Source organism: Eublepharis macularius, chromosome 4, assembly GCF_028583425.1.
Source record: "Eublepharis macularius isolate TG4126 chromosome 4, MPM_Emac_v1.0, whole genome shotgun sequence".
NCBI lineage: Eukaryota > Metazoa > Chordata > Lepidosauria > Squamata > Eublepharidae > Eublepharis > Eublepharis macularius.
The window spans coordinates 46634752-46758775 of record NC_072793.1 but is presented as its reverse complement, the minus strand read 5'-3'; the positions used below and the strand labels follow the sequence as shown (position 1 = coordinate 46758775).

Genomic DNA, 124024 nt, shown 5'->3' with positions numbered 1-124024 from the left:
AGAAACTGAATGTTTCTATGAGAAACAAAAGCATAAGCTTAAGAGATGCATCTTGCAAGTCACAACACCAAAAATTGAACCCTGTACTTCATCATTGTTAAAAAGTCTCTGTGGTGTCCAATATGCCCAAAACATAACTTTTTGCTGAGTACCTCACAGCTTAAGATCCGTAGAAGCAACAGGTATAAGGCTTAAAGTCACGTCCCATTGGTTTGGCAGAACTGGATGTGTCCACTAATCTGTAGTATGCATTTTCTGTGTGTGAAGGAGAGCTCACTCACATGCAAGCAATCTTGTCACTGTGATATATGTCTGCTACAGAGAATATACCCATTCCCAGCATTCAAAGCACACTTTGATATTGTTGGGAAATACGATTTTCATACCCCAATAGTGTGGTTTGCTATACCGAACACACGTGAACCTGCCTCATACTGAATCAGGCTCCTGATCCATCAAGGTTAGTATTGTCTGCTCAGACAATTCTAGATCTTTGCTATACGTGAGGAACTGGTCATCTAGATCTTTTTATTTTTCTAGATAGCAACTCTTAAGAGTAAGGATGGGGAACAGGTTTTGCTATTTTTACAGTTATGCAACTGGCCACTAATGCTGTCTAAAACCTTGCTGGTAACCAGGCTCGAAAGCTGTTTAAAGAGTGACTTTAGAGATGTTCTATTGCTTGAAATGAAATCTCATTTCCTAATTACTGGAAAGGCTCCAGCAACACCTCCTGGACCCATCAGCCCTGTGCCAACTAGTCTGTGCAGTATGAAGGCGGGGACGCCACTGATTAATTTTTCTGATACAGTAGCACCCTTTTCAACCACAGCAGGCCTTTGAATCTGTCCAAGCCTGTCCAGTCTGCTAAAGGAGATATTCTAAACCTCACCCATTATCTATTCATCCTCTGGATCACACAGCCCTCTTTCCTCCTGTTCCTCCTAATTTGGTATCATGGCTCCTTTAAACGGAAGTTGTTAGTTATGAAGGTAATAAAGGGTCAAAAAAAATTCAAACTGACAGTTGCACCGCTATTGGATGCTGTACTTCATTCCTTACTAAAAAGGGGCTGTGGTGTCCAATATACCCTCAACATAATTTTTTGCTGAACAAGCCACAGCTTAAGATCCATAGCAACAACATGTTTTGGACATGTCCAGTTATTTGGTCCTTTGGGGAGGAAGTCATGACTCATATTAATTTTGTGTTAGATTACTCATTTATTTTTGAAGATGTGAATGTACTTTTAAACTATTTGTTTATCTCTTGGAACCTAACCAACCGTCAATGGAAATGGATCCTTTGTGCCCTTACAGTCGTCAAAAAAACTTCTACTATAACACTGGAAAGACAAAAGCCCACTTCCTGTAATTCATTGGATTGAGAACCTAATAAAATTATCAACATTTGAACGTATTGCATATAGGTGGCATTTGCATATGGACTTATTTTTAGATGTTTGGAAACCTTAAAGAATCAGCCCATTTGTGGCCCAAATTGGCCCAGCGTGAAACATGTGAGCGCTTCTGCAGCTAGGGTTTCCAGATGCCCGCCAGTGGCGGGCAAACTCCCAGGGATTTGCCCCCTCATCTGCCAATCGCCCAGTGATCAGCAGGAGGGGGAAACCTCAGAAATGTGCGCTGCATGTGCACTCCAAACCGGCTCAGCAACGTCACTTCCGGAAGTGATATTGCATTGGCCATGGGAGCATTCCTGCACTTCATTTGGGGCCGATTTGGGTCTCAAATGGGCTGAATCGGCCCCATGCGGAGCATAGAAGTGCTTGCGTGGCCAGCACAATGACATCACTACTGGAAGTGATGTCATTGTGTCAGCCCCAGGGAGTGCATGCATGAGCGGCACGAGGTGCCAGCTCTCCCTACCTCCCAGTGGGTGGTGAGAGGGACCTGGCAACCCTATCCATGGTGTGTACAATGACATCACTCCTGGAAATGACGTAGTTGCGCCACCTTGGGAGGCCAGTTCCCCTGTCTTTTTCCCCACCAGCCAGGTGAGTGGTGGCAGACAGTGGAGGGTGGGACCAGCAACCCTATACCATTTATCATCATTTATACTGCACTTCATTTTCAAAGTGCTGTGTTTGCTCTGCCAGTGGCCTAAGCAGGGGAAGATTGGTGGGCCATAAAATGGCTCAGGAGGAAGAAGCCCCATGGCCCCTGTGATACTGCAGCATTGGCAGGGACAGCTTGGCTCAGACCTGGGCAGAGGTGGTGACAAGTATGAGCTCAATGGACTGCACTGATGTTAGGCCTAAACAGCTTCTCTGTATCTCACCCAATCAGACAGAGATTGGAGAGTGGTTTATAATAACTTTTATTGCAATAAGAAGAGAGATCCAAGGCAGTTTGATGCCTGAAAAATGGTGCCCTCTTCCTCTCCCATGAGCAGCAGAGTTTTTATAACCTAATAACCTTCATGACATCAAGACATCGGCACAATTAATTTTAAGGTGATTGGTTAACAGTTCTTGCACAGTGAGAAATTTAGCACACGTGCAGTCTTTTAGGGTGCAGCTTCTGTTAAATACACATGAGTGACCTTATGCAGTCAGCTATTGTCTAGCTTGTTATGACCACTCTTTTCTTCTTTCTGCATGTATCTGAAACAGTCCCTGCTTGTTAGCTCTTAAGACAGGGCCTGCGTTCTTGCAGTCCACATCTAGTATAACTAAACACACAGCTTCTCAGAGCAATTATGCTGTAAATTACTTAGGAAAAACACGTGGCTTGCTTGACTGAGCTTGGCTAGGGAGGTTTGGAAGAAGTTGCTGGCCCTTCTTAAGAAAACCTAAATGCCCTTAAGCCCTCAGAACTGTGAGACTGCATACAGCCCATGTCTGAAGCAACTGTAGGGCCACACCATTCTATGTTGTGGATTTTTGCTCCAGAATAGCTTCAGTGTCCTCTCAAATGTTCTGTGCAGGCCCAATATTTTTTACGTGAAGAAACAGGCCAAGAAGCTTTGAACACTTTCCGCTTTGCCAGAGCACCCTTGATGCGCTTTCATTCCTTTCTTTAAACTCTTGGATGAGTGCTTTAAAACGGAGGTTGGCCAGCAGAAGAATAAGCAGCTGCTGAAAGACTCCCCCCCCCCACCACCACCACGCTTAATGAAGCAAGCCTAAGACATGGTGAACACAGAAGAGGAGGAAGCTGTGTTGTTTTTCGCTAACCATGCTGCAGGAACAATCCAGTAGGTGCCAATAATATTTGCAATGTGCTTTAGTACAAAGCATGGTGCTCTCTGTGCAGGAAGGGGACTGCTACACTTTTTAAAATTGTAAACTGAGCACTCTTAAGCTTTTAGCAACACTATGGCATCCTGGCAACAAAACTGCAGCCTCCAGGGAACATATAAGGTCTGTGCACAGCAACTGGGCATTTACTGGGCAAAACTACTGTCAATGCAGAAAGCCATTTGGGTACACCAAGTCCCCAGACAAAACTGAACGCACATATGATTTCTATTCTGGGTGCTAGCATGGAGTGACTTGAGGTGAGAGAGAGAGAGATGGTTTCTTAACTGCTATCAAAGTTTGCAACAAATTTGTTTGACGTACATGTTTGTGAGAAGGCCAATATTCTGTCCCCTAGAGTTCCTATTACAACCCCACAGCAATTTGCCACACTAGAGGACTCTACACTCTACACTTCTTCCTAAAATCAGGAGCAACCCCTCATTAAGTTATTCCTGAGAGAGCATATTTAGAGAATATCACCTTAACAATGCTATACTCATGGAAAGTAGAACAGGATAGGGCAGGTCAGCTAACTTCTCTGAACAACCCCAGGGACTTCTCACCTGGCAAAGAATCAATGAAGGCATAAAGCCAGATAAATTATCCATTTTATCAGCCCTCCGGGGACCAGTGATCAATTCATCTATTATGACAGAGAAACTAGACTTTGTGGCTTTTGCACAACTGAGGTTGTTTATGACGAAGCCTCAATGTGGAGTCTCTCCTGGCTGACACAGCCTTCGTTCCATGCAGTAAGAGTACTTTTCCACTTGGATCTTCATTGCTTTCAAGGAGAGAGAGTTCTTGCACCCTTAGGACCAGCTTTGCTTTCCATATCTATCCACCAGTTTTCCTTTCCTACCAGCCCTCCCCAGAGTGGTCAGGTACCATAGAAACTTGCTTTAGGTAAGCTGGCAAAATGCAGCTATTGTTGTTACTAACAAGGCTCTAGGGGAGTAAGCGCATGAAGCTCTGAAGGCCTGAGTTTAAAGATTACACAGCGCGGCAGACAGTAAGGAGAGTAGTTCTCCACGTACAGTGCATGTAAGTAGCATCTCAGGTAAGAGCGTGGAATAAATGGACCAAGGGGGTTCTGCTTTGAGTTCTTGTACCTGTGGTTTAGGAAGAGTGGGTACTGCTGGGATTCTTTTTTCCTTGCAAGCAATTCTGACTCCAGGAACATCATGAAAGAGAGACTTTATCTCTGTTAAAGATGTTGGTAGGCAAAAAAAACTTGAGGGGCTGTCACTTCAAACTATTCTATTACATTTGTTGGTAAAGTAATTTCACGACATTTAGCATGGATACAGATCACTGAAGTTCCCAGCGTTGTGTTTTGTGTTTAATGATGATGCCTGATATAAGAATGCAGTTCAGGTTCTGTCTCTTTACTTATCCAGCATTTATCATTAATATAGTTTCTTGGATGTTTTCTGTTTTAACTGGTTTGCTCCCATTTCCTCCTGCTTTCTTACCCATTCAAATTGGTCATGGGATCAATTTAAAAAATTACTAATCCCGCAAGGGAGACGCATCTGCACATCTGATGCAGGTATGCCTCTCCTCCTGCATCACAAGGCACATCTGTATCCCATTGAGCTTGCAGGATGTGAATGGGAATGCGCATATACATCCAAGGACATTAGCTGAATGTAACTCTGCTCAAATAGGAACTGGAATCCTCAAGCTATGTGCTTGCAAGAAAAGAGGAATAGGGAAAAGTAGTCACTTGGCAAATATGACTTTGGGGCAATTTTTCCCAAGCTCCTACTAGAATTGTCAAAGCATAGATGCTTATCACGCAAAATTGGAAACTGACCTAGTCATAGAGAAGAAGATTCCTTCTTCAATATTACAAGAATAATCCGTTTAAGGCTGCCAGTTCAAGATTTCAAAAACGTGGGATAAGATAAGGGGATGGTTCATATTCTATGCATTTCTATAGAACTGTGGTGTTCCAAAATAAGTAGCATCAGTGGTAATCCACGCTCTGATCATAAAATGTTAAGAGTGTTATATGTGAGACTGGCTTTGAAGATGGTCTGAAAACTTCAATCAATGCAGCTAGTTATTGGTATGAGTTACAGACATCATACCACACCAGTCTTAAAAGAACTATACGGGGTGTCAGTGCATTTCCAGGCACAATTTAAATTTGGCATGTAAAGCCTTGAATGCCTAGGGCCAAAGTATCTGAAATGCCACCTCCTGCAGCATCAATCTCTCTACCGCTTGAGATCAGCGCTAAAGAAACTACCTTGCATGTTCCCCACCTTCAGAAGTTAGGTGGGCAGCAACCAGAGACAGAGCTCTTTCAGTGGTAGCACCTTGCTCATTGAACATCTTCCCCTCAGCAATTCACCTTGCATCCAGGCTGTTATCAGTTAGGCACCAGATAAAGATGTTTTGACTTGCCCAGGGGTTCGTTAGTTTTATCACATGTTGAACCCCTGTAGAAGTTGTTTTGCCACTGGAAGGTTGTAAGGTGATCAGACGACCTCATCAAATTTGGCCATTGATTGTTTTATGGCTGCTAGTTGTTTGGATCTGTTTGATTGTGATTTTAAAGTAATTGTGGACATTATTTCTTGGCTACAATTCAACTACTATACATGTTTTATCAAGCCTTGTTTTTTATGCAATTTAATGTTTTTTCACATTTATGAAACTTAGTTGTGAGCCATCTCAGACATGTGTACAGGTAGGCGGTGAACAAATACTCTAAACAAATATTAGGATAGATAAGACTATATTCTGGAATAATGCTTTACATCCCTAAAGATAGAACACATACAGCTGGCAAGCTCAGGAGTCCCCAGTCTTGTTGAGCTTGTCGGTATTTTTAGACTTTTGAGATTAGGGAACACGTGCGGCCACAAAATAGTTATGTGGTGGTAAAGCCATTCACAAAATATTGGAAGGTTGGAAGCCAGGCATCTATTTTTAATGGGTTCCCCCTGCAGACCCAAAAGTGCTGCCTCCTGGGTCATCTGATGTATGTCTTCCTCCAGTGTGGTATAGGAAAACCAGGATTGGCTCTCTTTGCTTTGGGGAAGGGATGCTTTGTCTAAGAAGCTAATTGATGGAAGAGTAACCATTGGTGGGCAGCATGGTGTCCATGGATTCCACATTGGGGATCACTGATCTAGGGGATGGCCTAGCCTCTTCAGCTTAAACCTGGCACTGGAAAGTAGGGGAAAGAGAGTAGGCAACAATGTGTCTAAGAGCCAAGCTACAAGTGACGCCTTACACAGGTTGGACACTTGTCAGCTTACCTTTTTAAAATATATATATATATATTATTGCATGAATATCAACAATACAAAGAAGTAGGGTAACAATCTTAATACAGAAACACTTGTCAGCTTACCTCAAGTTTTGATGGAAAATATAGGCGTCCTGGTTTTACAGCTTGGCTCTCCATTACAGCTGCAAGACCAGGATGCCTACATTTCCCATCAAAACTTGAGGGAAGCTGACACGTGTCCAACCTGTGTCAGGCGTCACTTGTAGCTTGGCTCTAAGAGAGCAATAGTCTCACAGCGGCTGTCTGGCTACTTACACTACTCAATTGTGTTTATCTCTCAGCATACCAGATCCCAGGCCACCATTGTGGGGCATCATAGCACCACCAGCAAAGCTGAGACATGTCTACCAAGGTAGGTAGTCAAGGAGATATATTTTGGGGGAGATATATTCTAAGAACATATATATATAATTGGTCTCAGTGCCTTGAAGAGGAGCAGAAAGCAGGAATTTTGAGAAGTGCATTGGTGGTTCCTTGTGACAGCCATGGAGAATTTCACTGGAAAATCCAGATAATTAAAACCAGAGCTTTTTTTCTGGGAAAAGGGGTGGTGGAACTCAGTGGTGGAACTCAAGACCACACAATGATGTCACTTTGGGTCAGCTGAAACAAGGGGGGAGTTTTTAAAAGTTTAAATTGCCCTCGGCGAAAATAGTCACATGGCCGGTGGCCCCGCCCCCTGATCTCCAGACAGCAGAGAGTTTAAATTGCCCTCTGCGCTGCTCAGCAGCACGGAGGGCAATCTAAACTCCCCTCTGTATGGAGATCAGGGGGCGGGGCCACCAGCCATGTGACCATTTTTAAGAGGTGCCGGAACTCCGTTCCACAATGTTCCTGGTGAAAAAAAGCCCTGATTAAAACAGAGAGGAACAAACGGGAAGGGAAGAGGCAACCCCAGAGTATAGGAGGGGATTTTGTGGAAAATGGAATGGGGATAAGGAACCAAAATCCCAGTTCTTCCCCCATGTATCTATCATCCAGCTGATCACCTGATTTTGACATTTTCTCAGGTGCTGAAGAAGAGTAGACTTGGAAGTACGAAGAATCCACGGAAAATGTTCCTGTGCTCGCTCAGAGCCCTGTCCATGCCTGGCCGTCAATACCAAGCTCTGCCTAGCGCCTTTCTTGGTGATTATGATACCAGCATCCGCTATGCCAGCACCAGGACTGCCAAGATGCCTCTTTCAGTGAGTGAGTGGCATGACAGCCCAAGACTTTTTTGTGTCCCTCTGCCATACTACCCTGTTTGTCAATCATCATTGCAGGTCAACCTCTCTCCCCCTCCATTAGAGATCACCCACTAGGACTGATTCCTTCCCCCTGACCAGATGCTATTTGGGACCTTGCTGCTGCAGTTTTGGGGGGGCTCATTACCTGTTATTGCAGTATAGTCCTGCCTTAATCCAGGACCAAGATTTGATGCCACAGTTGAGCTTGTAAAGCTGCACTAATCCCCTGGCATCCTTGTACCCCAGAGGATTTGTGTGCCACCTGTTGACCCAACAACCAGCCAACTACACCAGCTGGGCCAGGCCAGACTTTGACATTCAACTGCTCTTCCTCACACCATGGCAGTAAAAAATCTGAAGCTTAGCGCTCTGTTCTGGTCTAGGTTCAGGGTGTGTGCTCGCCTATTTTCCCTCTAATCCAGTACATAACTGTGAAAATTTTCTAGTAACATCTCCTTTGGCTTTTACACGCTAGATGTTCACCAACTACCAAATCCTTCATTTCTGATGATGACATTAAAGTTGTTGTTGACTTGACAGTCCTTACCCACTATCACCCTTCCAGCTTTAACTGCCGTTTCCCACAATTTAAAAACTAGACTCTGTGTCTGTGCATCATGCAGTGCGCAGAGAGCAGGGTTCCTGACTACCCAGTAATGCATTCTTTATTTGTCTAACTTGAGGCACGCGGCACGCATCTCTGCCACAAACTGTGCCTGCCTGGTTCAACTTATCTCCAGATACTCTCACGAGAAAGCAAAGTATAGACTAAGGTCATAATGAAGAGATCCTGCTGCTAAAAGAACCCCGAGTTATTTTCTACAATCCTTTGGCTCCTAAATGGAACATGGGCAGAAAGAACAGAATCAGAGTTGTTTCCTCAACTCTGTGGTTAGGGACTAAATATATTAGAAAGATAGCAACTCTAGGAAGGAAGAACTTTGCAGTCAATGCTAACTGGACCATTGGTTAGTCCATGCCAACATCTTCCACCCTGTTGTTATTGTGCTAAACATTTATTAGCATAGTGATTAGTAATGGTCAGGTATTTTATACCTTTGGGGAAAGTGATAACTGTATGCCCAAGATGAACAGGTAAGCGGTGTAGTCTTGATAGGGTTAAGACTTAGTGGCAGCCAGGCAGGAGCAGTCAGGCTGCCAGAACAGCCCAGAGGCCAAAGGCAGTTTAGGAACCAAAATTCAGAACTGCTGGCCCAGCACTGAAGTCCATACCTGGCCCAAGACTGAATTCAAATGAGAGGGGAAATATTGGACTTGAAGTGGAGCCTAGTGGTGTTCTGGCCTTTCTAGAAGTTTGACCATTTGTGGATAAGGACAACAAAGTATAGTCTGACAGACTCTGCCAGCAGCCCAGATGACACCAAATCCTAATAAGATTTCTAACCTTGTGAGGAAGGATGTCTACTTCCTTGAATTTCCTTGCAGTATAACACATGTGAATGTACACATACACAAACACGCAGATACAGAGGCATATACACACATTCACTAATGAAGTGTGTGTTGGCTCTTTTGATACAATTATCCAGGATAATCTTTATGCAGATTATGGAGATCTGATGAACAGACCAGATTGGATGCCTGTGTTTATTAAAATATGGATTTTGATCCCCGTGCAGCGAATGAGGCTGTGCGGGGGAGGGGTGGCACTGAGCTGCAGAAGGGGGTACTTTGTGCTACAGTTCCATATAAATCATTAAGAGCGGCAGGCATCAGGGCTGTCACAGTGGGCACAGGGCAAGCGAAGTGCGCCGTGCTGTGAGGTCCGACACGAGCAGCACAAGGGCATAAACAGTTTTGTCCCTGGAGGAAGCAACCTATTTCCAGCAGTGCGCAGAGGAGACGTGTCTCACAATGACAACAGTAGACGCCAAAGCTGAAGATGAGGAGAAAAAGGAGACAGATTCAGAGCCAGCATCAGATCCAGCATTAGTACCAGCACCAGAATCCAATTCATCCAGCGAGGTAAGGTTAACCCAGGTCATGTTGTGATGGAATATTAATTGGGGATTCCAGTCAATGGTTCCAATTTCCCCACTGCTGTGGAATTTGAAGTTTTGGGACTGGTCTATGCCAATCACTGAGTTTTAGCCTCCAAAGAAAAAAGTGACATGTCTTAAAATAGGATTTGGTGGTAGAATTCTAAAAGGTAGGGCTAAGAATGCAGAATAGTTTGTCCAAGAGCTTTTTAAGATACCCACATTATGCTGGAAAGGAAACATTGTGCCATGCCCAGTTCTGCTGGCTTTCCCCTATTCCTTTAATGTTCTGTTCAACTACCATCGTTCTATTCTTGATTAATTTGGTCAGTCTGTTCTGCCCTTTGCTCCCCTCCATGATAAGCATTCTGACTTGGCTCCAAGTTAACTCTCCTACTATGTCCCATGGAGCACTTTCTTCTAATACTGGCATTAAGCATCCCATGGGTTTGGGTGCATTGCCAGTGTATTGCTCTCTAACTTGGAGATTTTGTTTCAATAATGCCCATACTTTCTTGTGCAATAGCTGATTCAAATATGTATGTGGACCTCTCAGTGTTGTGACATCACTTAATGACTTGCAACTGAATGTATGAATAGCCTCCATTGAAAAATATTATGCTTGCGGGGATGGAAGGTGATAAAATTCTGTGAATTCAGTAACTGAGTGTTTTGCTAGTTTCTGAGCACAGGACAGAAAGATGCTAATATGAGCTCTAAAATGGGACTGCTACTTTTGGGCTGCTATTCAATATATATCCACTTGGTCCTCTTATGCTTCTAAAAAGGGCTTTCTAATTAGATTATGGGGTCAAATAAGTTGCCAATTTAATCATTGTTTAAACAAAATTAGATGCATTTGACTACTCCAATTTAACCCCAAAATTTAAAATTGCTTTAAGAATTGTTGTTGATGCAGTGGAGATACTAGGATGATATTTGTAATGACCACCAGTGCTAATTCATATTTATTTATATCCCATCTTTCTTTATCATGGAACTCAAGATTATACAGAGAATTCCTCTGCAGATCTCCCATTCAGACATTAATCAGACCCAACACTACTTAGTTTCAGCATGGTTGTATTGTTACATGTCTGTCAACTATACTCTAGAACCACTGCTTATGGAGTCCCATTGCTTCCTCATTCACCTCTTTTACATCAACACATGAATAAAAGTACTGAACAATTAATAACTCCTTAACTCACCAGTTAGAACAGCATAAATGTTGTAATGATGTTTACAAGTACTTAGGAAATCCAGTGTTTAATATCCCCACTTTCTCCTTAATTGGGATATAATTGACCTCCAGTGACATTTGAATAAAAACTAGCCCTGCCACCCAAAGGAGGAGAGAGAAGTTGAAACACCACAGAACAACATCATTTATTTCAGGAAAATACATAGGGCATGAAGTGACATGTCTAAAAGGGAGAAGTTTTACTTGTTTTATATGTTATGAATTGCGATCCTCCTCACAAAGCACAGAAGGCTTAAAAACAGATTCCCCCCCCCCCAAAGAACAATTGAGCATGATTTAGGCGGAAGAGTTTCTGTGGTGGGTCAGCAGAATTTGAGTAGAATGGCACCTTAGAGACCAACAAGATTTTCAGGGTGTAAACTTTCAAGAGAGCTCCCTTCTTCAGACAATAAAAGAGGCCTGTTCTCCTCTTTTACCCACCCCTCTGTGTTTTACTGGTAGGAGTTGGGCTGCAAGGCCGCTGTCTGTGGGTGGTGTTAATGGGATTTTTGCTGTTTTTATCAATGTTTTAAATGTAACTTAGGTTTTTACTGTTGTAACCCACCCTGAGCCCACTTGCAAGGAGGGCGGGATAGAAATCCAATAAATAAATAAATAAAATATGCCCACCTACCATAGAGCTCTGTCTCTTGACAGATCAACTGATGGATGTCCACAACACCATCCATTCCCTATCATTTGTCTCAGTACATAACAATCAGTTGGCCAACCTCCCATGTGAGAAAGCAAAAGACACACACACCCTTCACTCATCCACATTTTTTTATCTTGTCACTTCTTTGGGAGTACTGAAGACAATTATACTTTCAATTTCTCTTTGATTCAAAGAATATGGGTGATTGAAGGTCAAGCTGCAAACGCCAAAATAATATGAGCTGATGAGGCGGGGAGAGAAGCAGGGGGCCAATTTGAGGAGCAGAACATGATTATGTATGGACCATGAGTAATTGTTGTAGGCCATTTTGCTGAAACACAAAATTGGGCTAAGTTAAACTCATGAATAAAAATGCAAAATAAAAATTGAGAGTATAGGGGCTACAGCAGTGTCTTAACTTTTAATTCACTACCACCCATCAAGTAAGTAAGTAAGTAAGTAAGTAAGTAAGTAAGTAAGTAAGTAAGTAAGTAAGTAAGTAAGTAAGTAAGTAAGTTTGTTTGTTTGTTTGTTTGTTTGTTTGTTTGTTTGTTTGTAGTCCGCTTTTCAAGGCGGATTACATAGTGTGAGATTAGTACAATCAGTATCAGGAACATTTCCATACAGTATCAAGGACATTTCTATACAGTGTTAAGGACATTTCCACAACAATGTCATAGGATTTTACAAAGATATAGCATTAGCAAGGATTCAATACAGAGTTGAAGAAGTTTGCAGTAATGTTATTTATTGTCCCTCAGAAGTAAAACATTAGAACATAAAAACAGTACTCTTGACAAGGCAACTTTATTTATATATATATATATATCACACGCTTACAATATGCAGATCTCCAGGATACATTAAATAAGGCCATTGTGTCTGTCTGATGGCCATCTGCCAACTGCTTAACATCAGAGCTGCTGTAGCATAGTGGTTAAATGGTTGGGCTATGAATCAGCACTCTACTGGTTTGAATCCCACAACTGCCATGAGTTCAGCTGGTGGCCTTGGGTAAGCCATTCATCTCAGCCCCAATTCCGCAGCTGTATTGCAGACAAAATTATAACACTGATTTTGTTCAGTGCTCTGAAGGGCACTAATCTGTCTAGAAGAGTGGCATGTACACCCACTGTTCTTATTAGGTTTGGTTCCCATTTGCTGTCTGTCACTTTTTTTAGTACCTGGAATCTAGGAAATGGGATTTTAACCTCAAGACAGGGTGAACAGTATAAAACAGCTTTCCTCTGCTGTCAGAAGCCACTGCGAGATGGGAGAAGAGGCTGCCTAAAATCTCAAATGCCCCCATTTGCTCCCCAAGATTTGTAGTTTGCTATTTGGGGCTGTAAGGCTTTCAGTGTAATCATTGGGTAGGATTCTCATCCATGACCTTAGGCCAGGAATGAGTGACTGGTCCAACCTACCCCACAGCATTGTTAAGATGTAGAGTGAGAGAAAGGAGAGCCTGAATTCTGTAAAAAGATTGCTGGAAGAAATGTAACTGATAGGGACAGAATGCAAAAGACGGACATCAGATGTGACTATGTTTGGGGTAAAAAATTGTATCAGTGGGTCTCTTCTAAAATGGGGGTTTACCACATCTTGGAAAACTTAAGCTTTTGATCTATCCTCAGGATATAGTATTGAGCCCCGTGGGGCAGAGTGGTAAGCTGCAGTACTGCAGTCCAAGCTCTGCTCATGACGACCTGAGTTCGATCTCAGCGGAAGCCAGGTCAGGTAGCCGGCTCAAGGTTGACTCAGCCTTCCATCCTTCTGAGGTCGGTAAAATGAGTGCCCAGTTTCCTGGGGGTAAAGTGTAGATGACTGGGGAAGCCGATGGCAAACCACCCCGTAAAAAGCCTGCCAAGAAAACATGATGCGACATCCCCTCATGGGTCAGTAATGACTCGGTGCTTGCAAAGGATAATCAATCAATCTATCAATCAATACTTTATTGCTTCAGCACAGCCATAGCAAATAACAAGAAAAGTACAATATTATTAATACAAATTACTACATCATAAAATTTAAACTGAAATTGACAAAACTCCATCAAGATCTTTAAATCCATAAAATCCATAACAGCATGTAGTATAGTATAATACTACTAAAGGGAACTTATTGCAAAGGATACTCAGTAAAGGATACTCGGTGGTATCCTTTACCAGGATATAGTAAATCTCAAATTTAAACAAGTTGAGATGTATTCAGATGAAATGAAGAGAGGTCAATATTACTAGTCAGCTGAGATCTTTCCACTCACATGTGACAAAATAGTAAATTTTCAGTGGCATTTTTATTCCATCAAAATTAATTTGAGAATTGGAAAATACCAGCCTATGAGTTCTGGTTATTTCTCAGAGTTTTATTACAGCCCACCCCACTCGTCCTTTCTTTTCATCAGCAATCTCTTTGTAAACGTAAAAGAAAATTGCTGACAAAATGGTGAGACAGCAGGTCTCTTTTAGATCTCTCTGGAAATCCAAGTTAACTGGTCACCTGAGGCCTTTTCAGCAACATGTGAAGCAAGGAGCAGGCAGGCAGGGATTCCGAAAACCATTCAAGGGACGCAGTAGAGGCATTGTTCCATTCTGCCTTTGAGGACTCTGGCAAATATAGTAGCACAAGGACCAAGTGCAAGAGAAACATTGAGAAACAGCAATAAAGGAAGTAAAACCTGTTCATGCCACTGATGAGAAGTGGCTCGTCATGCTACATTGACCTGTCTTGGTGCCTTCCTTTGAAAAGTATAGAGAAATCTATAGTTTTATGGTCAGGAAATAAACAAATCTGACATCAAGGAATAGGGATGCTACAAATTTTGCCATAAACATGTTTAACTGTCAAACATACCATGTTCAAAGGTGAAATCAGATGTGAATCAATCACTCAATCTGTTCAGTTTGTGCTGAGCAGTTGTGAACTCCTGCCAAATTAGTTGATAACAGTTTTTCCCCAAACTGCACACGCACAAAGACATTGCCAGTTCAAATGGAAAGGCACCCATTAGCCTCAGGAAGAACTAGTCAGAGGAATACCAAAGGGTAGGATGTTATTGAAACACACAGCATGTATTGATGACAGATTTATATGATTAGTGACTGATTTAATGGTCTGTTTTAACAATTGCCTGCTGAACTGAGCAGGTATGTAGTAAGGATGGGAGGGTAGCAGAACTCAATTAGACTGTAGGAGAACATGCATGTGTGAAAAGCCAACTGCACTGTACTGCACTGTTAGTAAGGAATACAGGGAAACAACATGCCAAGCACTCACAAACCAGTCAGTCAACTATCAAACTGATAGTTGAAAAATCAGGTCTGAGTTTGCTACTGGAGACCAGGGCGCAAATCAAAGAGGTGGGCATTCAAGCATCCTCAGTAAGGAACTGAAGAGTCCATCTTAAGAGTGGTTCAGCTATGGGACAGGCTCCCCAATTAAAAGAGATACCAGACTACCTTTAATGCTCAAAGTCTGTGGTTGTAAAAGGGTCACAGTAGAGCCAAACCTATTATCCCACTGCCAGACATAGAATGTATCCTTGGATACATACAAGCTATCTAATCATGGTGCATTTCCTTCCTTTCTGCAGCAGGATGACCAGAGTACACTGTTGGAAAGGCCAACCCAGATGAGATTAATGCCTTAATTCCTAACACTTGCTGGCTTTGCGCCAGCACTGACATTCCTCCCCATCCACCCCCGCTTCCCCTGTAGTCCTATCACTTCCTCTAGCCTTAATCCTCTCTGCATCAGCTTAAGGCGGCCGGTTCTTGATTGCTGATTGTCAGAAGGATTCTTTGCTCTTTGCCCTCTCTGGATTCTAATGGTACCTTCCACTTCTTGTATAACTCAAGCATACCTTGGGGTTTCTATTATATTTGCAGAAAGGCGATCCTCCTTTGAACAGTGCTATACCTTCACACAGATAACCCTATATGCCATTTTTCCTGTAAGCTTGAAAAACTATTGTTATTTCAGTCCCTGTCCTCATCACCTTTCTCTCTCCCTCCATTTCTGTAATGTGGTTTGAGACCCTCTTTTGCTGTCTCCAGAAGACCGCCTCTGAAATTCAAACCCCTCCCTTGGGGTGTGTGTAAAGCACCATCAAGTTGCAACCAACTTATGGCACCGCCATGGGATTTTCAAGACAAGATATGAACAGATGTGGTTTGCCGTAGCCCGCCTCTGCAGAGTGACCCCATAGTCTCCCATCCAAGTACTAACCGTGGTGATCCCGGTTACGCGTCTGAGACCTGAGAAGATCAGATTAGCCTGTGCCATCCAGGTCAGGGTGCCTTCTACTAGAAGCGGCCCCATATTTTACCTTGCACTCAGTTCCCTGCCTCCACCCAGTCATGGCAGGAAACTTCCTAGAGAGAGTAGGTGACAGAGACTAGAGAAGTCCCAGGCTTCTCGAGCTTTGTGTTAAGCGTACTCTCTGGTACTTTTTTACGCTTCTATCTTTGTTTTTGGTTATGAAGTTAGGGACAGGTGAAAGGTCCCAGTCCCTCAATCAGTCTGTCAGTCTGCAGAGAAGGGCAGGACAAGCCAATATCACTTCCCTCCATTCCACCTCCTTCTGCGGACTTTGCAGTCAGAGAAGCAAACCGAGGGAGTACAGCCTCATACTGCATGTCCACTCTTTGTAAATTACACACCAAAACAAGCAGCTTTAATATTGACGTGCCAACTCTCCCACCTTTGAGCAGAGCCAGTTGGTCATAGAACTGGCCTGTCATCCCTTGACTGTCATTCATATACGTAGGCTTACACTTGCCTTGTGGATCTTATCTCTTGGCGCACTGAACTGTGAACTACTACAGTCAGAGCCCCCCTCAAATTATTTTGGAGAATCAGAGAAGAATTTATTAATTTAATTTCATTTACTTCATTTATACCCTGCAATTCTTCCCATTGGGGACCGAAAGCAGCTTACATCATTCTCCTTGCTTCCATTTACCCTCACAACAACCCTGTAAAGTAGGCTAGGCTGACTGTGTGTGACCAAACTCAATTGCCCTTTCTCTTCAAAGCAAGAAAAGTAAAGGTGAGTTTATTAAGATAAGGAAGGGCTGCTTTCTTTAATCAATCCTCCAGGGTTTGGGGAATAGGTTTAAAGTGAAGAGGAGAGGTTACACTGTGTTTGTGGGAATGACATAAAAATAACAGATGTTATCTGCCACAAACCTGCCCCTCATTGTAGGCAATGCAGTAAGAAATTACAGTACGTTAAAAGAGAAATTCAAATAAGATAATGTGAGCAAATGCGATGGCAACACACTTTCAACCAGAGCAACTAAAAGTGGTCAAACAGTCATAAATGTAAGATAAATGTATTGTAACCAATCCTAGATACAAGGAGTGAAACCCAAAACCCATCCCTCTAGTTTTTCAAACATTATCAGATCAAATGATAGCAGCTATCCACTGAATAACACCAAGTCCTGCGTACTATGCCTTTAAAAATATTATTTTAGTATCTTCTTTCTGATAGCCAAAAGATTCAGGTTTATTGTCGAAATATTGTCGAAGGCTTTCGCGGCCGGAGAATGATGGTTGTTGTGGATTTTCCGGGCTGTATCGCCATGGTCTTGGCATTGTAGTTCCTGATGTTTCACCAGCAGCTGTGACTGGCATCTTCAGAGGTGTAGCACCGAAAGACAGAGATCTCTCAGTGTCAAACTGTGGAGAAGATGTTAGCAGGTAATTTATATCTACTCAGGAAGGTGGGTTTGGGTTGCGTCATCCTGGAAGAGTTTCCCAGGGTTTGTACCCAGGGTTTCCCAGGGAATGCTAATGCTTCACTGTATCCTGAGGAGGTTCTTTTGCATATGGATTGGTGCTTGATATGCTAATCTTCTCTGCAGGGCTATTGTAGGATGTAAAGTATTTTGTTAGCCTGGTGTTTTTCAGGACTGGAAACCATGCTCTATTCATTCTTAAAGTCTCTTCTTTCCTGTTGAAGTTGTGCTTATGCTTATGAATTTCAATGGCTTTCCTGTGCAATCTGACAAAGTAGTTGAATGTGTTGTCCAGTATTTTAGTGTCCTGGAATAGGATACTGTGTCCTGTTTGAGTTGGGCTATGTTCAGCCACTGCTGATTTTTCAGGTTGGCCAAGTCTGCAGTGTCTTTCATGTTCTTTTATTCTTGTTCTCACAACAACCAAGATTCAGGTTTATTTGCTGTGTCTGAACCTAATATCACATTCCAAGGAATCAGGCTATGTATATTGAATTGCACGTGTATGGCAGTGAATCCTTTGACAACAATTGGCTGAACAGGTATTATGGCACCGAGTGTTAATAAACATTCCAATTGCTCAAAGAACAAAGCTATCTGGATATTTAGAGTCTAGCTTCTCTGAGGGAAAAGAGTTGGTTTTGTCAGGACTGAACCGTATGTAGACCCTAGGAACATAAATACCCTTCTGAGGCAGGCAGACCCAGGAAGAGGTCCTAGAAGGAAGGAAAACGTTGGGGTAGGTTTTCCAGAGAGAAGATAGCACAGCCGATGTTGAAAAATGAAGCTTGAGGAAAAGAGAAGATTTGAAAGTATTTGAAGTCATTTATTGACTTAATGAGCTTCAAAGTGATATTGATGTTTATTTGTTGCAATGCAGGATTTTGTGTGTGTATGTAGTCGATACAACAGGAGTGTATATACATGTGGATATGTTCACATATGTGCTCTCTATATTCAACCCATGCAAATATGGGATGTTTTCTGGTATAATGTAAGACCATTTTCTGAAGAGTCACCATTTGGATCTGATTTGTGTATACCCGTGCATGTATAAGAAGTTCCTGAGAGACCATTGACCTTTCATAACTTCTAAGGCAAGAAGGGCAGGATTGTTGTGCGCATGAGAGACCACATCTGACCCTAGAACCCAGGCTGTATCTCTGACCCCTCATTTTGCACTTAACAGCAATGATTCAGTCTTACAGAGACTATCCATGAGGCAGTGTGAAATGCAGTCAGTTACTGTGGGAGAGATACTAATTTAGAATAGATCAAAGAATCTAAACCAGACCTGATTAAAGCCCGGGAGAATCCTTCCCGCTGTGAGCTGCCTATCTGTCTATTTTCCACTTTTCTCAATGAGACTCCAGGAAGATTACACAGTGCAAATCAATATGAACACCAGCTGGGATATTCAGTAAATAATACAATAGGGTATGCATTGCAGAAATTTGAAAAGAAGCATACATTCGAGTACAGGAATACAGAAGCGTACATTTGAATACAGAAATACAGAGATGACTGTTGAAAAACAAACATAAGTAATTTGAATATGACATATTCATCAATGAGGAAACTACCCAGTAAGAGCATATCTATGTCAACTGACAGTATGCAGTAGTACAATCTACACTCTCTGTCCTTTTACCAAAGCCTCTCTCCAAACCATTCCCTTACAGCACACCCGTCTGCCTGTGTAAAAACTCCTTCCTGAATAGTTCAGTTATGCATAGTTTGTGGAAAGCCAAGAGAGTGGGAGCTTTCCTAACCTCTTCAGGCAGGCCATTCCATAAGGTGGGGGCCACCACAGAAAAGGCATGCGTATAGGCAACCTGTTGATTTTGCCCGTGGGCAGGATGGTGTCTGAAGAAGGCCCTGTTCAGATGAGCAAAGCTGCCATAGTAAAGCATAAGAAGGAGAGATGGTGCTGAAGATATGAGGGGCCAAGGCCATAAAGGGCTTTGTACATAGCCAATATCTTGAACTGACCCTGGTAGCTGATGCGTAGCCAGTGGAGTGACTGCAGAATGGGAATAATATGCATGCTCTACCTTGCTCCTGAAAAAAAATGGACTGTGGCATTCTGCACCATCTGGAGTCTGTGAGTTGACTTTGAAGGTAGACTAGGGATGCCGGTCCCCAGCTGGTGGCGGGGGATCCCCCACTCCCACCCTCCACCCCCACCTCTGCTTACCTGGCCAGCAGCGGGAATGCACATCCTGGGGTGCACTCCCACGTGGCACAGCATGCTCTCAGGCAGTGCAGTGTTCTCTCACGTGCTGCAACAGCCCAATTCAGGCTGGATTCAGTTAGATTTTGGCCCAATTTGGCCTGAATCAGGCCGCTGTGGAGCGCAGGAGTACTCCTGCACTCCGCAGAGGCCAGATTCAGCCAATTTGGGCTGAATACTGAATCAGTCCCAATTCGACCCCCTGGGGAGTGCGGGAGCATTCCCAGGTCAGCACATGACCCCCATATGATGATGTCACTTCCCAGAAGTGATGTTATCATGCAGGCTGGGAGCATACGTGTGACAGGGGAAACCATAAGGTAGATGCCGAGCCTCCGACCTCCTGCCCGGGGGGGCAGGGAGCAAGGGACCTGGCAAGGCTGATGCTGAATGTATTATAATAGTCTAGTCTCAGTGTTATGATGGTATGAATCCAGATGGCCAGATTGGCCATGTCAAGGTAGTGGGGGGGGGTGTCATCTTCCTGCATAGTCCGAGTTGGGAGAAGGACTTTTTTGCAGTTTTATTTACTTGCTTCTCCATCAATAGTGCTGGATCCAGCATAACCCCTTGGCTCTTAACTGAGTCTGCAAGAGTCAACTGAGCCATGAAGCAGACAACTAGTGGCACAACCAGTTTTTATGGGAAAACCAGTAACATATAGGAAATTAGTTTCTTGGCAGGTTGAAGCAGCTTATTTTGAAGAAAGGAAGGGAAATAGACAGTGGACTGAAAAGCCAGCATCTAGGTGTTAAATGTAACTGGGGATCAAGGTTTGGGGGACTTTCAACTTTGAACTTCATGAAAGCCCTTACATGCTTCTAGTTCAATACAAATGGGCTGTGAGTTTCAAACTTTGATAGTTATGTGGCCCTTCCCTAATTTTAGTTTGTTTGCTTAGCATATTTATTATGATGCTTTTCTTCCCAATGTGGACCCAAAGCACCTTACAAAAACAATACAATATAAATTTAAACAAAATACAGTGTTAAGAAAGAAAGGGGTAAGGTACACAAAATATCCTGGGCTAGGCTGATATCCACCATGTTGGTCCATCAAGGCCACAAGCCCTTGGCCAAGAGCCACACCCAAGGGCTTGTGCCTCTGGCCTTGTCCAGACTCACCCAAGTACCTGCAACAAGAGGGAGACATATGCTCATCCTGGATCTTATAAACAACTGGCAGGCATCTCCCCACAATCCCCCTCCCCACTGATAATTCCAGGAAATACGCTTGACTGCTTTACTATTCTCTCTGTATTTCTCCCCATCACCACCCCAGGGGTGGCCTTCTTGGCCATCCCGCTCTCATGAGGATGTGTCCATGCTGGTTTTAACATGGTGGATGGCTGCCTAATCCAGGCTTCAGATGACAAATTCTTGGCACTTCTTTGAGCATCTTGACACTCCAAAATTTCATTCAAAATATTCAAGATCAGAGAAGGGAGAAATGGGTCGTTCTCAACCTTCAATGGCTTCTATTTGTAGTTCCCAGAATTCCCTTCTTTACTGGGCTTCTTAGACCAAGACTTTTGTGTTTTAGATACTATAGCAATCCTGTCTACATCATGAGGGATGTTCAAAACAGTAAAAGGCATGTAGGGATTGCAAGACTGTAACCAACTATGCCATGTGTTTCTTTTTGCTTTCACAATCCATAGTCAGGTCCTGCAAACTGGGAGCACTGGCATTCACCAATTGTCCTTTTGTTGCTTGGGACCTCTGCAGTCTAAAGTGGTACAATCCAAGACAATCTGTACTATGTGGTTCTTCTGCATGTTCAGGCCAGCTCTTAGTACCAATGAGCATGGTTTCACTGGGATGCCCTGGACCTTGACCATATTAGTGTTCTCCCTTTGAGCAGACAGTTGCTTGTGGGACAAAGCCATCCTGTTCTATATTTTATAATCCTCCAACATTCAAACCAAGAAATAAAAGATATATAATAAAAATATGAGTCCTTTCCATTCAGTCCACTGTATTTAATAGATTTTCTATCAATAACCTTTACATTTTTGACACCTGATCCATGTAGTTTGGATTGTATTTCATCAAATATTATCTTGTGGTTTTTTGAAATGTATATATTATAGTAAACATTACTTGTACATTATATTTTATGTTATCCTTAGTATTTCCCTCCTTCTATTTTTTGTTTGTTTGTTTGGAATGTCTTTGTCCCCTCTCTCCAAGAGATCAGCAGCAGGCTATCAGAGACGTACCGGGGCATATTCAAGAAAACCATCCAAGTACTAGAATTGTTAGAAGAAAACGCCTGTGGCCACCTAATAGTTCCATTATAGCCAGTTGCACAATTGACGGCTCTATCACAACAAGGTTTCTACTTGTTAAAAGACAGGATACCGATGCAAGGAATCTCTTCTCTTTTTCCTTCACTCAGCAGCTGACTGTGATGGGTTACAAAAACAACTCCAAAATGAACAAATAGATTATTTACTGTTAAACTTCAGTATAGAGCTATCACCGACTTCTTACGAAAATAGAGAGGAAACCAAATGGATACACAGTGAGTGAATCTTGATGAGGTGAATAGTGGTGGATTTTTTTTAATTGCTGAAGTTTTCTTTAATTGCAAGATGTCACACTTTCTATAATTCTAAAGACTCAATTCAGAAAGCTGCTTCCACCTGTAAATCTTCAGATTACTTCTCAAAGCCAAAAGGTGGTCTCCTCCTCAACGGAGACATCTAAAAGATGATTCCAAGAATAAGCACCCAAACCTCCAAACTCCCCCTTATTGTTTCCCCTTTTCTTGTATAAAATACACTTACCAAGTTTCATCATATTCAGAATAATAACATATATGTTTGCTACAGGCACCAAACCTACAGACCAAACACAGCATTGTGATCCAGCCCCTTAGATCAGGTGTGTGTGTGCTGAGCCACGCCCTTTTACTTTGTTGGTGCCTCCTTACTGTACTGTTCCAAGTAGTCACATTAGTGGCTTTGCCAGAGAACTCACCTTGCCCTGCACAAAGGTACAAATGAATGTGTGAGGGGGGAAGAATGGGATAATGCCAGCTGGTCCTGCCTCCTAGTTTCTTCCCATTTGTCAGAATTTGTACACAGGGGCTGATACCCAGATGCTCCAAGGTATATAGGTTCTGAATGTACGTAGTATAAATGTCATCTTCAAAGCCTACAGTTATTTGGGTGTCTTCATGCACTGACCTCTATGTACAAGTTCTAGTAAATATGTGGGGATTCAGGTTGATGCCAGCAGGCATGCTCCCCCCCTACACACACACACACACACACTCAATCACTCACTCACTCACTTGAGGCACTAAAACCATGTTTTGTATTTCCTTTAATATTTTAAAACTGAACACCATCTCATCATTTTTGATCCAAAATCCAAAGAGCTATGAGAATGACTTGTGGAAGAATGGAAGCACAGGATTTGCAGTGGAAGAGGCCTTAGGGGGCTTCATTGCACTATATTCTTCTTTAAAAAATAACCCCGCTGGCCCCCAGACTCATCTGGGGGACCAGATTGCAGGCTGCACAGCAGGGAGACCAGGAGCACATGGCAGTCGCCATGTTTGAAGGGCAGTGAGGCTCCCAGTGGCAGCTGCGGCAGCAGCCCGCACCACCTCAGATCTAAGCCAAGGCCGGCCAATCAGAGCTCCCTTTCATCACAACTTTGGAGTGGAGTAGGTGGTTTGGACACTGGACACCAATCTGTTTGGGGGAAAACAGGGACCGCAACCTCAGTTTCCCTATTATTGGGATCCCTATAAGAGGTGTGGAGAGTGAGGCATGACAGGTGCATGCCCAGCTCGGGGGGTGAGGAGTGTCAGGTCCGCCTCACTCTCAAGTGGCAGGTGGGTCAATCGATGCTTAGATCACTGCCTTATGCAGTGACAATGTTCCATGAGCTGTAAATCAATAAAGTTGTGTCCTCTTTCAACTCCATCATGGTTGTCTATTGTGTTTTATCACCTTACCCCTCCAGCTCTCCCGCCCTTCAGCACTAGCCTGCAAAACAGCATTAAAATTACTTGATTGAAAAACAGAACTTTCACTGAGAGAAAAAAGGGGCTTTCAAATCTGATACAAGGAGACAAGCAATACACAAGTATTGGGACTGTCTAGAAATCAGAGATAAAGAAAAGTCACTGTCTGTGTATGTACAAATTTTAGGGTTGTTGTGCTATTCCCCTTTTGGTTTGAGTATTTTTGTGGCGAAGGCAGCTTCACACATAAATTTTCTATATGGATATATTTTCTGTGTGGCCTTTTGGTGAACCCCACATTTATGTCATATGCTTGTTTCATCATGTTGACGTGCATCAGGAAGCCCCTTTAGATGTGGGATCCCATGACATGATGAAAGACATCCATGTGCATTTGGTGCACATGATAGTATACATATAACGTTCTATACGGAAACTATAGCCATGAAGGAAATTTGCTTCATGGCAAAGCATTCCTTGATAAGAGTGAGACAAAGCCCTTCACATAAACATTTTGAGGAGGCATTGGTGGTCCAGTTATAGCATGTTAACAACCAAGCTAGAGTTGAAGTTCTAGGTATATATGCCCTGTGTGGCCTGGCTCTCCCATTAGGCAAGTTGAGGTAGCCCATCTCAGGATAGATTTAGGATTGCTGTTAAAGAGCAGACAATATTATTTTGTTCGTTACTTTTTCATCTCAAGTGAAGCAAGTGAGGCATTATCTGTTTTTTCTGTCTCACAGTTCATGTGATGCACATCTTTCTGAGTATTAAGTCAGCTCTATTTTAGTGCTGCAGAAATAATACTAATTCCAAAAAGACAGCCTACCTTCTGCTCCAGCTGTTTTCAGATTTTCCTGTCCCATTAGCTCTTCAAACCCAGCTCCCACAGTATGTCTCTTCGTCCTTATTTCTCTGTAACTCATCACTTACAAGAGTGAGAATCTGATTGGATCTTCCCCCTGCTATTTGTTTCACCCTGGGATCTCTGACAGTCAGTGAACAAAGCCCAAACATCCTTAAAGCCACAGAAGTAGATCCCAGATATTTTCTTAGCATTTGCCTCCAATGAGTTGCCAGGAGTGGCAGAGAAAATTAAAACCAAAAGCTCCAAAAAACAACCAGCAAAAAAGCTTGCACTTAAAAAAACATTTGTGATTTATTTTTACAGGTGCCTGAACTCTATTCAGTATCATTCTCTGCTAGAATTGATCTTGTGATTAAGAGGGTGAGCCATGAGCCGGGAAGTCCCCAATTCAAATACTATGTCAGGCACAAAGTCACTAGGTAACCTTAGGCAGATCACTAGCCCTTATCGTACATCCAAAGTGTGAAAATGGAATATACATGGAGGGATCAGAACAGCAAATGTACATTGTAAGATCTGAACAGAGCTACTGTGTGCATACATAATTATATGCATATGCAGGGCTTTTTTTCTAGGAAAAGAGGTGGAGGAACTCAATGGGTTGCCAGCACAGGGGGTAGCTGCTAGCAGGAGATGGCACCCCTGGTACCACATGCGCATGCATAAAGTCTGCGCACACTTCTGGGACTGCACAATGACATCACTTTGGGTCAGCTGGAACAAGGGGAGGAGTTTTTAAAAATTTAAATCGCCCTCAGCGAAAATGGTCAAATGGCTGGTGGCCCCCGCCCCTTGATCTCCAGACAAAGGGGAGTTTTGATCACCCTCCGCGCCGTATGCGGAGGGCGATCTAAACTCTTCTCTGTCTGGAGATCAGGGGCGGGGCCACCAGCCATGTGACCATTTTCAAGAGGTGCCGGAACTCCGTTCCACCACGTTCCTACTGAAAAAAAGCCCTGTGCATATGGCTGTCCTCACATGATCAGGAAACCCTGGGTTCCCATCCACACAGAACTCTACATGTGGTATAACATGTAGATTCTAATGACACCTTACAATGAGCACATGTAGATCATGGGTGGGGCTAGCCACCCAGTCCTACTCTCCCTTGTCCACACATTCATGTTACACACTTTGCATGAAAAGAGCTTCAACCCCCAGCTCAATGTAGAACTAATAACATTGGCCTAGCAGACAGGCTTTGGGAAGGATTGTGATAACCTCAGTGAAGTGCTGAATACATTCAAAATGTGGTCTATGGATTCTAAATATTGTTATTAATATTAAAATGCTTTTCTTGCTCTTCTCTTCCCAGTGAATACTGTTGTGAAAGCCACCCTTGCTTCCTGATTGGTACTTATATCTTAGAAAGAAATAGGCAGTTCCCCTCCCCCAGGGCTTTTTTTCTGGGAAAAGAGGTGGTGGAACTCAGTGGGTTGCCCTCAGAGAAAATGGTCACATGGCTGGTGGCCCCGCCCCCTCATCTCCAGACAGAGGGGACTTTAGATTGACCTCCGAGCTATGCGGCGCAGAGGGCAATCTAAACTCCCCTCTGTCTGGAGATCAGGGGGAGGGGCCACCAGCCATGTGACCATTTTCAAGAGGTTCTGGAACTCCATTCCTCCGCGTTTCCCCTGAAAAAAGCCCTGCCCTCCCCTGATTCTCCATTCCTCCCCAAATTTCATTTCTCATGGGGGAATTATTTTGCTTATAAAGAATAGAATAAATAAGATGTTGCAGTTATACAAATTGGAATAAGATCACATACTGACTTATTGTATATAGCTTGTACGAGGTTATAATCTGACAAGGGGGGAAATGTATGAATATATAATTGAATATATAATTGCTAAAATAGTTTGTAGATATGGAAACATTGATAAAGCTAGGGATAAGCAGAGAGGATTGCTATATTAATCAGTTACATAAAGAGATAATATGAAATATTGTAGTAATAATAGAATGAGGAGTTTTTACTTTTTGATTATTAATTTTTATTACTAAGTATGGGGAAGGAGGTGGGAGGCACTAAGTATGTGTAGTATAGAGGAATAATTTATAGTAATGGGACTTAACAGTTGCAATCTTTATTGCTATATGGATAAACTAGCAACAAAGCCCATTGTGGGAAAAAATACAATGGGCTCTAGAAAGGGGAGGGGGGCAGGCAGGCATTGCCACTTGCTCCGCTCCTGATCCCGACCTTGGTTTCCTGCTGAAGCAGCGCCCTCTGGAGGTGCACCAGGGTAGGAGGTGAATCGTTTGGAACACGCTTACTCTTTTATATAGTAGGATATTGAAAAAGATTACGTTTTTGTGCACTCTGTATTCTAAGAATTCTTGTAGTGATAAGTCGCAAAACCTTCTTGAACTTATTAACTTTTCCCTCCCCCATCTTTCTTTTTGTATCCCTTTTTTTTACTTTGATAAAAGAAAATACATTTTTTAAAAAATTCATTTCTCCAAATGAAAGAAGAATCCACACAGCAGGGAAAGCGCAGCCACCATTGTTTGTGAACCACTCTGTACCAAATAAAACAGCAGCAGCAGCAGCAAAAAAAAAGTATTTGTAATTCAATAGCATACAGAACACTAGACGGTTCCACCTAAGACATATGCCTTCCAGTTCTAGCCGAGTCTTTTACAAGAAACCAGATAATCGCACAAGTGTGCTCCTAAAGTCCTGATATTGTTGACAGTGGTTGGCTGTAAGACGAGACCATGAGGACGCGGGATAGCTGGTGTCAGGGCATGTCTCCAGTCTTTGTTTTTCTGTTGCAGACGGGCTCCCCAGAACAGGAAGGGTTCTTCGATCTACTGACCCATGTACAGGGAGGGCGTATGGATGAGCAACGTTGCGACATTCAAATTGTGCATAGCAAGAACAGTACGGACCCTGAGAACAGTGAGTGAAGCAAGGTGCTTTCGGGGTGGGAGGAGGAGAGTTCAGGAACTGCTTGTATGGTTGATGCATCACTGGCAAGAGGTAGCAAAGCTCTTCAGTCTGCCACCAGCACCCCTTTTCCCCTGTAGTAGTGGTCCATCTAGATCATTTGGTATCTCTGAATATGGTCTGTATGGTTCTCAGCTAAACTCAAACATCAACAGTCTGATATTGCTTGCTCAGTAAGTCTACTTTGTAGTTCTCACAAGCTTTCTGTATCTGCGACTGGAATTGTACTCCACGAGCAATCTTAGGTAAATTACAGAATTACTGGGATCTTATACCGCTGGAATATTATCCTATTTTATGAAAGCACTGAGTTGCAATTTAGAAGAGTAATGGTGCCAAATAGGTACAGGAATGTTTTGAACCTAGGACATATAAAATCCTGATCCCTAGGAAAGAAATGCCAACACTAGTGCTGTATTATTTATGGCTGCCTATTTTCCTCTCATGACCTGTGTTCCTTGGACAGGTGACAGCCCCAGCCCTCCACCAGAGATGGACCATTTAATGGAAATGCTGGCAAACACACAGAGCCGGCGGATGGATGATCAACGTGCCACCTTTAACTACCTCCCGGGCTTCCAGAATGCTGAAAATAATGCCAGCAGCAAAACAGCTTCTGGGGCCACCAAGGTGAGGGCAATTGGGAGAATGTCTGGGGATGGGGATGGGGGGACATTAGGTTATCTACATGCCCAGAAAATCACACAACTGGGCTTGCTATAGCCTCAACCTGTTTCCATCAGTTCAGAGGCCTCTTGCCATTAAGACTGGAAACAGACAATAAGAGTTAAAGAGGTGAAAACGGAAACCGCGTTGCCTGTAATGTACATACTGATTTCTTTTTTCCTCACTAATATAACATACATTTTAAAGATTGTTGAAGCATTACAAAAAACTGCAAAGTCTCTTGTTTGCAGATTGCTCAAGGATCATGAAGGCAGGGTACATATCTATTAAATAAATAGACTGATTTACCAAAAACAATAGCAAGATGACCATGCACAATCAAGTGCTGTGATGCCTATATCTCATCTTCAATGTTCTGCAAAAAAAAAAAATCTGTCTGCTTAAAGAAACAAAATCATTGCATCTGGGCAGCCACCATTTGGTTGACGTGTAAAGAAAGCCAAGCTGCTTACTGAAGCCACAGCCATTAAACAGAAATTCCACCTCTATTACCACAACAAGCCCTTCTGCGGTTGCTTCCACACTAGCATTTAGTCGGGAACTGCCGTGATTTGTCCATGCAATCCTGACAACACGGTAGTCAGCCTATTGCATTCCAGAGTTTTCTGCGTTGCTTTCATATCTTTTTTTCTGGGAGAACAAGGAGTTTAATCTTCAACTGACCCTGTACAATCAATTGAAATAACTCACTACCTTCAGACCAAGTAGGGTTTGGAGAATTTGAGCTGACTTCTCATGCCCGTCAAGATCCCATTTATTGCGTTCCTCCTTTTCCTATGTTATGATTACGCCTTTTTGCATACAGCTGATTATTTAACCTAACTTGAGTGCCATTGCCTTAGTTAAGGTTTAACTGATGCTGATGCTGGAGTCTCTCATTCTCAACAGTCATGGGACATTTTCATAGACAAGACAGGGTGCCTGTCTATTTTCCCTCCCGGATTAATTGCTGCCTAAGTGGGGGTGGTTTCAATCAGCAAAATGGCACAGAGATTAAAAGCTAACATGCACGCACATACACTAACGCCGGTCACAGATCTCAAACGTAATGTGTAGGTCAGACCTCAAGTCAGCGCCTTTTAAATTGTCACCTAAAATCAATACGGAATCAGCAGCGTGCATTTCATTTTTCGTCCAGATTCTTTCCTGCCTCAACAACAACTGCATGAGGCACAAACAGCTCAGCAGAAAAGTTAATGTGTTCAAGTGTTCCACTTCATGAGACGTATGAAAACGTCCTACTCTTTGTATGCTAACTAGTCCCTCATGGCTTCTACTCTTTAAATGTTTTGCGTACCCTCATCTGTTCTCTCTCTTATAATGTCCAGCCCTTCCTGGGCAGAGATTTCAGTCTATAACATCCGTCCACTACGGAGGAAGGAATTGAGACTTTGGGTCAAACAAACTCTGCGGTACTAAGCATTTTTACCTGGATCAGTCCTCTCTGCACATACACATTATGTCTGTTTCCTGTCGCCTTGTTAACACTTCTGATGCAAATATTAACCTTGCCTGTTGGCTCTCTTTTGACAAAGTGTCACTAACCTTGCTTCATTATGAGTGTTCTTGTAATAGTCTCCTCATTATTCAACTGATTAACTCTCTGTTTCTCTCTTGTGTTTTCTGGCTGGATCTATGAGGCCATCTTTGTGCTGTGTCGTGTCTTGTCCACAAGAGGCTGCTCCTAGCTGACATTTTCAGATAGCTTTAAAAACTTGAGACGAGATGACTTTGGGGTAGGGTGCAAAGAGAAGGCAATTGCAAATCTAGTACATTTCCTTGAGTTAACAGAATGGAAATGAAAAGTTAAGAGTCTGTACAAAGCAGAGATTAGGAACGGACTCTGGGGAAGAGGGGCAGGGAGCAAAAGGGCGAGCCCAGACTTTCCCCGGCAGACTTTCCCCTGGGACAGCCACCAAGCAGTAGCACCAGCCCGGGAGGCAATATGCTCAGCGCTGCAGAGGAGCCCAGCCTCTATAAAAGGCAATGCCGGAAAAAGGCATTATTTAACTATCCTAGAATAAGCTATCACATTTGCAAGGCTTGGATAGCACCCACCCCTTTCCTCGCACACATGCTGATCATCATACTGGTGGACTGCAAGCGATGTAGTTTCAGTTTCCACTTGACCCTAGCACATGGACCTTCCAAAGGCAACAAAAATCAGTTCCTCTACAGGAGTTCTGGTGAAGCTTCAAAACATACGTGAGCGAGGATCCCAACTCATATAGGGAGTGATCAGCCTACTGCCAAGAATTATCGTCTGACATGAGTGACCAAAGTTTCCAACAGTGAGTGTGAGACAGTGAAAGGTTCTGGAATAGGTATGTTCAGCATTGGGAGGAATGGGGCGTTGATGGATGTACCCTGAAGACTTGAACAAGGGCAAAGTTATGTTGGTAAGTTCCCTTGGTAAGATATTTGGAATTAGAACACATGCCTCAAAAGGACGACCCATCGCTAACATGGAACAAAAAGGGATGGTCTCTGTTGCAGCCGCTGAGAATAGCCAAGGAACACACTGCACCCTCCCAGCCTCTTAGAAGCTTTTCTCAATCTGTGTTCAATCTATATGTGTCTGTACTTGTATATATGTATTTATTATGCAAACACCATGGGGAAAGGTGAGAGAAGGTCCTTCCTTCACTACACTACCACCATGGTATCTTCTTCTTTGCAGAAATGAGTATCTCCCCAACCCTGGTCAGGGAAAACAGCAGGCAGACAGACAGACAGACAGACAGACAGAAAGACACCGGCCGATGCCACCACCAAGCACAGCACACCGCCACTCGCCCCCAAACACCCCCTTCCTGCAGAACCTGCCCCACTCATTCTCTGTACGTCCTGCCATTCCAATAAAAGTTAAGTTGGTTTCTTCCTTGTCAGTTTCCTTAGAAGATCACCCTTAGTGTGAAAAAGAGGAGCTATTCCACTAGCACATGAAACCACTACTGTTGTTAGCGTGGTATGAGGTTGCTCTAGAGAGGAACATATTGGTTTCCTGCCATACATACAAGGAGGAAAACATGTAGATAAACTGCACTTTAAGAACATGGTAGAATGCTCTTAGAATTCTGTCTTCATCTTGGATATACTGAGCAGTACTGATGGACTCATACTGCATTTCAGTGCTTTAAAGAAAGGTGTGTTTCTGATACAAGTGACTGATGCCCTCCTTAGCATATTTAACACGTCTGGTATACACAGTTTCTTTTCTGAATTATGAAGTGAGAATGAAACCAATAAGAGGATCACAATGATCATTTACTCTACATGTCATAGTTAATGTTGTCCATACATAACCTCCCTCCAGCCCACATTCATGTTAAAACTCCTTATACTGCATAGGTTAATCATGTGTACTCATAACAGTAAGAAAGGCATGGAGAAGCAAAAGGCAGACAAAGAACAGTAGGTAAAGAACATGTACAGTGTAGTTCCCACTGTAGTTTTAAGGGCTCTCCATTTTTTCTCTGCTATCTAACTCTGTCCCTGAGAAAGCCACGACAGAAGTACACACTCAAGATATACTATGTCCAGGTGGCAGGGTGCAGAAGCACATAATTGAAAATATTCTGTAAAAAAGTGATACCTATGTTCCCAGGAGGTCCCCTGTACTTAGGAAATCAAACATGCCCATCCCAACCTAGTGGTGGTCTGTACCAGCTGAAAAACAACATGGACAGCATGCCTGAACTATGAAATACTGGAACATCTGTACCTAATGAGCACACGTGAAGCTGCTCCATACTAAGATCACTGTTATATTAAGATCAGTATAGCCTATTCTGACCAGACCAGCTCTTCAGAGTCTTCTTGAGTAAATATTTTGCACATCACCTACTATCGGTTCCTTTTAGCGGGTGATGCCAAGGTGATGCCATCTTGGACCTTCAGCATTTACAGCTGATGCTCTGCCACTGAGCACAGCCCATCCCTGAAGTCTGAGCTGCTTAGGGATAAATGTTACATTGTATGGGAGGATTGTAATTGGATTTCCCCACACTTTTTTGTAATTTAAATCAGCTGCAGGGGGTTCCAAATTTTATCATAACAGCAGTAATGGATAAAAAGGTGTTGTACTTTTCCCCATGCTGTCTTCCCAGTTTGTCAGTGTAATCCTAAACAGAGTAAGATCCTTCTAAAGCCGTTGAAGTCAGTGGGCTTAAAAGGATGTAATTCTGCCAAGTATGCGATATAAAGCCCATATACCCAAAGCTGCTGTTGGAAACATTCGGATTAACCATGCTTTCCCCAAGGCCAATGCACTCAAAGTGAATAAAAAAAAAATTGAGAAACCCACTGTACCATCCTAAGAAGCGTTACTCCCTTCTAAGGACACTTAGAAGTTAATGGGCTTAGAAGGGTATAACTCTGCTTATGTTAGCATTGCAAATCACAGAAGTCGCTCATAATATGTAGCTTGGTCCATATACATGCCACTCTATAGCCATAGTCCCTGTTGCTGTGAGGCGGTTTAGAGTCACAAAAGATTGTGTTTGATCTATGCTCTGTCTCACAAATTCCCTTTCTCCTTCTGATTAAAATCCAGCTCTGTTTAGAGGAAATGGAATTCTAAAATGATAATAGCACCTGCATCACCTCCTGCTAACACTCACTTTTCCCAGCAATGACGAGAACGAGTTCACCATGCATCTGCATTAATAGTAGATCTTTGACCCAGCATCTGTATGCTCTGAACATAAAACTGTCAACATCTGTGTGCTTAAATGGATGGAATAAGTCGCTGATGTGTCAGCACCTGAGCCTGTAAGAACGGTTTACTGAGTTGTACAACTCTTGACAATGGGCTTCCATAAAACTGTTTAAAAAGAAAAAATGCCTATGGGTGAAGTTAGGTAGGAAATGTTGGTTGCAAAGAAATATAAAATCAAATATAGTCTTCTGTATTTGGAAGGGCGTCTTTTATTACAAAGGTAGCATATTTTAGTTTTGAATAGTTATCCATTTCATGTACTTCATACACATGAAACTTCCCTACACAAGTCAGAAAACTGGTCCATCTAGCTTCACAGATCTCAAGATTCGGCACTACTGTGAACCCCCACCCCCATTTCAATTTTAAACTGTTCAAAGACACACACACACCAAGCCTTTCCCCTCTTTCCTCAACAGTTCCCATCATGTTCTGGACAACTTCCTTTCAAAGTCCATGACAAGCCTTCAAAATGGGTGGGTGGGGGGACACTATCCACTTCCCAAGAGACCTTGCTACCATTTCTAGAAAACTGAGAAGGCTCCATTTTCATGTGGTCCGGGTGTGTATGAGAGGAACTCACACTCTGTCCTTACAAGGGACTCATAGACTCCATTGAATATCCTTGTGGACCCCCAGGGTCCCTAGAACTCCATATGAGGAAATGCTGATCAAGCTCAGTGCTGTCTGCTCTGACTGGTGGTGCCTCCACTGGACACAAGCTTTTCACATCACCTGCTCCCTAATCTTTAACTGGAGAAATCAAGACTGAACCTTCTGCATGCAAAGCAAGTGTTCTATCGTTGACCCACTGCCCGTCCTCTTGAAAGAGTTTGTAGTTCCCATTGAGTTACACATATGTATGCCTTATACTCTTTGACCGCTGGTCCATCATAGTTCAATCCTAACTATTCTGACTGGCAAGACCTCTCCAGAGTCTCAGACAAAAACCGTATTTCCCAGTACCTGCTTAAGACTGTTTAACTGGAGATGCCAAAGAATCTCCATCACCTGGGGCAGTTGTTTACAACTATCATCATGAGTTCTGGTAATCTCAGGTGACTGACAGAAGGATTTTAGATTAAGACAGAGAACAAAAGGAATCAGGACAGGAATTAAGAGTTTGGTTAGTTTATCATAACATGAACTTTTGTAGGAAAGATTGTACACTAGTTGATGCATGTTGGATTAAAATCACAGTATATAAAGTCATGTGGAATGAACAACACTGGAGGTAAACAGAGTTAAACATGATAATGGGATTTCTCTTCATATATCAGCATGTACACTTTTTTCAGTATCTCTTATTCCTGGGACCAGCATAGAGCACATGTAACATCCACAGAAAAACATAGGAAATAGCACATTTTCTTTACACTTTTCACTTTGCTTCCTTTCCTTCTAGGACCTTTCCCCAGCTCTCACTCTTCATTTCTATATTCATTAAGCATGTAGATTAATTTGTTACATTCATTTCACACCTTACTCTAAATTGTCTAGAAAGATATTTTAATCTTTTTTGCAATATAATGTATTTTTATTTTGAAAAACAGAAAAAGGGATTGTATAACATAATTGTGTAAATCAAAGATAGTTATATATAACAGAATATATAAAACACAAAGTATTTTTCCCCACCACCCCTTCATGAAATTTCTTAAGACACTTTCTATGAGATACAATAATACTTACTTATATTGATACATTTATATTGAACATTTTAATTACAAATTTAATAACTAATATATTTTACAGATAATCATTCTTAATTTTCAGCTAAATGATTAAAAAAGCTTTCCATTTTTCCTGAAATTCTAGGATTAGCCTATTATGTATGTAAGATGTTAATTTTACTATTGACACATATTCAGATATTTTATTCAGCCATTCTGTCAAATCTGGAGAGCATTCTCCCTTCCATTTTCCTGCATATACTACTCTTGCCACTATTATCATACATTTAAATAGTTGGTTATGTATTTTTATAATATTACTTGGCAAGATATTTAACAACACATTTTTAGAGTTCAGCACAAAGCAAAACTTTAGTATCTTTTGCATTTCTTCATGTATTTCTAGCCAATATTTCCTCACTTTTTTGCATGCCCACCATATGTGATAGAATGTTGCATTCATATTTTGACATTTCCAGCACTTTCCACTGTAATCCTTATTAGCTTTTGCAATGTCCTTAGGAGTAATATACCATTGAAGAACATTTTATACTTATTCTCCCTTAATATTTGACATTCTGTACTCCATAAATTCTCCCACTGGCTCATACATATATTTTATCTGAAGTTTTGCATCCATTTGATCATACAATTTTATCATACAAAGATATTCTAATCTCAACTGATCTGCAAGTTAATTTAGGCTGGGAATTTGTGATTTCTCAAAGGCCACCCAATATTCCCACATAACGGCTTTCATAGATAAGTGTGGACTTGAACTTGGGTTTCCAGCATCCAAACCCAACACTCCAGTTACTGTACCACACTGGATCTCCAGTCCCCCCTACCTCCAGACACTGCAGAAGATAAAGATGTTTAGGGACATGTCCTGCTCACGTTGCAAAAGTTCTAAGGGAAAGCTGCTTTGGAAGAGTAGTTATGGGATGTGTGCGGATTCCCTTTGCTGTTCCTAATCAACCTCCAAATTGCTTTCTCTCTGTATGGTTTTGTATGCATGTTTATACAGGCACACATTTGGAATCACACAGAATAAATTTGCTGTGATTTAGAAGCACCAGTTGCTGGTAAAACACATATTTGGCATTCTAATGCTTTTTACAAATATTATTTTATTTTGCTGGAATTAGCCTACATATAAATAGTAACGTGTAGAGAGGACTGCATGCCTATAGAAGAAAATAAAATGTTTCAGCATGTAAATATAAATTGATACCAATCATACACATGTGTGGGCAGAATTACAGAGAATCACCATATATGGTGGCAGAGGAGACTGATATACATTCAGCAGGCTGTGATCACTTCCCACAAAAACAGAGAAAGAGTGAGCAAGTATAAGATTCTTTTGAAAGTGAGAATGTGTGATCAGATTCCCTATTAAAATTTGAATGGAATAAAAGCTGCAGAAATCAGAGAAATGTACTAACAGCCACCAGCTCAGCGAAATACCGGAACATTAAAAAGGACACAAAAGGGGGAAGGAAATTAAAAAATCACTTCCCAAAGCCACAAACACCACCCTGAAAAGCTAACTAAGCACTGTTCCGCTCCAGCAAATTTCCAAGGACATATGGACCCAAATTCATATTTGAGGCTCAATGTAGGAGGCATAGTGGCCCTACAAAGAGGTGCATCACAAAGGTGCCCCTAAGCTGAAGTCTCTAGGGCAGTCTGTATACACAGGATTTCCTTGTGCCTATCAGACCATGCACAGGACTCTGGCTTAGCACACATTTAACAGCCTGTTCCACAAACTTCCCATTATTCAAATACACCACGTTTCCTGTGTTGATGCAACCTTATGAGACCATCAGTCACCATCAAAAGAGCACCTGGTAATTCCAATGTTTTTCAATACATTAATTTAAACAGAGAATGCAAAATTAGCTTTTCTACCATGGCAACCATCAGTTCCAGCGACACAGTTAGCTTTCTCCACCTGGCAAAGGTCACGAGCATAGGTAAATGCTTAAGAAGAATAGCATCAAAGGAGCTAAATGCTTTGATAGAAACATAGGAATTTGGCACATTCTTTGTACAATAATATTATCAATCAAATCTTCTCATTCCTACTCTAGAAAATATTTCAGTTCTTCAAAAATCTGGTGAAATACCTGGACATGATTTTCTTCAAACTTCCAATGAATTACTTCATTCCTGTAGGTACAGAAACCACACCACAGAAGTCATTTCTCACATACGTTCAATGGTGGACTAGCCAAAAGAGCTACCAATTGAGAATGACAGAAGGCCGCCATGCCTGGATCATAGAGTTAGGCCTGCTTGCTTGAATGCAGCACTACACGCATCCACACTGCAGTCGACATAAGCAAATCGCACTTGAACAGAAACCCTGGGAGGAAAGTAAGATCTAAATGTAACAAATTAATATATGTGTCTAGTAAGTTATGTATACCTCGTCTTTCCCCATGACTCAAGGTGGCTTACAAATACAAATCTAAAACATTTAAAATACAATACCTCCTGAAAATGCCTGCATGCCATACCCCATTAAATGATCTAGCAAATAAAATGGTCTTGCAGCACCTCCTAGACGCCCCTAGAGACAGTACCCCCTGCTCTCTGATCGCTTGTTCCATAGATGGGAGCTACAATGGAAAAAGCATGAGCTCTGGTTGATGAATTAATGCCAGTTTGGTAAATATAAAAATACATAAATACGTCACTGCCATACACACACTCAGGGTTTTTTTTCTGGGAAAAGAGGTGGCGGAACTCTCAAAACGGAAATGAGGAAGAAACACACGGGATTCTTTGAAATCATATTATTTTCAAGCTCTGTTGCCAAGTATTTTCAAGAGGTGCCGGAACCGTTCCCCCGTGTTCCCCCTGAAAAAAAGCCCTGCACACACTACAGAACAGTCCTGGTGTGCATTATATAGAGAACAGCCGGAAAAGGAAGCAGCTTCTGTGTCAACCTATTTGTTGACCCATATGCACAGATAATGACTGGCATTGAATACTGTGTTTATCAACAAATATAAAAGGAGGATTTTTAGACCTCTCTGAGATGCTCATAGCATAAGCTGTTGGGGGAATGCACATAAAAGTGGGGGGTAATTGAAAGATGACTGCATACATACACATATAAGGGAATGAGCATATTCAAACATATCCGGGGATGATCGCTGTGGGATTAGCATACATATGCACATAATAAGAATAAAGGAGATACCTGAGATGTAATGTAGCAAAGATAAATAAACTGAAGGTACATGCTCACACAAACATTGTAACAAGATGGGTAAACCACACACATGTGGAGAGATTGTACACCACACAGGAAAGTGCAATGGGTATACATGCATGCATATCTGAGGCCAGTACACATTAAGAATGTGGGCAGTTAAGATATCTGTACTTGTTTATATATGGGAATAAGGAATCTGGATTTATGCAGTTGACCATATAGGGATTACACAAAAATAAGTACATAGAGATGGCACATTTATTTATTTCTATAAAGCATTTTTATCCTGACTAGAGATGGGCATGAACTAGAAAAAAACCGAACCATGCGTTTCACGGTTCGTCACGTTTCACGAACCACAAACTTTCACTAACCTGCCCCGGTTCACAAATTGGTTCATTTTGGTTCGTGAAAATGTCACTTCTGGGCCAGCAAATCACCACTTCCAGGTCAGCAGAAGGTCTGCAGGAAGTCCATCCCCTGTTGCCTAGGAAACTGATTGACCGGAGCGAGGCTGTCTGTAGTGATGAACTGAAAAATGAACCAAACAAACCAGCCTAAAGTTTGTGGCGGTTTGTCAGAAATGGGATCTGACGAACCTCTGGTTCATGAACCACAAACTGGCCTGGTTTGTCACAAATTTTGGTTCGTATTTCAGTTTGTGCCTATTTCTAATCCTTCCTGATTTATCTCTTCAGATTCAAGGCGGCTAAGAAAAAATAAAACAACCATGTCCTGAGGACACAAAATATAACAGTTGAGTTAGCAAGATCAAAACACAGATTAAAAATCATAACTTTCAAATTTAAAGGCACATAGAATTTAAAAAAACAGCAAAATCTGTTGAAACTTATTTATAATCCATCAAGTGCTCTCTAGAATAAAGCTGTCTTACATGTCTTCCTAAATATAGCAAGTGAAAGAGTACTCTGCACCAACTCTGGAAGGGCATTCCAAAGGTCTGGGCCCCCCACTGAAAAGCTAGTTCTGACTTAGCTGTAACAATATGAAGAGTCCTAAGGAGGGAACCTTCAGGAGAAAGCTGTCTGAAGAACATAGGTAGCCAGTGCAGCACACATTCTAGTTATGTGCTCCAAGCAACTCATCTCAGACAGGAGCCTTCCTGCCACATTTTATACCAACTGAAATTTCCAAGATATCTTCAAAGGCAGCCGCGCATACAGCAATTTACAGTAGTCCAAACTAGAGGCTGTAATAGTATGGATCAGCATAGCTAGGTCAGCAAAATTTAAATAAAGGGACAGTTTATGAGCTATGCATAATTGAAAGAAGGCACTCATAGCAACATCATCAACCTGTTTATCCATTGATAAGTCCAGGTCCCAAAGTACCCCCAAGCTATTACATTAAAGTTCAATCCCATCTAAGTCTGGTAGATCAACACCAGCCAAACATTCTGCCTTCCTAACTAGCATAACCTTGGTTTTGTCTGGATTAAGCTTCATTTGCTTTACCTTCAGCCAGTTGATGGCAGCCTCAAGACACTGGCCCAGGAGGACCTTCAAAGCTGCCTCTTGGATAATGAGATATAAAGCTGGGTGTCATCTGCATATTGTTGATGATCCACCCAGAAGCTCCTCATGGCCTCAGACAATGATTTCACCTAGAAGTTAAAGAGCATTGGGAATGTAAAAGAACCTTGAGGAACCTACGTATCAGGTCCCAAGACTCCCAGCTAGTTGACTCAGCCTGTCCTAAGGTATGAGAGTCAGTATGGCCCAGGATCGATCCCCACTCTGTCCCACAAGATGACCTTGGGCCAGTCACACACATACACACCTTCTAGCTTACCTCACAAGGTTGTTGTGAGGATAAAATAGAGTATAGAAGAACAATGTGAGCTGCTTTGGCTCTCCATTGGGGAGGAAGGAGGGATATAAATAAAGTAAGTAAATAAATCTATAGGCTACCAACAAGAAAAGAACAAACTCTTGTGGCTTGTGGACTGTAGTAATAATCAAATAATCTTGATAATCAAATATCTTGATTATCAAATGCTGGGTACATATTGGGCACAATTGAATAGTTGGTCCTCTTGAATTAATTAATTATAGTGTAGGGGTAGCAGAAATTTGAAAAACAAGAATAGATTTGAAAACAATGCTGAAAAAAACATAACCAATTTGATATGACATATTAAACATGGAAACAACCCAGTAGGAGCATGCTTACAGCAACAGTACTAGAATCTAGAGTCCCTCCCTATCCCTTTTCCAAAGCATCTCACCAAACCATTTCCTTACAGCACAATCCTATTACTTATTTTAAAAAGCTCTCCTAAATAATTCAGTTTTTTACAGTTTGCAGAAAGCCAGTTGAGTGGGAGTTTTCCTGACCTCTACAAGCAGGCCGCTCCATAAGGTGGGGGCAACCACAGAGAGGGCATATGTACAGGAAATTGTTGATTTTGCTTATATGTGGGGTGCTGCCTTCAGATGACCCTGCTCAGATGAGCGAAGCTGCCATGGTGGAGCATAGGGGGAGGGGCGGTCCCACAGATGCAAGGGACTTTAAGGGCTTTGTTTGTGATTGCCAAAACCTTTAATTGAGCCTGGTAACTGTTGGTTAGTCAATGGAGTAACTGCAGAATGGGAGTAATATGCACGCTCTGTCTATAGGGTTGCCAGGCCCCCTCAACCTCCGGGTGGGGGATAGGGGCCTGCCGTTTACCTTGGGGGAGAGGGGGTGCCCGCGAGCAAAGTGTGCTCACGCCTCCCCCCCACAGGCACAGTAATGTCACTTCAGAAGTGATGTCATCACGCAGCCCCTGGGAGCACGTCCAGGCTCCGCAGGGGCTCAAAACAGGCCCGATCCACACAGAAATGGGCTTGTTTTTGAGGCACTGCAGAGCGCAGGAGCGCTCCTGCACTCTGCAGCGCCTGAAAATGGGCCCATTCTGCCATGGATCAGGACCATTTTGAGGTGCTGCAGAGCGCAGGAGCGCTCCTGCACTCCACAGCGCCTGAAAATGGGCCTGATCCATAGCAGAACAGGCCTGTTTTTGGGCACTGTGGAGCGCAGGAGAGCTCCTGCACTCTACAGCGCCTCAAAACGGGCCCGATCCTCGGCAAAACGGGCTCATTTTCAGGCACTACAGAGCACAGGAGAGCTCCTGCACTCCACAGCACCTCAAAACCAGCCTAATTCATGCTGAAACGGACGTGTTTTGGGGCTCTGCGGCACCCAGGAGCTCTCCTGCACTCTGCAGTGCCCAAAAACGAGCCTGGTTTGCCGTGGATTGGGCCCATTTTCAGGCGCTGCAGAGCACAGGAGCACGGTAGCAGCGGCCCCGATCCGGGCCAAAATGTGCCCGATCCCAGTGGCTGCTGCGCACAGGAACATGCCGCGGGGGAGCCCACAGGGAAGGTGCGCGCCCCGATGCCAGTTAGGTAAGTGGAGGTGGGGTGGGGGGAGCGGGGGTGGGGGATACCCCGCCCCCACCAGGGGTCTGGGATCCCTATCTGTCTAGCTCCTGATAATAATCGAGCTGCGGCATTCTGCATCAACTGGAGTCTCTGAGTTGACTTTGAAGAGTAATCTATGTGGAGCGCATTAGTATAGTTGAGTAATAATGTTACTGTGGTGTGGCTCCAGGTGGCCAGATTGGCTGTGTCAAGGTAGGGACTATCTTCCAGGCTAGATGGAGTTGTGAGAAGATCTTTTTTGCATCTATATTCTTTTGCTTCTCTAGCAGCAGTGGTGAATAGAGTATAACCCTCAGGCTCTTAACCAAGTCTGCAAGGGTCAACTGAATCCCATAGAAAGTGGGGAGCACAATGTTCTTCAAGATCTCCGCCTTCCCAACCACCATCATTTCAGGTTTTTTTCTGTGTTCAGTTTCAATTTGTTTGCTTTCAGCCATTTGACCACAGCTGTCAGGCAATGACTTAAGACCCCTACTGCATCACCAGGGAATTTGAATAGCAAGATATAGAGTTGAGTGTCATCCGCATATTGACAACATCCAATTCCATAGCTACAAATGATTTCTCTTAAAAACTTTACCCAGAAGTTGAATAACATGCGGGATAAGATTGTGCCTTGTCGAACCGACAAGATAATTCCCATACTGAAGATAGTTGGTCTCCATCAGCAACCCTTTGAGTTCATTCCATGAGGAATGATTTGAACCAGTCCAAGGAATATCCCTTGATACCTACTTCTGCCTCCAGATGCCACAATAGTATGGCATGGTGTATTGTATCCAAGGCTGCTGATAGATCCAGGAAGAGCAACAAAGAAGGATGGTCTTTGTCTACACACAGACAGAGGTAATCAACTAATGCTACCAGAGCCATCTCCATCCCATAGCCTGAAACCAGACTGAAAAGAGTACTGAGCAAAGAGTTATCCAAGGTGCAGGAATGTGGTGGTGGGGATGAAGTGCACTCCTACGTGCTCCAGAGTGCCCCTTCATACTTGTTTTCTCCAAGGGAACTGATCTCTGTTGTTTGGAGAGTAGTTGTAATTCCAACAAATCTCGAGGCTCCATCTGAAGGCTGGCAACTCTAAAAGTAACATCAACTTTTTCTGGCCTGTAAACAATTTCATAGGTAGATGTTCCTCAGGATTTGAAAAATTAATTCAGGTGTTCCTCTGTGAAAAAAAGGTTGAGAAACACTGGTTTATCCTCATTTTTCCCCTCATTGTAATAGTGATTACATCACGGGCCAGCCGCCCAGTGGGCTCAGGTGATCCCCCACCCCCACCTTTCGCCCCCTGGCCCCATTCACCTGACCAGCAGGGGGAAAGAAGAGGAGGCAGACTGGGGCCACCAGAGCATGCAGCAGAATGGTGCACGCACGTGATACAGAGGCTCTGATGATGCACTTCCTGTTGACAACTGGAAGTGATGGAGTCGATTTGGCCCCCACTAAGACCCCATTGCTTCTGTTTTTCAACTAGAAGTGACATCATCAGTAGAGTTTCCAGATGAGCTCCAGGAAAATATCAGACTTGGGGGGGGGGGTACTCACCTCAGGAATGATCTTTGCACGCTCCCAGCCCTGGCGCAATGATGTCACTTCTGGAAGTGACATCATCATGCCACCATCCCCAACAGTCCCCGCCCCAGTCGGCAGCTTCTGCTTCTCCCCCTCCCTTCCCCCTCTTCAGGTTTGCCTCCTCCACCACACCACCTTCAGGGCTGCCTCTGACTGGCTGGGGCTCCAGCCCAGCCACAGCCACCCCTTCATGCTGGGGGTGGGGGAGCGGAGGAGAATGGCACCTCAGTACCTTCTGTGTTTTCTCTCTCCTCCACTGTGGTGAAATGAAGGCACATCAAAGGGCTCACCCTCTGCCACTGCAGCTCTTTCTGGGCTCCTCTGAAGAGAATCTCTTCCCCACTTCTTCCTAGTTACTTCAAGCAGCTCCCTCACAAGGAGGCAAGGCAGAGAGTAAGGACAGGTGTCTGAGGGTGAGACTTCAACCAGAGGAACTGCTTATACCATCTGAGAGGCGGGGGCACTTTGGACCAGTCTACGAGTGGCGCCAGCCCCCAGGCCAAGGCCTGCCTGTTCCACTGCTGTAAGTGGGGCAGGTTTCTGTACACTACACTGCTCTTTCCCCTTCCTCGCCTTCCCTTCCTTCTCTTTCTCTCCCTCCTCTCCAGCCAGGTGGTCGACATTTTCAGAACATTTCGCCCAAACAGTCCAAGGAAATACTGGACTGTCTGGGTAAAAACTAAACACCTGGCAACCCTAATCATCAGGGCTTCAGAACATACTCACGAGGAAGCCAGATTGGATCCCTGCACCTGCAACATGACCTGCCCCGTGCTTTGGAGGTAAGGCCTCAAAGGTCTTACCTTTGGTAATACACAGAGGTCCCCAGTAAAATGTACTACTACTACTACTACTACTACTACTACTACTACTACTACTACTACTACTACTACTACAAATCTGCTCTCCCCATGAATGGGCTCAGAGCGGACTATAACATATATAAAATACATAAACATGTTATTTTAAAACCAGATAAAAATATCACTAATACAACAATACAGTTTCTAAAAGACAGCAGCACACATACTGCCTGTCTCAAACAGCAATCCGTAGAGCCAGATGGCCAAATGCTAGATGTTAACAAAACAGGAGGTAAACCTAGGGTTGCCAGGTCCCTTCACTCTCCTAGTGGGAGATTGGGGAGCTGGCGTGCGAGTTCCCAGTTGGTGTGATGATGTCACTTCCGGGAAGTGACATCATCACACAGGTCAGAGGGCAGCTCAAGAGTACTCCCACACTCACCAAAGGGCTGAATTCCCCCCCCCCCCCGGTGGGGCCCGACTTGGCCAAAACGGAGAGCTCTGCTGCAGGGCATGGGAGTGTGCCATGCCATCCTGGGGTGCGCCATGTCATCAGGGGGGTGCCCTGGGGGCGCACCCCCCTACTTGCCCAGTAAGTGGGGGCAGGGGGTGGGAGATGGGAGCAGGGAACCCCCCCACCCTGGGCGGGGGAATGGCAAGCCTAGGTAAACCCTCCCCATGACAGGAAGCCAATTTCATTGTCCACCCACCTCATACACCATATGCCTGGTGGAACAGCTTTGTCTTACAGGCTCAATGGAAAGATAACAATTCCTGCTGGGTCTGGGTTTCCACAGACAGAGAGTTCTACCAGGCAGGAGCCAGGGCCAACAAGGCCCTGGTCCTGGTTGAGGCAAGGTAGCCCCCTTGAGGGCAAGGATCACCAAGAGATGTTTATCTGTTGAACGGAGTGTCCTTCAGGGAACATAGAGTGAGAGGTGATCCCATAGATATGCTGGTCCCAGCTCTCTAAGGGCTTTAAAGTTTAATTCCTGATCAAGTCCTTGAACTTGATCAGGAATTCCACTGGGAGCCAGTGAAGCTGGCACAATACTGGTGTTATATGTGACTGGAATGGAGACTTGGTCAAAACACACATCATCAAATTCTGTAGCTAGGTCGCAGCTTGAGAGGTAGGGGGAAGTTGCCAAACTTGGCGGAGATAGAAAAATGCTGATCTGAAAACCACTGTGAACTGGGCCTCCATAGATAAGGAGGCATCCAGAACCACACCCAAGCTTCTCACCACTGGCACAGGTGCAAGCAGCGTGCCATCAAGGGTTGGGAGCTGGATCCCAGAACCTGACAACCCGTGGTCCAGGTGCAGGACCTCCGTCTTAGTAGGATTCAATTTCAGTCAGTTATGCTTTAAACATCCAGTAACAGCCTCCAAGGCCCTGGCCAAGTTATCTGGGGCAGTACCCGGTCAGCTATCCATCAACAGATAAAGTTGGGTATCATCAGCATACTGATGACAACTCAACCCAGAACTCCGGACCAATGGGTGAGAGGATGCATATAGATGTTAAACAACATTGGGGAGAATATTGCCCCTTGAGGTATGCCACACAAGCAACATCTCCTCCCCAAGCGCCACCCTCTGTCTCCGACCATGGAGGAAGGAGATCAGCCATTGTAAGGCAGCCCCATGAATCCTCACATCTACGAGGCAATGGGTCAACAGGTCGTAGTCAACTGTATCGAACATTGCCATGAGATCTAACAACATTAGTAATGCTGACCCACCTCGATCCAGGTGTCTGCAGAGATCATGTGTGAGACCAACCAATGCTGTCTCTGCCCCATGGCCAGAACGGAAGCCGGACTGGAATGGATCCAGGACAGAAGCGTCTTCCAGGAATTCCTGCAGTTGTTCTGCCACCACTCATTCAATCACCTTTCCCAGAAACGAGAGGTTCAGAACTAGGCAGTAACTGGATGGGTTGGTGGGGTCCAAAGATGGTTTCTTTAAGAGGAGCCACACCACCACTCCCTTCAATGCTCTAGGAAAAACCCTGGAGTTTAAGGAGAGATTAACAATGGCCTCCACAGAACTCCACAGCCCTTCAACACTGGCCTTCACCAGCCATGATGGGCAGGAGTCCAAAGGACGGGTGGTAGGCCTCACACACACACCCTCACAGGATCCTGTTGATCTTGTCCTGAGAGAGGAGACTGAAATGATCTAATACAGATTGAGAAGATGGCCAAGGGGCCTCCAGTTTTCTCACTGTATCAATCATGGCTGGCAGGGCATGTCGGAGAGACAAGATTTTGCCCACAAAATAGCTCCCCAAAGCCTCACAGTTGATTCCTGAATAATTTGACAGTCTCCCTGTGACAATAAGACGAAAGACTGAACTATTTTAAACAATTGTGGTGGACATGAGTTTACAGACACAATGGAGGCGCCGCAGAATTCCTTCTTCGTCACCTTCACTGCCACCTCATAGGCTTTCATAAGCGTCCTATAAGATGTTCTTGCCTCTTCTTCCTGACTCCACCTCCACACTTGCTCAAGCTATCATGGTGTACAGGACTGGTGGCCTCAACCCAGATGAGGGGAACAGCTAGCAAAACCCCGTAGGCCAGTTCACACAATTTACAAAACTGGTAAGTGAGGGAAAGTCTCCCAGTTACTCAATAAAGCTGCCACCAGTCGCTTGGTAGTTTTCCAAAGTACAAGAGTGGAGGGACACACTCTGAGCCTGTAAGGGAACTAAGCAAAGCAAAGCCAACTCTGCAAGAATGGTTTTGCAAGGTAGTCTTTACAAGCAAAATACTTTGTGGTAGGTGATTCTCGAGTGTTTACAAAGAGGGGGGTTCAGCCAAATGATTAAAGGCTTTGAGATTTCAACGTTAACAAACCACACAAGATAATAGCACTATTTTATTTAAGGTGCGAGGTCATAATAAAGACATGAGACAGAATGTAAGGATAAAACAAAAAATACCTATAGCTTTATAAGCTCTAACTATACATACCAGTATGTCAGCAGAAAATAAATCCAGGTGTTGTCACAAAGGCAGAAGGCACAATCTCTAATCAAGGAGCAAAACGGTTAGGCTTCTCAGCAAGCAAACAGGTGGTCATCTGAGTTTCCATCCAGTTTGAGTCACAAATGAGACCTCTCACAGGACGCACAAACGAGATCTGAAGGTCTGGATCTCTGCCTCCAAAGAGACAAGACTAGACCTGACCAGCCTGGAGTCCATGTTGGATAATTGGATTTTATGCCATTTTGGTGCCTCAGTGGCACAGGCCCTACAACTAGAGATGGGCACGAACCGCATTATGAACTTCAAAAACCCACGAAATTGGCGATCGCGTGATCACGATCCAGTGGTTTGTGATTGTCCATGGCCAATGAACCAGCATTCGGGAGAGGCCTGGTTCAGTGCGTTCGGCCGCGGTTCAGAAAGCCAGACGCTCAGGCGCCAGCAATCAATTCCCCTGGAAACGGAGCCGGGGGAATGCCTGAACTCTGTCTGCACTCATTCCATCGCCCTGGAAACCCGAATGGAAGCCCAGCTTACCTTGATCAGCAGGTCTTCCTTCCAACCACGGAGCTGCAAAGCGGTTACAAGTTGGGAGAAGACACCCAGGGGAGGGAGGGGGAAGGGGGTGTTCTGTAGCCATGGGCACTCCAATCTCATCCCTGCAAACCCTGATAGGCAGCTCTGATGGCCAAACACAGACCTCCTGCGTTGCTCAATTGGACCTGCACTTATAAATAGCCGTGGGCTCCCAGGCTGGGTTTCTCTTTCAGCAAGCAGTGGAGTGGGACAGAGCTCTTGCTTGCCACTTGCTAGCCTTTGGGGAGAGAGACTGAGAGTATAATTGAGCTTGGATTTTTGTGGGAGTTTCCTGGGGGCCTTGGATTGGAGAGGGTATAACTCCAAGATCCCTTTTGCAATCTTGTCCAAACTTGGGTGATGGCTGTAGGAAAGCCTGCAAAAGACTCCCCGGGAACGTGGGCTCTCTAAGTGCAACGGGGGCCGTTCCGTGCCCCACAAACCGCGAACCAGATCAGCAACAGAAAATGTTCGTTGCGGTTCGCAACTTTGGGATCGTCGTCGGCACTGAACCGCAAACCGCTGGTTCGTTAAATTTTTTTGGTTCGTGCCCATGTCTACCTACAACCAATCAGGCAACAAAATGCTGATGTCACTCACAAGAGGTGGCTATGTGCAAAAAGAGGGATGAGACCAAGGCTCCAGTCCTTGGCACCAACCGTCAATCTTGCAGGTGCAAATTAGTCGAGAATGTTAATTGGCTCAAGACTATACATGGAGGCTCGCTCTTTCCAACAGCAGAACACGTTATCTTATCTCCAAGGTCATAGCAAGTGGAGACTTTGGAGACAGGTTTCTCTCAAGCAGCTACTAGCAAGAGAAGTGGGGGGTGGGGGTGGTAATTGGGCTTAAGAATTTTCCTAGCAAGCAGCTAAGCTTCTTGACCAAAGTTTCAGGAGACATAGCCTTTGTATAATAAGAAAAAAACAATTATTTTCACACAAGCCATCTCAGCTCCCACTTTATCCAACACAGCTCCTCAATGTACCAAGGAGCAGGCTAGGTGCTGGGGCAGAAAGGGTGATGAGGAGTGATTTCGTCGATGGCTGCGGAGAGGTAGGCATGCCAGTCCTCCACTAGCTCATCTAACAAACCACAAGGGGGGCATCGGATCCTGCAGACCAGTCTGGAAACCAATTGGATCTATCAGTCTCCATGGGCAAGCGTAAATCTGCTCATTGCCTGTGAACTTATACCCTTCCCCCAGTGTGTGGGGCCATGGTGTAGTGGAGTGTAAGTTAGTCTGTGAGAGGTGTTTTCTTCTGGCTGAAGGAAACCCACACACAGCCTCCTATAATTTTGGGAATTAGATTTGTTTGGAAACGTAACCCATCCCACCCACCCCCCGTTGCTAGATGTTCTTATGGTACTGAGTATAAAGGCTTTAGGTTCTCTGCCATGAGGTAAGTTTTGTGGTAAGAAAAATTCAGAGGTCACTGAAGCAGGAGGTTTATTTTAAAAAGAAGAAAATTTATTTATGTACAGGTTGTTTTTAAAGAACAGATCATCATCCCAGGTATCCCAAAATTCAAAGGAGAAACCTGGCCGAGGCCCATAAATTTAAGCTAGTTATGGCCTCAGGTTGTGATTTTAATACTTTCAAGTACAAACAGGCTTTGCCTGACTAGCCACCAGGTTAAATCCTCTCACAAGATTCCACCCATACCAACCTGCCCTTTCCTAAGAGTCAGACTAATAATGGGTATGAGGGCTACTCATCACTAGAGACAGCCCTCACAACTCTGTCCTCTCCTAGAGATAGAGTTAAAGCACAATACCAGGCAAATTACACACGAAACTGACAACTCCTTGAGGTAGCCCTGAACTGAACTGCTGCAGCGTCTCCCTCCAACATTCCTTATCTGCTCTGACAGGTGATTGGATGCTGGGTCTCAACACTCCCATAGGCCTGGGGATGAAGCAGCTGAGTAGCTATTCTACCTCTGGTGGGCAGGACAAACTTTCTGTCTGTCACAAAGTCCCACAAAGTTCTGATTTCCACCATGACAACTACGTCAATGGTTTTTTGGTAATATAAAATATAAAATTCTTTTTTTTTAAATCTCATTTTTGGTGCCCCTGCTTGCGGGTGCCCTTAGCACATGCTTAGTCTGCCTATTGGGTAATCCAGACCTGTAGAGGAAGGAGATATTTGGGGGGTTATATTTGGGTTTAATCTTAATGTTGTAATTATTTGTAAGGCACCTTGGAATGAGGAAAGGCAGAATATAAATACTTTAATAAATAATAAAAACAGAGGAAGACCTTGGCCTCTATGCTCTGTTATTGGCCCTCGAGGATGGGGGCAAATGGTTGGCCATAGTGGGAAACATGATATCGGATTAAATAGACCACTGATCTGATCTAGCAGGCCTCTTCTTATGTTCAAAGTAAAAAACCCCAAATGGATGATTGCATGTTAATGTCAAGTGTGGGGGGGGGCGCTGCTGTTTGGGAGACAAGGGAGAATTAAATGTCCATATTAAAGCAACGTTGTAGTCTAAATAATCCATCACCAAGCCAAAAAGCCTAGCTGTTACAAATTCTGAGCCTAAATAAAAAGTCTACTAAACACTATGTCTTTTGAACTTTAGATACAGAGAAGTTAGCCGTGTTAGTCTGTAGTTGCAAAATGGTAAAGAGTCCCGTAGCACCTTTGCATCTAACGAAGAGAGCTGTAGTTCTTGAAAGCTTATGTTACAATAAAATTGATTAGTCTTAAAGGTATTATTGAACTTTAGGGGCAGTAAAATTGGGAGGGACTCATCCCAAGTTCCATCTCCGGTATTACCAAAGGAGTCAGGAAGTAGGCAACGTGGAAGACCTCTGCCTGTGGAGAACCACAGCCTGCCCGAGTAGACAATACAGACCTCGACAAGTCAAGGGTCTAACTCAGTAGCCCTTTGCACACAACCCTTCCACACATGGACAACCCATCAACACAGCACCCACATGGAGGAAGTACCAACATGTTTGATTCCTTCTTATGATTAGGAACATTTGGAACACAGCATCCCCAATCATGGGGAGACTTCACATGTGTAGATGACTCCACAACATGATTCACAAGCAGGTGATTGACCGGAGGCAATTGCATGCCTACTCCTACTCACCGTGTGTTTAGTTAATGATCGGAAGGGTTATGTGTAGAAGGCTAGGATAAGGAAATTCCTGTGTTCATTAGTGATCATTCAGACTGTACTTATTCTTGTCCTCCAGTAACTAGTTTATGACTGCACCATCTGAGTTGATGGAATCAGCATTGGTTTAATTCAATTTCAACTGAATTTTAATGAGCTGTTTTTCATTTAAAAATATTAGTCTCTTGTTTCCACCCACATCTTAGGGATATTGTAGGCTACAAATGCAACTAATCAGATAAAAGCAACCAGGGAACCCAAACTCAGGTGTGCTCTATTGATTTATTTATAACCGTAATTTCCACAGCAGGGGTTAGCTTGAGCAGCTCATTTAGCAACTACAGTTCTTGAAAGCTGGAACCTGAAGGCCTCAAAGCTTTATTTATTTTTTTAAAAAATGTATGCTTTCCCCCTGAGCAACTTAGGACCCCAGGTAGGTAACAGTACAAAATACAATAAATCTGTATATAACACAGAGATAAAAAATAAAGCACTAAAACCAGAAAGATAAAATAAATTAAAACTACATTAACACACCAATCTAAAAACACATTATACTCAGCTAGCAAGATATTACTCCTTTGCAGAATCATTCTATTTTATAGCCTTGCTGGAAAGCAAGGAGGGCATTATAAAATGTGCCTTTGACAAGAGGCACTGACAGGAGACTGCACTGGGAAGAATGAATCTGCTGCATGGCAGAGAGAGGTTGCTCTTCAAGATCATGCCGAGCTTTAAAGGTAAGCACCAACATCTTGGACAAAGACATGATTAGACCTCAGAGTAGGAGCAGCCATTGTCCTCCTCCTCCAACTAGTCACTGAAAATACAGGGCTGTATTGAGAAGACCATTCTTACCAATAGCCTCTCTTTTCACAGGATAACAGTCCTCTGACTGAAGAGAGGTCAAAAGTTTATTTATTCCAGGTGTAAAGTGAAAGCCCAATATCCCAGCCAAAGATCACTCAATGGCATCTTTTTCAAACTTAAAATCAATCAAATCACTCTTGAAGTCATTAAATATTTAAAAAATCACAATGATACAAACAAAATACCTCTACTACCTATGTACAAGATCTATGTGGTAGCAGATCTGAGAGAATTTATCAGCAAAGTACAGTGCAGAAACATCATAGCTAAGTGCCTAACCACTAACATTTTAGAACTCACTCCTGAGAGCTGTTAATTGCCAAATGAGTCTAAATAACTGTGCTGGAAGCAATTCAATCAATGTAATGGTAGTGGAGAAGATTTGTGGTTGTAGTAACTTCATAGGCTTCCCAATGGACTTCTATAGCTCTTTGGCCCAAGATTTTTACCCCCAGTGCTGTACACGTCTACCAGTCCTTTTTAATACACTCATCTCTCCTGTAAACCAGAGGGCTGGAATTCTATATGGAGACAGCAGAGGGCACCGGGGAACAACCTTGTCTACTATCTGACATAGGCTATCATTCCAGGCTCTTACCAGACTTGCCTAGCAATTGTAGCAGGAAACACAGCACAGCTTGCTGTATCGAAAGGTTATCACTTTCTTGCCTTGTGCAAGCATCTGATTCCCGCGTCATCAGCCTCAGTATTTACAATTTGTGAGTCACTCTTTCAAACATGTTAGGAGTATAAATGATTCAGGTCCTCAGCACGTAATCACCTATCATTGGCCTGAGACTCAAGGCAGATTACACAGTGAGTCAGTACAGTCAATTTCAAAGATATTTAAGTAAACATGTAACAGGGTATATACATGCAAATTTGCAAAGATTTAAACCCACAGAAATCCAATACAGAGTTCAAGAAATGCTGAAACAGAGCAGAAGCAAAAACAACGTAGGAACTACCCAGTAGGATGATACTTACAGCAATAGTAGTAAAGTCTCTAGTCACTCCCTGTCCTTATCTTTTTACTGATGCATCTCTTTGAGACTGCTTCCTTATATTACAGTTCTCACATCTCAGTAAAAATCCCTCTTGAATAATTCTATTTTGTGTCGTTTACAGAAAGCCAGGAGAGTGGGAGCTTTCCTAACCTCTTCAGGTAGGCCATTCCATAATGGGGGCCACCACAAAGAATGCATGCGTACGGTCAGGTGTTGATTTTACCCATGTGCAAGGTGACACCTACAAAAGGCCCTGTTTAGATGAGCGAAGCTGCTATGGTAGAACATAGGGAGAGAGGCAATCCGGATATAATGGACAAAGGTTGTGAAGAACTTTGTATGTGATACACAATACCTTGAATTGAGCCCAGTAACTGATAGGTAATCAATGGAATGATGAGGATAGGGCAAGAATTAGAAACACAATTGACATTTGTGTTTGCTTCAGCAGGAGGGCAAGGACTTGGTCTTACCAGAAGATGCTGCTCCAGATCTCCCAGTCGTCTCCATCTTACCCACGGATGACTACTTCACTTTCATCAACCGCATCCATACTATGCAGCTGGAAATTGCTACAGGAAAAATAAAAAATCCAACACCCAAAGCTGCCAATGCCCAGGATCCTAGCACCTCCTCCTAGATAATCCGCAAGGCGTCCTTTCTCAAATCTCGCTGTTCATAAAGATATAGCATGCTTCGTTTTGACCTTATGTTTCCACCACTTCAGACCCAATGACCTAATCTGCAAACTCCTTTGATAACTAGCTTCTCTCCATCTTCTCCCTACAGGTGCTTAAATTTCTTGGTATCCCCTCTTCTTGACTTCATCAAAACCCAACATGATATCACCTTTTCACAAGATCAACCACCCTTAAAAGCATGCACATATCTTGTTTACTCTGCTTCCCAATGGGACACATGCATCTCTGTACCAAGAAGACCCAATATCTCAGCATATACATTCCATAATCCTGTTTTTCTTCCTGTTTTAGCAATGTTCCCTCAGCTTTTTTAGTACTGTATATACAGTAGGTGGCTGTTTATGGAACTGGATTGTATCTTGGGATAGCAGAACATCATATACATACTTTGCAAAGTGCAGATTGTCATAAGTGTTGAATCTAGCTTTCACTGTGTTTGAACCATGTAAAAGGAGGGCAAGCTACTGGGCAGGAAGACAGCTAGAGCGACAGTTCTGAAAATAAGTGTTTTCAGAATTTTCAGAAATCTTTAAGGGTAAACTCTTTCCCCAGGGAGAGTTATCTTCCCCCTTCTGTTGCAGGTGAAGACTTTGTTTCATTTGGTATATCCTCAGTGATCCCTCTTTCATGCCCAACGTTTTAAATATTTTGTTGTTTTTATGTCTCTATATGTCTTTTAAAGCCTGATTTTAACTGTTTTAATGTATGTGTGTTGGTTGATTGTAATGGTTTTATAGTGTGATTTTTAGTATGTATGTTTTGTTAGATGCCTTAGTGGCCTTTATGAGGGCAGAAAGGTGGGATATAAATTTTGTTAAATAAAAATAAAAATGTAAAAAGAGACATCACAGGGCATTCTTCACCCACATTGTGAATTCTACTTCTCTTTGGCTTCACAATTTTCACAAAAATGCAAGATAATCCTGTTCAGCCTTGCCCTTCCTTTCTGAGTTGAAAGCAGAGAGCCCACTTCATCCTCTTAAAAAATATTTTTATATTGCCACATGTACATTTATCCTTACATCACCATTATTTTTATTTTAAGGAGTGTTAAGAACTGCTTCAGGGATTGTGGGAACGGTGGTTTCATAACCTCACAAGAGCAGCTAATAACTCTCCATAGGCTGCTCTTCCCGATTCCATCTCTGAATTGTTAGGCTCACCTTGCAACTGAAGAGCTACACATCACATCATCACGTCAGTGAAGACAGATATACCTTCCTCAAGAGACAGTTGTGGGTTTTTTTCCTGCTGTTATATGAACTCCGATTTCTCTCACTATGATGTAACATAGTGGTTAAGTGGCTGGATTGCAAATCAGCACTCTGCCAGTTTGACTCCCATGAACTGTGTAGGTAGCCTTGGGTAAGCCACTCCTCTCAGCCCCAGCTCTCCAGCGGCATTGTGGGGATAACAACACTAATGTTGTTCACTCCTCTGAGCATGGCACTAATTTGTCCAGAAGGGTGGTATGTAAGTAGTTATTTTCTCTTCTGTTGATTGGGGTTATCAACAGATCTGGGGAAAAATGTCATGTCCCTTTTACAGAGGATGTTATTCACCAGGTAATGTTATTTACCCCGTGCCATGAGAAACTTCAACTATCCATGTCCACACATTAAACCTCTATTAAAGGGGTAGGGTGGAGGGAAGGTAGCATGGTATAGCCCGATCTCATCAGATCTTAGACATTAAGCAGGGTCAGCTGTTATCTGAATTGGTCTCCTTACTAGTAAATAGAATTTGTGGGGGGAATTAGCAAGGGAGACAGCTTTGCAAGAGGCCGGTAACCGGTAACCACAGGGATCTTATCACCAATAATTTACAGAGTCCTTTCCCAAAGATATACACACATGAAGCCGGTGTTCTTAATTAAAGGGTAATTTTTATTCAAGGGGTAAATGCATACACACACAAACACGCAAGAGGCCTAAGAAAAGCAGTGGTGAAGGTGGAATAGATTTGAGGGATTGCAAGGTGATAATTACCTATCCAAAGAGCAGGCGGGTCTGTGGAGGGAGAGCTTCAAACGCCAGCGTTCTCGGCCAAGGGAGCAAGAGGCTTAGGGCAAACCTCAAGGGAACAATGCATTGGATCCAGTAAGCATGTATAATTTGAATGAGGCCAGGGCCCTATCTTTATAGGTGAAATATGCTGAGGTAGGAGAACCCACCTAGCCGTTAGAACAGAGACTCCAACAGTCAGTTCCTGGGATTGACAAAAGGTTTGATTACCTTGATTGGTAGCTGCTGGGGCATGTGAAAGTAAATGCAAACTTTGTTCTAGCGCTGCACAAAGGGGTATTTTGTTAATGAAGTCCACTGGAGCTAAGTTGATTAATTTAGTTGGGGAATGCACTTTCCCAGGAACACTGTTAATATTTATGAATGTCATTTGACTAGCTCCTCAATCAAGGACAGATCTCATCATGGAAGGAGGGAAAGGAATGTATTAAGTAGGGATGACTCTGTGAAACCTTTGTTGCACTGGATTCCTTAGGGGCTGGGGAGACTGCAAATCTACTCACTGCAAATCTCTCCGCATTCCATTCATGCCTGGATCTCCCGGGTGGGCTTTAGCAACAGTTAGCTGGAGGCCCTCTGGTTTGCAATACAAACTGCCATTTTAAATCCAGAGGTCTGGTGATGAATATCACACGTAGCCATGTTAAAATGGCTATTAAAGATGGCGGAGACTGGACCGACTGCTTACACGGCCCTAGTTGCTATTTGGAAGTAAGAACACCAGGGAAGTCTCAGCTTGTTCTGCAGAAGAAGGCAATGGCAAACCGCCTCTTCTCCTCACTTGCTAGGGTTGCCATAAGCCAACTGCAACATGATACCACACACATACAGAAAGGGGCAAGCATTTTCTCCCCAGATGGCAACCTTTATGCTTACATGGCTTCAGCATCAGCAGATTTTCAGCCTCCCTTCTTGCTTTGGGCAAGTCTTTGGCTTTGTTTTACTCTTTTATCCACTCTGCATTTTCAGAGGTAAACCACGCAAGACAAATTACACAGGGATGCTCAAGTGAAGGGAAACGCAATGTTTGCCAGGAAGTATAGTTTCAAGTTCACCTCTCTCTACAGAGACAGCTAGACCGTTCCTCAGACGGTCTGTTAATTTCACCTCTCTACAGAGCAGCCAAAAATTGGTCTTCAGAAGGCTGGTGAAGTTAACAAACCCTCTGAGAAGGAATCTAGCCGGCTCTGTAGAGATTCAAACTACACTTCCTGGCTAACATTGCGTCTCCCTTGAGTGCCCTCGTGTAATTTGTCTCATGTGGTTTAGCTCTCATTCATTCATGAAAACAGGTATTTATTATTTTAAGCACTTGTACCCTGCTCTGAATTTAACCTTTTTAAAACCACACAATGGGGGTGGAGGTGGCTGCTTTGTGAATGCCATACAGACCAGTTGGTTGGCACTGTTGACAACCAGATAAGGAGATAGGATGGAGGGGACTTTGTGATTGCCAACACTTGCATAACCAACTGGTGCTGGAAGTAGGTTCCTCCTGGAAGCAACTGAGTTTGGAAGTGTGTCTTTCCAAAAAAAAAGGTATGAACAGATCTCTGCATCTACTCTACTCTGTGATTACAAAGTAGAAAATTGGCTGCCACCACTCTCAAAAGAGTACATTTATGAGCAACTAAATCAAAGAAAAGCATTTCTTTCCCATAATTAAAATGCAGCCATAAATGTCCAGAGATGCAGTCCTAGCTCCAGCTCTATATCTGAGAAGAAAATATCTCAAAAGGGTTTATAGGAATGGGTTTTAGTACCCTACAAAATCCAAGCAAAATCCAATCCAAGAGGGGCAAAGCAGCTTACATTATCGCTCTCTAGATGGTATGCCTGTACTAAAAGCTGTGTATGGGATCAGTCTTCTCATACAGTATCTTGGTCGATCACATTTTAACCTTCCCTCCCTCCCTCCCTAGAGCTCAAGGTGGAATACATAGTTCTGCTGCTTCCCAATTTTATCTTCACAACCCTGAAAGGTAGGTTAGGCTGAGTGTGCGACTGGCCCAAGATGAAGTGAGCTTCATGACTGAGATGGGATGTAAACACAGGTCTCCTCAGTATAAATCTGACACACTAGCCAGCATACCACATTATCTGTACACCACACTGGCTTTATTGGAAGTGATTCACATGAGCCATTTTTCTTCAGTTGAATCAAGGGCTTTAAACAGTTGCAAGAGGCAAAAGAGCAGCTCCAAGAAGAAAGAGTCCACAGACACTCCTGACTTAGCCTTGCCTTGCCTGTGGAAGGCTGCAGGACCCTAGCAGATTGGTGTAGAACTATTACTGTGGAGCTGTGTTGCAATTATTTTCACCTCATTGTCCGCAACGTCTTTTAGAGCAATATTTGAAAACAATAAAGTTAAAGCAGAAGGATCCTTGTTTGGCAACTTTTGGGAACTGCATCATCTGCCTCATAAAAATACTATTCTTCAGTCATCTGCAGCAGATTCTCCTCCCGCTTCTTCCTCATTCGCTCTTTGAAGGCTTCCAACTCCTTCCTCTGAAAAAGAGGAAAAAACCCTGTTCTATCACCAGTCAGCTCTCCATGTCACAGATACATCTCGAATCTAGTACAAAATCTCCTACAGTGGAATCCTAAGCAGACTTTCATTGACTTCAATATACTTAGAAGGTGTAACTCTGCTTAAGATTGTCATATCAGACTCTCTTTAGTAGCTAATCCCTAAGGCAAGAATAGATGTACTAGTCCTTACTCTCCCACATAAGCTAAAGAAAATACATAGGACAGATGTGCCTGGCAATACTTATTCTTTTGTCCTCAGCCTAGTAGATCCATGTTTTTATGTATTTATTTACGGACCACCTTTTTCACTGAGACTCAAGGTGGTTTGACATAATAAATAACAGTAGCAGCCTTTATTAAAACATCTCTTTAAACCACTTCCTTACGGTACATCCCTATTATCTGTACTGTGAGGAAATGGTTCAAAGAGATAGAAAGCATGAGAATGAATGTTAGCATGGGTACATCATTTAGGACAACTGCAGAAAGCAATAGCCAGGGAAGAAAAGGCTTACCAAAAAATGTAAGGGTCGCTCCCTTGTTACCCACTTCTCTTAACACTAGCCATGCATTATTTTAGGTGCATGTATGTGCTGAGAGAGGATATATTTTTTTGCTCTTTACATCATGAGACTATAAAGGAGGAGTGTGCAAAACGGTCAAGAAACCTTTCTTTCAAATTTCAAGAAAGGATGATCTTTCATGCTGCATTCTATAAACCCGAGGCATTGAAAGAATAGCATGACCTCCATGTATTACAGGAGCCAGTGTCCCACCAAAACTCTGTTCCATCATTAATTTTATCCTTTGTTCATCAGAGTTTTTAATGAGAGAATTTAGCCACATGCAACCTATGCCACTCCTATTCCAATGTTTTGAACTCTCTGATGGCAAAGTTTCTGCTCTCCACCTCTATGTTGATAGATGCCCCCCTCCCCAACAGGAAAGGTCAACTTGTTGGGTCATCCAAGAACATAAAAGAAAGCCAAAATACATGCCATGTGCAGTTGTGTGTAATTTTATTCCAACTGGGCTTTTTAAAAAACAAAACAAAAAGCAGTCAAGAACCTGGAAACCTAAACGTTAAAAATAGGCAGACAGAGCAAAAGCATTTAATGTTTTTCCCCAGATCATTTTTATGATGAAAACAGTTCTTGTCTGATGCTTTTCTCTCTGCAGGGCTGTGTTTTTTTCCTTTCAGAGAGACAGGCAAGAAGGGCTGATTTTTGTGCACGTTAAAGGGTCTACAGAAAAAGGTTAAATGTCTCCTCCCTACCCACCAATCTTTGCCTCAAGAGCCCAGCCTCTTGTGCCTGATTTTCGGATTGGTCTCTTTGAAAAAAAAATTGGAGCAAAATTATATTCAGCTGCACATAATTTGTAATTTGGCTCTGAATATCATACCAAAGAGGCAACGCAAATGCTATATCAGATTCATTATAGCAGGAAAGACACATTCTTCATAGAGCTACACTCTGCTAAATCCATTGAGGTCAATGGTCTTAGAAGGGTATAACATTGCTTTAGATGGCACTGACAATGTTTATAACTGAACCTTATTACCTTGAAATCATCTTCAGGTGGAAAGATCTCTCTCTGCAGGAAAAGGATCACAAACAGCATCATACAATTGTAATGACTAGTGGAATGTCAAAAAGACGTGCTTTTTACCCAAACAGATTTTTCCACACCTAGATTTTACTGTAGAAAACCACTTACCTTCCAAAGATACCAGTAGGATAAGGAAAATAAGACCGACTGGCATAACCAAGCAAAGCATGCTATATGTATGCTCCAATAATTCTAAAAGGCCCTACCAAACCAGCCTGTCTCACTTGAGATTTTTTTTCTTGTAAACAAAGAATACACCAATCACAACACCTCAAACAACGTTTTTGTCTTAACCTCTAGAAAGGAAGGGGTACTGGAGAGGTTACCTAATTTCAACAAGCTGCCATTGAAACCCTATCGAGGAAAAGCATCATAGGACATGAATCTTGTGTTCATATATAAACATATGGAAAGAACAGGGGGAGCTTTGAATTTTCCCTGACAGAGAACCCACGAATTCTGGCTCCTATTCACTCTTAACACAGTAGACAATCCTGCTTATTCTACCATTATAGACTTTTGTCAAATGGTGGAATAGAGCCAACCGGGTTAAAGATGAGAGGTGGACAGAGCTAACATTAGCATAATCGAGGGAACCAGGTTCCCGAGGAAATAATCCAGTGAAACAGCAGGATTTGAGCCCAGAGATAGTGAAAAAGTGCCAGGGACTTTCCAATCCACAATCATGGCTGAAATCAGCAAAACTGAAACCACACAAGAATTAACAATGAATGTGTTAATCTACACTGTCCCCGGAGGGAGGATACACTCACCTTTCGTTTGATTACATATTCCTCAAAATACTCTGCTTGATTAGAAATCCAGAACATGGCAACAGGAAAAGACAGATAAAGTATCATCTGGAAGAAAAAGAGGAGAAACAGAGTCAAATGTTAACACAAATACATTGGTTGTTGTGGATTTTCTGGGCTGTATCGCCGTGGTCTTGGCATTGTCTTGGCCACGGCAATACAGCCCAGAATATCACAACAACCATTGTTCTCCAGCTGTGAAAGCCTTCAACAATATAACAAATACATTGGTTAAGATCAGTCAAAATACACAATTATATTAGATTTTGACTGCCCACTGGGGCAGAACCCCCTCTCCCCCGCTTTTGGTACAAGGAAAGGATAATCTAAGGAGGAAAAGAGCTACTGCCAAACTCTACAGGTTCTTCTTCTCATCCATGGGAAAAAGAGAAACAGCTCCATATCACAGCCTTGCCCCAGAGAGAAGTAAAGCGGGAAACAGCCAGGTTTGTGCTATTTTAGGATGTACCATGTCTCGCTGTGGATTTTCCTAAAGATAGGAGTGTACAGATCGCAACCTAAAAAATATTGGGTGCTGAAATCCAGAATACTGAAATGGGTTGGGGATGGAAATTCTGAACACACATGCACATTTCTGCATGCACGCAACCAGTCATCTAATGCTTTATTTATTAGTTGAACAGGCTCACTCAAGCAATCCAATGGTTTGTCCTTCGAAAGCACTCTCGAAGAAGTACGGCAGGGAACCTAGACCCTGGAGCCACTTGTTCTTAGGCTGTCTGCAATGGCTAGAGTAGGAACTATACACATCTCCGGACAAGGTTGGAAGGCAACCTTGATGCAGGCATCATGCCGAAATTAAGCAGGTCTGGGGCTGCCTGTGGAACCTTACAGCAGCCTTGAGATCCACAGAAAAACATGGTCTGAACATGTTAAATAAATACGTTCTCCTACGACGATGCCAGATTTCCTCCTCCCCCATCCCTACAGTGGGCAGCCACAGACTGCGTCAGCGATTGCCCAAATAACACTCGCTGCTCCCAGAGGCAAAGATCGCTCTGGGCAGGAATAGGTCTCTCTCTCCTCCTCCTCTCTGTGTCTGCAAATACGAAGCTAACCCCAGCCCTCGGGAGCCCACCACTGAACTTAACACGGACCCGGAACACCTCCAGCTTCACCCCCATCGCGGAGCCGTGAAGGAGCTACGCGATGCCCCGCCCTTCTCGACTTGCTGGGCCCGCCCCATTAGCTCCTCCTCCCCCCTCTCGTTCAAAGATGGCGCCCCGGAATCAACACGGCGTCGAGGAGAGGAAGCCGAAAAACTCGCTTCGCTTCTCCCATCTCTGAGGACTAATGGGACCTTTGTTGATGACGTAAACAGAGCGGGCAAGCCTGAACGGTCCGTCAGAGTGACGTCATCGGCAAGCGCCTACGACGGGGAGAGGCCGCGATGCCAGAGCTGGAAACGGTGTTGGGGAAGCGCGAGCTCCTCTTTGTGAGTAGGGCGAGCGGGGGCGACTCTCCTCGATGGAGGCCTCGCCAAGTTAAGCTTTGTTGAGCCGCGGGGGCTTTTTCTGACCCATGTGGAAAAGGAGACTGTGGCTTGACGCATGTGCAGAGTGCTTTCACCTGCACCCTGTGTGACCACAACTGGGCCCCACGCATTAGAAGGCAGGGCTGCCAGTTCAGGAGGCGCGATTGGGATGCCCCTTGCGCTTCTCGTTTCAGCAAATAAACTACTCTTCAAGGGTTGCGGTTTCACAGGTTCTGTGGCTTTCTGATCCACGTCCAAAGTTGTCAAATATTTAGAACTGGAATATTGACAAGAGCTGTGATTTGTGGGGTAGATGGAGAAGCTGTATATTACAGTATAAAACATTCATTCAGATGGAATCTTTATTGTAATATCCAGGATTTTGACAAAATATTCAGCAAATAGGCACTGTACTAACAAATTGCTATCTCAGTAGACTCCTGTGCCTGCCTGTACACTTCTCTCTACTAATCCACCTCCCCTCTAGCAACAATGTTATTTTCTGTCCTTACTCGTCCCTGAAGTTCACATCTCTCTTGGATTCTTTCCATACGTCCACTGCCAACAAATGGTATTACCACTGTCACCAGTGCCTTCATTCAACTTAGCAGCCTGTGAGTTAATTGGTAGTACTCTGGTGGCAAGAGGTTTCAATTCTCATACCTTATCTTCATGCTGCTGTGCCCCTTGTCTCTTCTCTCTTTCTCATAATATCTAGTACAGAGCATTATACTAGGTGATATTCCTGCCAGTCACTGATGCAGACAGAGTTTCTGAGAGTGATAACAAAGTGACTTCTGTGTCTCTTAAAATTTATCAAGATGAGTAGCCATGTTAGTCTGTCTGTAGCAGAGGAAAAGAGCAAGAGTCCAGTAATATCTATAAGACTAGCAAAATTAGTGGTAGGGTATGAGCTTTTGTGAGCCACAGCTTACTTCTTCAGGTACCAAATCAGATACCAGATCTTCAGATACCATGCTACTGGACTCTTTCTCTTTTCCACTCTTAAAATTTGGTGTTGCTGTCACTAACTTGTACTACAAAGCAGGCCAGTTATTCCCTTTTTGCAAGTATGGAGAGGGCAGAGCTGGGTGGATTGAGTGTGGAATAGAGATGTTTGTTTAAGGTCACCTAATAAATTTGTAGTTGAAGTGAGGTTTTAGCGCTTGTTTCACAGTTTGTAATCTTATTTGCTGAGACTCAGAGAGGATGACAAATAAAACTATGCTGTAAGAACAGTAGAATACACATAGTCAACAAAATTAGAGAACATTACACTAAAAATACAGTATAATGCAGACAATTATGCAGTATTCCAAGATTGGAGAACAATGCAGTGAACCACTATATAAAATAAATAAAGCTGGATCATGACATTAATGGATAATGTTATAAAACCTCCATAGTATACACAGTGACGACTGTCTTAAATTTCACAGGCATTTACTACAACCTTATTTGTTTTATTAAAAATGTCCCACTGAACAATTCCAACTCACTGCTCGTAAAGTTATGAAACCTTCCCCATTCAGTAGCCTTAGAGGTGATGACCTGCACCATCCTCCTTCTCTGAAATTTTCCTCCTCCCCTTCCTAAAACAGGAGGAAGAAGATCTGCAGTATGAGGAAGAGATCTTGCGGAATCCCTTCTCTGTCAAATGCTGGATCCGTTACATTGAATTCAAGCAGAATTCTTCCAAGAATGTCTTGAATCTAATCTATGAGAGAGCTCTTAAAGAGTTGCCAGGCAGGTATGCATTTCTCTCTCTCAAACACAGAGTGCTTCAGCAAACCTTGCATTGGTGCAGATAGAAGTAGAAGCTGAGGCTTTTCCAGAACACCTTTTAAAGATATTCTTATTTAAAAATCTGCTTAGGCAAAGATATCTCTGATTCATCAAGATCTGTTTGGTGAGTTTGCTGTTGCCTCATTTCTTGTCTGTACCAGAATGGGACAAAATGAAAACATTATGAGCTGGTTGAGCCCCTTGTTGACCTTGTCAGCCTCTCCATATGATTTATTTTGGCAAGAAGATACCCTGACTCCTTCTATGAAAACTAGGAATGAAACGGCAGAGGTACTAGACGCATACCTTTTGTGTATGCGTCTAGTACATTTTTATCCTTTTCTTCTTCCAGCAAACTCAGAGCAGCATAGATGGGTTTTCCTTTATCTTTGCAATCCCTGTGAGTTAGGTTAGGCTGAGAGAGAGTGGCTGTCTCAAGGTGACCCAGTGAACTTCATGGCAGACTGAGGGGATGAAACCAAGTCTCCTAGATCATAATCCTACACTCTACCCAGTGTACAGCGCTGGGTGTCACTTCTTTTAATGCTAACAACTTCCTCTATTGTGTATGCAGCTACAAGCTATGGTATAATTACCTTAAGCAGCGGCGGAAACAAGTGAAGAGCAGGTGTGTCACGGACCCCAGCTATGAAGAGGTGAACAATTGTCATGAGCGGGCTCTTGTCTTCATGCATAAGGTACAGTGGTAAGCTGAGAGGACTGGTGAAAGCCTGGGAGGAGGGAAGTCATTCTGATTAGTAATCTGGCAGAGTTGCTGTGGGAATCAGTGTGAAGGGTTCACATGAGTTTGAATTCCAGAGCAGTTTTCCCACAGTATCTAAATTGGCTATAGGAAAGAGTATTTGTGATCATACTATAAATCTCTCTAAAAATTTATTTCACTGGGTTTCTGCAAACTGGAAATGGGTTGAAAATAATTCCGATATCTTGGTGTCGTTATTTAAGGCTTTTTTCTTAGTTTGTTGAGGGTGGCACGCAAGAAGCATTGTTGTCCATGATCATTCAACTCATTGCTCCCACCAGAAAACAAGTTTTGTGGTGTTCTAAAAATCTGGAAAACAGCAATGAAACCAGAAAAACCCTTGTGTGCATCAACGGTAATGCTGATTCTTTCAACGGTCTTAAAAAACAATCATCTGTCCCCAGCCTAAATCTAAGCTGTCCCCTATTTAGAATATTAGATGCTCATCCAAAAAATAAGAACCTGGGAAGGTACCAAGGAGCCAACCCAAAATAATCAGAGTGGCACATCTTTATGAAAGAAGACCGAAGGAGCGGTGTGTTTGTTCTTTTTTTAAATCTAGGGAGAAAACAATTAAGAGAGGACATAAAAGTTTATAAATGTATGAGCCATTTGGAGAGAATTAGTAGAGATAAATAAATCTTTTTAAGAAAATAAGGATAGGGATAGACCAATGAAATTGATTGGCAGCAAGAGAGTCAGGACTAACCCATGAAGTTGCCCTATACTGCATCGGAACATTGGACTATTTAAGACCGGTATTGTCTACTCCAATAGGCTCTCCAGGGTCCCAAGTAGAAGTCTTTCACATGATACATGGCCTGATCCTTTTAGCTGGAGATATCAAAATTGAACCAGGGATCTCTGCAGGCAAAGCAGATGGTCAGCTACTGAGTCACAGCCCTTCCCCAAAAGCAGGAGGAAGTATTTCATGTAACGCATAATAAGGAATTTATTGTCACAAAATGCGTGGGTGGCAACTAAGCAAGGCAGCTTTTAAAATAAAGAGCTAAATTTATCAATGGAGGATTTATTTAGCAACAGCTGTTATGCAAAATAACTAAGCATGGAATCTCTTTGAACCAGTGTGGTGTATGGTTAGATTAAGAAGATCCCATTTCAGATCCATATTCTGCCTTGAAGGTCACTGGATGATCTTGGGCCTGTCATACTGTCTTGGCCTCTCACAGAGTTTTTGTGAGGATAAAAATGAAGAAAGGAGAACCATGCACACCAGTCCCAGTTCCTTGGAATAAAGGTGGGGTAGAAATGTGCTGGAGAGATAGATATGTTTAAAGGCTATGTTCTACTTGGTTACCTACCAAATTCTGGAAGCAAAAATAGCTATGTCCATCATGGTCTGGTTGTGAATTTGTCAGTGGCATCTGGATGGCCATTTGAAACAGCGTGCTGGAATGAATGGACCTTGGGTCTGATCCCATAAAATGATCATTAATATTCCTATTTCCCCATGTTGCCTACAGATGCCTCGGATATGGCTAGATTATTGCCAGTTTCTCATGGACCAGTGTCGGATCACCCGCACACGCAGGACCTTTGACCGGGCACTCCGGGCTCTGCCTATTACACAACATCATCGCATCTGGCCACTCTACCTGAAGTTTGTGCGTCTGTATCCATTACCTGAGACAGCTGTACGGGTCTACCGCAGATATCTGAAAGTAAGGGGATCACCCAGTTCATAATTAATGTATCTTGCCTAAGAATTGCCTAGTTGCTAACTCTAAAACAGGTCTTGTAGTTTGAGCAAAAGGCTACGTTCCTGCTGTGTTGAGTTTCATTCCATTAGTGGCATTAAGTATGAGCAGGGAAGAAATTTACCCTTATATGTAGAACTAGTTAGACTGTTACTCAGATACATATGATTTTGTGTGCAAAAGTATTTCAAAGCTAGAAAAGAGGAGAGAAGAAAAAATATAAACACAATCAGAAGACCATGGAACAAATAATCAGTGCTAAACAGAAAAATTGGGAGCCATGAATTTCTCTCATTGTCCTTGATCTGTTGTCTCAGTACAATTTTTATGCCCTTCAGTCTTCTGTCCCAGAGAATAAATGGTACCAATTGAACGGTCTGCATATATAGAAGAGTGGCTGTTATATTTATTCCTAGATACTTGTGAGTTGCCTTTTCCAGCAATGCAATGATTAATGTACAGCCTTCCAGTTGCCACTACTTTGGAATTCTCAGATATGTTTATGTTGCAGCTGAGCCCAGAGAACGCAGAGGAATATATTGAGTATCTGCACTCCATTGACCGGCTGGATGAGGCTGCCGTCCGCCTTGCTGCAGTGGTAAATGATGAACGCTTTGTCTCCAAGGAAGGGAAATCCAACTATCAGGTGAGGCTCATGGAGAATCCAGCCAGCCCTATCCTGTAAAACGGTATGGAGATTTCTCTCCTGTTCTCTGCATAAACATGACTTCTGCAGGACCTGTGCACTCATTGATTTTCTTGCTTCCCAGTGGCTTCAGGATCTCCCTGATATTCTGTGCTCTATGTTGCAGCTGTGGCATGAGCTGTGTGACCTCATCTCACAGAATCCAGACAAGGTCAAGTCTCTTAATGTGGGGGCCATCATCCGGGGTGGCCTGACCCGTTTCACAGACCAACTGGGCAAGCTGTGGTGTTCCCTGGCAGACTATTACATTCGCAGTGGGCATTTTGAGAAGGTAGGCACGTGGGCACAAAGGGTTGCATACAAGGGCTCAGCTGAAGCTAGATCCCAGTGAGACATTTTTAAAAGCAGAAAGAGAAGAGTTTAATTTCTTGAACAGTTTCATTTAGTTCCGGAGTCATCTGCTATGATCAGGAGTTTATGGGGGGAAATCCAGGGTGGCAGCTGCCTTCAGTCTGATCTTAAACCAATTTGGAATGGGGTGTGTTGCTCATGGTTTGTATGTTCATCCTATTTTTGCCCATTAAATAGGTTTTTCAGAGTTTTCTGTCAGTGCAAAAAAAATTTAAAACCTGATTGACTAAAAGTCTGTCTATATGCACGTGCATACAGTGAAGCTTTACTTAAACTATTTTCGTTTCTCTTTATCTGTTTCCGTTCTTGGTTTTCTTCTGCCTACCTACCTTTTAAAAAAATTGTTTTATTGGCTTTTGTAGATAACAAGGAACAAATAGTAGACAAAGTAACCCTTGCAATTTACCCCAACCCACAAAATCAAAAGGAAGAAATCTAGAAGGTCGCCAAAAGAGGCAGCCAAATAGCATAAAAAGCTAGTGAGCTGAGAAGAACTGGAGAAAGGCAGTGACATGAGTGGAACTCACATAGGATCTCCAGTGCATAGGAGATGAGGGTATCTTGCTGCTCAGTGAAATATATTGTGTCCTGCATGTAGATGTCAGGGTCTCGCGGCCATCCCTCTTGCTAGATGTCATTATTTTCTTTTAGCATGGAGATTAAGCATGGAATGCTGTAAGTTCATCACCAGAGTCCTTGCAAGGCCTGAGTTGGATGCCTCATACATTGATTTTGACAGGTCACACTTTTTTGGATTTTGCATGGACCAATATGGCTGTAGAACTTCTTCTACCACCAGTTTCTTAAGCTCACTTTCCTTTTCTGATTAAAACCACCAGTTGAGCAATTTCTGTTCCATGTCCTGCCGTGCAGAAAGCATTCCTAAAGTTCACAGGGACTTCTTAATTATGGGATTCTTAATGAAGACGTTTCCATCGAGAAGCATAGCAGGGGCTCTGGTTGCTCCATTCAAGCACTGCTTAAGGAGTTGGAGAGTTTTTCTCCTGTTTTTCTGTGATGCTCGGTCAGAGTTTGACTTCTCTGCTCATTTTCCATTGATAAGCATCTTAACTTTCTTAGTATGATCATATGAGTAACAGTGTTCACATGACCCTCTGAGCTCTCACAGGTGTGTGTTTGTTTGTTTTTAAATCCCTGTTTTGTTTTCTCAGATGATGCTGAGGTCAGCAGAAGAGAAATGGAAAACATGCCACATGGACACACATGGCTCTTCAGGCCATCTTGAATTTGAATTCCCTCTCAAATTTATTTATTTAATCCACATTTTATCCACATTTTAATTCAAATTCAGACCAATACGCTATTTTAGCAAACATGGAGGCTTTATTGGATAATTTCCACTACTCAGATTATGACTTTTAAATGCACAGTTGCACTCCTAGCTATTGTAAGGCAATTAGCACTTCAGGCTGAGTTATAGGTTGCTGTTTAACAGCCACTGTTTCTTCGCACAGGAGGTGTGTTACCTGTTCCAAACACACACTCTCTCATGTTGCCTGTTTGCCCCTTGAATAAAGGCAAGAACATGCCCTCCTGGATATCAAGGGGAGGCTTGTGCTGTCTTGAAGGATCAAGATGTCACAGCCGTGGATGCTGCTCGGTGGCTGCAAGTTAGAAATGAGGCTACCTTGCTGCATCCCTTGGGCATTTGATGGGTGCCAGTGATCCCTTTGTCCCTGTCTGTTTTAGGCTCGAGACGTGTATGAAGAAGCGATACAGACGGTGATGACAGTGCGGGATTTCACTCAGGTGTTTGACAGCTACGCCCAGTTTGAGGAAAGTATGATCGCTGCTAAGATGGAGACACAGTCTGAGATGGGCCGTGAGGAGGAAGGTAAGAGCAGCACAGCGGGTGGAAGGCAAACTCTACTCTTGCCATTGAGGAGGAGGCTTGGCCGGACTCTATCAGGGGACACATACTGCAGGGTTTCCCTAAATCCTTTAAATTGTGGCAGATTTTGCTCGCTGTAGTTTTGACTTACATGAAGCCTTGAGTTAACAGGAGGCTTCTGTTCTGCTGTTTTTCTGCCTTTTCCACTGGTTGTGGGCACCCTGAGTCCTAATTCCTTTCTTATTTGAGTGCTTCGGAGCTTGGCTAAATAATCACTAGAATATATAAGTAAGAAGACAGAGAGGACTTCTCAGCTACCTGCTGGTTCTCTTCCTGCACTGTCTCATGCTGGCCTTTCTTCTCTGTGGGAGCATAGATGACGTGGACCTGGAGCTGCGCCTGGCTCGTTTCGAGCAGCTGATCACACGCCGGCCCCTGCTCCTCAACAGTGTCCTGCTGCGTCAGAATCCTCACAACGTTCACGAGTGGCACAAGCGGGTGAAACTGTATGAAGGCAAACCCCGGGAGGTAGGGAAGCATAATGAGAGCAGAGCCACAGTGTTGGCCTGAGAAGCCATACATAGAAAGTTTCTTTTACATAAATCCTGGGCTACAGCATCAAAGATGGAACATTGAAGTTCAGTGATCTGAGCTCTCTGAACTCTCTTCTAGGAGTTGGTGCCTCCACTCCATGCCCAGGACAGCGGAGACAGTTAATTGTTCAGTGTGTGCTTGAAAAAATCATACACCTATTCTGGGGTATCTCTTCTTCGTATCTCTGTGTCTGAGAAGCTGAATGCTCCGTCAGCTAATGGGAACTCAGTGCCTTTCATATTAGAATCAGCACCGTTAGACACAGGGGTGATTATGGATGTTGGTCCAGTTAATCTGCTAGCTTGACGGCTGCCATGTGGGAGGGAGCTGAAGCTTTGATATGATGAGGATGTCTGTGGTCGCAGTGACACCCAGCTTCATGCTGAGAAAAGAGCCTCCTGATGCCTTTTCTAACTCCTTTGCTTACCCCCTGCAGATAATCAACACATACACAGAAGCTGTGCAGACTGTTGACCCTTTTAAAGCCACTGGAAAGACTCACACCCTGTGGGTTGCGTTTGCCAAGTTCTATGAAGTTAACGGACAGATAGAAGATGTGAGTGATTCGCTGGAGTGGGGAGCAAGTGCTGCCTTACTTGTGCCCTTACAAATGTTTCCTCCTTCACTTTGCTGCTGCCTAGATCAAGAGTGAGCAGGACTTTGGTCGAGATAGTGCAGTTGCTTTTAAGTAGATCCAAAAGCGTTTCTGATACTCTTGCCTCTCAGTCAGATCTGCCTAGTTGGCTTAGAGTGGGTGTATCTGCACCATTTCCGTTCTCTGTCACAGCCACACTTGAGGCTGCTTCTCCACCACCTCCACCATCTTCTTCCCCTGCTTGCCTCCCCCACCCATGCCTCTTTCTAGGATTTGACAGTGGTGGGGCCTCTCTGTACCCCAGGAGAAAACTTCCCAATCAACCTGCTTTTGTCTTTTCCCAGCCACTGCCTCCAGGACCAGATAAACTAATCAGTAGCAGCAAGGGAGCAACACAAGTTTTCTGTACTTTAAGAAAACCAGGATTGTGTGGGATTCTTTTCTTTTTCCTTTCCCCTCCTTTCCCTTCCCTTGAGTAGAAGCACTATGGGGCTGCTGTTTAGTACAAAAAAAAATTTCTCTTAGAGACAGGAGTAGGAAAGGATTGTGAAAAAAATGGAATGTATTTTTATGAAACCCGTTTGGTTTTCATAACCAAATGAGTGGATTTTTGTGTGGACTTCAGAGGAACAGAACACATGGTTAGATGTTGGCCATCACTCTGAGTAATTGCCTACTTTTAAAAGTGTGGGCGAGGGACAGGCTGCAGTTGATCATTAATTTGTAGAGGGAGTGATCACCTTCCTGGCTTTGAAGTATCCTTATTCTTGCCAGTGAAGCACTGCAGAGTGTACTGAAATCTCAGATCTCCTTTTCTCCTTCCCAGTGTGCTTCCAGCCTTGCAGGTCTCCCTTTCTGTTCTCTGCAGCATCTTTGCCTTTGCTCACCCATCTCCCACCTTTGCAGCCACTGGAGAGGGGTGCTTTGGTAAAGGGGGAAAGGGGAAAGGTTTTTGGGGGAGGGTTGCTTTATCATTTCCAGTTGACCAATCTGGCCACTCTTCAGTGGTGGCCAAATAAAGGTGTAGACAGTGTAGAAAAATAAAAGCTTGTCCCCATTTTACTGGATCAAAAAGAAATCCTTTTAACTTTCGACAAAGTAAAATGCTAACAAGTGGAGCTTATAGCAATAACTAGTCCTTAATAGTAAGCTTCACAATAACTCTGCTAGTTTTGCAATTGTGTGCACAGGAATAAAACCCACGGAAGCTGGCAAGGCTAATTTCTGAGTAAACTTGTAAAGGAGAAGGGTGTTAGCCTGGTTTTCTTACTAAAATGGGAGGGCTAATGACATGCTTGTCCATTGACTGCAATGTTCTGCATGCTCACTTGCCTGGTGTGTGGACAAACTGTATAACTTTGAGCCTGAGTATTTTCATAACTGCAGGATAGGCTTTTATGCTTTAAAATATTGCAGGTTGCTGTTAAACATCTCAGATTTTTAGAAACTCCTTGAGACCCGATAGCAGACCTTGAACTGTTCATGTATAAAACGAAAGTTTTAATTGGCTGCTTGTGATCGTCAACCCCTCTCCTTTTTATGGGGTGGGTGATAGATTCTGTCATATGTAGATGGTATCTGCAGTTCATGTCAGTGTATGGCTGAGGTGCCACTTATGATAAGCTCCACCTTGAGCTACCATTTCCTATTTGGCTTCTGTTCGTGAACCTTGGAGCCCCAGTAAACAAGCAAACACGATCATGTAAGGCTGACATCTGCCTGCATTTACAATAGAGAGGATTAAATTCTGGGCTGTGACTGCAGTTCATTACAGCCCTAAACTCCCTGAGCATTATAGGGCTGTAGGGGCTTTGAGGGAAGGAGTGTGGCTCATGGGTGGCAAAGCATTACCAAAAAGACTGCGCATGACTTGCCACACACTCTGAAGCCATGCCAGAAAATAGGTGCTGGAATTGTGGGCCCTTTCTGGGCTGGATTGCCCTTCATCTTACTTTACTTCCTTGCCCCAGGCCAGAACCATTTTTGAAAAGGCCAACAAGGTGAACTTCAAGCAAGTGGACGAGTTGGCCAGCGTGTGGTGCGAGTATGGCGAGATGGAGTTACGACACGAGAATTATGACCAGGCACTGCGCATTCTGCGGGTAAGGCAAATTGGGGGGGGGGGGTGTCTTCTGAAGAGAGGTGGTTGGGAATGAGGAAATGAGGTTCTTCTTTCAGGTAAAGGATTGAAGTCCCTGTGTTCAAAGCATAGGAATCCTTGTTTCTGTCCACATTTCTGGATATGCTAGCTGAGGTTCCCCTTTACTCCACAACAAGAATGCACATCAGGGTTAGAGAGAGGCTGCTAGAAGCCAACACTGCGGTGATTCTGTACCTCAAAAGAATAAAAAGGAACATCTTCCTGTCGAAGAAACGGGCTCTGTGCAGCCCCCCAAAGGCTGCTGCAAGTGTCTGTGGGCCGTTGGGCACAGGGCTGCATTGCAACCCTCCCCCCTTTGTGCATCTACTTTCTTCCCAAACGGCAGCTGTGTTGGAAGGAACTGTCACTTTCTTTTGTTCCTTTAGTCCCACTGATGCCAGTGGGTCTAAAACAAGCAAGGAGGAGTCAACGCAGTGTTAGTTGGACCTGTGGGCTCATTGGGAAGGGTGCCTGCAAGAGGCGGCAAAGCAAGATTGACTGGCATTCTGCTTCCTCCAGCCATGCCAGCCTAATGCATGTCCTGGTGCAGCCCTTTGACTGGAAACAAGCGTTTCAAAGTAAGACCAGTTTATAATCTCAGTCTGTCATCTCAGTCTGTCATCTGGCAGTCTGTCATCTCACCATCGCGGCAAGCTGTTTCCTCTGCACTCACCAGCTCTGTTGCCTCTTGCCTTGGCAGAAAGCCACAGCTATCCCGGCTAAGAAGGCAGAGTATTTTGATTCCTCGGAACCTGTGCAGAACCGTGTATACAAGTCCCTCAAAGTTTGGTCCATGCTGGCTGATCTGGAGGAAAGTCTAGGCACCTTCAAAGTAAGTGACCCTTCTGTGCTTCTGTTCTCCCATCCTCAGTGACAGCTTTGCCAGGATCTCTGGTTGGAGCACTAGCAGTGGCCCACCTCACACAGATGGTAAAAGGATCCCTTTAGGGGGCTGTCCTTTCATTATCTTTGCCACTATGGGCCCAAACAGAAGTACATTCTCCCTGCCTGATCTAATGATTAAAGCTGATTGAATAATCTCCTCCTGCTCATAAGTGTCTGGAAACCTTCTAAGCACTGGGCAATAAAGGTCTCCTTGAGCTTGCCGAGAGACAGAATAAGGGTCAACATCTGGGAATTAGACTAAAGACAAATTAGATATCCAGCCCCAGTTTAGCAGGCAAAAGGATTAACCGCTGGGACAATCTGCCCTGGCAGTGAATGACTTTTACTGCTTAAGGCCTTCCAAGTCTCCCATGTGTCCTTTCAGCCAGGCAGAAATGAGTTATTTTTGAATTCAGAAAATATTCCCTGAGTTTTGCTTGAAGCCAAAGCTGGATAGTCTGTGGGTCTCTGTGCTTGTTGTTGTATTTAGGACTCTTCTAAGACATCCAGAATGAAAAGCTTCTTCTGTTTCTTTGACATCTTCAGGCTGCTCTGCAGACACCCCCTCCTATCCCCTTTCATGGCTGTACCTATGAAATAATGCCATGAAAATGTACTATGGCCACAGCAAGGCTGCTGCAACAGAGCCATTGGGCTCCCAGCATCTGAAGTGCTAAAGACTCCCTCATTCGGGAGTTATCTCCAGAGAACTGGCATCCATTATACAGAGCTGGTCTAATTCAGTGGCATGCTTCTCTCCTGCCCAGGCCAGCCTTTCATAACTCATACATATCTCTTGCTCCCAGGCCCCGCAACCGAATCTCTGCCAGGTTTTTTGGTGCAAATGTATCCACGGTTCTAAATAACTTTATTAATCCTCTTAACTTCCTCTTTTGTTTTCCCTCCTGCTTCCAAACTCTTTGAATCTGACAGTGGAGGTCCATGCAGGGCCCTTTGTCTAGAACAGAGCCTTGGTTAGTTGTCTGGATAGATGTGACTGTGGATAACAGACCAACAGACTATGCTGCAAATGGCATACTGTATTGACAACAGAGACACAGACATATGTTTACATATTTCCTACCTCCTGATCTCCTTGCCCTCTGTTGTCGAGGGAGGGGGTAGGGACTGAACGCCTGTTATTTTCTAGTGGCCCAGATTAGTACTAACATTTCTCTGTTTTGCCCCCACCCCAGTCTACTAAAGCTGTGTATGACCGCATTCTGGACCTGCGCATCGCCACCCCTCAAATCATCATTAACTATGGTCTCTTCCTGGAAGAGCACAGCTACTTCGAGGAAAGCTTCAAGGTGAGCTGGCCAGATCCATACCTCCTTGCAGAGCCCATGTGACCAGTTTAGGGGGCCACTAGATGTTGAAGGCCAGCTTGTCTAGTAGGAGAAGGGACCTTTGTTCCCAAACAGCAAGACTGTGCTGCGATACTGTCTCTTAGGGAGAAGGAATTGTGCAGAATATTCAGCCTGATGAATGAATAAAACTCTACCTTGGATTATAGGCTGAGTAACAATGAGTACTATAGAAGCAGGGACAAGTTCATAGGCTGCATAGAGAAAGAAATAGAAAGTGGTTCAGCAGTTTATGAGGATGAAAGTAGAAGCTCATTGGTAGAGAAGACATTCTGCATGCAGAAACTCCCAAGTTTACTCTTGTGGCATCTTCAGTTTGAAAGAGTTGTGGGTTGCCAGACTGGGGAAAGACCTCTTTCTGTTAGAGAGCTGCTGCTAGCTGGGGTAGATGATCAGGTTGACCAGTGGTTTCACTCCCTTTAAAGGATCTTTGTATGGGCAAGCGAGTGTGTTGGTTTCTTTGTCTCCTGAAAAGTTCAAGAAAGATACGAATGTCTCATTTCCGCCATCCATTCTTGGTTTTAGGCATATGAGAGGGGCATTTCCTTGTTCAAATGGCCAAATGTATATGACATCTGGAACACCTACCTAACTAAGTTCATTGACCGCTATGGTGGCAAGAAGCTGGAGCGTGCTCGAGACCTCTTTGAACAAGCACTGGATGGCTGTCCCCAGAAATATGCTAAAAGTATGTAGAATTATGTTATCTTGTGATGGGGAGAGACGTCAATCCATCCCATGTGGGGAAGCAAGTTGGAAAGAAAGGCTTAGTCCCAATCTCCCAGCCAACAAAAGTTGGGTGATGGAAAATTACAAGGCCCAAGAGGCAGTATCAGACGTCTTTTTTTGTACGCGTGTTTTGGTATTCTGGGTGGCAGCTGCAGGGAGTCTTGAGTCCAACGGCACATCTTCCTAGAGGACTGATTCCACTTCTCACGGGGCATTGTGGAATACGGCAACTCTTGGAAGCAGGGCCTATTTAAATATCTTTTCCTCTGGCATGAGACTCACCATCCCTATCCAGTCCTGTCTCCACTTAGATGTTTTTGTTACTCTGGATCTGTCCTTGTAGGCTCCAGAAGGCCAAAACACCTAGGTGAGGAGTTTTGACACAAAGGTTGCGGGTGGGATTGTCTAACCGCAACTTGCCATTTTTTCACAGCTATCTACCTGTTGTACGCCAAGCTGGAGGAAGAATATGGGCTGGCACGTCATGCCATGGCAGTGTATGAGCGGGCCACTCAGGCTGTGCAGCCCTCAGAGCAGTATGATATGTACAACATCTACATCAAGAGAGCAGCTGAAATCTATGGAGTCACGCACACCCGTAGCATCTATGAGAAGGCCATTGAGGTCAGTTTCTTCTCTATCCGCAGTCCACAGTATAGATCTTCGTGAGCTCAGCCCAAAATCAAATTGCCTGACTCTGGTTTGCAGGGGATTTGCAAACCAGAGGTTTTGCTATTTAATGGCTCAACAGGAATTAGTTCCTATGGACTATACACCCCCTTAATGATCCATCTACTGCCCTAGGCAGTACACAATACATTTTTTGCGTCCTTTTGCAGGTTCTGTCAGATGAGCATGCCCGGGAGATGTGCCTCCGGTTTGCCGACATGGAGTGCAAGCTTGGTGAAATAGATCGAGCTCGTGCTATTTACTCCTACTGTTCACAGATGTGTGATCCCCGGGTAAGTTGCCTCCACACACACATTCAGATACGTGGCTGCCAAGTCCTCCTGTTTCCTAGTACAGAGGAGCATAAACATTTATAAAATACTAGCTTCTCGTTCAGCTCAAAGATGATTTCTTCCTTGGCAACAATAATATGCTTTGTGATGACAAAGACGATATAAGGACTCAGTGGTCAAGGAGAAGAGGGTTGTGGACATAAAAGCATCCTGCTTTTTTTTCAATAGATGAAAAGCATTCCAGGGTGCAGGAGGGTCACTCCCTAATTGCAGAGTCACTAAGAGCTGCCTGGAAATTGGCTGTATGGAGCTTGGGGCTTCTGTTGTTGGAAGAAGATGAAGCTCTTTCTGAGCAAGGCTAAATGCAAATAGCCTCAATCCTAATCCCATCTGTGTGTGCCCAGACAGGAGCTATTTATGAAGTTGGGTCTGGAATAGACGAGCGTAGGAGAGGCTGCCACTTAGACAGGTTCCTCTTCCTTCAACCACTGAAATCGCCTAAAACAGACTCTCTTAAGTACTTGCTTCGTATTGTCTGCCCTGCCTCTCTAACTCCACAAACAAGTCTGCCCAGGGCAAGACTAGAGGATGGGAATAGGCTCTGCTGGGCTTGGCAGAATTTGCACCATATTTGGGAAAAGGCCATCTGTCGTGCTGAATGCAGTGCAATGAAGAAATGTACTTACACAACAAGAATATTTGGAAACTTTTGGACAGCATGTCCTGCCTGCTATCGTGTTCTTGGTATCATTTATTGTAACACGGTTCTTGCTGATCATTGCCAAGTGCCTGTAATTATTTCATAGTGAAATACCTCACTCAGGATAGTAAGCAAGTAGTTTCTGCAACAATTGTATACAAAAAGATAGTGACTAGACCACATTCTAAATTGAACATTGCTTAATTTGAAACGAAAGTATCCTCTTCCCTTTCTTCTACTTGGAGGGCTGATGCACTCCAACTAAGATGGGAGAAGGTGTTGCCTTTCCAGAAGGTATGCTTTATATACCTGTGTGCTCATCACTGACCATTCTTGGTAGCTGCATAGCCAGTGACCATTTGCTCTCAGTACTCTCCTGCCATCATCGTTTTTCCTTAGCAGTTTTCTGAGGGAAAAGGCAAGTGAAGTGGAGAGGGAGAGGCTCCGCTCACCAGTTAACCATGAAATCACCATCGCCTCTTTTTCCTCTCCAGACCACTGCTAACTTCTGGCAGACATGGAAGGAGTTTGAGATCCGGCATGGGAATGAAGACACTATACGAGAGATGCTGCGCATTAAACGAAGCGTGCAGGCCACCTACAATACCCAAGTCAACTTCATGGCTTCCCAGATGTTGAAAGTTTACAGCAACTCTACAGGGACAGGTGAACTTTGGCCCCCGAGACAGAAGAGTGCTAACTTCACCTCCTGTTCAGCTGTATCCTCTTTTGCTACCTGCTGCCTCTCTGAGTCACGATTGTCCTTTGGTTTCAGTGTCTGACTTAGCACCCGGGCAGAGTGGCATGGATGACATGAAGCTTTTAGAGCAGCGAGCGGAGCAGCTTGCAGCTGAAGCAGAGCGAGATCAGCCTCGAGCTAAGGAGAAGATCCTGTTTGTCAGGTGCGTGTAGGATAGGTCAAAATGGTTTGCTTTCTTCCTGTACCAATGCAATGATTTCAGGGTTGGGCAAGAACCAAGCCCTCTGTTGTACACTTGGGAGTGGCCTGAGCCCTGGATCCCATTTTAAGCAGACCGTAAGGAAATGAGTGTGTGTGGAAACTGCTGCTGTCATGAGAAACTTAGTACCTCTTCTAAAAGTTTGCTTCCTACTGTGGGATGTGCATTCAGTTGTGCATGTGAATAATTTTCTTATCTGTTTACAGGCTTGAGGGATGGCCTTCGTAAGATTTAGATGGTGGCGGCATTGAACTGTCGCAGGGGCTATAGAAACCTTTCTTTGTATCTTGTGTGCAGTACAGCCCTGAATGTTTCCTAGCATTGTCATTTTTACGGTTCAGGAAAGAACTGTTTGAGCCAGATGATGCGTGTTCGTTTGACATTCATCAGTAGCTTCAAGTAGACTAAAGTAGCCTCGGTTTATACAACTACTAGTTTTGTCCATTAAGGGCTGTGGTAGATGAGGAGCGGAAGGGAAGAAGAGGTTGAGAGGGTCACCGCAGTGTCCTTGATGAAGCAATGGGACCTCTTCAGTGCTATTTTCTGCCCCCACGTAGAACTCTTACCCAAACGTGTATATTTCTTATAATGTTTGCTGCAGTGGCCTTCAGGGCAATGGTTATGGCTGCTAAGCTGCAACAGGCTATAGAGGTTCTGGTGCAACGGGTAGCTTGTGCTTGTCCTTACAGCCTGAGGTGTAGCAGAGTGGTAAAGAAGGAAGATAGCTTGACCCTCAGGTGTCTGTTCTCTAAGCAAAGTGTAAGGAGCCAGACTGAGACCAGAATAGGGTACAGGCTGTCTTGAGCTTCAGCATTGTCTCTCCTTCCTCATTTCCAGGAGTGATGCATCCCGTAGTGAGTTGGCTGAACTCTCCCGCCAGGCCAACCCTGATGAGATAGATATTGACTTGGATGAAGATGGAAATGAGAGTGAGGATAATGAGCCTGACGGTAAGAGGGAATGGCTGTAGGGTTTTGTCAAGTTTTTACAGGATTCTCAAAAACCCTGCAATGGGTTGATGAAACTCCAGGTCACTGAGTGACCACCATAGCGGACTGAAAACTTGAACCTAGTCCTGTCCTCTTCTTAATCCTACACTTCTACGTATTTTTGCAGAGGTCCAGCTGGAACAGAAGAGTGTCCCTTCTGCTGTGTTTGGAGGCCTCAGGGATGACTGAACGGGACACTGCACAAGCAAGGGCTTCTCCGGGATCACTCATACTCACTGTTTAGTTCCTACTATTTTTTGTTGCAACCTTTTTTCAGTCTGGCAAGTTACTATTTATAAAACAATATATCTAATGGCTGTTGCTGTTCTTTTGGGGGAAAGTGGCTAGTGGAGTAAGCTACCCTGCTCCACAGCTCCATCAGGCTGGCTTCTTCACACAAAAAGCTTTAACCCTTGCTGAGTTTCATTCCCAAAATCTACATCCTAAACCTCCTGGAAAAAGGCAAGAGGAAAGAGTTTAACTCCTCCTTCCAACTTGTGATGCTTGTTCAACGTCTGTGATTACAGCTCTGCTTTACTCGTAAAGAAGACTGAACTTTTGAGCACATGAAGTATTCTAGTTTCTTAACTAGTAGTATAATCTGATCATCAATATTTTAAAAGTTATATGGTTTGAACAGTAGAGCAGAAAGGGGTAGGGGTGCCAGATTTGATTAAGGCTTCGTGTTAGCTCCTGGCTTCTGTGCCTAGGTGACAAATGACATCATAAAATGGCCGCAGGAAGTAGTCTAAAACACACTTATGACTAAGCTGACATTTAAGAGTAATGAGCATTGCTTGAAAGGTACACTCAGTTCTAGAGCTTAACTTATAGTTACATGACTCTGCTGCTGGTAGGCCTGCTACCCTGGCAGCATCCACCCTGCCTGCTCCGGTAGTTACTCCAAATCTTGTTTCCCAGTCACCATCCAACTGTTGGGAGTGGTAAGCGATGCTATGACTTCTGTATACAGTGATAGAAAAGCATCGTTTTCTTGCTTGATCCAAGCAGTACCTACTAGACCATCACTACTATACTCAGACACCAGAGTAACCAGCAGTAAAAATTCCAGGAATAGGTCACTTTAGCAGAGATGTCGCATAATCAACATTTAAAAAAATACAGAAACACCCTGAGAGAGAAATGGCAGTTTGCCTGTTGTATTGAAAAAACATGTGAATTGCAGCTATTGGACTCTGCGCTTCTGCAGCTTTTCCATAGGCTTGAGATTTTTTTGTCTTCCTCCCCACCCCACAGTTCATTAGTGGACACAGTTGACCACAAGTGCATTCAGTGTTCATGATTAACCATTTGTGAAGGTACAAGTATGCCTGCTAAACAATGGTACAGTCACAGTCTTCTCTCTATAGCCCAAACTCACCAAAGTAATGACCAACAGAAAGCTCATTTAAGTTACTTTATTAAGCAGACAGGGCAAAGTCCCCAGCTGCTTTTTACAGCAACCCCCCAACCCTGCACTACACTGTACCCACCCAAAACACCTACTTGACATTCAGTCAGCAACAGGCAACCACAAGAGACCAGGAATAAGTTGCAACAATACAACTGGGCTGGGGACTTTGAGCTGAACAGCAGTGATTCTCTTTCCTACACCGTAAGAGCACCTGCTACTCCAGAAGAGCAGGAGGCAGACATGGGAAGGAGAAAGATACCCAAAGCAGTACTGGTGTGTGGGAGGGGGTGTAGTGGCACTAGGTGATCCCCTGACTGACAGGCCCTTGAAAACGTGTATCCTACATTCATTGCCTACTCATGGCTCAGGGCTGGGGATACAGCTCTGAGGGGCAGGTCAGTGAAAAGAAGAGACGTAGGAGAAATCTATTTTAGTGGCAGCTTAGTTCATGTTGCACAGAGGCCGGCTCTGTGACCAGAGCAACTACCAGCTTCCTGGTACTTAACAGAGGTGACCAGCTAAAACTTGTTCTGCCTCAACAAGAAACTGACGCCCTACTCCTATCCTGCCTCCCCCCACTACCCCCCATTACTGCTAAACAATTATTACAAGTAAATAGCCCTTTCCCCTTCACCAGAGCATCCTCATGAACAAGGAAGTAGACCAAAAAGTTGGCAAGAAGAAAAACATTTAAACAAGAGACCCCCCAAAGGGAAAAACATACAAACACACTCACTCCCCATACTCTGCTCTTCCCCCCATCATGCCAACCTCATATACAAATTTACCTTATCCCACTGTTCCAAATGCAATTTGATCCTTTTTTATATACAAATAATTGAAAAATCATTAAATAGCTCCAATATATATATATATGTATAGTATGTATAATATAAACAGGGGCTGCCCAGGCAATGAAAAACCCAGCACATGGCCAGGAAGGGCCTGAGCACCAATCCCCCAGGCAAGCAGGAGTCGGAAAAAGAGACCCTCATTGCTCCAGCTGTGGATTGACATTCAGATGGTGGTTGGAGGCAGATGGAGCATGCAGAGCCCAGATTCCAACCCCCAGGGCCCTAGATGTAGGGCAATGTCACTATGGCAACTTTGAGCCTCTAGCTTATCATGGGATTCGGCAGTTTCCAGAATATCCCCAACCACCCTCCCCTACAAAGCCAGTATCAGTCTCCTCAAGGCAGATACCAGAACTAGCACCCCCAAAGCCCCATTCAGCAGCTGGTTCTGATCCATCCAGAGTGAGCATTGATCCAGGACTAGATACACACTCCTACTTCTCAACCCCAACCTACTCAAGCCACCTATTACAGAAAGCTGCCTGCAAGGTCCCTAGCTCAGCTGGCAACCCAAAGTCCAGGCAGAGAGTTGACACGGAGCTTTTCAGTCTTAGTTATTTTGGTGTGCCTGGCTTCTTGGGTGTGCCAGGCTTCTTGGTCTGCCAGAGGTGGCCTTGGATGGTGAAGGCGTCAACACTCATGGACATGGTCTTGCTGGGAATCTGAGTGAAGCGCTTGCGATCAGAGCTGTACTTGTAGATGCCTTCAATCATGGGCATCGTGATGGTGCGAGGCCCGTAGCCCGCCAGACGTGTAAGCTCTTCTGTCTCCCCTGAAAGTGTGTAGAGTGCCCGGAACTGACAACTCGAGTCACGGAAGAGGATGAGGAAGTGGTTGGCTTTGCTCTTCTCAACTTCCTAAAATTGAAAAATGGAAAGGCGGGAATTCTTTTGGGCCATGCCTTAATGGAAAAAAAACTGTTTAAAACCAGGTTGTTCTACATTCTTAGAATTGCCCCACTACCACAAGCAAAGCTGGAAAAGCAACAGTCCCACACCCTGCTTGCCTTCCCTGCGATAGCAAGGGAGACCAATTGTGCAATCAATTGCCCATACCAGAAAGGGCTCTCCCATCATCTGGTATCAACCATCTCCCATCTCTCTCCTAGTGGTCTTCCTGAATTCTGTACACCTCAGCCCCAGTCAAAAGAAGCACAAAAACTTTTTATCACTTCACACAGTGATAAATCCCAGCGGCACAATGTGATGTCATGTTTTCAAGTATCCACGTTGTAAGGGTGGAAAGTTGAATCAGCACGTGAGTACAGCATCTTATCTTGCTGTACCATGCGAAAGCTAATGTCCACAACCCCGCCAGTCCAGCCACAGATAAAGCCAGCATTTTCCACTTCCAAATTTACACAGAGGAGACCCACAGGATAAGACCCCAGTGCACAGTTCAACCAGTTTAGGCACCAAAAGAATTGCGTGTTCAGGTCACACAAGAGTTACATAATTTTATCATGTTTTCAATGGTTCACTGCAGAACTTTGTCAAACTTTAATCAGGGGCTGATAGGTTGAAATTAAGGTATAACTAAGCAGAGAAATATGGGATAAGTGAGAGATGGGAACTATAGAGTTTACCCCATGAGATCTCTTTTGCTGCCTAACCATCATGAGCAAAAGACGACATGTTTCCAACTTATTCTTGACAAGCATGAGGGCTAGCACCTTTCCTGCTCTTTGTGGATCCTAAATTCTACCACTTGCCCGATACTGCCCATAAACTTTTACCCAGTTCTGCAAGGTAAGTCTTAATCCCAACACTGATACACACATGGCTGTTTCAACCCATGGCCAGGCCCCTAGGCTTGCAGGTATTTCCGGGCTCTCTCTGGCACTTCAATCTTTCACCCCACTGCAGCTGAAAGTCCAACCCTGGTCCGGCAGTATGTTAATATGACAATTTGTTTCACTTCAATAAGGAAGCAGCTAATCATTTTATTAATACAGATTATATAAGATAATCAATTAATTGTTATTTATGTGGAGGCATGGCTCTTAAAAAAAAGTGACAGGCCGCTAGTCCCCGCAGGGCTCCTAGGCTTCAACCTAGTCAGCCTTATGAATAATGCGGCCCTGGATACACTCAGCTACACACTATAGAGAAAGGCAGTTAACCAAATGAGATGCAATCATTGACTCTTCCATGGCCCATAGCAGTCAAGCCAGCCTCCCAGCCCTAGTCCAGTCTCTTACCTCTAGGATGCGGTTTTTCTGGGGCTCGTTGACTTTGCCAGCAAGGCAGCAATGTGATAGTGCATTGTGGATGATGTACTTATTGGATTTGGCACTGGGCTCCTTGTATAGCTTGGGCCCTGCAAATGCAGAGAGAAAGGAGAGATCAGCAATCAAAGTAATGCCCTCTCTAGAAAGTAAACAATGCCCAGCAATGACAGGTTGAGGGGTCTATAAATCCCCTAGCAAGGGAAGGGATTTGGAAATTCTTGGATGCATGCCTGGGGGGGGGGGTATTTTGGAATTTCCTGCATTTTGCAGGGGGTTGGACTAGATGACTCTAGAGTTCCCTTTCAACCCTGTGATTTTATGATTCTATGCTCAGACAGGTTGAAGTATCTGGCTTCACATGTGCCCTTGGAAAAGAAGGGCGAATTCAGTGGCACCACCCTCTGAAGAAACTGCAAAGGAAGCTAAAATACGTGAAATCAAAAAATAAGGCAGGAAGGGCTTTACCAGTGTATTCTGGGATGGAAGCAGGTGAGGAAGCAGTTGAGGCGTTCTCCCAGTCACGATCCCGGTTCTGGTTCGGCAAGAACCGGCTGGGGGACATTGGCCCAGAAGGAGATGCAGCTCTGGGAAAATGAGGAGACAAGGCCATAGCATCACAGAAGCCACTCTGTTTTCTTGGCGATTCTCCAGCCAGAATCTCCCAGCCACAGACCAAGCCCCAATCACCCAGACCAAATTGCTAGAGCCCCTGTGCTTAGACAGAGCCTTTCTGCTCTGGAACAGAAATTCCAGGAAAAACTATGGAGAAACAATGCATACTCACCTGGAAGATCTCTTGATGGACAGTGAATTAGCAGGGTCATTGGCCACGGTTGAGAGAGAGAGCGTAGACTGGGAGTACACCTTGCTCAGCTTGGAGCCTAGGAAGAACGAGCAAAGTAAGGGAGAGCCACACCCATCTGTATGAACATAAAGCTAGGACTGAAAGATGAACTTTCTCCAGAGCTATACCCACTCCGCTGCACAGCATCCTGCATTCTAATTCCTAGGCAGCTGGGCATTCCTATTTACATTCTTGCCGGCCTGCAGCAGATACAACTTCCTCTCCCTCCACAAGCCCTAGCCATGCAGCAGCACAGCTCTTACCAAGAAGTCCTTTAACAGGGCTGCGTGAAAGGGCAGAGTCATCACAGAAGACCGTCTTCGGCCTCCCCTTCTTTAGGGCACGCACGGTAGTGGGCTTGTGCCGCAACACCTTGTCCAGATCCTCCATCAGCTTGAGCTGTTGACGCCGCAGGTACTCCTGACGGGTGAAGTCCCCACGTCTTGGCCCCACTTCCTCCTCCTGCCGGGTACGTTCCTCTGCCTGCAGTCTAGGGAAACACCGACCCAGAAGAAAGAAAATAAATTCTGGGGATTAAAAGGGAACATCAATCGATTCCACCCAGACCAGGTTTTTTTTTTTTAATTAGCAAGAAGTTCACTGCATATCTTGTGCAGTTACTATGTAACTGCTATACTGTGCAATTAGGTTATGGCAGCAATTTTCCAACTGCATTCCAAAGGAATGTGGAATCCCTCAGAAGCTTTTCTGGTGTTCTTCCACAAGAATCGTCAGTAACGGCAGAAAAGCTTCCCTGAAAGATCGCTGGCTTCCTCAGAGCCTCTCTTTCCCTGAAATAGGAAGCTGGCAAGGAGTGTTGGGAGTGTTCCAAAAGGCTCAGCCAGTTCCCCAACTGAACCAAACATATGCTGTAGAATATACCCTAGAATCCTCACCATTGCACAGGGATCCCATGACTGACACACAGGCATTCCTCAGCAGACCATCTCAGGGTTTTCCCCAAATTCAGGATGTTTCATCACCACTGGGCTTTTTGTGCAATCTGTCACTGTATGTTAGGGCTTGGATCCCATGGAAGATTTCTACACACAGGATTTCTGTTTGCAGAAATCCCTGCCTCTCCCCTGCTGCTGCAGCCCACAATCCCCCACTGATCACTGCTCTGAGGGAAACAGGACAGGAACAGCGTGGCCGGTGTGTGTGTGAAAATCACCCACCCCTTTGTCTGCAGAAATCTGTGTGATCCAAGATGATTAGATCCAGTAGAGTAGAAGCCAGTCTCAATATTTTGTTCTGAATTGCAAGTTAAGTTAAAGCTTGCAACAAGTAGATGAGCTGGTAGTGAAAGCACATTTCTCTTACTGCGCACTCATTCTCAAGGTCAGAACAGACAATTCACAAAGAAACAGAAATCTTTATTTCATTTATACCCCTCCTTTCTCCAAAACAGGGACCCAGAGTGGGTTTATCTCCTCCTCCTCTCCTCCATTTTATTATCACAATAACTTTGTGAGGTAGGCTAGGCTGAGTACAAGCAACTGGTCCAAAATCACCCAGCAATCTTCCCTGGCAGAGTAGGGATTTGAATCTTGGTCTCATAGAGCCTTATCAGACACTCACCACTACACCACGCTAGCTCTCATCTTCTTGCCACACAGAAAACAGCCATGCCCAGTGTTTACCCAGTGCCTCCTTTGTGCTGGACATATTTGCTTATCCATTCCAAGCAATGGAGCTTGCATCGGAGAGACTCTTTGCAGACTGTTCCAAATTTTTAAACTACAAACAGATTTACAAAACGAGTATCCCAGTTCTCCAAACATTTGTGGCTTACGGCGCCTAGACTGCAGAAACAACTCAGCCCGGGGCAGGCCAAAGTGATTAGCAGAGTTCTCTGATTCAACTTCTTCTGCTGATTAGTAACCTATGGCAATAATGTGAGACTATAAAGGCTCTTAATGCAAATACCCTGCCCTGAAGCAACTCAGACAATAGAAACAAACTCTCTCTCTCTCTCTCTCTCTCTCTCTGCTCATCGTTTTAATCAGAGCTGAGTGAATCGGTTCTAAAGAATGCCCAAGTTATGCCTTAAGAAACGTCTCAAAATAAATGGAGCAGTTTCACATAATTTATTGCAGTTCTGATTTTTCAGTTTCGGATTCATTCAGTACTTTATACCTTTGCTATGGAACATAGAGAACAAAGGACCCCCTTCCAAACATCAGCACCACTTTCCCATGGGGCAATCCTACACAGTGACAATAAACATGCAAAGGCTGGAGCCAAGAGCGCAGGTCCTTTCCCACCCAACAATCAGCAGCCAGAAGGGAGGCAGCAACCAGATGAGAAAGGCTCTTGTGATTGGCCCCATCCACACCGTTCCATTCCTGGGAAGGTTAGGCCCAGGAAACGGGAATCTTCCTGTTCTGTATGGGGTTGTGCTCCCCCTAAAGGACTAGGTTCATAACTTGGGGGTGTAACTGGGCCCAGGCCTTCTATTAGATAAAAAGGTGGCAGTGGGGCCTGGGGGTGCTTTTCACTGGCTTCGGGCCCTCCTGGGCAAAAAAGATCTTTCCACTGAGGTGCATTCTCTGGTAAAATCTAAGTTAGATTACTGCAGTGAGCTCTATGTGGGGCAGTCTTTGAATACTGTCCAAGAACTACAGTTAGTATAGAATGCTGCAGCCAGAATGCTGGCTGGAGTGGGTTGTACGGACCGTATCACTCCAGTGTTGTTACATCTATATTGGTTCTCAATCAACTTCTGTGTCCAAAACAAGGTGCTGACATTGTCTTTTAAAGCCCTACATGGCTTGGGGTCATCCGGAAGGATTTCCTTCTCCCATATGAAGCTACCCACCCACTTTGGTCTTCTTCAGAGGCCCTGCTTGGCAACATGAGAGCAGACCTTCTCAATCTTAATCCCTAAACTTTAGAACTTCCTTCCCAGGGAGATTTGCTAGTCTCTCTCTCTCAATCATTATCTTCTCCAACCATGAAGACTTCTTTGTCCTGTTCAGTGTACCTCCAGTAACTCTTATCGGCCCTCCTCCCTGGTTGTGTTGAGTCTGTATGCTGTGCTTTTATTAAAGTTTAAATAAACCAAATGCTGGTTTAATGTTTTGATGCTCACTACCTTGGAAGCCCTATTTGGGTGGGAAAGTGGCATAGAAATGTAATAATAAGTAAGACTGCATCACAACAAAACAGCTTCTCACACAACAGGGTGTGTGCACGTGGGGGCCAAAAACAAGGAGGCCGCTGCGTCCCACTCCTATCCTCCCTCACCTGGCCTCCTCTTTCTTCTGCTCCTTCTCAGCCTCCTGCCACTGCTTCCTGCGCCGCGCCTCCTCATTGCGCCTCTGCTGCCTCTCTAGGAGGGTGGCACGCTTCTGTGCCATCTCTTCCTCGGCTTTCTCTTCATCCTGCACAAATACAACAAGATAGTAATAGATGAGGGTTCCCTAAGGGATGCAACAATGCTCCTAGCTTCCAACAAGGCATGCGCACAAACACGAACAGGCAGAACCCAGGCTTTCCTTTTCCTACACTCCCTTGGACTGAAGCTAGCTTGTCATCCCCTCTGAAAATGCCTCATGTTTGAGCCTTGCATAGGACACTGTCTAGTTCTACTCCTTACTTCACCTCTGCTCTACCTGTTCTTGTTCACAGTGTATGTTTATTATTTGTACAATCCTGCCAGCTATCAATTTTGACCAAAATGGGGTTCACATCCTCTGCAAAAGATAGGACCAGGACCCTAATTATAAGAGATGAACTTCACAAGTGTTTTACTGATGTCTGGGGACAAAGGATTATGTCTCACAATTAGATTAAGACGAAAGCTCAGGAATCTCTGCCTAGGATTCCTGCTCCAACTCCTAAGCTCCCCTGGCAGAGATCAGCATGAACATGATCTACATTCCTGGGATCTCTAATCCAAGTCTGAACTGTTGCTCCAGAGCTCACTTACGCACGTTACCAGTCTCAGTGCCAGCACAGGATGCCGCAGAGACTTGCATCTCCACTCGACAGCAGCAGCTTCTGAAACAATTCAATCTTACTTGCAGCAAAGAACCTAGAGTATCTGAAATGTGACTCTTCCTGATCTGAGTGTCTCAAAGGGGGATTTAAATTTTAAGAGGCACATGTGCATGCACACATACAAATAATCTTCCTTAAAAAACTGCTGTATCATCTGTAAGCTATTAGTACTTGTAGACTCAGGAATATATTGATGGATTCCAAGGGGGTAGAGCCGACACAATGCATCATACTCCCAGCACCTTGAATCAATCAGCAAGAGCTCAGATCGGCATGGCAGTTATCCTGTTTCATTTAACTACTGGCTGATTCAAGGGAGAACACTGAAGATTCTAGTAGCTCAGCAGTAACCCAGGGGTTAGGTTCCCACCTTGAAAAAGAAGCCCAGGCCAGCCCGAGGCTCAGCATCCAGTGCCTCAGTAATGGATTCCTCCAGCGAATCATCACCATCCACATCTTCATCCTCCCCCTTCAGGCTCGACAAAGGGATTTCAATCAGGCTACTCCGCCGGTCACTTGGTGAGGAAACATCACTGGTGCCATCACCTGAGACACGGCCACTGCCCCCTTGTGGAGGCACAGAAGCCACAGGTCTCAAGTTGCCCTGGGCTTCTGCTTCCGGCACGGGCAGCTCCTCATCCTCGGCAAAGTGGATGGAGGAACGGGTCTGCATAGGCACCTGGCTTGGTGAGAACTTGCGAAGGTGTGGAAGGTTGTCCACATTGTGAGGGGGCGTCAGAACACGTGTTAGGGGTGGCAGTTTTAGCTCAACTGGCCGTGTGTGTTTGGGGCTCTTTGGAGGAGCTGGGGCCGGAGACTTCTTAGGAGTGGGCTGAGGTGACCGAGACTTGCGGGAGGGGGACGGCGAAGGCGAAGGTGAGGACAGCTCCAGCGAAGAGCGTGTAGGAGCCCCATCTCGGCTGGTCCTTGGGGCGGGGATCACCCAGGCTTGCGCACTGGGTTTCTTCTCCTGCATGAGGCGCTGCTGCTGTTCACTGAGGCGCTGCATGTCCAGTTGCAGCGAACTCAGAGCAGTGTTCAGCTTGGCCACTGCCCGGTTGTAGTCGCCTAGGTTTTCATCGAGTGCTCCCTTGGTGATATCTGGGGAGAAGGTCACCTGCTTGTTATCCAGACGAGCACGGGAACTTCCAGCCTCGTCCTCAGCCTCCAGTTGGGCAAGCCGTTCCTCCAGACCAAGCCGACCATCCTCAGACTGAGACTGGGACTCAGGCGCCTTCTGTAGCTGCAGGAAGGCACTCTTGCCCAAGCGCTGGCGGTGCCGGGCAAAGATGGCTTCAATGCGTTTCTTCTGGGCCTCTATGGCACGCCGCTTCTCTTCCAGCCTGGCTCCCAACTGGCTCATCTCTGAACTGAGGGCAGGACTCTGGGCAGGGCTTTCTTCGGGTGGCACAGGCCCAGCCTCTGAGCCCTCAGAGCTGATGCCACTGGATTTGCTGTCTGTGGCTGCCAACTTCTTCTTGCGTTCTGCAAAACTGGTCATGCGCACACCAGAAGTGGAGGAAGCAGTGCTGTCAGGCTGCGAGCTTAACGAGCTCACGCATGAGGTGGAATCATCCGGGCCACCCGCTGGCCGGGACGGCTCCTCTGCATCAGAGTCCAGGCTACCATCCTGGGCTGGCTCTGCGCCATTGGGAGGCCCATTGTGGCAGCGGTAAACTGCAGACACGGGTGCCTTTTCTGGGACGGAGGCTTTGGGTGGCTCTGGAGAGTGCAGGTAGAAGCCATCAGGTGCCCCCTCGGGGAGCAGCCGCTCACTACTGTGAATAATCTGCAGTGCCTCCTCAATGGTGGGCAGGTCAGAGTAGCCATCGCACACTCCGTTCTCCACAGCCAGGCTCTCTTGACCCTTGCGCCCTGCTCCATGAAGCGACGGCGTCACTAACCCATTAGGGGCCTCAGCCACATCACTGGATCGTGGGCGGGGGGAACGTGGCAAAGAGGAATACAGGGCAGGTGCCAGACTGTCAGAGCTAACTGAGCGGAGGAGGCCCACTGGGTTGCCCATCACAATATCCACATCGCTGTCCAGACCGAAGGGGATGCTGAATGAGACGGCTTGGGACAATGGGTGGCTAAGAAAAAGAAAGAGCAGATTAGGAAGGATCTTAAAAACCTGAACAACTGGAATATCCTAGGTCCACCTCCCACCCAATCCAACTTGTGGCCTCTTATCACCTCCCTCCCTAGAGGTGTAGGAGCCCCAGAAAAAAAGCAGGCAAAATTCTGGGAAATATTTTTCCAAGCATTTTTTAAAACAAAATTCTGATAGAAAAGCACTGAAAAGAAACTCTTATGAAATATTTTCTATTTTAGAATGAGTACAATTCCTCTCAGGGCAACGTTTTTCATATGCAAAATGTACAGCATGAAAAAGTCTGAGGGCTTTTTCATTTCTTCCAGTGGAAAATTGAGCGCTGAAAAAACCCTCTTATACTGTAGAGATACACAATATTTTCAAGGAAAGAAACTTCTGCATATAATTCAATTTCCCCCAATTTTTTCATTTTTGTGCTCCCACCCCCAACCAAACATGGTTTCAAAATTGTTGGAAAATTTTCATCTCTACTCCTCCCTCCAAACTGTACATCCAGATGTAGAGCTAAAGAGGAGCATGGGATAAACCCTCCCCCCCATCTCTCTCTCTCACACACACATCTTCTCCTTGACCAGAGCCTGAATTCTATGATTAGAAATTAGTATTTAAACCCCAAATTCTGCATCCTGAGAATTTCGTTTGTATGTTTCTAGCTCTTGGGATGTGACTAGAGGCACAAGCAGAACTTCCTGAAGTCTCCACAGCCTCCACAGTGGAATGAGGTCAGGGATAGGGCTGACCAGGTGTCTGGTGACCAGTGGAACAGCTTCAGAGATCTGCTTAGTGCTTTGCAGCCTAACATGGCTCACAGCAGTGGCATAAATGCAAAATAAGTTTGGCTAAATTTGTGTAATTTAAAAGGTTACAATATTCAGCTTCTATAAGCACAACATTTTAATCATTCACATAAATTAATTATTCCCCTCTCAAGGTAAGAACAATCTGAGGTAGGAAGAGCTTTCATTCGATAGCTGGAACCACAACCATGGTTAAGATCCAGGAGTTAGCTGTGTTAGTCTGTAGTTGCAAAATAGTAAAAAATCCATGTATCTGATGAAGAGCATGCATCTAACGAAGAGAGCCATGGTCCTCAAAAGCTTATGCCGCAATAAAGTTGGTTAGTCTTAAAGATGCTACTGAACTTTTTACTGTTTTGCAACTGTGGTTAAGGATTTCCTCTGTGTGTGTGTTCTAGACTGTATAATAGAAGAAGTCTCACTGGGTTTCTTGAGCATATTTAATTGGTATTTTATCACATCCATGTCATTTTCCTCACTTCGGGTAACATGACTGACTTAGGGTACTTTTCCCACAGATTACTCGCATTCAGTCTCATTCAGCAGACTTGCCGAGCAGTGCTTCTTGGCTTAACGTGGCTAGGAATAAAACCATTGCTTTTTGAAGTACAGTTGCACGCTTGTTGCCCTTCCACTCGGGTCCTAACTAAACGCTTACCAACATCCTAAGCACCCCCTTCAATTCATCCGTGCCTCTTTGGCCTCTACCATCCCTGGCTCTCGACTTAAGCGGCTCCTGTGTATTCAAGCCTTCCAAGACTACCATCTCTATCATCTCAAGGTGTCTCCACTTCCCTCTCACCTGAGCTGCTTCTTGCTCCATGATTTACCAAAGCCTTCTACATGGGACATAGATGTAGAGTGGTGCAGGGAACCTAAGGAGACAAAGAGAAAAGTTACCACCAAAGGGTGGCCCGGTGGCAACAGCATTCTAGGCATCAGTGGGGCTGGCTGAGGAAATACCTCTCTGGGGGGCACGGAAAACATAACCCTCAGGGTTAAATCCCGGTAAGGAAAATGCCTGTGAAAAATGGACCATCACTATACAGGATAATTTAGTAAGATTTCCCCCTCAGAAAAGCCGGTATTTGGAAGCAAAACACTTAGTGTTTCTGCATGAGTATGCAAAGATCATGAGATAAAGCTTTGATCCCTATTAATTGCTCAGATTATGACAACAGCCATCTTTGGAGGTTGGATTTTGATTAAGATTTATTTTCTCATGATTAATCTTTTCAATGAAGACCAATTTAATGGTGCCGTGCCCTTTAAACGTTCAACAGAAACCACCCTGGTTCACGCCAACTAACAGCACAATCTGAAGACTCTTCTGTAACAGACTTACAGGAGCCTTATAACCCCTGAAAAATGAGCAGCACTTCCTCAAGGACAACCGGAGAGGTAAAAGACCACAACAATAAGCCCTTAAGCAGGTCTGGTCACCAAAGATATTTGCAGTCATCACATCAATGGCCACAAAGGACTCCCAAGAGGCTTATGGTTAGTTTAACCTTGTGACCCAACAGAATTAATGGACTTCTCATTTCCCCAGCATGGGGTAGGCAAGGAGGAGAAAGCAGAGTTTCTTACCTAAGGAACCACAGAGTGGGGACTGTGCCTGCCCTCCAGGCAGCAGTGGGTGGCGGAAACTGAACACGGGAGAGCTGCTAGTAGAACAGAAGGGACAAGGAGGAATTAAATCAGAACAGGGACATTCTTCCAAAGGGGAAGCTAGACATGAGGAAGGTGGCCAAGGAGAGCTGGTTTGCAATGGTGACCCTAAAGGGCTCCCAAATTTCAGCTAGGGCAGGCAGGTTTGACAGAAACTCAAGGAGGAATTTACACAACTCTGGAATCACTGCATTACGTTATATGTGCAACTTGCATACAGTGCAAAATGCCACTCTGTCCGTTCATGTTTAGATTTCTGCAAATGGAGTGAACACGCATTCATAGACATGCAGGAACAAGTTTGTTTAATTTGCTGCCTAGAGGCATTCCCATAGCTTAAGAATGGGAGGAGATCTCCACTTACCTGAAGATCAGAGGCTTTCCCTATTCCCCAAGAAGAACTGCAATTTCTACTGGCCTGGAGCAATTAGAAGACAACTATCCCAGCCAGAAGAAAGCTTCTCTTTACCAGGCATAATTCACGCCAAGTAAGTCACAGAGGCTCCCTTGATCATCCACTAACAGCTGGATCAGGAAAGGGAGCATTTCTCTTCCCGCATGAGCTCGAGCAGGCCTGAACTTCCTCCCTGGAGTGCAAAGAGCCACCTCCCCGCCCCCCTTACCGGCAGCCTGAAACCTAAAGAGGCAATGACCCACCATAAGGCACAAGACGTTTTCCCCACCCTAATTGCTTGAATAATTTCTTGTAGATCAAGTTTCTCCAAGTAGCATCTAATATGTTAAGAGGCCTTTGGGCAAGCCACAGCAGCAAAGTCAATCCTCGGAAACTGGGGTTCCCCCGTAAGAAGAGGCGGCAACCAAATGCTGAGGCTCCCAGGATCTCTGAGAGCAGGAACCCTCGCGTCAACCGCACAGGGCTAGTACACTCAGCGCCCTGCAACCACAGCGTTGCTTATACTTAAAGCCACGTCCCACTCAGACTTCCTAGGGTGAACTAAGATTTTGGGGCACTCCCGAGGAGGAACAGTTATACCGCCAGAAGCTCCTATTTGAAGCCCACAAGGCTGTTTAGTTTTGTCTCCACCCTCTGTCAATGTTGAGGCTCCTGGACAGGTTGTTATCTGGACAGTGTCCCATCTAAGCATTCCCTACAGCACTGATTCCCAAATGACAGACCTATTTTTAAATCCCGAGGTGTGGTTTACCAGGCTGCCAGCCGCTGATGCTGGTGACGATACAAGCCAGGCTAAGAAACTTTCACTTCACAGTCAGGAGCTAAAAGTTTCTCGACAAGGCAAGTTCTGCCAGGGGCTCCCTTTATGGGAAGGTTAAGGTAAGAGTCCTGCAGAAGAGGACCTATTAGGGAGCCATCGTCCCTTCTCTGAAGCTCTATGAGCCCTGCTGTAACATTGGGTTGAGTCTCCCATTTAAAAATACCTCCCACCTGGTTTACTAAAACACAGACCCCACGTCTCAATCCCAGCACTGACAATACAGGGACAGCCAGAAGGGGGCTCAACGTGGCACTAAGCAGTGGTGGAAGTACAAAGAGAAGCTCACTTACCTGTTGTTGTTCCCACTGTTTGGCGTCAAAGAGTCATTCACTCCAGGGGAATCTGGAAGAGACGCAGCTACTTTAATAAGCAAGTAGGGAGGGGAAAGAGCAGGGCTAGAGATTAAGTCAACAGAAGGTCAGGAGAGGGTGGGAATGCCAACCACGTGTACCGAGGTGCAAGACAGAAACCTGCTCAGATCTCAACTCACACAGGAGGCCATTGTTCCAGTACTAGGACATGCCAAGTCCCAACTGACTCCACTGCAGCTCCACTTACTCAGTGGGGCCCCAATTTGGGGAAGAGAAGAAGCACACTGACTACGATGGACTACAAAGTACAAAACCCTAACACAGCAGGCGGAATGGGTGTGTGTTATACGCAGTCTATGCTGTACAGCATAGACTACTTGAGCGTTACTGTCTAGACATCAAATGTTGCTGTTTGGTATACAGAATATATTGAGAAAATGACCTATTCATGAAACAAAACCACAAAATATACCTAGATAAGCAATGTGATTTATGCATGCAATATATGGGAAAAGGCAATATGAGAACAATTTACATCCTATGAAAGAATCCACAAAATGACTTCACAGTCGTAAGGGGAAAGGAAATACAAGTGTGTTTGCTCAGTTAATCAGCTGAAAGGGACTATTGTTAGGTGCAAAGAAAAACAGGTCACTTGTATTTGGTTTATGCCTCCTACATTTTGTGGCCTCTGCCAAACATACACCTGTTAAAGGAAGTGGCTCCTAGGTGTTGATCATACAGTCCAGAACCCTTCAGGAGCTGAAGGTGATTCTTTGTGAGGCCTGGCATTTTTTCTTAAAAGTTCTGAAAACCTCAGCTTTTCTCTGTGTGTGGATCTCAGTGTTGCAAAAAACCAAAAAAAACAATGCAGCTAGTCACAATGACACCAAGAATCTAGGTGCAACTGCAATCAAGACATCTTTGGGCTCCTTTCTTTCTCCATGGCACCCAACCTTCTTTCCTCCAGAATCCAAACACTGTAAAAATCCAATTCTCAGACTCAGAAGTACATAAAGTAAAGTAAGCCCACTTTGCTACATTATCACTAGGTGTATTCTCACTGTATTGGGAACTCCTGGTGGACAATATGCCAACCCCTCTGCATAAGGGCAATGTAAACGTGGTCTCTACCTTGTAATGCTTACTGCAGGACAGTAAGCACAAGGTACCCATGCAAACCTGGGCATTCATGTTCTCCCTCAAATAACTGCTCACCAAGCTACGTGCAAGCACTCGTTTGCAAGGGCACCAAGCACTTGCCACCTTCTTACCTTGGAGACTGGACAGCTCCTTGGGGCGCACAAATTCTGGCTTGAGCACCTCAAAGCACAAGAACAGTTCTGCCAGAAATACCCCAACGTTTACCTGGGGAAGCAGAGCAGTTAATGAGTGAAGCACTCTGAAGAGGGGGCACCCAAGACCTGAAACTTCTACTTTCTTGAACAGAGTTGGGGGCAGGAGGAGTTTTCATCTCTATCAACTGCAAAACCTGAAGCAGAGCTCTCCCAGGCTGCAGCCAGAGCCCAGGAGGAGAATTCCTTCCTAATGCCTGAACTTCTTCCCTCTCCCCCTGCCAGCAGCATTCTGCCCTCCACCACAGAAGAGCCCCTTTGTCCCTGCAAGATCCAGCCCCAATTAGTGTGGCTGGAGGCCCCAGCCAAGGCTCATTAGGGCCAAGGCAGGCTGTGCAGTCATACTGGCTGCTAATCTCCACTAGTTCCACTTGAATAGCCACAAGAAACATGGGACCAGACTTTCCACCCCAAGGCTGCAGTCCACTCTTTCCAAGCAGCCACTCTCCCCTGAAGCCACGTAGGCCTCCTTACTGCAGCCAGGCTACCAATATTCCCCTCCAGTGACAGACCCTGCCTGGCCAAACATGCTTCCTGCTGCTCCCTCAAGTCCAAAACTCACCCTCAGGGCAGGCGGCATGTACAGAAGGTCCTCCAACGACAGGAAACAGCAGCCCCCCAAGTAGTCCGAAGAGAAGCCTTGGATCAGCTGCAGGTTATACAGGCTGTCTGCCACTGACATGGTCTCCTTCAGGCACACGTCTACCAAGCAGGGGAAGTACACAATGGCAAATTAGCACAGGGGTCACCCACTCACAGAGACCTGCAACCTCAAAAGGGCTGCCTTACCCCCTAGATGCCAAGCCCTCAACCAGCAGTTGCCCACAATACAAGCAGCCTCAGGCTCACCCTCCAGGCGAAGAAGCTGAGGGCAGTAGTAATGTATAGTGGCAGCAATAGCACCGCCATTGGCCAGATCCTTCAGGCCCGTGATGGCAGGGAAACAGGGAGTCTGCTTGGGCAGTGCCTTATCCTTCCGATAGCGGATCTGGGTAGAAAAGAGATACAGGAAGAATTCATTATATAGTCAGAAGCTAGCCCTATATATGGGGCCACCCTGGAAGCTGCAACCGTGCCCTTGCTACCCGGGGCTCCCAACCTTAAGCATCTCTGCCCATGCTGCTCCCACCTTTCCATGCAGCAGCCCTCACAAACTCTCCTCAGGGTTGGACACCCAATGGGTTAGTTAAGGACCAGGCGACATCAGGCCCATTGGCCCAACCAAAAACAACAACAAAAGTGTGCACACAATAGGCTACTTCCCACCCCCACCCAGATACCAAAAGCAGTGGGCATGCTGGGAGGGACAAGGGCATAAAGCAGGGAAGAAGGGACAAGCGAGAACTTTGGCAAGAGTCATTTAAAGGCAGCTTAGGAGAAAAGTAGGAAGGAGGGAGGTGAAGGAAGCAGCCATTAGAGAGGAATAGAAAAGGAGACACCCTCCCTTCTATAGAAGCTCTGGATCACCCTGCAGAACAAGAGCTCTCTCCCCACCTCACCAGTTGCCGTAGGGAGGGGCTCTGGTCCCACACCCAAATCCGTGGTCTAGATCACCACTAGAGTTATGGGGAGTGCTAACTGGGGCATTCTGCACTACAGCGGAGAGAAGAGCAGTCTGTCGATTTCCCCTTCTGTTGAACTATCACAGGTGATCAATTTCCCACTCCAAACATGCTTGTCCTCACCCCAGGACACAGCAGACAAGACAACAAAGCAGCCCCCACACCAGAGAGACACACAGAGCAGGGCAGGCCGTGCGTCAACAGGGCAAGAGGAGGAAGGGACAGGTGCACAAACAGACAAACACAGACACCCAGCAGGCCAGCAAAAAGAAAAAAAAGAGAGAGGCAGATAGTTAAGTGGGGCACCCCTATTCCTGCTGCAATGAGCTGGATGGTGGATCAGGTGGAAAGGGTTACATCTCTGCTCTGCATGGAAGAGTTGGCCAGACACAATAAGCACTGCAGACTACTTCCCAGATGACCACAGAACCAGGAACTCACAGAAAAAGCCTCCCCACACACTAAACTTAGTGACAACTTTGGGGGAGGGAGGCCCCAAACAAACACAAAGGGGTGGGGGGGGGGGGAGAATCACCTAACTGTGGGGATTGAAGCAGGTCAGCTCCAGTCCAGCCGTGTCCTTCATGATGAAAATGCCCTTAATCCTTAATTCCCTCACCACCTTCTACCTTTTAATTTTAAAGGGAAATGAGGATAGATGCCCAGTCCTCAAATAATCCTAGGACACAGGGTGCCAAATAAAAGGAGAAATGCAGTCTTAAATTTGCTCTGAGGTCTGAAAAAGGAGGCTACTGATCATTTGTGTGTAGATGACTGCAGCAGAAGGGCAAAAGATAGCTAACTTCTCAGAGATAATGTGGGCATATGGCAGATCTCTTGCACCTGTGACAGAGAACCAGTGTGAACTTATTACAGTGCTGGACTAGGATCTAGGAGACCAAGGTCTGAACGCCCACTCACACACACACTGTCCCTAACCTACCTCGCAGGGTTGTTGTGAGGATAGCAGGGAGGAGAGAAGAACTATGTACACAATTTGGAAAGAAGGGGAGGGGTAAATAAACTGCTTCTGAAGGCAGCTGCTGGTTGCTGTGAACATGTGGGAAAGCCCCTGTGACATCTCCAGGAGGCTCCCCTCCTAAAGCCATAAGCACGTGTGCAGCACATGGGAATGGGTCAGGCCCATTGCAGCAGGAACAGCCCAAAGTTCAAGAACAGCAATCCAAGTAAATGGCAAAGTGGTGCAGGCGGGCGGGCAAGCACGCGCGCCGACGGATACGTTACCACAGGAGGCTTATTCCCCGACTCCTTCAAACAAAAAGCGATGGCATGCTGGATGCAATAGCAAAGAAAAGAGAGAGCCTGATCAATGCACCCGCAAGGAAGGAGAGAGGAGGGAAGGGCTGCTGCCTTGCAAGACTGGGGGGCGGGGCACGCAGAAAGGGGAGATGGGGACTGCTGAGGCCTCGTGTCTTGCTTCGATTGCCTTTCAGCATGCACGTGAGATCCAAAGACTCTCCCCTCCTAGAACATCCCACACCCTTAAACACTGTGGCTTACCCAGACCATTGGGGCAAAGCATCCACTGGCTCCAGCCTAGGCTGCACCGAGTACTGCAGGGCAGCAAGCAAAAGGGAAGGGGCAGAAGGCAACACACAGAGGGGAGGGGATAGAGGCATGTCATGTAACTAGCATGCTGTTCCTACTTGGCAGCTCCAGGCATGAGCTGCCCTGCTCTGGCTGTCTCTTAACCCCTCCAATATAAGGACCAGCGGGCTTTTTGTTGAGGTACCACAGGCTTGGTTGCCACTCCATTAGGCCCCAATAAGGCCACGTAATCTGGGCAGGGAGGAGAGAGGCATGATCCTATAAAGATATGCACGTGCGCATAGCTAGGTAATGTGGCCCTCAAGTAAACCACCCCCACAGGAGGCCACACAGCTCTGAGAGAGAGAGACCAAAGCAGGCATAGATTTTAGAGGGAAGGGAGATGAGAACAAAGGATGCTGGGATATACCAGCATCCCAGCAGCTGGTGTCTCACATGGAACACTCCTACTCCCTAAGACAAGTGTCCCCCTCTGCCCTCAGTCTCCCACTCTAGTTACAATGTCGATTCCACACAGAGCAGAGCAAGTAGCAAACGCAGCCTTAAGCAGAGAGTTACACCCTTCTAAGACTACTGACTTCAGTGGACTTAGAAGGGTTTAACTCAGCTGATGACTTAAGTCACCCAAAACTTTATCATAGGGAAGCCCTAACGACACACACAAGCACCCCGGCTCCAAGGTCCTAAGCCCCCAGCATCCTTTGCTCTGGGTCCCCCCCTGGCATGCAGCACAGGAGTTGAGGCAGCGGGGAGATAACAAGTAAAGCCACCCACTTACAGGAACCAGTTTCCAGTACCACCTTGTGGGACACTGAAGCAGAGGAAGGAGAGAGGCCGTGGGAAGAAGAGGAAAAAGATGCAGAAAAAGACAGCTCTGTCATAAACCACACTTCAACTGTATCACACTCTCAGCGCTGGCAGCCAGACAGGCAGCTCGGCTGGGATGAGGTTACCCTGCCCATCAGGATCAGAGAGGGGATGGCCTCCTAGGCCCCCCCCCCCTTGCAATGACTTTAAGGAAAAATAAATAGACACGGGTTGTCCAGGAAGACTACGGGCGATCCAGGGGGCAAAGCAAGGCTGAAGCAGATGGAGTCCACTTCACATCATGAAGATGAAGCAACAGATTTTCAAGAGGAGGGAGGGAGAGTCCTCAACTCTGTTAAGGGGAGATCAGAAGGAAGGAAGCAGACTCTACCCTCTATGGTAGGACAAAACAAGGGAGCTGCTCATACACAGAACAAAGCCAGTGTGGACACAGCCATCTTTTCCCTTCGTCCACTGCACTTGGAACAAGGGACAGGGCCCATTCCCTGCCTACCACCCTATGGTTTCACCTCACACTGCAGACACTAATCCCCAATCTTCCCCCTCTCACTCAGAAGGAAGCTGCAACAGCAATGCACACACACCTTGGGGCCACTCACGGAGGCCTGGGTCTGGCCATCTGTACCAGGAGTGGACCGTTGTGAGCTCTCCTGCTCAGTGCTTTGCTGCATCTTGAGGATGACCTGCAAGGAGGTAGCAGGGAGTAAGTCATAAATACGCACGTTACACTCCCTTACTCATAATACCTGTACCACTGAAGCTCCCTTTCCGATATGTCACAGCATCCATGTCTCCAAAGACACGAGTGTCTTTCTAATCCCAATCTAGGACAGGACCAAGGAGCAGTCTTTAACACCCTTTTTCAGCCTTGCAAGTCAGAGATAGTGTGGTGCCGTGGGTGCAACTGCTGGGCCTTAGTTCACAAGACCGTTGCATAAATCAAGTGATACAACCCCATGTATGCTACCCTGGGAGAGAAGGATGATGCCCAGGTGTCATCGATAAAGGTAACGCACCATATTTATCCAGTGAAGCAGCTTCTGGTCCCAGGAGCTGGCAGCTGGATCAGTGTCTGGAAGAACATTTAAAGAGCTGGTGGCTTCCACAGCAAATGCCATCATCAGTGAGTCAATCAAGGCCAGATGAACACCCTGTAAAAGTGAGGCAGAACAGAGATGGGATAGGTTAGGCACCTGTGCTGGCCAGGAGGGCACCTACGCACCAGAGCTGGAGATAAGCACACCCATATCACTGTCAAGGTAAGAAACACCAAGAAAAGAGAGAGCTACCTGCCCACTAATGCTGCCCTGGGTCAAAACAGCCTTAATCCTCAATTATGATGGCTGCATCAGATTTAGCTTGGCTTACTTCTCTTCCTACTCATTCACAGAAACACAGATCAGCTACAAACAGCTCTTCCATTAGGGAGCAGCACTACCCCTTTTGGCAGAAGTGCAACTGTTTTGTTCCCAGTGAAGTAAAATAGAAAACCAGGGCATTAGCACATGCTGGAGCATGCTATGTTGGACACTGTCATAGTGGGGGTATAAACAGGAATAGTCAATTGCCATACGTTTGGGGTAGGAAAGAAGAAAGCCAAAAAAAATGAGAATGCTAAAAAATGATGGTGACATCAAAATCCCCCTTCTGCCTGACCAAGCTGCCTCTGTCTTACTCTATCCCATGTCTTAGACCACAGGACAGCTTGGATTATTTAACTTAAGCTTTTAATGCAGTTAAGATGAACCTGAATGAGGTAAGAGTAGCTTTGCAAGCAAAAGCAGCCAAATATGGGGCAATCTTTATTACCATCATCATTTTTTTCCATGTTCATATATATATATTTGTAGTTTTTCCATCCTTCCCTCATTTTCCTGTTCAATTTGTTTCTTTTATACTGTTTATGCACATAAACATGAGTCAATTTTCACATCATTCTATCAAAATTCATTACTATAGACAGAGGGGAAAAATATTTTTCCTGAGTTTCTGTCAGAAGCTGAGATGTTTAAATTGAAACCTCCGCTAAGCTTGTATTTAGTTCCAGCGAAGAGTTCCTCTTCTTCCAGCTTCCTTCTAACTGCTATTGATGGAAGGAAAGACAGGCAGTAACTATGCCTCCCTCCATCATGCCTGGATCCGGCTACAGAAGACTATTCACTGGATATTTCTATTGGTGTTTGCTGTTAGTTGCTTGGGGAATGAGGCTTGGCTGAAAAGTGGGATAAAAATATGGAGAATGCACGCTCGGGGCTGGGGGAGAACTGACATCATATTCAAGGTAGATGGCCAAGCAATCGTGGCAGAAAACCTGATCGTGGCATCAGTTTTTCCATCAGTGTTCACCCTTTGTACTGCTTCCTGAGATGGCCAAGGATCTCAGGATCTTGGGAGGCTTCTGCAAGGATCTAAACCCCTGACTCTTATGTCACATCCACTGAAGGACTGGGGCTGCTCTCTGAAAGTTTTTTGGCATCTTTCCAATTTGCCAATCTATTCAAAGCTCAGAAGTAAGTGTGGAACCAAGTGGAGGAAACTTGGGACTGCTGGAAAAGGAGCCAACTTTGAAACTTCTCTGTCTTCCTACCCTCGGTGCTGTTCATAATGCTTCTTTCGTTGTCATGTCTTTCGCTTTTCTGCACAAACATTTCCTCCCTCCCCTTATTACCATCATCATTAAGCAGTCTGCCTGCCCCTAACCCAAATTCTGTATGAAATGCTTCTCAATGCCAGCCACAGATACCTGGACTCAGAACACTGTTGATCTAGGAGCACCAATTTTGGTTCCTGAGCAGATCTAACAGTAGAGCTTACAAGACAGTTATCTCTGGCATAGCCTTTATCAAGCATCACCTTCTGGTATCCCAAAAGAAAAATGGAATATAAAAATTCCTCTTGAAATGGTAATCCCAATCTCTATTGATGGCGACAATGACTGATAAAAGTTGACTCTCAATAGACTGATGCTAGCATAATACCCATCACAGAGTACAAAATATGGAAGGGGAGAACACAGCTTCCCTTCCTCAGCCCTGCATACTGAAAACAGACAGGACCATTGGATCAGAAGACAAGAGGGCTAAAGGTCTGCCCATGCCAAGAAAGACCCTCTACCTGAGAAGGAATCTCCCATTAGAAGCAGGCCATTTCCTATGCTCCAATAAGGAAAGGACATGGGCCTTGTGGGATGGTATTTTTGCCTTTTAGGGGCCTTTCCACAGAATGGCAAGGAACTCTCCCCAAAACAATACGAGTTTGCACAAGCAGCCTCATCAGCCCTGATGCTTCCTGGCAACCTGATCCGTCTTTTTTCTATTAACAAAGATGTAGGCAAGGCTCATCTCGAAATGTTCCACATTCATACTGACAGCCAGTTTATACAACCAGCAGAATCAAGTGGTAAAACACACCTTAGAACGTACCTCTTCAGGTACAGGCAGAGATGAAGAGGGGCTGCATGTCTGAATTCTCCCTACCAAGGAAAGATCCCAACCATAGCAAAATAGTATGCCATGAGGCTAAACTGAAATCTTCTGCTCAGCATGCAGGTCTTCTGCATGCTGAAGAGGGAGGGAGGTAGCTTTGAACTTGCAGAATCCTTATTCTACCTGCCACTTGAAATGATATGACCCTAGGAAGAGCATCATCACGTTATTTTGCTGGCAGACTATACTGATACGTGTTACCCACAGTTTTGCTGATAAACTTCGGGAAGCCAGCCCATCCTTATAAACTGGGCTAATATTTTTTCTTAACCAAGGCCATAGTGTTAGATAACCAATGGAATTATAGCATCCCCATACTGCATAGTATTTCAGAGAATTAACTTGATCTAACAAAGTGTGGGGGGAGGACTGAGCATTAATCACACAGCACCAGTCCTCTAGAAGCACTAGAGAAAGTGGACCAAATGTGTGCCTGATATCAACTAGGTCCTGCAGACAGAGGCATCAAGTAAAACCAGGTGACCCTATATAAGCTCTCCAGGTACATTTCCCCACCCCCAAAGCCCTCCTGGCAGCCTAATCTTCTACACGATAGCAGAAAGAATTGCAGCAGTGAAGAAGATGGTTAACTAGACAGTGAATAAGGGCTGGGAGGGTGTAAATATAGATTTCATCTCAGGCATGGGGGGGCATGGAGAATGGCATGTACCAAGCTTAAGACCAAAGCTCAGATGTGTCTTCCTTTTAAAAGGCTCACACCAAAACACACACAAGATGAAAGAGACCATTCGCTGCAACACAGTATTTCACTGGCTTCCTCTACATGCCCACCGCTGCCACCCCCCCACACACACACACACATCAGAGCTTGGGCTCATCCCAATATGAAAGAGTCAAGCCACACTTCATGGACCTAAATAAGAGCTGCTCTGGATGAAAACAGAGATTGTACCAAATGAGGGCACCTGCTTTCCAGTATCATTACTGGCAGCATGCCAACATGGCCGCCGCTGCCGCCGCCACTGTCTCCCTCCACAGGCCAACTTATCTGGGGGGGGGGAGGGTGTAATCCAACTCCCCGTGTGAGAGAGGGCTTTCTGTGCCACTGCACCATCCTGTCCCATGGCACACTCAGGAATTCCATGGGAGTTTCCAGAAATTGTATCAGAATCAAGAGTTATCATCTTTGCCTTCCTCCCGTCTCAGCTCTCGCAACTGGCAGCATGTTCCCTGCAGCAAAGCATAGGAGCTCCCATCCCTCTTTTCAGCCTCGAAAGACTCACCAAAGCAAATTTAATAACCATCAGTGACCCGTTCAAGGCAGACCAATCCCATCAGGCACCTGCTGGCAGAGCTACATCAGCAGCTGGGATTCCCCTCTCCTCTCTCCACAAGCACACACACACACACACACACACACACACACACACACACACCAGGGGAATTATATTTGCTGACAGCAGAAAGCAGATATCTCAGCCCCCTCCTTCAGGGCTTTAACAATTCAAACATCCTTCTCAGCACCAGTCAGAGAGAAGCAACATTTCTAGCCTCACACAACAACCCACAGGCCAGGGAGACCCTCCCACGAATATCAACCAAATCCCACAGCAGAAGGGAATTTCGGCCATCTGCAGGGCAGCCAGATTATCAACTGGAATCCTCATTTCCAAACCCTCGTGCAGGGGATGAGAAATGCCAAACCGCTGCCCCCATTGCACTCTTCTTTCTCGCAAGTAGTAACATCCGCAGACAGTTCAACCATCTCTCCATACCTAAGGCACAGATACAGGATCCTACCTTCCTTCCTCAACAGTACAGGAAAAAATCTTCAGCCATTCCATTCGCCATCTTGCACTGTCCACTGACAAGCCAAAGAGGAAGAGGAAACCCCAGCGTCTATATTCTGCAAGTAAAAGCAGCACCATAGTAGAAGAATGCAGAGGAAGAGGGTTTCTTCTTCCACCTTGGCTTGTCAATGGACAGTGCAAGATGGCAAATGGAAAAGATTAAAGATTTTTTTCTCCTTTGTACTTTAAGAAATAAGCAGGGATACGTAATCAAAATTAGCCTTTGCTCCTGGGTGGGTTAACAGCAGCAGTAAGACAAACAAAAAACGTTCTCCCCAACCTCTAGGACATCCTTCCTTACACTTTTACATGCTTCTAGCTAGCAACAGCAGCCCTCATTAATGCTGCACTGAGCAACCCTGAATTCTTATCTGTCAGAAAACAAGAATAGAAAAGGTCTCACACCGTGCACAGAGGCCCCTGATTCTTGTACACCTTTGAGAATTCAGGCATAGCTGGCAATAACAACCACCTGCTGCATATTACCACCCATCTTAGCTCCCTGGTATAGCAAGCAAAGAAAACATTGATGCTTCAGGCTGCTTGAACAGGTTCCACTCCCAACAGGTAATGTAAACCCTGGGAAAAGCTATTCCTGGGGTGGCTTCAGCCACACCTCAGCCATCCCCACCCACAGGGAGATGAGGAAAGGGGTTCCCACGGGTGGCTAGGATCTAACCTTGTAAAGGTCCCACCCTTCCACTGCGGCGCCACACAGGACACTCCTACTACTAACACAGCAAGAAAGAGCAGTTTGGGGATTTGCCTGTCACCCTCAGGGCCTTCACCAGACTCCTTGCACAGGACAGTCCTGGAAGGTGTCTTTCTTACACAGCCATAAACAAGAGCTGCTCATTTTATATCTGCCTATTCTCAATCTCTAGTAGACCTCATTGATTGCCTTGAGGGGAGATATTTTCAGAAAAACTTCTCCAAAATACTCTGAGTATTCATCAATGGCCAATACGCCCCTCACTCTTAGTCACTAACAGTGCAATCCTAAAAAGAGTTACTCTGTTCTAAGCCCATTGATTTCAATGCACTGTAAAACAACCAAGATTATTCTAACTACAGCAGCTCATACTTAAAACACACACACATTCATACACACTTGCTCCCACAGGCAGGATTCTACCAATTTATCAAAAAAAAAACAATTTAACGTATGAATTCTGCAGACTAATTTTTTTTTTAAATACAGCATTCCACAAGTGCAGATTTTCTCATCATAGAGTTGCAGTAGTAGGGAAATAGTAGTGGCTCCAGAGCTCTGAAAGGGACAGGAAACTTGGGTCTTGAATCACTCTAAACTTTTAGCACTCCCTGGACAACCCAGGGAGCCCTACAATTGATTTAGAAGAATGGTTCCATCAAATAATTCTGGAAATAAGATACTAATGTGCCCCTTCATCTCTTCTCCACATGTTTTAGCTCTCTTTCTTCTGGTAGTCTGGGGACTCCTCCCTCCCTTTCTTTTACCAACATTTCCAAAAATGGTAAGCACCCCGTTCCATCTGCAAGAGCCACCAAGAGGAACATCAGATTAAGATGGCACCCTGAGAATTCCCGGCAGACTTACCAGCCTGATTGGCTTGTGGTGCAAGTCTGCCTCCTTGACAGGCTTGTCTTGGAAGGTGGGCACCAAGCCACGGCGGGCCAAAAGTTGTAGCAAGGCAGCATTATCCTTGGGGGCTGAGGCGCCGTCAGGGCCTGGGGGTAAGGCCTGACGCCAGGCACGGCAGTAGATATCAGATGACAGTAACAGGCGGATAAGAGGCGGCTTCATGTGCTCCTGTTCGTACTGGTCTGTATAGAACGGTTCGCGCAGCTCAGTAGGGACGTGTTCTGTAAGAGGGAGAGAAAGAGTCATCCTACGTGTGCCCATTCAGCTCGACCCGAAATATCACATCTATCTAATCACATCTAACTAAACTTATCCTCTGCACTCAACGTCCTAAAGCTTTCTTGGCCCTTGGGAACTCTTCTTAGGTTATTGTCCCCCGCTTAGTCTCACATCAGTAAGGTACCGTGGCTAAAATACTGGACTGGATTCAAAGCCCCATTCAACCACAAAGATCAGTGGACCGCTTTATACAAGACTCTTGTCTGCTGTGAGAGTAAGAATGAGACATCCCATGTACATGTGCCTAGGCCTCAAACAAAGGTGGAGAACAAATGTGATGAATTTTCCCCAGGGCCCTCCAATGTCCACCTTTCCTTCAGCTTCCCTGTTACCATAGACTTGTTATAGATAGGTTATAAAGAAAAGGAGCCAAGAGGAGACTGGCTCAAGCCCAATTCCACAAGATGAAAGGGAGTCTGAACAGCCTTCAAACTCCTCAAGGCCATCAAGGATCCCTGATGGGAAAGGCTCTCTTTTCACACCTTTCTGCCTGGGTATGCAGAGATCAGGTAAGCAGCAACTGACATCAAGTCCTAGGTAAGCACGCATCAGGACAAATCTCTCAGTCAGCAGTCTCCAAAGAGACTGAGCTCAGGTGCTAGAAACACCTCCTATTTAACATCCACTGGCACAGTGTGAGACCCTAGAGAGTCATGCTTTCAGGACCAGACTTTTAGGTGCAAGTCCAGAGCCCGAACTCACAGGCTCAGCAGCCCCCCCCCCGAATACTTTTAGAAGTATACATTACCATCTAAAGGGGGGGAGATGCATAAGCCGGGTGCCCAAAATTACCTAACTCCACCACTGCCCCAATGCACATGCCTGCATCCCATTCCCAGTATGTACAGATATGCTATGTTAGGTCAACCTACATCCCTAGCATCATTTGAAGGGTTAGTGAATGAATGTTGCTGATGTCTCATCCCTTCCTATGCCCAGAAAGACATGCTAATTCCTACAGAAAGGTAAGTTTTCTAGCATGGACCACAACCCCCCCCCCATCCTGTCCACTGCACAGATTCATTGTTCATTAGGATGCTTTTCCTATTCTAACAGCATCCCAAGAGACCAATAGCTACTTTAAAAGACAACAAAGTCTTGGGAACATGGACAAACACCCTTTTTTGTAAGCCTCTGCATATCCATACTTGGAGCCCATTCCTCTAGAGACGCACAGCACAGCCCCGCCAGAACAAGGGATGCTTTTTAACCAACTACTTAGACTTTAATTCAGACAGGTTTTTATCTATGCTAGCTTTTCAAATGTGTGACTACCATACCCTGTTGTGTCTGTTTTCATTGAATGTCCTGTTGATCATGTTGTATTTTGCTGTCAATGTCCTAACTACTGATTATATTGTATTCACCTGCAGTATTGAAATCCGCCTTCGATCTCAGTGAGAAAGACGGACTATAAACAAACAACAACAAAAACAACAACAATAATAACATTAACTAGTTAAGAGGCAAGAGACGCCCTAATTGCAGAAGCAACTGAAGGTTTCCAGCACTACATGGGAACAGAATCCTCAGAGGCATGTGACTTGGTAATGTTTGAGGGTTTTTCCCCAACTTCATTTCCACAGCCCAAGCCCTGTCTTTGCCAAATTTTCCATAAAGCAGGAGGAAAGGAAGAAGGAATAATACAGATGGAGCATTAGCTAAACCAGCACAGAGCTATACGTTTGGGAAGCAGACTAGAGGATTTGAATCAGAGACTGCACAGAATGTAAACTAAGGGCCAAGCTAGAAGTGACAAGTTACACTTGAATGGCAAGTGAACAGACTCACGTGTATTCCTGTTCACTTGCACTCCACTCCATTCCCTGTTCACTTGCACTCCACTCCAGCATGTAGGGCCAAGCTACAAGTGACGAATGACACTTGAACGGCAAGTGGAGGGCAAGTGAACAGGGAGAAATACACTTGCTGTTCAAATGTCATTCATCACTTGTAGCTTGGCCTGTAGTGATCACATAGTGATCAAGTGGAGCGCAAGTGAACAAGGAAGAATACACGTGAGTCTGTTCACTTGCCATTCAAGTGTAACTCGTCACTTCTAGCTTGGCCCAGAGTCTCACAGGAGGTACCTTCAGCTGAGCATTGAATTGAGAGCTCTCACACAAACTCACCTCAGCAAGCAAGTATAGCAGAGGCAAGCAGCATAGGAACACCTACTGGAGCTGGCAGTGAGCCATAAGAAAAGGACCATTATTATTTGCCCTAGCAGCCTTATTCACCTTCTTATTCACTTCTAACTGCTCCAAGCAAAATACAGGAAGGGGCAACCAGTACTTTCACTTCATCCTTTCATGGGTATGGGATGGGGGAGATAAGAGATACTGTTTCTGGATTTCATGGGTTACACTAAGTCAGGATTCCTTTGCTTTAGCTACTCATAAATGCTTTTAAAGATTTTGGCTATCAGACATGACTTTTTCACCATAATTTCAAATATGGGATCAGCCTTTCCTGTATTGGTTGAAGCAAGGAGGGCCTCCCCTTAGATAGCGTCAAAAGACATTGAAGGGGCTGGTAAGTCCCGAAAAGAAACCACAAATAGGTACCGCAAATGTCTGTGGTGTTGGAGAAGGAAAATAATCATCTGGGCCATTTTCACACGTACCTGTATGCATCTGGAAGATCACGCGAAACTCACGGCATGAAGCATCTTCCTAGTACAATTTCCCAGCATGATCCCCTTCACTGGTGTAATGACATCAGAAATCGCACCATTAAAGGGGATCGTGATGGGAAATCGCGCTAGGAAGACGCTTCATGCCGTGAGTTTTGCGCGATCTTCCGGAGGCTTTGGGTGTGTGAAAATGCCCTGTATTTTATTTTACTCTGTTTAGAGATCGGGAAGGGGGACAAATCTATCAAACCATGTGGATACTTTTGTAACTCCTCTCACTCCTAATTTTATATTTATCTAAATACAGGTCGATAGACACACACCTTTGAAAAATGAACATTTCAGTTCTACCTGTACAAAATAACAAAAAAATGTTTCCTAAGTACAGGAGCCCCCAAAACAGTGAGCAGAGGGCCTCTGAGTAATTAATCCAGGAAAGGATTACAAAGCTTCTGATTCAAAGCACTGACTGTGGTGATTTCAGACACCTCTTCTCAAATGAAAGTTGCCTTCAGAGTCTAGGGCAGCAAAGGCAGAAGGCCACAGGCGGTGAGCCTCAAGCCAAGAGTGGTTTGGCTCTTCCCCTTCGGCCCACACCAATGCTCATGCCTCAGGCAAGCCTTGCTTGAAATCCTACTTGGAAAAGGGAGGGGCAGATACTTCAAGCAGTTGCTGGTAACTGGTTGGGTCAGGTGACCGTAATTTCCTCCCTTTCTCCATACCTCAGGCAAGCCAGTTTGAGATTATACATTTGTTTTGCCAAAACCTGTACTCCTTGTACCTCCTTTGCTATAGAAAAAGAATGGTGTATAGTGGGAGTTTAGGACAAAGCTTCCAATAAGCTTAAGAAGACATGGTTGCAACACAGGCATCCCTTTGCTTACTTGAGAACAGGAACTGCTAACTCAGCTCAGGGCCTTCAACACCCGGGGCTGCAACCGGCAGGTGTAGAGAAAGCAAACAATTCATACTAGCCTCTTGTGTCCTCTCCGACAGCAAGATAACACCGGAGCCAACACGCACGCGCTCTACTGGCTGTTTCCTCAAGAGGCCAGGCCACGAGACTTAAGCTCTACGTGTCAGCTCCTGCCAGTAAGTAGGCTGGGAGGGCCAGGACATTCCTGAGAAAGCAAGCGAGCACAGGGAACAGGTGGAACAGCTTTACCAGCTGATTCAGCATCACCTGATCACAGCCACATCTGCACGAGACCAGACTTGTGGCTCCAACCCCGGCTTCTGCCCGCCCCATGGCTGAGAGCCCAAATAAACAAATCCCTCCATCCATCTGGCAGAGAGCCCATCACACCCACCCCAAGGACTCAGGGCATCCAACACGGGGAACAGCTTGTTTGGAAAGGAGACACAGGCATCTTGAACAGAAGTGCTTAGGTTGTGAATGCAGCAGGTGCTCCCCGCCCCCCTGCCCAAGCATGGCTTCAGTCAGGGCAGGGGGGGCACATGTTACCTCTCCCCACTGAGAGGCACATGCCTCTCCCCACTGAGATCACCACCAAGGAGAAAGCTCAGACACCTCATATGGCAAACATAAAGTAGAACTTGCCTCAAGCAGCACAGAACTATAAAGGAATGCAAACAGGCCAAGGCAAAGACTAATGGCTAAATGCAACAAACATGGCTTCCTGTCCCATGACAGTGCCTGTACCAATCCTTCCCAAGGACCAGCAAGGCAACTACTCCTTAGGCACACTCTCTTTTGCTCAACTGCAGTGAAGATGGGCCGTTTGCCCTACACAGAGACACGCCTAATATAGTAAACAAGCAACACAGCTCCAAAAATGATCAAGTCAGCCTCCCTTACCCATCCTCACACATGTATTACTTTTGTTTAGGGAAGGAGCCTCTCACAGTATGCCAAGCAGCAGTGTAAGAGTAGCAGTGAGAAAGTCCAAACACACACCAGCCTGAGAAACACCTACACCTTTCTTCTTCCACCTACTCTTTTCTGGAAGCCAGCAGAGGAAACGTGTCCAATATAGGCTGGCTCAGGAAACTAATCCTGCTGGCAGGCAGAGCTCTTTATCTAAGAAGGAACAAGAGGAAAGTGCTTGATACTAGTAGGGAATTGTCAAGGCCTTGTCCTGTCTTTGCAAGAGAAAGCATCCCAAGCACGCACACGTTGCTCAGCTTGGTCTCCACAGTCCTCAAGAAATGTCTGGTTATCTCCAAGAGGGTTTCTTTACAGCAAACATAGACAATCCTCTCCTCTTCCTCCATGACGGATTCAAGATCACCACAAGGAAGGGGGATTGTTTTTGGTGACTTGCACCCAGATCCAAAAGCTACACAACACCAAAAAAAAAAAAGGCTCAGATAGACCTCTCCTGGGCAAGGAGGGAGGAGGAGACCATTATGTGAATGACAGGTAGTTGTAGCAATGGAATGACGTTATGGTAAAACTGTCTTGCAATTAGAGTTGCCAGGATGTGCCTACCAACCAGCAGGAGAGTTGAGGGCAGAGACACGAAGGGGGTCAGCTGTGCCAGTACATCAATTCTGGGGAAAACTCGGAAGTGATATAGGGTAGCTCTAGGAATTGCTGGAAAGCCACTCCATGTCACTTCTGGGTTTTTTCCCCCAGAAGTGATGTGGTGAGGTAGCCAATTTCAGTTTTTTAAAAAAAATCTCTCCCCCACACAGCACTCAGAGCCCCTAAATGAAAGAGGCAAGTTGCACATTGGGTGTCTCTCCTTTAACCTGCTGGATTATCCAAAATACCAAATGATTTACAAAACAGAGCCACAGTTGTTTGGAGGCTCTCCTGTGAAATGGCATATGTGCCATGAGCAAATCTGTTGTGCTCCCCTCAACACTATCCACAGCAAAAGAAACAGGTGTATGCACTGGCCATGTAGCTAGATAAACTAATGTCAGATGAGAGGAGCATAATTGCGATGCAGAATGAACAAACTTTCCGCTTGTGGGATAAAGAAATGTTCCTCCCTGAGCGCAAATCAAGGAGAATGTCAGTGATAGATGAGTGGGTTCAGCATCAATTCCCTATGAGCTACTAAGCCACAACAAATATGAGGAGCAAGAATGGAAAAGACCTAAGAATGTGGGTTACATTGAGAATTCTGGGGTGGTGAACACTCTAGAGAATAAGTTACAATACCTAAGGTCTACCCAAGCACATTTGAGGGAACTGTGAGCCACAGCTTTATATTTCAGAAGATGCAGAGCTACCAGTTCTCACCAGCCCCACATGCCGGCTTTACTATCATATTAGACCAAAACCAAAATACGATGCTGAGAAGTTGCACTGCTTTCACGACAGGAAGTCACTTTATCACATGGACCTTTACCTAAAAGCAAGTAAATAAATAACCATAAGAGGACAGGTACCACAAATTGAGCTTCCCCAACCATTAATGTCCAAGGAAACAATCCTCCCATGCTCCCAACCAGCAGGCAGGAGACTTAACACATAATGAACAACAAGTATGATGCCAGACAGCATCCCAGAGTGACATGTAACTTGATTGACATATTAGACAGCAGCCCAAATGACCAGGATTACCTTTATCCCACCCTTCCTCCAAGGAATTCAAGGTAGCATTCTTCCATCCCCCATTTTATCCTCACAACAACTCTGTGAGGTAGATTAGGCTGAGAGTATGAGACTAGAGACGGGCACGAACCGGAAAAAAAGAACCATGTGGTTTGTGGTTCGTTAAATTTCACAAACCAAGAACTACAAACTTTCACGAACCTGCCCCCCTGGTTCGTGAACCTGTTCGTTTGGTTCGCGAAAATGTCACATCCAGGTCAGAAAATTGTTACTTCCAGGCCAGCAGGAGGTCACTTCTGGGCCAGCAGAAGGTCTGCATGAAGTCCATCCCATTGCCTAGGAAACTGATTGAGTGGCACCAGGCTGTCTGCAGTGACAAACCAAAAAATGAACCAGCCTAAAGTTTGTGGCGGTTCATCAAAAATGGGATCTGATGAACCGCTGGTTCGCGAACCATGAACCAACCTGGTTCGTCATGAATTTTGGTTCGTGCCCATCTCTATATGAGACTAGTCAAAGGTGACCCAGTCAGCTGATCTGGAATTTGAACATGGGTGTCTATCTCAGCATGCTAATCACTATACCACACTGACTCTGCACTCTTCTTGAGACAATGACAGTGACTGAATCAGAGGCAGAGAACTTTATGATTGTAAATGGAGCCCACAATTTGTAGGGAAATGCAGCTTAACAACCTGATCATCAGTATCTAGCTAGCCAATACCTTCAGAACATCTCATGATCGCAGTGCAAGGGGAACCCCTTTTAAAGAACCACCTCAGCATGTTTTGAAGAGAAGACTGTACTCCCAGGACTGGAAAACGCAGTTTTGTTCCTGTTCCTAGCCCCAGCCCACTTAATAACCCTCCAGATGTTGCTCTCATATCAGAACTGAAAAGTACGTTTAGAGAGACATTTCAACACTTAGCAAGCCCAGATGAGTTGAGATAATTTACAACAGTTTTGCTTAAAGCAAATGGGAAGTTTCCCTCTATTCTGAGGAACATCTAAAATATGGAGTTCTCATTTTAATCAACATATGCTATCTTAGGGGGTGGGGAGACATGAATGAAGACAGAGCAGTAAGAACATGTAAGCAGGTTTTGGAAAAACTCGGAACATCACACATCTTTTAGTCAGGCTCAAACTACCTGTTATCTTCAAACATGTAACAGCAGTCTAACCACCCAATCTTAAGAAAAGCAAGAAAAGCCACTTCTCAGGAAGGCAAGCAGGAACAGAGAAGTAGTATGTGCACCTGTGCATTTAATCCTTTCTGTCCCAGTGTCTCCCTGCTCCACGTTGTTCCATCTGTGACTCTTGAAGACAAACCGGCCCTCACAAACTTGCATTTAGTAAAAAGTCCAGTAGCTCCTTTAAGACTAACCAACTTTATCAAGGCATAAGCTTTCGAGAACCACAACTCTCTTGGTCAGGTGCATCTGACCAAGAGAGCTGCGGTTCTCGAAAGCTTATGCTTTGATAAAGTTGGTTAGTCTTAAAGGTGCTACTAGACTTTTTACTATTTTGCAACTACAGACTAACACGGCTAACTCCTCTGAAACTTGCATTTACAACCTCACAAGGGGGCAAAGCCACCTGGGATTTGGAACAGGGAAATGGCATTGGGGAAGAGAGCAGGATTTCTTACTCCATCCAGCTCTTGCTGTGCGCCTATTCACACCTCCCCTGCATCAGAACCCTCGATTCTTTTCCTGTGATAGAAAGGGTCAGTAGGCTGGGCTATCATTTCTTACGTTCAGGAAAATCATGGAAGTTTTATGCAACACTAGCAATGGGTCTTTCGAAATCTTTTGAACATTTCTTAATCCATGTCAAGGGATCACTAGAAAATGCCCCCAAAGTGCAGAGAGGTGATTCTAACATGAGTTAATGATTATAGGAACACAGGAAGAAGGTAGTATATGTCAGAGGTTAAAAAAAAATCCCTTCTGATGCTTCACAGCACTCTGCTCTGCCCACCCTTCCCAGAAAGTATGACCCAAAAGACAATCAGCTAAGGAAGGCTCCTCTACTCCCACCACCACCATATGCAAAGCAACAACTTCTCTGCTGGTTGCTAACACCCATACTCTTCAGTAACCCTGTCCTCCTGCAGCATGAAAGCACAGAAGTCTGTGCAAGCACATGCAACAAGTGCATCCCAGGGACTGTGCAGGAGCCAGAGGGGCTAAGGCAGAACCGGTATCCAACACAGGGAGGCACCCACAGAGACAACAGATACTGACATGTTGCAAAGGCCCCGGGATGTACATACAGTAGCCTGAAATGACATTAGCCAATTTTCTTATCACTGTCACTCAAGTCTGCAACCTGGATTCTATTTCCCATCTACAGGCTGCTTCTTCTAACACAGACCACAACCCAGGTGAAGGGGGCCTTGATGTCCAATAATCCTGCACTTCAGGCAGAGCTGCTGTATGTCAGGAAGAATATGCTTAACAAGCAAACATAGAAAAGCAAAGCACAGCATCAAAAGCAAGACGCAACACATCAGGGAAGTGAGGGAAAGTGGAAGCTGCTGTTACATGGGAGCAAACAAACTTGGGCTTGCTCTCTAAAACTGCCAAAACGGGGAAGGGGCGAGCAGCATGGTCACTCTCAATCATAACATACCAGAGGACATAGATATGTGGCCTGATGAGCAACAAGAAAGAGAGCCAAAGCAGCCCAAAGAGATCAAAGGAAAGAGTTTTTACGGACCCCCAACATGATGCAGGACTATGTCAAAGGGCAATAAAAGATACAGAGATTGAACCTATACATGCAGCAAGAGTCCCAAGATGATAAAATAGAGTGTATTGTTTCAGACTGCAAGCAAAAGCTCAGATGTTTAATGCTTGCCTATAATTTAAAACATATGCCATTCCTTGTAAGCAGAAAACTACTACCCCAGAAAGGAAAGAGCTGGGATAGAACCTCCTTCTATGATGTGCTTTCTGCTTGAATTTGAAAAGTTGCAACCTGCCCCCTCGTCTGCAGCCTGAAGTCATGTTGTCTACCCCACTACAACTTTCTTTTCTTTTCTTTCCCTTTCCCTTTATTTATTTATTTATTTATAGCCCGCCTTTCTCACTGAGACTCAAGGTGGATTACACCATGTGAGATTAGTACTGTCAATATCAAGGACATTTCCATAAAGAATGCCAATGTGTATGAGTAGACAAGGCCCATATGACTAAGGACTAAGGAAGAGTCAGCTTGAGAAAACTGACAGACACACTAGAGCTAGCAGAAAATGCTACTAATTTGGGCAAGAGAGAGAGTTTCCCTGCTTGAGGATCCATCATTCAGAACAGGAGTAGGCTGCCAATCCCGTGGGCTGTTGCTGTTGTACAAATGTCATGCCAGATGGACCCAGATCAAGCTCTGCTCTTGGATACTTGGAACATGAAAAAGAAACATGGGTTTTACAGTGCAAGAGATTCGACTCAATTGAAGAGACAAGTTTGGGAAAAATCACAGGTGAGAGACGTAATCAAGCAGTTGGACTGGAGAGAAAAACAAAGCAGTGGGGCAGCACTCACCTCCCTGAACAACAGAAAAGAAGAGTTGCTGAAGTGACTGCTGTACCTATGGTGTGGCCCTTGACAGAAGCTCTAATGCCATCTCAGTACTGTGGCATGATGTAGTCCACACAGGAGACAAACAAACTCAGGCATTTTCCATTCAAGAGAAGAAGCCACTAAAAGCATACCATGTCAGCCTGTATGGGAATGCTCAGGTGGCAGCGAGTTAAACTAGACTGAAGCCAAGTCCCAAAGAAATGGCAACAACCTTTCCATTCAACTCCAGCTGGCCTGCCATGGGCCAGAATTCCAAATCTCTTCCCTTCCACATGGAAGTTCTCTACCGCTGCAGCTACTTCAGAACTTCTTTGCTATCAATGATCTCTAGCCCCTTCCAGAGAGTAATGGCGTGGTAAGACTGGGTGTGTAGTTAGAATCAATACAGGGAACAAGCAAGATCAGGTACCAAGGACAATGAAGCAATCACTAACAGGTTGACAGAGGCATTGGTAATTTTAAGCCACATTCAGGATAATGCAGTGTTATGCACTGAGGTGGGCCTGACAGTGTCCACTATGATCAAAGAGATCAGGGAACAGACCAGGCTTCTACAGAGTCCTCTTTCGTCAGAATGAGCCTCCTTAAGATCATCACCACGACTGAGTTGCACCCCACTTGTTAGTTGCACAAGGGCACTACTGCTTGTAAACACTAAATGACAGAAAGACCCATGTGACGTATGGACACTGGGTCTGAGAAAGATTGAAAACCATTGTCTTAATGGGAACTAATGTTGTAACCTCAAGGCTGACCAGATATTTGACATCCTGCTTATTAGTATAAACAACAGTGCATGGGTCCTGTGTTGATGGTGAAAGAAACATAATACAGCTCACCCCAGGCCAAGCAGGAGTCTCTTCCTACTCAGAGGACTCTTCGAGTATACAGGAAATTACAGCTTTTTAAATCAAAGGGAAACACCAGCTTGAGGAGGACTAAAAATGCTCCAGCAGCTGTCACTCAATTAAAGGGGAGAGGGCAGGGAATGAGCCTGCTCAGACTCCTGAGAGCCAAGAAAAAACTATGCAGAAATTTTGCAGGGCAGAATTTCCCAACCGTTCCCCCTCTCACAATTCCTTATAGATCTCCAGCTTGGGGTTTTTTTTCTAAATCCAGTCAGTGAAGACACACAGTGATATGTATACACCTACAGTCATGACTACTGGACCAGACGGAGCCTGAACTCATTCTTTAAGTATATTTCATCCTGCCACACCAAACAAGTGCCATTCTACTCTAATCCAAAATGGGGGTCTATCCTATACCCATGACAATGAACTCAAACAGGTTTAGACAACATGTTTAGGGCAAATTTTAGCACTTGTATATACAAAGGCAGCTAGAGGTTTGTGCAGTTCTTACTGTGCAATTCTATGCACACTTACCGGGAGTAAGCCCTAGTGAATGCAATGGGAGTGACTTCTAAGTTTACCCCCATAGGATTGTGCTGTTAAGACTAGTAGAGTCTTCCTCCACAGATCATACAACAGACAGCTGAGAATGCAGGTCAGTCCTAGGCAAAGCCAAGGAAGGTTTAGGTGTCAGACCTACGTACCCATTAGACAGTCTTGAAAGCAATCTTGGTATCTCTTTGAGATCAGGCACATCCCCGCTAATAACTACCCTGGCACCAGTTCAACTGGGAAAGCACTTTGTTGGAGATTCAGTTCATGCCACTTTAGTCTGATAAAACAAGGCATACAGGACTCGATCCCCGAGATGAACATTCAGCTTCATGATGGACAAGAGAAACCATACAACTTCACAGCAATGTAGGGCAGAGATTTTTTTTTTCTCGATTTCTTTTTCAAAAGAGATTATTTGATGGCTTCATGCTCTTTTTTGCTTCACTGGTTGCCAGATAATATCAAACAGATATTAAAAGAAAAAGGAACCATAAAGTTAAAAAAGAGGTAGTTAAATATTTTTATCAATGCCCTAATAAACTATGCCCACAAGTGCTAAAGGAAGTAGAGGCAGAAACCTCAAAACCACCAGCTACCATCCTTGAGAAATCTCACAAGACAGGAAAGGTTCCCATCAACTAGAAAAGGCAGGCATTGCATCTATATTTAACAGGACAAATAGGAGAATTCAAGAAATTACAGGTCTAGCTTCTACTTCATAAGACATTATTAGAACAAAGCAGCTGTTACGAAAAATCTGTAAACACTTAGAAGAAAATAAGGTGATTATTAGCAGCCAACATGAATGCGTTAAATCAGACCACGGTAAGTCAACTTATTCTTGTTCTTTGACAGGCTGGCCTATTTGAAGCTACTTAAAACTTCTGACACAATTCTGTATGACATACATTTGAGAGCGAGAAATGAAGACCAGATGACACTATCATGAGGCAACTATTATTCTTCCAAAAGCCATACTCAAACATCAAATTAAGAGGGTTTTTCATTTTTAAAAAATTGGATGTGGTGCTCAGCTCTGGGTGATGCAAAGCTTCAGGACACAACAGAGGATAGAATGCTCACACCTCAACAAAACATAACTCTGAAATGCAAGCAATACAATAAATGTCAGCTACATATTTTAAAAGTTGCTTTCACTCTAGTCCAATATATGTATATACTCCTCAGTGTTCACTGGAGGCTCATTGAACTGCGGGGGTAGTGACTTTGGGTGAAGCCAAAGATGTATGTCTCTGTTCATGGCCTCTAGCTGTGCCTGAACTAGCTCTGGATCAGCACTGGCGTATAATTACTAACTTTGATCTTGGTTTACATGGATTCAAAAATCTAAGCAAGAAGCAGAAATCTAAGCAGTGTGAAGCTATTGTAAAAAAAAAAAAGTATTCACTAATGGAAGAAAGCTACCAAATACTCAGCAAGTGTTCTACTTAGCCTGGTTGATCTTTAATATTACCTTCTAGGGACTCTACAAAAGCAAAATTCAGAAGAGCACAAAAAAGATTATGAAATACAGAAAGGCTGAAAGAAGATATATCTGCTTAACTTGTAGAAAACATAGGAGGGAAGATGAAATAGTCATGATGACATTCAGACTCTGCCCTTCTTCAAAGGAGTTTGTTTTATCATCACAACAGCCCTGCAAGTCAGGATAAACTGAAACATAGCAGAGACCACCGCATGACGGTCATTGCTGAGTAAGGATTTGAACTCGGCACTCCCCAGTTCATGCCTAACACTTCCTACTAGGAATCAAGGACAAATATCCACTCAAAGATGAGGCAAGTACAACAGTAATTCACCAGGAGTAGGAATGTCCAACCACCATGGGTCCCAATTGCAGCAAGAACGTTCTGTCCAGTCAGACATCAAACAAAAGACAGCGGAACACTTGCATCACTTCCTGCCCCACCCTTTGCTGCAAACTCTTGAGGATAGAGGCTGTTCCACTTTGTGAACCAACACAGAAGATCCAAACTTGCAAAAGAATCAACTCCAAGGTGCTACCACATAACACATAATTACTAACAATTAGCAGTGTCAGACAGGAAAGAAACCCTGTTAAGGGTTAGCCAGTTCCTGACCCAGTTATGGGTAAGTCACCAGAAGATGGTTGAGTAAGCCAAGTGGATCCACTACATAGCACTGGTGCCCATAGTTAGGAAAGCTGACTCTCATCCCTGGGGATATTCCAGAGATAAAAAGGGTATCTTGCCCTTTTTACTCTCTTACTGGAAGAACAATACAGGCAGCAGCCTATCCAATTGCTCAGTAAGAAGCAAACTGGCTTCTAATGTTCCAACCAATGAACACATAACACTTAAACCACAGAAGAATAATTATTACTTCCTCATTATATGTAATTCTAAAGTATTGGCCCACTGTATACAGCGAAATCTATGCAAATGGCCAAGCACAAAGAGGGTTCTGCATACCTGGGGAAAACAACAAAGAAAAATGCAACTTCCCCCTTAATTACCAAGCTGGACCACCATCACCTCACATCAAAGGGAGTCAGAGATGCATCACAGGGAGCTAAAATTCTAAAGGCAACCAAAACAGTACCTTGCAACAGTTCACATTCCTAAGGCAATCCAAAACAATGCCTGACCAAACACCAAGGCCTCCAGCTCCCATAGTACCAGGAGATCTCACCACAGAGTACCATGCCCTCAGCCAGGAACTGGACATCAGATGGAACAAGCCCCATTGGATAACAAGAGCAGTGCACCTTGGCATCTGTTGGGTTGCTACAGCAGCTCAAAATGGCAACTGAAGCAAAGCAAAGCCAGTTTACTAGACTTCAGGCACCACAGCAAGCTGGCTAGACAATAAGGGGGAAGAGTAGTCTGAAGAGGGTGCAAGGAGGACCCCACAACTGTAAATTAAGTAATTTGGTAGATATTAAGCTTGTTGGCATTTCACATTCACACTGACTTAAATTACCTATCCTTTAGGTCACCATGCATTGCATAAAACTCCTGCCTGGAGACCTACTGAGAGCTGCCCCCATCACCCTAGCTTATCCTGAGAGCTGCTAACAGCTCCTGGTATGAAGTAGCAGGTGTCGGGTGAAGAAACAGCTTGGCCTGCATGCTGAAAATGCCCTCAAGTCTCTAACCTGAAACTTCTGCAAGTCACAGAAAATAGTACAAATCCTCCCAGGTTCGTCAGCCACACCGCTGGACTTTGAACCCAGCACTGGCTCAGCAAGAGTGATCTGGCCTCCATCCAAGTCAAATGACAAGTCTCTCTCCCTTCACCACAATGTACTGTTTGTGTGTCACTAATATGACAAGGAAGGGCAGGGACAAGGGGAACCTGTTCTTGCTTGGGGTTTGACCAGATCATGTATTTACATTAACGCCAGCTTAAGAGCTGGTCACCCAGTGACACTCCTGTGAGAGCACACACAAAATACACACATGGCACTTCAATGCCAACCACTACTCTTTCCCTTTCAAGTTTCTTCATGGGATGGCTCTTGTTCCTCACTCCTAGGGAAGTCACATTTCATCAGTTAGGGGGAACAGCTTTTGGGCAGCAAAGCTCTTACAGCCAAACATGGGTGAGGGGAGAGACAGTTATTATTTGTGCCACAGCCTCACAAAGTCTTTCCCCTGTTCCATGCTCTCGAGCTGGCTTGCATCCCAGCAGGCTTCAAACCCTACTGCATTACTTCCAGGTCAACAGCCTCAGAGGAACATCCACCCCCAGCCCCCTGGGTGGAAGCCTGTTGCCTCTAACTAACAAACTCAGTCTCCCAGCTGCAGGTGTGCTGGCAACATGGAGCTCCAAATATTTCAGCAACACTGCCAGGCTAGGGCTCTAGAGTACACACAAAAATTACCTCACAGAGAAACAGTGCAATCCTAAGAAGAGACCACTTCAAACAAATATGGACAATTTGTATGGAAGCATGATACTTAAGAATACAAAGTATATGGGCTATTGCCCTTTCAGCAGCAGGAAGGGCTATAAAAGATCACCACTAGAAGTTCAAATCTAGGGGGGAGAAACAAGATCTGGGTTAGTGAAAGCAAGAGAACAGTGATGAAGTCACCTCTCCTTTGGTATAGCACCAGCAAAAAGAGCTGTCCTCACCAGGGATTCTTTGTTGCCTTTTTTTCCAACCCTCTGCACTCCTCCCAATGCCTAGAAGCAAGGCCAATCCGTAAATCCTCACAGAACATTAATTTCAGGCCTAGCACAAAGAGCAGCAACTGGAGCCAGGATTGCCCAGGAGCACAGTGCTGGGCCTGGCATTTCAGGGATCTGGATGGGACCGCACTAAAATTACAAACTAGCTTCTGCTTAGAGCCTACCTGGACACCCTGTACTGCTATGGCAAGGCCTAAAGATTAAGCACGTGGCATCCCAGGCAGTGTTAATTACTTCATCCCTCTCTTTTTTCCCCTTAAAGCAGCCACAGCCTGACCTAGCAATAAAGAAAAGAGAGGCTCTTATGGCCGGGGATGTGCTCTTTCCTGATGGCCCTGTTTCCCCTCAAGGAATATGACACCTGCATAGAGGCCACTGGATAAAAGGTAAGCACCAACAGTATCATCACAGTAACTACTAGGGACACCCAACAAGGTGCAGTCACAATGACACCCTCAGCCTTCACAGGCCAGCAGGATATCAGGCTGCCCAGCAAGTTGTGTGTCAAGCCCTCTGATCTCACAAAATAGAACACTAATCACGCAGAAAGATAGCGGCAGCCTAACAAAGGCCCTACTGAGCAAGGGAGGAAATGGAATTATGAGGGGCGCAAGATTTACATATGGGAACACTAAGAAAGCACAGCATGCCCTCTCTGTGCCATCATGGCAGCCCCCCCCCCCCCTTAAAGAGGCTCCTTCACAGTCTCAGGGCAAACCCTTCTACCTGCTTGGTTAAAAATTACGAGGAGGCTCCCATTAGGAGGAAAGGTACAAAGATGAGCGCCAGCTGGCTCTGCCAGCCCCACCCGGACTTTCTGGTCCAGACGGCGGCGACCTAGCCGAGCCCATTGTTACCGCTCTAAGGACGGGCTGGGAAGAACAGGAGGGTTTACCAAGGCAGCCCCCCCCCCCCCCGCCATTCTCGCCGACTGCCAGCAGGTAGGGCAGCCCTGGTAGCCGACCGCGATGGGGGAGGGGAATGTATGATGCCAGCCTTCTCCAGAGAGATTGGGGGGGGGGGGGGAGACAGAGAAAAGAATGCAGCTCTAAAGCGAAGCCCAGGGAGCTTGCAACCCGCTATAGAGCGCGATCCGGTCGCAACAGCGCCCCGACGGGGGGAAAATCACAGCCTCTCCTCACGCCCCTCCTATAACAAATCAGGAAGAGAAATCAATAGGGCTCCGGTCTCTGCCCACAGCACAGCACGCCAGCCAGCCTCACCCACCCCCGCCAGCGGTTCCATTGGTACCTGCACCCCCGTAGCCCTTAGCGAGCACCCAAGCCAGGCTGGCAGCGCTGCGCGCCCGAGGGAAATCATACTGATCCAAGGGCTTGATCTCGGGCACCAGGAAGCTCTTCCTCATGGCCGCGGCTGCAGCGGGCGCGGCGGCCACCATGGCCCCCCCACCGGGGTCTGAAGCTGGTTTCGGCCTGGCTCAGGGGCGGCTGCGGAGACCGGATGGCGCGAGCAGCGACGGCACGAGCCGAGCGCATCCCCGGCCGCCGTCGCCTTCCCCTCCCGCCAGCTCCAGGTGCAAGCTCCCGCCCCGCCGTCCTCTCCCTCCCGTGCCCACGTGATCCCGGCCGTCAATCAAGGCGGAGGCGGGGCTTGCCGACAGGTAATTGCCCCGGGAGAAAGCGAGGCGGCGGGGGACGAGAGCCGCAGCTCAGGGTGGGTTGGCCGGGCGCGTGCGCGCTCTGCAGCAAGCCGGCCCCGCGCTTGTGGGGGGAGCTTAGAAGCGCTCATCTATTCATTACGCGCGGGGAGACACGAGCGGCAACGGGAGGCAAAGCTGAGCCTGGGATTCCCTCCCCCGCTCCTCCTCCCTCACTGCACAGACTGGAGGCGAGCACCCCAGCCCTTTCTCCGGAGAGAGACACAAAGGAGCCGCAGCCCGGGCTGGAGCAAGCGCGCGCGTGCTCGCTCGCTCTTTCCAGGCACACCTCCACCATGTTGGTAGGCTAGGCAGGACCCACCCTGGGCGGGGGCGGGAGGAGAGGCCGAGATGCCCCTGTAGCGCCCCCGCCTAGGCTTACTCATTATTTTACTCAAGGTTTTGCGCCCTTCCTGTCCCGCTTCTAGGGACGCTTTGGAACAGAATTGTGGTTCCTTCTGTTTTCCTAACGAGCATATCCACTAGAAAAGAACAGCCACGAGAGTCACGCCGCTCGAGCACCTTCCTTAAGAGGGGCAACTGAAATGCCTGCGGCTTTT

General features: G+C 45.0%; 3 protein-coding genes across 4 annotated transcripts; 1 reads left to right on the top strand and 2 right to left on the bottom strand.

Moving 5' to 3' along the window:
• Positions 1–57023: 57023 nt before the first annotated feature.
• Positions 57024–61087, bottom strand: LOC129328362 (protein PET100 homolog, mitochondrial-like). Its single transcript, XM_054977375.1, has 4 exons — positions 61007–61087; positions 59850–59936; positions 59029–59061; positions 57024–57441 (listed from the first exon to the last, which is right to left on the bottom strand). Exons 1-4 carry the CDS (start codon positions 61031–61033, stop codon positions 57364–57366), a joined length of 225 nt encoding a protein of 74 aa, XP_054833350.1. The 5' UTR covers positions 61034–61087; the 3' UTR covers positions 57024–57363.
• A 178-nt stretch (positions 61088–61265) lies between these two features.
• Positions 61266–78774, top strand: LOC129329052 (pre-mRNA-splicing factor SYF1). 2 transcript variants are annotated; one of them, XM_054978448.1, is made up of 19 exons: positions 61266–61344; positions 62985–63133; positions 63743–63866; positions 65416–65613; positions 66161–66295; positions 66462–66626; positions 68417–68561; positions 68935–69086; positions 69589–69708; positions 71718–71849; positions 72588–72719; positions 73969–74082; positions 74665–74827; positions 75302–75492; positions 75708–75830; positions 77025–77196; positions 77306–77432; positions 78327–78439; positions 78606–78774. In XM_054978448.1, the coding sequence occupies exons 1-19, from the start codon at positions 61300–61302 to the stop codon at positions 78665–78667; spliced, it is 2562 nt and encodes an 853-aa protein (XP_054834423.1). In that variant the 5' UTR covers positions 61266–61299; the 3' UTR covers positions 78668–78774. The 2 variants fall into 2 exon arrangements, with proteins under 2 accessions (XP_054834423.1, XP_054834424.1); XM_054978449.1 differs by lacking the exon at positions 62985–63133 and having other exon boundaries at positions 61288–61344.
• An 843-nt stretch (positions 78775–79617) lies between these two features.
• On the bottom strand, positions 79618–123313 carry LOC129327443 (calmodulin-regulated spectrin-associated protein 3-like). Its single transcript, XM_054976092.1, has 17 exons — positions 123059–123313; positions 106145–106410; positions 100286–100420; positions 99854–99952; positions 96160–96298; positions 95873–96012; positions 95230–95323; positions 93935–93986; positions 92329–92405; positions 91541–91613; positions 88196–89918; positions 87070–87206; positions 84084–84310; positions 83761–83857; positions 83442–83560; positions 82947–83065; positions 79618–81603 (listed from the first exon to the last, which is right to left on the bottom strand). The coding sequence occupies exons 1-17, from the start codon at positions 123204–123206 to the stop codon at positions 81301–81303; spliced, it is 3948 nt and encodes a 1315-aa protein (XP_054832067.1). The 5' UTR covers positions 123207–123313; the 3' UTR covers positions 79618–81300.
• Positions 123314–124024: the final 711 nt, after the last annotated feature.

What these genes read in the sequence shown, in the direction of transcription:
- LOC129328362 (XM_054977375.1), bottom strand. Translation starts at nt 61,033, where the DNA reads ATGGGGGTGAAGCTGGAGGTGTTCCGG. An exon ending in AATATGTAATCAAACGAAAG is followed by an intron (nt 59,062 to 59,849) that starts GTGAGTGTATCC and finishes CTTTTCCTGCAG; the next exon opens with AGAGAGATCTTTCCACCTGA. An exon ending in CACCTGAAGATGATTTCAAG is followed by an intron (nt 57,442 to 59,028) that starts GTAATAAGGTTC and finishes CCTCTTTTTCAG; the next exon opens with AGGAAGGAGTTGGAAGCCTT.
- LOC129329052 (XM_054978448.1), top strand. Translation starts at nt 61,300, where the DNA reads ATGCCAGAGCTGGAAACGGTGTTGGGGAAGCGCGAGCTCCTCTTT. An exon ending in CTCTTGTCTTCATGCATAAG is followed by an intron (nt 63,867 to 65,415) that starts GTACAGTGGTAA and finishes TGTTGCCTACAG; the next exon opens with ATGCCTCGGATATGGCTAGA. An exon ending in TGAGGATAATGAGCCTGACG is followed by an intron (nt 78,440 to 78,605) that starts GTAAGAGGGAAT and finishes GTATTTTTGCAG; the next exon opens with AGGTCCAGCTGGAACAGAAG.
- LOC129327443 (XM_054976092.1), bottom strand. Translation starts at nt 123,206, where the DNA reads ATGGTGGCCGCCGCGCCCGCTGCAGCCGCGGCCATGAGGAAGAGCTTC. An exon ending in CCCACTCTGTGGTTCCTTAG is followed by an intron (nt 91,614 to 92,328) that starts GTAAGAAACTCT and finishes TTGTCTCCTTAG; the next exon opens with GTTCCCTGCACCACTCTACA. An exon ending in TTCCATCCCAGAATACACTG is followed by an intron (nt 83,066 to 83,441) that starts GTAAAGCCCTTC and finishes CTGCATTTGCAG; the next exon opens with GGCCCAAGCTATACAAGGAG.